This window comes from Schistocerca piceifrons, chromosome 8 (assembly GCF_021461385.2).
Source record: "Schistocerca piceifrons isolate TAMUIC-IGC-003096 chromosome 8, iqSchPice1.1, whole genome shotgun sequence".
NCBI lineage: Eukaryota > Metazoa > Arthropoda > Insecta > Orthoptera > Acrididae > Schistocerca > Schistocerca piceifrons.
In genome coordinates, this window is record NC_060145.1 from 218,438,049 (window position 1) to 218,559,944 (window position 121,896).

At 40.2% G+C, this 121,896-nt stretch overlaps 1 protein-coding gene across 2 annotated transcripts; it reads right to left on the reverse strand.

Annotated features, from left to right (window-relative positions):
• Positions 1 to 65,929: 65,929 nt before the first annotated feature.
• Positions 65,930 to 120,208, reverse strand: LOC124711267. Of its 2 annotated transcripts, XM_047241246.1 has the most exons (3): positions 120,056 to 120,208; positions 119,829 to 119,960; positions 65,930 to 70,571 (listed from the first exon to the last, which is right to left on the reverse strand). In XM_047241246.1, exon 3 carries the CDS (start codon positions 70,434 to 70,436, stop codon positions 67,419 to 67,421), a length of 3,018 nt encoding a protein of 1,005 aa, XP_047097202.1. In that variant the 5' UTR covers positions 70,437 to 70,571; positions 119,829 to 119,960; positions 120,056 to 120,208; the 3' UTR covers positions 65,930 to 67,418. The 2 variants fall into 2 exon arrangements, with proteins under 2 accessions (XP_047097202.1, XP_047097203.1); XM_047241247.1 differs by having other exon boundaries at positions 119,829 to 120,177.
• Positions 120,209 to 121,896: the final 1,688 nt, after the last annotated feature.

Sequence of the window (121,896 nt, forward strand, 5' to 3'; positions counted from 1 at the left end):
ACTGGTGACAAAACATGGGTTTACGGTTATGATGTCAAAACCAAAGCCATCATCCCAATGAAAGCATCTCCGAGAGACAAGACCGATAAAAAGCAAGTCAAGTTTAATCAAATGTCAAAGTTTTGCTCACTGTTTTTTCAATTACCATGGCGTTGTGCAACATGAATTTTTGCCTGAAGGTCATACAGTCAATAAGGAGTATTACCATGACATTATGCATCGTTTGTGAGAAGCAATATGCAAAAAATGACCAGAACTGTGGAAAAACAACTCATGGCTTTTGCATCACGACAATGTGCCAGCTCATTCACTGTTACTTGTGAGAGATCTTTTGGCCAAAAACAACATGACAATCACACCTCAACTACCATATTCATCGGATTTGGCCCCTGCAACTTTTCCTTGTTCCCAAAACTGAAGAGACCAATGAAAGGATGAAGATTTTCAACAATTGAGGAAATGAAAAATGCATCACTGGAAGTACTCAAGGCTGTACCAAAAAGTGCTTATGAGAAGTGCTTCAAGGATTGGAAGGAGCATTGGCACAAGTGTACTGCATCTAGGGGGGGGGGGGGGAATTACTTTGGAGGGGACAACATGAATATTGATGAAAAAATAAATACTTTCTCATAAAAATATAAAGTCCCCTGACTTTTGAACACACCTCATATAGCAGAGCCGTTTTGATGAAGGAACAGGAAATGTGATGTGGAGCAGTATGTTAAGCACTGTGTGCCATGCGTGCAGAAGGCCAACATTACACACCAGAAAGAGCCACTGCAAAGGTTGCCAGAGGCATCAAGTCCATTTTCTATCATAAAGTTGGATGTCCTCAGCCCATTTAATAAAACACCTGCAATAAATAGGTACGTTCTCACGATCATCAATCATTTTTCTCAATTTTTAGCAATGGCCTAGTACCATAGCGCAGGTGTTAGTAAACAACCAGATAATAAAGTTTGCAGTACCTGAGACCATAATTAGGGACCAAGGTATGAATTTTGTCTAAGAGCTCATGAAACAACTATGTCACGTATTGTGTGTACAGAAGTTGCGGATGAGTCCATTCCATCCCCAGGCCAATGGGAGAATGGAATATGTGCACAAGACAATGGTAAAGATGTTGAGCTATTACATAGGTGCCAGGCACGACAATTGGGCCACCTATTTACCACATGTACAAGGTTCATACTGCTATGGGTTTCTTGTCATTAGAGGTGGTGTACAGTATGGAAATGCAATCTCCCTTTGGTGTATTGATTCCTAAATTAGGCCTGGATGGTGAGTCAGTGAGGAAGTTGGCCAGGAGAATTAGGAAGTTTGGATGAATGTGCAAAAGGCAAACATGAAGGTGCTGGAACACTAGGAACAACAGAACAGATGCAAGGGCATATTGCCGCAATACTGTGTGGCGCAGTGGATAATGGTCACTAGTCCCTATACGTTGAAGGGGAAAACAAAGAAATTTTTAACAAAATATCAGGAACCATACCAGGCTGTGGAAATGACCTCATCGGTCAACATGAAGATGTGGTTCTCCACAAAAACGTCTGTTACACACATTAGTTGCATCAAACCACTTAAAGGAAAGGTGGAGGAGAACCACAGCTATCGCAGCCAACCAGGAGATGAAAGTTACAAAGGGTGTAAAGAAAGAACCTGGAGTTGGTGAACAATGTAAGGTACATGATGTGCCATATAGGTTAAGGCTGCGTAAGTAAGTTGTATACTTGTAATTTGTTGCTTTTTTTATTGTTTGGTTTAGTGTATCAGGGAGTATGTATTTTTTCCATAGGGATAATTGTTTTTTGTGGAGTTTTTTGTTTTTCACGTCATTATTACTAATATTGCTTTTTTGTGGATTGTGCGTACAAGAAAGGTGTGATAGAGTAGTTTGTGATCTTTCCAGATGGCCAAGTACAGACTGATATGCAGAAAGGTGAGGTGAGTGTTTCTGGAACAAGTAAATGGGACGAGTTGTGGGAAGGAGCTTCTGCCAGCCCAAACGTACTTCCCGAGGGTGGGTACTCATTTTTTATACTCCGTATACTGTATGATTGAATTGCTATGAAGGAGGCAGACCTGTAGGCTCCAAAAAACTCGAGCTTCAGGAAAACGGAATGACCATTAATGGCACAACTTGTGAGGTAGCCGGGAGGGATTTTCGTCCTCTGGCTATGCTTACAGGCTCAACTATTTTGACATTGTTGTGAAATACATTGCATTGACTGGAAGGATCTCTGAGGTTATTAACTGTCCAAATTTTAATGTATTTAAATGACACACTCTTTCCAAAGCTTTTACAGTCCTTGCACAGATTAATAGAGTCCCAGAAAGGGGGGATTTCGATGGAACAGGCGTGGCAGCATGTACACCATTTCCAGGACGAATAGGAGAACAAAGTATTAATGGTGAGCAGGTCAGCCACCACTTGAGGAGTGTTTCTAGCAGACTTTTGCATACTGTATTTCTGTGTAAGATACAAGAGGGCACAGGCTATGGATGTGTAAACACACCAATTATGAGTAGAATGGTTGCCCAGCATTGGTTGGGGAAGCAATTAGTTTTATGGTCTTAATTAGTATGTAATGGCATGATAAGGGATACACGATAGTAGTAAAGTGTGAGAGTAAGTCCCATATGGTGAATTTGGGAGATGTCCTTCATATGTAATCTATTAGAGTTAAGACAGTTGAGTGAGAGCATGATGTTAAAGATTCGGGAGGAATCTTGTCAGAAGGGAGGTGGTGTGCTGTGCCACGAATACGTACAGGCATGGACTATTAGAGTTAAGACAGTTGAGTGAGAGCATGATGTTAAAGATTCGGGAGGAATCTTGTCAGAAGGGAGGTGATGTGCTGTGCCACGAATACGTACAGGCATGGATTTGGGGAATTCTTGTAAATTTCATGCAGCTATGGTTGAAAGGTAGTTGTTAAGGGACCACGCGGCACATCATATGGCAGGTGCGGGCAGTGTTTATCTTTTACAAATGATTTTGCGAGGCAGGTTTATGACACTGCTCACAGGTGGGAAGGCACGGCCTGGTGAGCACTGTATACAATTATAACATAATCAGGGCAGCACAAGTGAACCCAGAGTCTCAGATCAGGCAATCACTGTTCTGTCTCCATCTAGAACTGGACAGAATGAAGATTGTTTAAGTTTCAGGCCAACCATGATGACCTGTTGCTGATGAATACTGGTGGCCAACTAGCCTGCTGAAATACGTCAATCCTCCACTGCATGGACATGTCAGTCATGGCGGGGTAGGTTGCACTTTGGAGCTGTACCGGCCTGAGGAGGAAGAGGGCTGCTAGCCTCCACTCTCTGGGTGACATGGTCTGGTGGACTGCAAAGTGCCATCCGCAGAGGCGACACTGGGGTCCAACATCAGTCGGAGCTGCTAAGCCTCACTGTAATGATGGAAGTCAGCTGTTTCCCTGTGGCACTCTACATGGGGTCCAGGAGTCGTGCTGGCAGGATCAGCCAGCCATGTTCCGGGCTAGAGGCACATCTAACGCACATGGCAGCCACTTAGCCATTGCAGGAAATGGAGCGCTACATCTGCAAGGCTGGGTGACCAGGTGCCAACATTTCAGGTTCTGGCACTGACCCACACACACATTGTGCCACCACTGAATTCAGTAGAAAGCCCGCTGAGTACATTCGATGTAATACAGTCATGACACACTTGCTTGTGTTTCTCTGCATGATTCAGCATAAGTCACCCCTTTCTCCCAAATCATACCTCTTGGTCGTTCTGACATATTACAACCCCTGAGCTCAGGGGTTGTAACATTAACCTTTAAATTCTACTGTGCAAAGAATTGGTCATTTAACATCGACACTGAAATGAATTAAATCAATAAGAGCTCTGAAAGTAAAATGTAAATATTTCTGCTGGAACTAATATCTTATATGTAGTTGTGCTATAATTTAGTAATTTATGTTCATAAAATGAAAGTCTTGATCCTAAATGACGCACTGAACCATTAACTTCAGGTAGACAGGTATCTGTAGTTAATGATGGATGAACACTGTAATGGAAAGTTGTATGTATGTTAAGACATGATGCTCTATGACTGAGCCTTCCTTCATTTTCAGTTTATCTTGTGTGTATTTTAGCATATATGGGATTTTTGGGTGTAACAGTTGGTAGAAAATACTCATCTTCATCTTTTGGTGATCTTCGATGCTGCAATGCCTGTAAAGAAATTTCTGAGTATCTGCTCCACCAAAATTATCTGCAACTTCTTGAGTTTTTCACAGTGTAGGTACTGATCCATTATGCAAAATGAAATTTTAAGTAATCTCGTAGACATGAAATTTTACTTTCACAATTATACGTTTATTGTTCAAAAACACATAAAAACTTTAAAAAAGTTTGGCAAAACTAACTTACAAAAAATGTGACAAAACTTGTATAACAATGGCTGATTCACCACTGCTTGTATATCAGTCCAAAAATTACACGTAACATCATTCATTATTACAGGATGAAAAGTTAAGAATCGCAATAAAAAAACTTGGTGTTTACTGACTGACAATACAGAATTAAATAGTAACTTACTTCTCCCATGTTGCAACAATAAGTTTCATTTGGCTCATAGTTTTTTAGTACTGAAATTCATAAAATATGTTTGCTAACAATATATTTCACAGTATTTTGCTTGCTTAGTCATGCTGGAAAATGTTCTTAACAGGTACACGAGTTCTTTACATAAATACTAATGCAAAACTAGTTTCATTTCTTGTGAAAAATATTCTGGAATTATAAAATGAGAATTGTTTATGATATATGTCAATTGTTGATTATTAACAGTTGAACCATAGCACAGGTGAAATGAAATTAGTGACGGTATAATAAACTGAGTTTTAAAATGACCAGATAAATGAAATAAGAATATTACAAAATTTATGTAAGTCTGTAAATGTGGACAAAGCCTGGCACGTGAGGCCAACACTTCATATCATACTACTAATGATACATTTCAACACTCCCCCCCCCCCCCCCCCCCCACAAACGTGATACTCTGTCAAAAATGAAACTTCAATCAATTATCAGAAATACAGTATAAATAAATAATTCCCCAAAAGTTACCATTCAGCACAGTGTGCAATGGTGAAGTTGACTTCAGAGACCACTGAACATAAAATGTAACAGTGAGCAGTGAGTATAGCAGATCAAATATGTAATAACTACAATTACATGCTAAAAGCATAGCTTAGCAAAATGATTCAGATTTAAACATTGTCCATTTCTACATTACTTGAAGTGTGGTTTCAGTTGCCAGAGACTTCAGGTGTGTGTGTATTGCTGATGAAGGCCAATGGCCAAAAGCTTTAATTGTGAAAGTATTTTTGTCGTGCCTATCTGCAACTCAACATCTCTGCTGTTTCCTTCTCATAATATTGTTACTTGAGTAAGGAGTAAAAGAATCACTTATACAAACTTTAAAAATATATACATTCTCTGGTGTTACATGCTTGTTTGCTGCTTGAGAAGCTCCCAGTCCATTTGTGACAATGTCTCCTTACAGTCTTTTTTATATTCCTCTGGTGCTCCCGGGCACATAGTCTCTATGTTCAGTAATTTCTGCAAATACATGCAACTGACCAGTTGATGCTCAAATACCAAATATACTCTCTTTATAAAAGGTTTCACTATCATTATCCAAATACAATTTCATAAGCAGTAACTTCCTTGCAAGATAAATTTTGTCACCTCTATCAATATAGGTGCATGACTTCCCTAAATAGCATCATGTACATTGTCAAATACCACCTCCAGGACAGAATATAAGTTAAAACAGTATGTAGGTAGCATGATAATAAGTGTGTGTTTTCATTGACATATGTTATTTTCAATTTCTTTCCATGCTTTTATATACAATTTTACATTACATATGCCTTCTCTGCAAAGCAGTGCAGAACTCATAAAACATTAAAAAATTAAGTAATAAAAATATTTTGTTCAGTAGGAGACATTGTGCAGGCACATGCTTTTGAGCTGGTATCCCTCTCTTGCCAGTGAAGTGATGTGTGTATTCATAAAGTAATAAAATTAGCAATTAATAAATTCCTTCCTTCAGTTTCTCAGTATAGTGCACTTGTGATCACCTAAGGTAAAGGAACACGGTGCAGGCACATACTTGTGTGTAAGTATTCCTCACAATGGTATGTAATAAAACTACATACCACAACAAATCGATATGTTCAGTGTTCAAATCATTCAATTAACAGTTATTAATCCTGTAATGTGTGAGTCTACCAGTGATCTTACAATATGTGAACAGTAAGAAAGTGTATAGCTGACAAGACTACGGCAGATTCTGTTCAACCAACTTCTTCTATGATCCAACACCTTTACATTACTGTAAGGTAACAACTATTCTTTCCAAAAGGTCATCCAAAGTAACTCTCCTTTCAAATTTCCTTAAATGTACTGCAGAAATACCATTCATTGTGTCTGAAATAGAAACATTCTTTTGATATAACACCCTGACAGTGTACACATCATGGCTCAATATTAGATTTGCATTTCACATAAGTTTTGCAATTACACACCTCTCAAAATGCAATAGAAGTGAAATTAGTGCATACAAATGCATCTTTTGACAAAGAAATGAACTCAAGCGCAAATTTACAAGTGTGCCACAGAGGCTATGTGCCTGTACCATAGTGAAAACCAAACTCAAGTTTAGTAAAATAGCAGAATACACTACAAAACTCTCCACTCATTCAGGTCCTCGATCACTGATCTTACAATATGTGAACAGTAAAAAAGTGTATAACTGACAAGAGTACTGACTTAATGGTTTCACAAGCTGCTGTGATCCACATCACTCAGACAACCTATTCTGCATATTATTTGGTATGTCTTTGCGTAGATTCTGTATATGTACTATAAAACATTTTAAATTCTGTACACTCCGCTTCAACAAACTCTTCCAGAAATGAGCAAAGTAAGTCTCACATATGTAATATTAATTGTGACATACCTTTCAGTACATAGTTGTGTAGTTGACAAACTCACAGAATACAAATAAGATGGGATTAATACATAAAGAAAATACAGTTTCAGAGATGCTTTGTAAGATTAAGATTTCATCTTTTCTTACTGAGTAACTTCTATTTGGCTTTAGTTTTTTCCCCAAAAATGCAGAATGACTGTAATATAACATCACTGACTCAACCATCAAACACAGCTGCCAAAGTAACGTCATTATAAAATAAACTTTCATAATTGGAAAACTTCAGATATAACAGCTCCAGCTATAGTTGGACATCTGCTACCACTCCACCAACATCAAAGGGGCAAACTTATGCAATAGTGACAGCAGTATTAGTTAACTGAAAATTGACATTCACAAGTCGGACATCAGTCGCAAAAATAGAGTAAAAGAATAGTCAGAGAATAATTGTACCAACAGAAGGCTAAATTACAGAAGCAAACGGTACAGGGCTGAGTCCCTAGCAGTTGCCACACTCTTCATGTGCAAACAAAACACATTTCCCAGTATGAATAATGACATTATCGTAAAATAAAAAAATCCTGTATCACCCTTTATGTATTCAGAAAATAGTATGTAAAACATTTCTAATTTTACCACTCCACATCACATGACAATTTACTTTCTCTGTCCTTGTCTGTACAATTTTATTTCTACTACGGTCCTTAATCTGAATATTTTTCTTGTTTTAGGATAAACTAATCTGTAAGCATTTGGATGAAGATTTGATATCACTTCAAGTAGTCTCATGCACATGTCAAAAAATTTCTTGATTGCTATACTAATTGTTCTAAGTTTTTCATTGGTCTTCACTAGAACCAGGTTCCCAGTTCTGACTTTACTTTTCTGTCATGTCTTGGTTTTCTTAAATTGTACAGTTGCCTGGTCCTCCAAAAAATTTCTTCCCCCTTCTCACTACAACCCCTTTCTAAACCCCCACAGCTCTTCATTTTTTGTAGTTGTTTTTTCAACAACTTCTCTTATGACCAACATAGTATTGTACTCACTACAATCCTTTTCTATGACACCCTCCCCTCCCACAGTTCTTCATTTTCTGTGGTTCTCTCTCTCGACAGCTTCTTTTTTGGACATTGGAATACAGTAATGTTTTATGAAAAATGGCCTGTGATGTTTCAACTTTAATTTACATTGATTGTTCCCCTCTCTTCCATGTTTCTCACTAAAAACATCTTGATATCCACATAAAAATTCTTTAAGTTCTCTTTTTTGTTCTTGGTTCAGCTTACTAGCCTCATTAACTTTTGAATTTACTGACTCATAGTACCCATCCCTACTGTATTCTTCATCAATTACATAGCCCATACCCTCATTACAATCAATCTCTTTTATCTGATTAGCTTCACCACAGCAAATTAACAATTTCGTTTTTTCAGTAAGAATCAGTACCTCAGTTCCCCAACTAAAACATACCTTTGCTTTAGTAATCCAATCAGTTCCCAAAATTATGTTCTCATAAGCTCAGGAATGACAAGACAGCCTCGTACAAAGAGTACACCATCAATTTCATACTCTAGCCTTAATCGAAGCTTTACTGTTTCACTATGCCTTCCAGTACCGCCCTTAATCTTGACACAAACAACACGCAATTCAACGAAATTCTGGCTGTATTTAATTCTGTCTCTCAGTTTCTCAGAAATTCCACAGACTAGAGTGCCAGTGTCTATGAAAGTTCCCTTCCCAGTTATCAGATTCAACAAAGATGTAAGGACTTCCCTGTAATTCCCTATCATCTCTATCTTCTTTTTCAAATAACTCATTTTCTACTTCTTCATAGCTAATGCCACCATCACTTTGATTATTATCACATTCATTATCACAAACTGGTTGCAAAGCTGCTACTGGCATCTTAGGTTCCTCAAAAGTACCCTCAGTTCTCTCTTTCCACCAGACTGGATGTAATTCATTGCAAATCCTCCCTATTTTATCAACAGCATGAATATTACTATCCACATTTCTGTAATGATCCCTAGCAACCTTTAAAATCTCATTATCAATGCAAGTTCATCTTGTCTCCTCTTTACTGTCAGTGCTTCCCGCCTTTCTGACATCCACCTGCAACATTTGATCCTCTTGTGCCACCCTATTGTGTGCATCAACCTCCAGTGAGTCATCATCCCTACTTACATCATCATCTCCCTTCAATACATCATCAGCTCCCTTCAATACATCATCATCTTCCTCAAATACATCATCTTTAATCTCCACATAACTCATTCCATCTACCCCATCATTAAAAATAATCTCACCTCTCAAAACATCATTAATGCCAATCTCACCTCTCAAAACATCATTAATGCCATCTACAACATAATCACTTAGATCACAAATTCTCTCAGTATTATTTTCGCAAGTCACAGAGACATCATCAATCTCCTCAGCCTAACAAATCATACAATCATTATCAGCCTCCTCAACCTCACAAAACATAAAATCATCATCAACCTCCTCAGCCTCCACTGCAATTAAAGTTCTCTGCTTCTGTCTTTGGCACAGTATCACCAGATTCAACCTCAAAACAAACACATTCATTCACAATTCTCAAACCTTCATTACTCATATGATTATTTATACCATAAAGATAAATGTTCTCATCATTATTAACTCTTTCACCCCCACATTCTTTACTATTCTCTTGACTATATAGATTATAAAAAGATTCTGCATCCAGTCTAGATTCATAACTTTCCCCAGTGTCTATATATCTCCTACTGAATTCATCAAGCTTCATACCTCTAAAAAAAATTCTATCAGAATGTAATCTGTTGATCTGCAACCCCTATCCAAAAATTTCTTTATGAATTTGATTTTTAAATTTTCAGTCATGCCACTTACACATTTTTTTCATACATTGCTGTAAGAATTTGACAGAGTGAATTTTACTGTCATTTGGAAACTGCTTACTTGAAATTTTACTCCAAAGAACAGCACAACTACTGCTAATGCTTTTAGCTACAAAATTTTCCTGCAACTCAGTAAACCTCTTGTTCAAATCATTCATTTCACTAATAGATGCTGCTAGATTGGGAGCTGATGAGACTTTTTACAGTAGCGACTTTGTTATTACAATAGTCTTCTGTTGTTGTTGTGGTCTTCAGCCCTGAGACTGGTTTGATGCAGCTCTCCATGCTACTCTATCCTGTGCAAGCTCCTTCATCTCCTAGTACCTACTGCAACCTACATCCTTCTGTATCTGTTTAGTGTATTCATCTCTTGGTCTCCCTCTATGATTTTTACCCTCCACGCTGCCCTCCTATACCAAATTGGTGATCCCTTGATGCCTCAGAACATGTCCTACCAACCAACCCCTTCTTCTAGTCAAGTTGTGCCACAAACTCCTCTTCTCCCCAATTCTATTCAATACCTCCTCATTAGTTATGTGATCTACCCATCTAATCTTCAGCATTCTTCTGTAGCACCACATTTGGAAAGCTTCTATTCTCTTCTTGTACAAAATAGTTATCGTCCATGTTTCACTTCCATACATGGCTACACTCCATACAAATACTTTCAGAAATGACTTCCTGACACTTAAATCTATACTCGATGTTAACAAATTTCTCTTCTTCAGAAACGAATTCCTTGCCATTGTCAGTCTACATTTTATATCCTCTCTACTTCGGCCATCATCAGTTATTTTGCTCCCCAAATAGCAAAACCCCTTTACTACTATGTCTCAAATTCCTTCAGCATCATCCGACTTAATTCGACTACATTCCATTATCCTCGGTTTGCTTTTGTTGATGTTCATCTTATATTCTGCTTTCAAGACACTATCGATTCCGTTCAACTGCTCTTCTAAGTCCTTTGCTGTCTCTGACAGAATTAAATTGTCATGGGCGAACCTCAAAGTTTTTATTTCTTCTCTGTGGATTTTAATAGCTACTCCAAATTTTTCTCTTGTTTCCTTTCCTGCTTTCTCAATATACAGATTGAATAACATCAGGGAGAGGCTACAAACCTGTCTCGCTCCCTTCCCAACCACTGCTTCCCTTTCATGACCCTCAACTCTTATAACTGCCATCTGGTTTCTGTACAAATTGTAAATAGCCTTTCGCTCCCTGTATTTTACCCCTGCCACCTTCAGAATTTGAAAGAGAATATTCCAGTCAACATTGTGAAAAGCTTTCTCTAAGTCTACAAATGATAGAAACGTAGGTTTGCCTTTCCTTAAACTAGCTTCTAAGATAAGTCGTAGGGTGAATATTGCTTCATGTGTTCCAATATTTCTACGAAATCCAAACTGATCTTCCCCGAGGTCGGCTTCTACCAGTTTTTCCATTCATCTGTAAAGAATTTGCATTAGTTTTTTGCATCTGTGACTTATTAAACTGACAGTTCGGTAATTTTCACATCTGTCAACACCTGCTTTCTTTGGGATTGGAATTATTATATTCTTCTTGAAGTCTGAGGGTATTTTGCCCGTCTCATACATCTTGCTCACCAGATGGTCGAGTTTTGTCAGGACTGGCTCTCCCAAGGCCGTCAGTAGTTCCAATGGAATGTTGTCTACTCCTGGGGCCTTGTTTACACTCAGGTCTTTCAGTGCTCTATCAAACTCTTCACACAGTATCGTATCTCCCATTTCATCTTCATGTACATCCTCTTCCATTTCCATAATATTTTCCTCAAGTACATCGCCCTTGTATAGACCCTCTATATACTCCTTCCACCTTTCTGCTTTCCCTTCTTTGCTTAGAACTGGGTTTCCATCTGAGCTATTGATATCCATACAAGTGGTTCTCTTTTCTCCAAAGGTCTCTTTAATTTTCCTGTAGGCAGTATCTATCTTACCCCTAGTGAGATAAGCCTCTACATCCTTACATTTGTCCTCTAGCCATCCCTGCTTAGTCATTTTGCACTTCCTGTCGATCTCATTTTTGAGACCTTTGTATTTCTTTTTGCCTGCTTCATTTACTGCATTTTTATATTTTCTCCTTTCATCAATTAAATTCAATATCTCTTCTGTTACCCAAGGATTTCTACTAGGCCTCATATTTTTACCAACTGGATCTTCTGCTGCCTTCACTACTACATCCCGCAAAGCTACCCATTCTTCTGCTACTGTATATCTTTCCCCCATTCCTGTCAATTGTTCCCTTATTCTCTCCCTGAAACTCTGTACAACCTCTGGTTTAGTCAGTTTATCCAAGTCCCATCTCCTTAAATTCCCACCTTTTTGCAGCTTCTTCAGTTTTAATCTACAGTTCATAACCAGTAGATTGTGGTCAGAGTCCACATCTGCCCCTGGAAATGTCTTACAATTTAAAACCTGGTTCTTAAATCTCTGTCTTACCATTATATAACCTATCTGAAACCTGTCAGTGTCTCCAGGCTTCTTCCATGTGTACAACCTTCTTTTATGATTCTTGAACCAAGTGTTAGCTATGATTAAGTTGTGCTCTGTGCAAAATTCTACCAGGCGGCTTCCTCTTTCATTTCTTAACCCCAATCCATATTCACCTACTATGTTTCCTTCTCTCCCTTTTCCTACTGCCGAATTCCAGTCACCCATGACTATTAAATTTTCGTCTCCCTTCTCTATCCGAATAATTTCTTTTATTTCATCATACATTTCTTCAATTTCTTCGTCATCTGCAGAGCTAGTTGGCATATAAGCTTGTACTACTATAGTAGGCGTGGGCTTTGTGTCGATCTTGACCCCACTGATGTGTTCACTATGCTGTTTGCAGTAGTTTACCCGTACTCCTATTTTTTTATTCATTATTAAACAGACTCCTGCATTACCCCTATTTGATTTTGTATTTGTAGCCCTGTATTCACCTGACCAAAAGTCTTGTTTCTCCTGCCACTGAACTTCACTAATTCCTACTATATCTAACTTTAACCTATCCATTTCCCTTTTTAAATTTTCTAACCTACCTGCTCGATTAAGGGATCCGACATTCCACGCTTCGATCCATAGAACGCCAGTTTTCTTCCTCCTGATAACAACGGCCTCATGAGTAGTCCCTGCCTGGAGATCCGAATGGGGGACTATTTTAACTCCGGAATATTTTACCCAAGAGGACACCATCATCATTTAACCATACAGTAAAGCTGCATGCCCTCAGGAAAAATTACGGCTGTAGTTTCCCCCTCGCTTTTAGCCGTTCGCGGTACCAGCACAGCGAGGCCGTTTTGGTTAGTGTTACAAGGCCAGATCAGTCAATCATCCAGACTGTTGCCCCTGCAACTACTGAAAAGGCTGCTACCCCCCTTCAGGAACCACACGTTTCTCTGGCCTCTCAACAGATACCCCTCCATTGTGGTTGCACCTACGGTACGGCCATCTGTATCGCTGAGGCACAAAAGCCTCCTCACCAACAGCAAGGTCCATGGTTCTTGGGGAGGGACAATAGTCTTCTAATTTTTTTGAATTTCAATTCTAAGTCTGACTTCTTGTTATTTATTACACTTTTCAGTACAACACAACTTTTCATTACATCACAACTATCTATTACTTTTGTTCTACAATATTATTTTTATTGCTAACCGGTTTTCGGCTTCTATTATTATAATGTTGTTCTACCAAGAACCGACGGAAGATTCTGTTAATATGATCTATTACTTTCTTTAAACAACCTTGAAATTGTGTTTTGTAAAAGCAATTTGCACAGTGAGTTCTGTTTTTAAAGAGTACCAACTTTGGTTTCCACAGACCCAATTTTAGCATCAACCTCTTTCCGATCAGTTTGTACCTCATTTTTAAGATGTTATTGTCTCTTTGTTTTTAGTTATTCTTGTATTACTATTTTCCAGTTGTATTGTTTCTTTCAGCAAAACTAAAGAGCTAGTTACAGTATTAGCAGTTTCAGTAATTCCACTACCTAAAGCTTCAGCTGTGTTCTTAGTTTCAGCTATTAACCTGGACAATAACCCTACTATTCCACTGTTCAAGCCTGCAGCTTCAGTTTTGTCACAACCAAGGGATGGTGAACAGGCACTCACATCAACACTCCTTTGCTTCATAGTCACGAATTTGGTCTTGCGTTACTTCACTGTTCATTTCAGTTTCACTTTCATTAATGGTTCTGCTGCTGATTAAACACACAACACTGAATACTATCTGTTCGCAATTTTCTACTAATGGGCTATCTTGGTCATCATCGCTCGCCATATTGATAAATAAATACAGTTCTAAACACTTGCATTAAAATTTTCAGTCTTCATACAAAATTTCTACCACACAGAAAAAAGGGCAAACAATCGAAGTATTTATCTCAATTGACTGTGATGACATAGTTCCATGCCACAAGTATCAGTTTTTATGTCCACTTTTTAGTTATTGTCTCTTTATTCTCCTCTTTGTCTCAATATATGGTCCATTGCTGATTCCCATGTTAGTGCTTCCTATCAAATTTTCCATCCCGAAGCTCAAAATTCTGTTAGCAGATCCTCAACAGCAGGGCACCCATAAACCAAGGATCATCTACCACAAATGAAATATTATAGGGCTTCATTTCTCAGTGATCTCCAATGCTGCAGCGGCTGTAAAGAATTTGCAAGTGTCTGCTCCACCAAAATTTGCTGCAACTTCCTGAGCTCTTCACAGTGTAACTGCTAACTCATTATGTCAAGAGAACTTTTAAGTAATCAGGTTGAAATGAAATATTACCTTCACAATTACATATTTATTGTTAAAACTGTAACAAAACTATTACAAAATTGGAACCCACAAACTGTGACAAAACTGGCACACTGACGACTGATTCGCCATTGCTTATATATCGGTTCTGCAACTACATGTTATATCATGCATTATTATGGAATGAAAATTTAAGAATTACAATCAAAAATCTTTGTGTTTACAGACTGACATTACAGAATTGAATACTAAATCACTCCTCCCAGGCTGCAATAATAAATTTTACTTGACTCATAGTTTTCTTGTACTGAAATTGGTAAAACATGTTCACTAACAATATATTAAGTAGATTTGCTTATATCATGAAGATTATTAGTTGGAAAATGTTCATAAGATATACATGAGTTCTTTACATAAATACTAACGAAAAACTAGTTTCACTTCTTGTGAAAAGTACAGGGTGTATCAAACAGAATAATCTACATTTCTAAAACTAATAGACATATGCAATGAATTTTGTACTTCGATGAACGTGAAACTCAAAAAGTTTTTTTCATACCTTTACATAGGTATTCAATATGGCCCCCTTGAGATGCATGGCATATGTCAATGTGATACTCAAACTGTCCCCACACTGCAGTGAGCATGTCCTGAGTTACAGCTTCCACAGCAGCTGTTATGTGAGCCTTTTATAAGCCCCCACAAGAAATAATGACATACAGTCCCAGCTAAGTCATTTGGTCCAGTGAGACCGATCCATCATTCAGTAATCCTTTGATTTAAAAAAACTTCCAGATACCAGTGCCCAATCCTGTTGGTAAATGGAGTCATTTGTATCAGTCTCCGACTGTGGGAAAAGAAAGTTCTCAAACATATCAAGATACGCATTTCCTGAACAATGTTTTCGGAAAAGAAAAATCGACGATACACCTTTTCCCGTGAAACTGCACAAAACACACTAAATTTTGGAGAGTCCCTCTCATGCTGTATAACTTCATGTGGTTGTTCTGTACCTCATATTCTCACATTATGAAGATTCACCTTTCCATTTAAATGGAATGTTGCCTTATCACCAAACACTAAGTGTGGGAGAAAACTGTTATCCTCCACCTTACTAAGAACGAAATTACGGAACTCCACACACTGTTGTTTGTCACTTTAATGAAGAGTTTGCAGTAGCTGAATTTTGTATGGTTTCATTAGTGGACATTGACGCAGATGGACATCGGGGGCATGTAGAGCTGTCGAGCTGTACGGCAAATGGATTTCTGCGGACTCCTTGTGAAACTGTGGCGGATGCATTTGATGTCTGTGTTGGACACTCCGGGATGGCCCGGTGATTTACCTTTACACAAACAACATGTTTCTCAGAATTGTTCATGGCATCGTCTAATGCTCTGTGCTGTAGGAGGATCCAAACCATACCTAGTACAAAATTCATGCTGAACAGTTATTACTGACCCACACTATGCAAAACGTAGAACACAAAACACTTTCTGTTGTCTCGATACCATTTTTATTAGAGGGGAAGTGGGTGCATTCTGCTGCTATCTAGAGAACCATGTAAAACTCAAGAGTTTGCCCTTTCCAACATTATGTTGTTCACACACACATCTCAAATAACATAACAGTCATAATACGAGAGAAGGAAAGTTGCTACTCACCATACAGCGGAGATGCTGAGCCACGATAGGCACAATAAAAAGATTATTGGGCCTATCGCGGCTCAGCATCTCCGCTATATGGTGAGTAGCAACTTTCCTTCTCTCGTACTGTTACATTCCATCCTGGATTTTCCATTATAACAGTTATGATTTTTTTAAATTGGATGATTCTTTTTGAGACACCCTGTATTCTGGAAATACAAAATGAGAATTGTTTATGATTTATATTCAAGTATTGAACAGTAATAGTTGAACCAGAGCATAGTTGAAATGAAATTAATGACAGTGTAATAAAAGTAAGTTTTAAAATGACCAGATAAATGAAACAAGAATGTTACAACATTTACGCAAGTCTGTAAATGTGGCAGCTTGACACCCGAGGTCTACAATTTGTGTCATATTTAACCTAATAATCATACACTTGTACGTGTCATGTCACGGGCAGATGATTCTGCTTTTGTGGGATAGGCAATGCCTCTTGTTCAAGCTTTAAACAGTGCTGAATGTATACAGTCAGAAATTCTTAAAACAAAATCATCTTATCTTTATGAAATCATTCATTCATCCATTAGAAATATGGAATATAAGTATTTCCGTACAGGCCAAGTAAAAATGTAAAGAAAAATGTAAAATGACAATCTTTTTATGTAAATATTGCTAAGAGAGATTTCACTACAAAGAATGGGACCCACAGGAACAAATTCGAAATGTGACTGTGTAAAATGAGCAATGGGAATGAGGGTGGGGGTGGGGGGTTGGATTGGGGGGGGGGGGAGGGGGGGAGGGGGGGAGGGGGAGAGAGAGAGAGAGAGAGAGAGAGAGAGAGAGAGAGAGAGAGAGAGAGAGAGAGAGAGAGAGAGAGAGGGAGGGGGGGCCTCTATAGGTAAAATTCCAACCTGAAATTATAATTAAGTCTTTGCATGTTTCTTTAAGAACAATTACACGTTCTTCAACAAAATAATGAATTCGGTGGAAGAGTAACATCCACCTGTGACTGGCACTTGTTTCTGCATGCATCCTCAGTATTTTGGCGATGGGTGCTTTAAATAATATGAAAACTTAATTTACCTGGGTGGTGTAGCCCAAGGCACCTTCATGGCCTGTGGTCCAGTGAAATAGGAGAGGGATGTCCTTGGGAAGATTGACCAGACATTCTACATACACATGCAAATATGTGAACACATTGGCAACTATGTGGTAGCACTGACTGTTTACTGGCCACGTGGAACAATCTTTGTAACAGTCCCCAGTTACACAATGAAGACTCAATTTTTTTAAGTGCAGTGTCATATACATGGCACTGTTACAAATATTCAAACAAAATGAGCAAAATAAAGATAAAATATAAGTTTAAAATGGACACACAGTGTGCCTATTGTAAATATTCATAATGTATAGGACCAACTAGCACTCGCTGTGACGTTCAGTAATAATAAACTTCATAAAAACTGCACTACAATGAAAACAAGAGACATTATGAAAAACAGCCCATAAAATCCAAGTTTTTTGTCTTTCTAGAACAGAAATTTTGTATTTATGTATTTAAAACTTTTATTTCAGCACATCCACCATATATTGTGCAAAGCCGTCACTGATTCTGCTATACACCTGTTTTCACGAAATCAGGTCACTGTGGAATATCTAATGCCTACATGAGAGAAAACCTGGCTGATTTGTGATATCCGGTATCAGTACAATGAAAAATTCATCAGTTGGATCCTCTCCTTCAGACTGGTATTGTCTGTCAAATTTTGATCATCGTTCCTGGGTGTGGTGTGGTCATTTGCTTAAACACCAAACTTTTAAAAACAAATGAAAGAAAGAAAGTGTGTGTGTGTGTGTGTGTGTGTGTGTGTGTGTAAAACGGTGTCAATGCCTTTCAACAGAGGAGGGGGGGGGGGGGGAGGCTGTATAATAAAACATTTCTGAGAAATACTGGCAGCTCCCAAATCCAAAGACGAGATGACTGAATATATATATAGCTTAAATGTATTCTGTGTCAACTTTTCATTTGTATTTTGTTTAGAGAATAAGTGCTAGAGCTGCCAAATCTGCTACTGCCTTTTTCTTTCTTTGGGCTCCTCCTGTCTGCACATTTATGCAGAAGGTGGTTTCATTCCTTGTATATTTTATGATAATTATAAATTTAATGACATGCAATTGGTAATTACTTATTTCTTTAAACGTTCCCTTGCCCCAACTTGTTTTCTAGATATTTTTACAGCAAAAAAACACTGGATAGCAAAAACAACTCAGCAATCTTAATATGGTGATCTCGCTGATAAGACACTGTAATTGCATATGCATGATTAGTGCTAGGAGTTACTTTCATTTTAGATTTTTATTGCAAAGTCTAATATTATTTTGAAGGACACTTCCTATAAAGCCAATACTTACATTGAAATTCTTAATTATCTTCTCATTGTTGTGTCATCTTATTAACAATGGAGTGACTAGTGCCAGTTATTCTGACTTTCTGCTCTGCCCAGCACAGTCAATTGCAATCTGCCCTTTCTCAATTAACTTTCTTTAATCATTACCTACAACATTCAGAATTGTACAACAGGAAGGGGAGATTAAGGAGTGACAGGGTGTGATGAAATAGGTGGAAGAGGGGAGAGGAAAATTGAATGGAAAAGGCAGATTAGGGGAGATACTTAAACTTTTTTGAATTAGCTGCTTAAGTTCTAGACAACCTCTACAGTCATGTAGGCAACCAACACAGCTCCTCTCCTGTGTGTGTGAGACATACCAGCCCACCCTTGTCACACTTGACGCTTTTTTATCAAACTTCAGAGCACCTATCATAGCTACCTGGTAAGACCTGTAGCACCCTTATGGTTGAGGGCAGGGGTGTAAAGGATTGGAATAAAAATATAGCTTAGGAACTTGTGGAGTAATTTCAATAACATCTGGTGTAGGTGTCACTCCAACGCATGCTGCTCACTAAACAAATCGAAGCTTATATAATGTGTCATCTACAGTAAAAAATCTCATATACTGCATCAAAGTACTTCATCAAAAAACCATCAAATCATAAGCCAGGAGGAAAAGGTCGCAATAATTACGCAATCTGTAAATCTACTCCAGCCGAATTCGGCACTTGAACATAAAAACAGTATGTTTTCAATGTTGAAGAAAGCGGAAAATTCAACTAATACAACAAATGCCGCCAGAAGAAAAGTGTTTTACTGGATGATAGTCACCTTAGAGGTGTTGCCCACAAAATAAAAAATATTAACAAAGAGGTACGTGCCCTAGGTTATATCACACCAGGTACCCCCATCGACTAAGTGCTATCAACAGTAACAGATAATTCTCAAAAGATAACCAGGAATAACTACATTATGACCAGTGGTGGTTCAAATGATGTTGCAAACAACAAAGGTTTGCACGCTGCTGCGGTCTTAAGAAAAGCTCCTACCAACTGAGGCATTCTAATGTAATTGTAGTTGATATTCCACACAGTCATGACTTAATACCATCCTCGTGTGTAAACAAAGTAGCAATAGCTACAAGTAGAGATTATGCAGAAATCTGCAGCAGTTTTGTGAATATTTGTAGGATTGAAGCTCAAAAATTTGGTAGAGAACTTTACACCACTCATGGCCTTCATTTCAACTGGCATGGGAAAAATCATTTAGTGACTATAATTTGTAACATAATTGCAAATGCAAGGAATAACATGAACCAAAGACAATCAGATTTGAATGAAGAGTGTACCACTACACAAGATAACTGTAGGACTGGGTATAGGCAGACTACATTGGACAACTGGTCGGTGAAAAAACAAGGTGCCCCCAGGGGCTCAGCATTCATTTGCTGAGTACGGGCTTGGCGACCCCGGGGTCCTGAGCTGGGGACTGGTCAGCACCGCCAGTCTCCTGTCACTGTAACCCCCGGACATGCTTCAGCGACCACCGTATGGTGCGGCAGTGGAATGTTGTGTGCTGCGGGGAATGGTAATCTTGGCTTGACCGCCTGGATTGCGAGGAAGGTAAACCTCAATAAAAACCCCTCAATCTCACAGTGTGCTGTGCGCCTATAAGATGCATGGGTGTTGGGGTGGAACAGTTGCAAGCGGGCAACCTCTGGGGCACCTGCCGCACCCCAGTTGTATAAGGCTTACTCAGGCACGCGGGGCTCTGTCTGAGCAGACCTTTAGTTCCCTAGCTGCTTGTGGGGCCACAATGGACCCTTTGACCTCTACATTTCCCCCTACCAGTGGATTGGGTGGGCCACTGGTAGGAAAACACACCACATCGAAAAAGCGACTTCGTGCTGTGAGTCCTCCAGCGCCTGGTGTTACTAGAGATTTATCAGACTGTTGTAACAGAGCACATGCTGATAACCAGAACATGTTTTTGATTGTCAAATGGAAGGAGGGTAGCTTTGAGAGGGTTTCTCCCTTTTACATCCACAAGGGTCTTGAGGGAATTGCAGGAACACTGAAATCTATGAAGCCACTGCGCAATGGGACTCTGTTAGTTGAAACTTCTAGTTCCCGTCAAGTCACTTCTCTTCGGAAAGCAACCTGTCTTGGATAGTACGCTATCGAGACCAAGCTCCACTCCACTTTGAATTATAGTAAGGGTGTTGTGACATGTAGGGACTTGGTGGATATCCCCAATGACGAGTTGAAATCTGAGTGGGCTGAGGAAGGTACTGTTGACGTGCAGCATATTATGAAACGAGTTGATGTGGACCTAGTCAAATCCAACTCGTTTATTCTCACGTTCAATTGCCCGAGACTCCCAGAGCATGTTAAAGCGGGTTTCTTACGTTTGCCAGTACGGCCATATTTCCCCAACCCAATGCGCTGTTTTAAATGTCAGCGCTTTGGGCATACTACGTTGGGGTGCAATGGGATAGCCACTTGTGGTAAATGTGGTCAGCCTGCCCATGAAGGAGCCGATTGTTCGTCGAATGTGAAGTGCGTGAATTGCTCTGGGAGTCACCCTGTCTGGAGCCGGGTCTGCCCCATCTATCTCCACGAACGGAAGATACAGGAGATCAAAATATCTAAGCGCATCCCCTATGGTGAGGCCAAGAATCTCTTTAAGGCCATGCAGCCTCCTGTGTTTACATCTTTCACTTCCGCTCTGCAGAAACCGGTACAGTTGGCCACTGTTGCTACACAAACGGAGGTTGCTAGTGTCAGCACTAATACCTGCGTTTGCCAGTGGACTTGAGCTGCTGCAGTTGTTTTGCAACCTGCAGCTCTCCCCACAATGTCGGACAAGGCCATGGTTGCTGACATTGGGGTACTTCCTACCCCTCCCCATATGGCGCCTTCTGCGCAGGCGAGTAAAGCTCCAACTGTTGACAAGGTTCTGCATTCTAAGCCCCCCAAGACAAAGATGCCGAAGGTGAAGGTTTTGCCACCTGAGGAGACTAGTCAGGGTTGGTCTGATGACGAGGCCATCATACTGTCTGACATCTCCCTAGGGTCACCATCGGAGCTGATGGACATTGATGTCGACTGGGGGCAATATTCTCGCCCCAGGAATAAATCTCCGGTCAGTACGGGCTCTCCTCCAAAGCACAGAGGCAGGGTGAAAGTTCAGCCACCCTGATCACTGGCTCCCATATTACACTGGAACCTGAATGAGTTCAGGACGCATGTGGCCGAATTACAACTCTTTGTACGAGAGTGCCCCTTGTACTTATGTCTCCAAGAGACACATTTTTGGGCCACTGATGCTCCTTCTTTACGGGGCTATACCGTGTATCGAAAAGATGATCTGATGGGGGAAAGGGCAAAGGGTGGTGTTGCGGTTTTTGTCCGTGACATGCACCACTCATCTGAGCTCCCTCTCGTTACGGACTTGCATGCAGTTGCAGTTGAACTTCTTGTGGGGCGGAAGCTCACAATTTGTTCCATTTACTTACCGCCTCAGGATGCAATAGACTCTGAGGCTCTCACAGACCTTATTAGCCAACTCCCCCGCCCATTTCTCCTTGTGGGGAACTTCAATGCTCATAATGTCTTATGGGGCTCTACGACTACTTGCCCCAGGGGTCGCATTCTGGAAAGCCTCATGACGTCCGAAGAACTGTGCACCCTCAACTCTGGTGCTCCCACTCATTCCTGTACTGCTTCTGGGTCGTCATCAGCTATTGACCTTTCCTTTTGCTCTCCAGCACTCATGGATTCTTCTCTGTGGGACCTTGCCGCTGACCTCCATTCTAGTGACCACTTCCCCCTTTGGATTCGCCTCCTGGACGAGGCTGTGGCATTACCAGTGCCACCAAGGTGGCACCTGTGCAGAGCTGACTGGACACTTTTGAGCCATTTGGCTGTTTTGGAACACCATGCCAGCATCCACAAATGGGTTGACCATGTTACAGCCGTGATCTCCCATGCTGCTGAATTGTCGATCCCACGGTCCTCAGGTCATCACAAGAGGCGTCTTGTCCCTTGGTGGACCACTGAGTGCCGCTCAGCCATCCGAGCCTGTCGTGCAGCTCTGCGCCGCTTCAAGTGCCGTCCGTCAGCTGACAATCTTGTGGCCTTTTGGGCGGCAAGGGCCAAGGCGTGGCGAGTGATTAAAGAGAGCAAACGATGGTCATGGCAATCGTTCTTGAACTCCATCTCCCGCACTACTAGTTCTACGAAAGTATGGGTAGCCATCAGGAGGATTTCCGGGAAACGCAGCCAACTGCCTGTCACGGCATTGCTGCATCAGGGATGTCTCTTCACGGCGCCAAAAGACGTTGCCCAGACACTGGTCATGCATTTTGCGGAATCTACTGCCACTATTAACTGTGATCCAGATTTCTGCCGCTGTAGTGGGACGAAATTAAACGTCACCCATCCACCAAAGTCAGCCCAGTTTGCAGGTGACTATGAGTTTAATTTAGTTTTGTTTATGTGTTTTCTTATTATTTGTAATAAGTGTGAATTATCTAAAAGTTTGTATTTTTTTTATGTGTTTCATGTACGGAGAGATCGGCGCAACGAACGGGGACAGCATCTTCGTTGCCGCGACCAGAGAGGAAATTGCTGGCCGCTATACGTCGCGGGTCGACAGCCAAGGAGCAACAGAAGATCCTGGAACCGAGTTGTTGCGTCGTGTTTCTAAAAATTAAAAATGAATTTTTATACTCTTTTTGTACAACAATGACGAGCTTAATCTTATTGAGATGTTAGTCACTGTCTGTCAACGCTCAAGTTCACATCTGTATGTGTAGGAAGCTAATAAAATAGTGTATGTTACTAAAGGTGAAACACGTGTCTTGAAGATTTATTTATGAAGAGTTATGTGAACGGATTAATAATATATTTGACAAGATTATTGATTCAGACAGCGTTGGCCGAAACTTTGAATCTAAAAAGTTTATTTAATGTGTGATTCCGATATCGATTAGATCAAGATAACGTGGGTCGATATAATTTTCTGAGGAGAAACAAACGAAATTTAAATTGGGAAAAGTTACAAAAACCAATTGGCCCAAGTGATGTAATTCTCTGCACACGACTCAACTGATGTTTTACAGTTTCGTTCAAGAACCATTCTATGACAATTTAAAAAGAATATAAATCATTTTTTAAGTGGGTTGTAACTGACGTAGGTGACGAAGTCTGCACATGGTCATACATATATCAAACGAAAACCTAATACGTCGTTACACCGCACCGTGGCGACCGTGACAGGACTTGTGTGCAACTAAGGCACACAGGTACGAAACAAAACATCAAGAGTCCTTCGGAAGTCAACGCGAGTTTTCGTGGAGCCTTCACCAGCCAGCGGCGACTTCGTGGGTGTGGGCATCTGACGGAGTGCAGCCAAGCAGTACGGTCACGCAGTTGTTCCACGAGAAGGCGCATCTGTTGGGCAGCAGCTGAACGCTGCAAACCCCGACAACCTTTTTTCTCCCTAAACTAATAGGCCCAGTACGTCAGCTGCGGGGCGTTCCTCCGGCTGGTATTAGAGGTGTTGCTGAGGGCTTCGCCTGTCTACGGCGGTGCCGGGCGTGGTTGCAGCTAGCGACGTTTCCGGTGTTCGACTCAGCGTCCGGCCGGTTGCGGAAGCGGGGTCGCAGCATCTCAGCGGCTGCATCGACGGCTGTTACATCTGCAGCCCATAGCAGCACACTGATCATCGAGAACTACAAATTACAATATTAGTGTCCGGTGAGTTTGTTTCAAGTTGGAAGTGGAGTGTTGTACATAGTAAGTGTGCTTTTACAGGATTGTTGATTACAAGTCTGCGTGTGTAAATAGTTAATATCTTACAATAATGTCGGGAAGTGAAATGTCAGACGAAGAGCAATCTATGTCCGATAGGAGCATGAGATCCCTTTTTAGGGCGATAGCTAAATTAAAACAATCTAACGGGGAGTTCCTAGCTGAATTAAAACAGTCTAACGAAGAATCTACTGCTAGATTAAAAGAGGAATTAAAACAGTCTAACGAAGAATCTATGGCTAGATTAAAACAGTCTAATGAGGAATCTATTGCTAGATTGAAACAGGAACTAAAACAGGAATTAAGACAATCTAACGAAGAATCTACTGCTAGATTAAAACAGTCTAACGAAGAATCTATGGCTAGATTAAAACAGTCTAACGAGGAATCTACTGCTAGATTGAAACAGGAACTAAAACAGGAATTAAAACAGTCTAACGAGGAATCTACTGCTAGACTTAAAGGGGAGCTAACAAAATCAACAGACAGGTTGCAGGAATATCTTAATGAAACCAGTCGAGAATTAAGTGATAAAATAGAGTCTTCTAAAGTTGAAATGCAAGAAAAACTAGTAGGACTTAGTAATAAGATTGCTGATAATTGTAAAAGGTTAGAAGAAAATATCCAGGAATCGCGCGAGGAAAAAGCTCGCATGCGAAACGATATCACTGACTTAACCGAGAGACTAGATAGTGTCAATATCTTAGTTATAAATGAAATACAGAAAAATAACGATATGTTACGAGATGAATCTTCTATGCAAACAGAAAATGTTCGCAGAGAATTATTGAAATCTATTAAAGAGGTCTCTACCAAACCTGTAGAGATTTCTTCAATAGATAATGTAGAATTAGAGACATTAACTCATCAAGTAGAAAAGGACCATACCGAAATCGAAAACATGAAATTTTTAATTACTGAAATATGCAGTAACCTTGAGACTGCCAAAGATAATAATATTGACGAAGGTACAGAGCGTTCACATCGTGAACACAGTGAAGAATCGATATTAGCTAATCGAGTATCCAATACAGAAATGCGGATACAGGAAATTACTAAACAATTATCGGAATTAGATAATAACGAGAACATTTCAGGTAGCAGAGGTAATAACATAATCAGAGACAACAGTCGCATCGAATTTGCTAGCACGGATGACAACAATATGAATAAGGCAATCACGGCAAGCCAATCCGATGCAACTCCGTCTCTGAAATCTAAACAAAATCCGACTATTTCTCTCGCAGAATGTCTGGATGACATAACGACAAATTCAAATGTAGCAAGTCGATTTCCTGTATTCAAACCAGGAGGCGAACTGCACCCTATAATCTTTATAAAAGCTTTTGAAACATCATTATCTCCTAAATGGAGTAATGAAAAACGCATTCAATTTGTAATAGGACATTTAGAAGCAGAAGCTGCGGAATGGGCAGTACTGCATAGAAATGAATTCAGGGATTGGGATGATTTTGTTAAGCAGTTTAAACAAAATTATTGGTCAAGACGAAAACAACAACACTTAACTTTAGAGTTGTTAGCCCCTCCTCCATATTCTAAACGGTGGAGAGGTTATAGGAATTATTTTGAATGGAATTTAAACCGTGCTAAATTAATTGAAAGTCGTCTAATGCGAGTCCTAATTAGTGGATTACCGTATTATGTAAAGGAAAGAAAAATGTTATTCTACGAATTATACAAAACCTTAATAATGGGGACGAAACAGTTAACACCCGGGGTGTGTGGTTATATTTTAACGACTTGTTGTATTGGAATGCACAGAGGGAACACCAGAGATGGAAAATCTGCATTCCGAAAACTGTTGTGGACGAGGTAATTACCTATATTCATGAAGGTTACGGGCATTTTGGAATTCATAAATGTATTAAACATCTATTGAAGTATTATTATTTCAAAAATATGTCCCGTATTGTGAGAAGTATTATTAGGGCTTGTGAAACCTGTCAAAAGGTTAAAGTTAATAACAAATCTAAGCCTTATAAATTATATGCTGTAATTCCTCCAGGTTTGTGGGATCTACTGTCATTAGATTTTTTCGGCCCTCTGCCTCGGAGTTCAGGAGGATTAACATATGTGTTTGTTGTAATGGAATGTTGGTCTAAACATGTGAAGCTATATACTTTGCAACGAGCGAATACAGCAAGCGTTATACGCTGCCTCACCCGAAATTACTTTGTTAACTGGGGCATTCCTAAACGACTTATGTCTGACAACGGTAGTGCCTTTATTAGTCAAAGATTTCAGGATATGATAAGACAATATGGAATCAAACATATCTTAATTTCGAAATATCACCCTCAAAGTAATTTAGTAGAAAGAGTCATGAAAGAATTAGGACGATTATGTAGAACTTATTGTGCACATAAACATACTCGGTGGGCCAAACTAATGCCTGAATTCGAAAAGATATTAAATGAATTGCCTCACCTAACGACGGGATTATCACCTACAGAAATTTTAGGCAAACGAATTATAGGTGAGCCTTTACTAGCTGCTTTACCTTGGCCACCAGTAAATGAGATCCAACAATGTATCCCAGACGAAAAAGTTTGCGAACAGATTGTAAAAAATGCCGAACGGAGAATTAAAAGTTATAATCAACAGGCTATAGAACCCTCATTTCAGGTAGGAGATCTTGTGCTAGTACGATCTCATCCTAAAAGCTCTAAGATCGATAAGGAATGTAGAAAATTCTTCTTTATCTTTGAAGGTCCATATGTTGTACATAAGATTGTACATCCCAAAGCATTACTTCTTATGGAACCTTCATCAGGTGTAATTAAAGGATTATATAGTGTTGATCAAATGAAACTCTTCATTCCTAAATAAGTTAATATTTAGTATATGTTACATACGGAAGAGCGTTCATAGTTTATTCATGTGAAGTTTTCGTGATAGTTACGTATTATTTTAAAGAATAGAACAGAAAGCTTAAACAAGTGTTCTACAATAATCTACTGGTACTTCAAAAAGAGAAAGATAACCCAAAGGGGGATTTATATGGAAGAAATTTTGCTCTTAGGTCAAAAGGAATTTTGCATATTTTAAATTTACTCGGATAGTAGGAACCAAAGGGGATGGTTAATAGTTTTAGGGACCATGGGCGTCCAGAGCTATATGGCTCACGAGAACATAGCAGAGTGCCCTTAATAGAGGTTTGCAATAGTGTTAATATAGAACACACCAAACGGGGCTCTCTCGCTTGTTTCTCCTAAATAAATGGCCATTACCCAACAAGGTGTCCGAAGGTAAAGAAAGCCGTGCCGAGATTCTAAAGAGAGTTTTGCTTGATTTCTTCTTGACCTCAGGCATAAATAAGGCATTAGGGAAGAGAATGATGTAAAGTAAATAGCACTATTAGTTATTGTGAGAAACTTATTAGTAATATACATTCTTGGAAAGAATAACTCTAGTAAATAAATGAAACTATAACTAATCTATCACAATTTGAATGCTCTGTCCTAATGTACAACGTTAAAGAACGTACTAAATTAGTATTGATTAGCAACTATTAATTGAAGAGGAGCAATCTCCCTATATTCGGTTACGAATTACCATAAGAGCACAATTAAGAGTAAATGACAAATAGTCACAACGATATCGTATTAAAAGGATTAAATCTATCTAAGAGCAAGGGCTCTAGGTTACGTAAAATGTGAGGAAAATGTATTAACAGTTAAATATTGTAAATTGAACAGTTTTAATTCCGGTTAAGACCTGACAAACTGAGCTTGTGGGTGGGGTATGTAGTGGGACGAAATTAAACGTCACCCATCCACCAAAGTCAGCCCAGTTTGCAGGTGACTATGAGTTTAATTTAGTTTTGTTTATGTGTTTTCTTATTATTTGTAATAAGTGTGAATTATCTAAAAGTTTGTATTTTTTTTATGTGTTTCATGTACGGAGAGATCGGCGCAACGAACGGGGACAGCATCTTCGTTGCCGCGACCAGAGAGGAAATTGCTGGCCGCTATACGTCGCGGGTCGACAGCCAAGGAGCAACAGAAGATCCTGGAACCGAGTTGTTGCGTCGTGTTTCTAAAAATTAAAAATGAATTTTTATACTCTTTTTGTACAACAATGACGAGCTTAATCTTATTGAGATGTTAGTCACTGTCTGTCAACGCTCAAGTTCACATCTGTATGTGTAGGAAGCTAATAAAATAGTGTATGTTACTAAAGGTGAAACACGTGTCTTGAAGATTTATTTATGAAGAGTTATGTGAACGGATTAATAATATATTTGACAAGATTATTGATTCAGACAGCGTTGGCCGAAACTTTGAATCTAAAAAGTTTATTTAATGTGTGATTCCGATATTGATTAGATCAAGATAACGTGGGTCGATATAATTTTCTGAGGAGAAACAAACGAAATTTAAATTGGGAAAAGTTACAAAAACCAATTGGCCCAAGTGATGTAATTCTCTGCACACGACTCAACTGATGTTTTACAGTTTCGTTCAAGAACCATTCTATGACAATTTAAAAAGAATATAAATCATTTTTTAAGTGGGTTGTAACTGACGTAGGTGACGAAGTCTGCACATGGTCATACATATATCAAACGAAAACCTAATACGTCGTTACACCGCACCGCTACCGCACTGCCATCGAGAGGGGTCACTTGGACTTCCGGTCTCCTAATTCTGAACCCTACAACTGCCCCTTCACAATGTGGGAACTGGATTCAGCGCTGTCTGTGGCTCATGATACTGCGCCCGGTCATGATCAAATCCTGTACAGCATGCTGCAGCACTTGTTGCTGCCATCCAAGGAAGTTCTCCTGAATTGTTTTAATATGATATGGTCATCCGGCACGTTCCCTGACTCGTGGAGGGAGGCGATTTTGATTCCCCTCCTCAAACCAGGTAAGGACCGAATGCATCCCAGTAGTTATCGGAGTATCGCTTTGACGAGCTGTGTCGGGAAGACATTGGAACACATGGTCAACCGTCGCCTGGTTTGGCTGCTTGAGACCAGGCAGCTCCTTAGCCCCTCTCAGTGTGGCTTTCGGAGATGTCGTTCAACTATAGACAACTTGACCCTGCTTGAGGCGGCCATCCAGCAGGCCTTCCTATGTAACCAGCATTGTCTTGGTGTATTCTTTGGCATTAATAAGGCGTATGACACTACTTGGCGCCGCCTTTCCTCAATCAACTCCATCAGTGGGGCTTTCGTGGCCATCTCCCCATCTTCATTCGGTCCTTTCCTTCCCGCCGCCTCTTTCGATATCGGGTTAGTAATGTGCTATCTGATTTGTACATGCAGGAGAATGGTGTTCCCAGGGAAGCGTTTTAAGTGTCACCCCATTTGCCGTCGCCATTAACAGTATCACGTCCACTATCCGGAGTCCTGCCCAGTGCTCCTTGTTTGTGGACGATTTTGCTGTTTTCTGTTCTTCCTCCAGTCTTGTCACTGCTAGTTGGCAGTTGCAGCTTACGATAAAGCGATTAGAGGCATGGAATGCGAAGACGGGTGTTACCTTTTCTGCAGACAAATGTGTGTGTGTTCATTTTAATCATTCTCGACGTCCTTTTACCTCCCCTGAATTGCGTCTGAGGGACACCATTCTTCCTTTTAGAGACACTGTGAGGTTCTTGGGCCTCACTTTTGATTCCAAGATGTCGTGGCTGCCGCACCTTAAAGATCTCAAGGTGCGGGCCCTGAATATTTTGAAGTGTCTGAGCCATCGGTCCTGGGGAGCAGAACGGGTGCATCTGCTGCAGTTTTATATGGCTTTTGCCCGGTCGCGTCTTGACTATGGATGCACTGCGTATGGGTCAGCGAGGCCCTCGTATCTGAAGATTTTTGATGCAGTACACCATGAGGGTATCACGCTGGCCACTGGTGCATTCCGTACCAGTCCCATCCCCAGCCTGTGTGCTGAGGCAGGGGAACCGCCACTCGCCATCCGGCGGAAACTCCTCATGGTGCGACGGGTGTGTCAATTCCTTGCCTGTCCTACCTCCCCTGCGTACTCTACCATTGTCTGACTGCCTATGGAACGTCTCTTTTTCCAGTCGCCCCAGGGCAACGAGACCATTTGGGATTCGTGCCAAGCATTTGCTAGAGTCCCTTGGTGTGGAGCGTGTGGCACCCCAACTCCAGGGTTTTACCCGCCTGCCTCCCTGGTTGCTCCAGAGGCCCAGCATCCTTTTAGACTTGTCAGAGTACCGGAGGAGCTGCACTCCTGCGTTTGTTTTTACCTCCTTATTTTACGGTATTTTAAACCAGCATCCCGACCATGTACTAGTATTTACGGATGGCTCTAAACAGGGGGACTCTGTTGGTTGTGCTGTTGTTTTCCCTGATTGAGTAGTAAAGTTACGGCTTCCTGCGGCGTTTACCATCTTTGATGCCGAATTGTTTGCGATCTTGCGGGCATTGGAGCAGATGAGATGTGTTCCCAGTCTTAAGTTTCTCATCTGTTCTGACTCCCTGAGTGCCCTTCAGACCATGCAACACTTGTACCCAGCGGATACGGTCGTCCATAACATCCATGATGCCCTACTCCACCTGCAACGGCAGGGGAAGGAGGTTTCTTTCTGCTGGGTGCCAGGGCACGTGGGTATTAGGGGAAACAAACTGGCGGATGTGGCTGCCAAAGGTGCATGTTCCCTCCCTCATGTTGTTGAATGTGCCGTCCCCCTCCATGCTGTCACCTCCCTTTTGCGTTTTCGTGTTATGCATCAATGGGAAGAGGAGTGGCTGGCAGTCGGTGAAAATAAGCTGTGTCTGGTCAAGGCCACCACGTAGCCATGGCGTACGTCCTACCAGTCATCCAGGTGGGATGAGGTTCTCCTCACTCGCCTCCACATCGGGCACAGTCCCTTAACGCATGGTTTTTTACTCCGGCGGGAGCAGCCCCCAATCTGCAGTGCTTGTGGCGTCCAGATTACTGTCCGCCACATTTTACTTGACTGTCCTTTATTCTCTGACCAGAGGGCGGTGGTTTCCTTGCCACCGGATTTGCCCTCTATTTTGCAAGACGACGCAACGACTGTGGTTAAGGTCTTATGGTTTTGTGTCCTGTGCAATTTGTTGCCTCAGATTTTAGGGAGAGGATTTTAATGTGCTGCTGGGTGACTGGCCCACCCAGGTTTTAGGTAAGAGGTCTGCCAGTCACGATTACCTACTTGTTTCACTTCAATTTCTGTTCTCTTTTCCTTGTGTTTCCTTTCCTTTTCTAGTGTGTTTCTTCTCCTCTTATTTTGCCTCTGTATGTGAGGATTTGGAACTGTGTCAGGTCTGTGTCTTTTAGCCATTCTCCTTGTTCGCTGTCCGTCTTTGTCCCTTCACCGCATGTGTTCCTGTTTCTATGCGTCTGGGCGTTGATGACCACACTGTTTAGCACACACACACACACACAACAAGGTAAAAGTGCTTCTGCCTAATCTACCAGTGTGGAAACAGACCAAATTGGAGAAATGGGTAGTGAAAAATACTTTACTCGGACCTTCAACTGAAACTGGCAATTTATCACCAAAACATTAGAAGCTTCTGCAGTAAGATCAATGAACTTATAATCACTATCCATGAGCCACGAGGTGTACATTATGCCAATGTTCTGTGCTTTAGTGAGCAAATTATTAATTCTATTATAGAAAAACTTGTGATAAATAATTATTACTCAGCAACATCATTTTGTAGAAAGTAAAGGTGGTGTTGCCACTTACGTTAAAAACAGTGTTACATGTAAAGCAACTGATGTGCAGCCTTATTGTTTAGAACATCATTTGGAAGCGTATGCCTTAGAAATGTCTGTGAATAACTCCCATATATCATTACTTGCAGTGTACAGAGAACCTTCAGGAAATTTGAGTCTCTTTTTGAAGAAATTAGATGCTCTCCTAATATATTTACTCAAGCACAAAAGAGATGTGATAGTGCTTGGCAACTTCGATGTAAACTTTCTAACAGATTTCAGAGATCGATCAGAGCTAGAAAATCTGTTGTCCACATATGATCTTGCTTCTGCAGTTAGCTTCCCTACTAGATCGATAATATATCTATACACCAGACCAAAATAGGGGATACAACAACCAGACAAGTCCTGAATGGTCTCTCTGACCATGATGGACAAATCACCATAAATAGTGCAAGTATCTATGAAGATGACAATGGCCCCAATTGGAAAACAGCTGGGACAATTAATGATTAATCTATCCAAACTTTTAAATCACATCTACAAGCCACAGACTGGAGACCTGTGTACAATTTAGAAAATGCCAATTCGAAGTACAATCTTTTCAGTAATGAAGTAGCACTGATATTTGACTATATCTTCCCAAAAAATATGTATTTAAGACCCAAACCACAAAACATACCAAAAGCCCTGGATAACCACTGGTATTAAGATTTCATGCAAAAGGAAACAAGAGCTGTACATTACCACAAAAAAATTCAGACAACCACAACCAGCTAAATCACTATAAAAAAATACTGTAAAATACTCAGTGAAATTCTTCAGAAGTCTAAAAGTTTGTATCTGTGCTCCAAAATTAAAAAATCTAGTACAAAAACCAAAGCAGTATGGGAAGTGATAAGGAGTGAGACTACTGCAAATTGCCCCAGTAGATCCCAAAACATTGTTCTCAGTAATGAGGGTAGAGAAGTACAAAATTGAGAGACTATGGCAAACATTTTTAATCTGCACTTTTTAAGTGTTGCTGAGAAGACAGGACACAATGGTTCCTTAGAAGAGGCCTTAAAAGTACTGAAAGGTCATTCCCAAATTCCACAGAGCAGACAGGTATAGCCCTTATAACAGTACAGGAAGTAACAAAAACCTTATTTCTTTCAAAAGGTAAAATTCAGCTGGTGTCCATAACATCTCCAGCAAACTGCTAAAAGCCTGCTGCAATTAGTTCAGTGAAGACCTAGCTCATATATTCAACACTTCTCTGAAACAAGGTATCTTCCCTGACAGGATAAAGTATGCTATTACAAAGCTCCTCTATGAAAAAGGTGATGCCTCAGATGTTACAAACTATCGTCCTCTCTCTCTCTCTCTCTCTCTCTCTCTCTCTCTCTCTCTCTTGACTACCTTTTCTAAAAACCAGTTTGGATTCGAAAAGGTATCTCCACAACCAAACCTACATTTTCATTCACTAATAATGTTTTGGAATTTCTTGACAAGAAGACATTGCCTGTGGGGATATTTTATGCTCTGTCTAAGGCCTTCAACTGTGTCAATCACAGAACACTTATAGAGAAAGCATCAAGGACAAATGGGCAACTGGCTCAAATCCTATCAACAGGGCAGACAACAGAAAATAGTGTTAGATGGTAATAATATGCAATTGGGAGGGGTTGAGTCTGACTTCGGAACAGTAAACCTAGAATTAAATGTCATCCAATTACTTGAGTATGATCAGAATTGGTCCACAATAAATCCTCTATTAATAAACATCAGAAAAACCAATTACATTCATTTCCATTCTGGTCACAAAATTCCACAGGAGATACACATTAAACATGAGAGCCAGCAGATACAGATGTTAAAATTGTTACAAAATCCTTGTGCATACAAACAGGCTTAAATGGGAACACCACATCCACCAAACACTGAAAAGGTTTAGTTCAACAGTGTTTGCCATCTGGATAATCGCCAAAATTGGAGACATCAGTGTCTAAAAATCTGCTTACTTTGGGTGCTTCTATTCACTTATGTGTTTTGGAATAATCTTCTGGGGCATTTCACCACTGCGGAAAAAAGACAGGAAAGGTTGTCCGAATTTTGTGAGGAGTACCTCCAAGAACCTCATGTCACAACCTTTTTAAGAAAATAGGAGTACTAACCACTACTTCACAATATCTCTTTTCAATAATGGCATTCATGCTTCATAATCCTTCCCAACATGAAATGAATGAAACATACCATCAGTAAGTAAAGATGGTGGCAAGTATACACAGTCTCAAATGGCTCTGTAACTTGTGATCGTATTTCATCAGTGAAGTGTACCATATGCCATAAAATTGTATTAAATGGATGAAGAATTTGTGCATTCAATCATAAATGGTGTCACACACATTGTTTCTCATGATCAGAAGTTCTCAATAAGTGCAACTGTGGTATGAAATGCAACGGGCAGGACAATGCCAGTGAAATGCACAGTGCAGGTTTGAAAGTGAATGTAGAGAATGAACTTAGGAAAGAACTCATTTATATTATAAAATATGGTAAAACGCTTGAAAACTTGTAAGAAGTGTGAGAAATTCCTCAAAATCTAGCTTTCAAGAGTTATCAAATACCAGTCAAATAAGCAGCACACAACCAAAAACAAATATGGCAGTACTTACTTTAAAACTAAGAAATAGGTTTAGTGTGGTTGAAAATAACACAGAGGAGAAAGAACAATCAAATTGCACCATGAGCCACACGGACAGTTCAATGATCAACACTAAATTGCACTTACAAAGCAAAACAAATAGCCCTACTATTTGTAAACCATACAAAAAGCACACATTTGAAAATAGACATGAAATCCGTATTCTAGCAGACAGCCATGGAAGAGATGTAGCCAAAATTATGAGTTCTAATAAAACATGATTCAAGGTAACAGGCATAATCAAACCAGGAGCACCACTATGTGAAGTTTTAAATAGCTGTAAACAATCTATGACAAATGGCAGCACATGTGTAATAATTGGAGGTGCCAACAATATATACCACAATGAAACTAAATGTGCTGCAACAGTTTTAAAGCAAGTAATTTGTAAAATGCCTGAAGCGAAATTTTTTGTTGTCAGTATCCCTCATAGGTATGATCTCATGGAAAAGTCTTGCGTGAATACTGAGATTATTACCGCCAACAGTCTTTTCACCAACATGTCAAGGTTATCCTAATGCTACATATGTTAGGATAAATAGTAATTGCAGAGATCATTTTACAGAGCATGGACTTCACGGAAACATGATAGGGAAAGAAGCCACGAGTGCTGAAATATCGAATGCTATTAAGTCAAAAGTAGTACGAAATACCATTGCACTGTCTGAAAATGACCTTATTACAGTATCTACATTAGTGGAAACAGGAAGAGCTGATGTCCCACAATCATCGGTAACAACAGAAGATTCTTCGATGTTAGAAGAAGTAAAACAGTCTGAAGTCTCGTCCAGTACAGCAGCCAAATCAGCCAACTCATCAGTGGTGTCAAAAACAGCTAAACCATTATCATCAGCAGCAGATGTACCACCTTCTACAGCAGGTTCAAAATCAAGCACAGAATCTGTGACCAATCCAGCAATCAGAAGAACAGAGGCAAGACCAGTGGTACAAAATGCCACTCAAACGTCATCAACAGAAGAAAAAATCAACACCATCAAAGCATCATTTATCAGCTTCATACGCAGCTTCGGCATCCCCAGTAGCGTCAGTGCCAACCATAATTCCAGTTTTAAATGAAACTACAGTCTCAGCAAAAGTTCCAGTATCAATCGGAACATCAGTTACAAAAACGGACTCAACATCAAAACTGGCAGCATCTCCAACATCCACAGAAACATCAGCTTTAGAAACACCTATAGCATCCACTGAAACAGCAGCTACAACAAGTATGGTGGCATCTCCAGGGGTAAGAAATACAAAGAGCAGGAAACGTAGTTCTTAAGGATTTTTGGTACCCAGTCTCAACAGGGAACAACTGGTAGCATTGGGAAGCATAAGTACAAACTCCTCTCAAGCTAATTTTAATACTTTAAAAACAATGAGCATTATTATACAATGCACTACAAATAAAATATTAGAACTTGAGATTGCAGCCAGTGAAGCTATTATAGATTGTATTTGTATTCAAGAACATTGGTGCATGAGTTATGAACTAGAAAATATTTGCATTTTCCCATACAAATTAGTAAGTCATTATTGCAGGAAGGAAATAAGACATGGTGGTGTTTGCATTTATGTAAAACCTGGAGTAAAGGTTGAAAATATGACTGTAAGTGAATCCTTGAGTGAAGAAAAACATTTTGAGGGTAGAGCAATACAGTTGAATATGCAAAAGAGTAAATTAATAATAATGTCAGTGTACAGATCCAGTAGTGATCCTGAAATTTTTGGAAATAAGTTAGAGGCATTGCTCAATATACTACATGACAAAAAAATCAACAATAATTATAAGTGGAGATTTTAATGTCAACTTATTGACTGAAGGTGCATCAAAAGATCAGTTCCTGAATGTTTTAAAGACCTTCAACTCAAATCCGCATATAACCTACTCTACAAGAGTAACAAACTCTTCAAAAAGTCTCATAGGTAACATTTTCACAAATATAGATGCCATAGATACAGGTGTAATAAATGTCGACCTAGGAATATCTGATCACAATGCACTCATCCTTAAATTTCCCATAGCCCCTGTGACCAAAAATAGTTCATATCAAATGTACAAAGGAAACTTCACGAATAGTTGCAGTCACTTCATAAAAACACTGATTAACCAATCATGGGCAGAAGTACTGTTACAAACTAGCACAAATGCTGTATATGTTTTTTCTTCCCTGTTTGTGTTGAACTTTTAAATGTGTTTTCCTAAAAAAAATTGTCAAAACAAACTCATACGGGCATTTACATGCTAACTCCTGGATCACAACAGGTATTAGAAATGCCTCCAGGACCATGAAAATGCTTAACTATAAACTGAAAAGTTGAACTGACCCCAAGTTTAAAGAACATGTAACAAACTACAAAAAATATATAGAAAAGTAATTATGAAAGCAAAATTATTAAATAATGATAAATTAATAAGAAAATCGGGTAATAAATCAAAAACTACTTGGGAAATTGTGAAAACGGAAACAGGTAATGGCCTCAAGAATCAGGAAATAGCACTCAAAAATAGTGAAAATATGGAATTAAAAGATGAAACTCTGGCAAATTACATAAATAATTACTTGTTAAATGTACCTGCGTCATTTAGTAAAAACTTTACTAAACATGAGAAATTAACAACCCTAAAAGTAGACAGTAGTATATTGTTAACTCCCACAAATGATAACCAGACTCATAAATTACTTAGATGCTTACAAACTTGTGAACTACAGTTAACATGGCTTTCGCTCAGGCCACAGCACAGCATACAGCAAAGAATCAGCTATCCATACATATACTTAAGAGATTGTCAGGAATCTCGACACTAAGAAAGTGTCGTGGGGATTAACTTAGAACTATCTAAGGCTTTGGATACAATAAATAACCAAATTCTGTTAAACAAGATGGAGGCAATAGTTGTAGGGGAGTTGTGAGGCAATGGTTTGAATCTTACCTTCAAGATGGAACTCAGGTGATAGAAATCACCGCAGAACATAAAAATCAGATAATCAAGTGGGTTTCAGATGCAAAGAAATTTGAAAAAGGCGTCCCACAGGGCAGTGTTCTTGGTCCCTTATTATTCTGGATTTATATAAATGAAATAAAAAAAACCAAATATTTCCAACAAAATAATGTTGTTAGCAGATGACACAAGCATAATTATAAGTGATGATAAGAAAAATCATTAAACACCACAACTGACATATTCCTGAAATATATACAACAATGGTTTAATGCTAATGAGTTAACACTTAATCTATGTAAAACAAATTATATACAGTATGGCAAAGCAACCCAAGATATGGACCTCCACTTAAAACTAATTGATATGGAGATAGATAGTGTGCAATCCACAACCTTTTTGGGCATGCACATTGATCAAAACAAGCTGGAAGGACCATCTCAAGTATTTATCCCACAGGCTCAATTCAGCATGTTTTGCATTGAGGATATTATTAGAGTATGCACCACAGACTGTACTAGACTAGTGAATTTTGCTTACTTTCGGTCCATTGTGTCTTATGGCATAGTGTTCTGGGGTAAAACCAAATCAAGCTAAATAGATACCTTCAAATTTCAGAAATAAAGCTATACGAATCTCCAGGAACTCATCGTAGGCCCCTTTTCAAACAACTACAAATACTCACAATACCATCACTGTATACAGGGTGTTACAAAAAGGTACGGCCAAACTTTCAGGAAACATTCCTCACACACAAAGAAAGAAAATATGTTATGAGGACATGTGTCCGGAAATGCTTACTTTCCATGTTAGAGCTCATTTTATTACTTCTCTTCAAATCACATTAATCAAACACACAGCAACAGAATGTACCAGTGTGACTTCAAACGCTTTGTTACAGGAAATGTTCAAAATGTCCTCTGTTAGTGAGGATACATGCACCCACCCTCCGTCGCATGGAATCCCTGATGTGCTGATGCAGCCCTGGAGAATGGCGTATTGTATCACAGCCGTCCACAATATGAGCACGAAGAGTCTCTACATTTGGTACCGGGGTTGCATAGACAAGAGGTTGCAAATGCCCCCATAAATGAAAGTCAAGAGGGTTGAGGTCAGGAGAGTGTGGAGGCCATGGAATTGGTCCGCCTCTACCAATCCATCGGTCACTGAATCTATTGTTGAGAAGCGTACGAACACTTCGACTGAAATGTGCAGGAGCTCCACCGTGCATGAACCACATGTTGTGTCGTACTTGTGAAGGCACATGTTGTAGCAGCACAGGTAGAGTATCCCGTATGAAATCATAACGCGCTCCACTGAGAGTAGGTGGAAGAACATGGGGCCCAATCAAGACATCACCAACAATGCCTGCCCGAACGTTCACAGAAAATCTGTGTTGATGACATGATTGCACAATTGCGTGCGGATTCTCGTCAGCCCACACATGTTGATTGTGAAAATTTACAATTTGATCATGGAATGAAGCCTCATCCGTAAAGAGAACATTTGCACTGAAATGAGGATTAACACATTGTTGGATGAACCATTCGCAGAAGTGTACCCGTGGAGGCCAATCAGTTGCTGATAGTGCCTGCACACGCTGTACATGGTACGGAAACAACTGGCTCTCTCGTAGCACTCTCCATACAGTGACATGGTCAATGTTACCTTTACAGCAGCAACTTCTCTGACGCTGACATTAGGGTTATCGTCAACTGCATGAAGAAGTGCCTCATCCATTGCAGGTGTCCTCGTCATTCTAGGTCTTCCCCAGTCGCGAGTCATAGGCTGGAATGTTCCGTGCTCCCTAAGATGCCAATCAATTGCTTCGAACGTCTTCCTGTCGGGACACCTTCATTCTGGAAATCTGTCTCGATACAAGCATACCGTGCCATGGCTAATGCATACATCAAATGGGCATCTGCCAAATTCGCATTTGTAAACATTGGACTGACTGCAAAACCACATTTGTGATGAACACTAACCTGTTGATGCTACGTACTGATGTGCTAGATGCTAGTACTGTAGAGCAATGAGTCGCATGTCAACACAAGCACCGAAGTCAACATTACCTTCCTTCAATTGGGCCAACTGGTGGTGAATCGAGGAAGTACAGTACATACTGACGAAACTAAAATGAGCTCTAACATGGAAATTAAGCATTTCCGGACACATGTCCACATAACATCTTTTCTTTATTTGTGTGTGAGGAATGTTTCCTGAAAGTTTGGGCGTACCTTTTTGTAACACCCTGTATATTTAAAAGCATTCTTTGTACATGAGCGCACATGAAAAATCTGTGTACAAATAAGGACTCCCACGATTATAATACTAGAAGTCATAAGAATTTGTATGTAGAAAGGATAAGGACAACATAAATCCAAAAGCATGTAAGTTATTTTGGAATAAAATTTTACATTGCTCTACCAATGTACATGAAGGAAATAACAGATGAAGTAAAATTTAAGACTGAGCTTAAAAAATCACCTTTTAAGCAAAACTTTCTATGACAAAGATAAGTACTTTGATTGTGTGTAAATGTATTGCCAAAAATTTTAATTTGTGTGTCTCAACTTCTACTTTTAAAAATGCCTTGAAAGTGATATTCCATTATTATGTTTGTAGTACTTGTATAATAATTTTGTTGTGACAATTCCTACATCATGTAAATGATTTACAGGAAGATAATAAAATGAAATGAAATAACAAAAGGCAGAAATGTGAGATACACTGCAACATGAAAAATTTGTCTCTGGTGCAAGGAGATGTAAAACACACAAGCACAAAAATCTTCAAAGGACTTCCAAGTAATACTACGTGTCTACAAAGTAATAATGTACTATTTAAAAGTAAGCTATAGGAAAAAAAATTCTATTCCCTATAATTCTATAGTAGAGAAAGCTAAGATCATTTACCATGTATTCCGGAGTCTATACATCTTGCTGTTTTATTAATTGGTCACTTTCACTCTGTAAAAAATTGTTTGGGTAACACCTGAAAATTGTATCTTAGCCTCAGTTTAAGAGTGTAACTAGGACTTACTTATTGTGTTACTTTATTATTTTCAATTTATATTCTTAATCCTTGTTCATTGTCCTGCCAGAAAAAAATGTAATAATGAATTAAATGTTTTAACTCTTAACACAGTGATGTGTTTCCACGCAAAATTGGATCTATGGAATATGTACTGCAATAAATAAAAATAAATATACGACACAATTTTTTGTTAAAAATAGTGTGGGAGTAAGATACCCCTATACCCTTGGAATAGGGATAAGAAAGAGATGACATACAAAAATGTGCAAAACCAATCTGTTGGCATTGCTTTCCTTTATTTAGGTGACTTAGAATATTTAAAGAATGAATTCAATTTGTCACTTACTTGAGCTGTTCATTGTGTCAACAGGTTCATGAGATTTAGGACAGTGACTGAACCATGTGGCTCATCCACTATATATCAATTCAGCTTCATGCTCTCTCTCAGATGCGCACTTTTGTGGACAACAACACCATGTACCAGCCTTTCTGTGCAGCAGGGAGGTGGCTCGGAGCCAGGGAAAGGGTCAGATACAGAAACCAATCAAGAGTAGACCTCATCTTCTTCCAGGTGCCACCTAGTGTTTATCATCCCCGCTGCTCTGTGACAGGAAGGCTGTTGCATGATTAGTTCTTTGGGGTTTTTACAGTGTGCCGAGCCACATGAGGTGCAAGTAAGGTGCCATTTTCAGTCATTCAGATTTGTAAAATGAGGGACAATTCATCATCATCACCACCACTTTGGGCACAAGATGTTAATCACTTTGCATTCAAACCTGATTTTTAATACTGGAGTTATTTAAGATTTGAGCTTCTAAGTTTTATTATTTACTGCTTCAAATTAGATTTTCTGGACTTAATTGTTACTGTCAGAGTCAGTTTCAGTAACTGAATATGATTTCAATTTTCAAATCATTTAAATCCACATTCCGAATGACAATTTATCGTTACGTTACCATTATCATTTTGATTAATGTCACTTTAGAAGGAAGATGTAAATATTTGGAAATGAAATAGGATTTTTAATGCTGGAGTTACCTAACATTTGTGCATACTGCTTAAATGAGAACTTCTTGCCTTACTATTATCCACATTTGACAATATTATGAAAATGATAGATTGCTACTCACAATATAGGGGAAATTTTGAGTCACAGACAGACAGACACCACAGAAGGGCAGCTAAATAAGTAAGCTTTTGGCCAAAAAGGCTTTCATCACAATTAGGCAACACACACACACACACACACACACACACACACACACACACACACACAGAGTCTCTGGCTGCCAAGGTCAGACTGTGAGCAACAGCATATGATGGGAGAAGCAAACTGGGAGGTGGGGGTAATAGCAGCAGCATATGATGGGAGAAGCAAACTGGGAGGTGGGGGTAATGAAGGAGGATGGGGCTGAGAGAGGGAGGAACAGCAGGGTAGGGGTGGGGGGTGGTAAAGTGTTGCTTGAGGGAGCAAACAGGGACAAGGTGGGGACAGGCACAGATAGCAGGTGAGGGGGAAGGGGCAGCATAAAAGGAGGGAAGTAGAAAGAGTGTGGGAGTTTTGGTGGAACAGAAGGTTGTGTGGCACTGGAAGCAGAACAAGGAAGGGGAGAGGTGAGTAAAGGCAATGAGTAACAAAGGTTAAGGCCAGGATTATTATGGGTATGTAGGATATATTGCAAGCAGACTTCCTACCTGTGCAATTCAGAAAAGCTGATGTTTGTAGGAAAGATCTTAGTGGCACAGACTGGGAAGCAGTCACTGAAATGAGGAATATCGTATTGGGCAGCTTGCTCAGTAACTGAGAGGTCCAGCTCTTTCTTGGTTAGCTCCTTGTAGGTGGTCGTTCATGAGGACAGATGGCTTCTTTGTAGTCATGCCTATGTAGAATGCAGCACAGTGGTTGCAGCTTAGTTTGTAGATCACATGACTGGCTTCAAAGGCTGGTGGTGGTGGGAGGATGTATGGGGCAGATCCTCCATCTAGGTATATTACATGGAAATGAGATATGTGGGCAGTGGAATACCACTGGGGGAGGATTGGGAAGGATAGTGGGGAGGACATGTCTGCTTGTGTCTGTATATGTGTGGATGGATATGTGTGTGTGCGCGCGCGCGAGTGTATACCCGTCCTTTTTTCCCCCAAGGTAAGTCTTTCCGCTCCCGGGATTGGAATGACTCCTTACCCTCTCCCTTAAAACCCACATCCTTTCGTCCTTCCCTCTCCTTCCCTCTTTCCTGATGAGGCAGCAGTTTGTTGCGAAAGCTTGTGTGTCTATCGGCGTGCCAGCGCTTTCATTTGGCAAGTCACATCATCTTTGTTTTTAGATATATTTTTCCCGTGTGGAATGTTTCCCTCTATTAATTCATAACATGTATAAACTGAAATACATAAAAATCAGTGAACAAATAAACAGTTCATGTTCTGAGAAAAACTAATTTACCTAGGACCAGATAATATTTTTGTATGTCTTACTAAAGATAGGAATTAACGATGTTGGTCTATAAAGTTGGAGACATCTTTCTTAGTTCCCTTTACAAACACAGATTTCAGATCAGGTCCATATATGTTTTTTGAAATGATAAAGCTGCCAGCATTCTGGCAACGCTGTGTTTCTCTGCTTGTGTAGGCTGGTGTGCTCATTCCTTCCACATGATCAATTCAAGTTTCAGCTCACTACAGCTATCACATGATTTTTGGCAGCCCCATCAGTGCAGTTGTGTTTTTGTTGGGTGTTACGAAAATGGAACAGCAGAATTTAGAGCAACTTTATGCCAACAAGCTCTGTGTTAAACATGGGAATCCGTGAATGTGACCTCAGAAAAGTTGAAATAGGCCTATGGGGAATGTTTCTTATCAAGAGCACAAGTTTTTTGCTGGAACAAATCATTTTTGGAAAGCCAAGAACACACTGAAGATGAAATCGCTCAGGAAGAGCTTCAACTTAATAAACGGACGAAAACATTGAACGTATGCAAGCTCTTGTGAGATTGTTCCTCCAGGACAAACAGTCAACTAAATGTTTTACAAAGGTGTCTTTGAAAGGCTCAGGAAAAGAGTGAATCAAATGAGACTGAACACTGCAGACAAGTGAATGCTGCAGCATGGCAAAGCCCCATGTCACACATCCACTTCCATCAAAGAGTTTTTGACCTCAAAATGCATTCCTGTTGTTCCACAGCTCCCTATTCACTTGTTCTAAGAACTTACAACTTTTTTTCCTGAAATTGAAAATGTCTTAAAAGGATGTAATTTTGGCTCAGGAGAACATTAAAAAAGAATGTAAACAACATGTTAAAGTCTTCACCAGCTGATCCTTTCAGCACTGCAACCAAGACTGGAAACAAAACCTTTGGTAGTGTACAGCTGCCGAAGGAAATTACTCTGAAGGGGACAATGGATTAAAAAAAAAATAAATCAGTTTCATAGCTTTTCTCTCACACTTCATATATCCTAAGTACATTTAATATTTGAAAGTCCTTAAATTTGTTTTATGTATACCCACAGCATTACAGCTAGTTTTGTTATGCATAGGATAGTTTTATTTTCTTGAGTTTTATAATTTTATGAATGTGTACATCTGCTGCTCTTCCATCCATCTATTGGTGTATAATGTGTGTGGAGAAGATAAGTCTGTATATTTTTAGCAAAGTTCCTCTGTACACTATATAGGGCATTTTCTTCATAAACCCTTAACTTAAGAGTTGACATTTCTATATCATATACTAGAAGGTGGGGCCTCTGGGTCCCTATGTTTACACCAAGATTTAAGGTGCAAATCATTTGAAATTTTCAGTATGTGTTATATAAACCTTCATTTTTACAATTTTTTAAAGTGTTGTTGAAATACTCCTTGTTAATTTTATTGCACTAAATGAGGCCTGCAGTGTTTTAATTTTTATCACACAAAATCACATACGTTTATGTGTCTTTTTAAATAATGCACATAAACGAGCTTTTAGAGAACTGAATTGTACTTTCTGAAAAATATAGTACCTCTGCTGCACCTAAATTTTCATATACAATTAAATTCCAGGGTTTAACCTTGCACATAAAAACTGCACTCGACAAGTAAAAAAAGAAAGTCTGCTGAACTGACATTCAATGCTGGGATCTACATCTTTCAGTATTATAACTCAGAACACATTTTATTTTAACTAAAATGTTAAGTATTTCACTGAAGAAACAAAGTTGGGTAACAATTGCCTTGAAGTTCTTCCTCTGGATGAGCCACTTGTTTGTTAGCAGAACTGCGATGACTGGCTATTGTAAAATTGTCATCGTTTTTGTCTATTTCTTGATCTGTATCACAGATATCTTCGTCTATCCACCAAGTAACAATTTCATCAAACTTAGGACTGTTAAAACGCACATTCCTACAACACATCTGCACTATACTGAAGAAAACATATACACAATTCACAAGGTGGGGTCTAGGAGACACCAACATGCATCAGTAACACACATCAACAACAAATGTGAAAACACAAGCAACAACAAAACATTGTGAGCTGGGCAATCTAATGAGGATAGGGAGGTTATAGAGACATTGCACCAGAACTGCCTTTTGAGAACAAATTCAAAGATTTTTGTGTGGTCTGGGAGACCACACCTCATGAATTAAGAAAACATTTGTACTTATTTCAGAGCAAAAATTATCAAACAAATGATATGGTTTGAATAAAATGACAGATTTTTCTTTGTGTGTGTTACTGCAAGTCTACAAGATTACACATACTCTATTCAATGTGAAGAGAGGGGCACTCTGTTTATAATTCAGCCTACTGGCCTCTTTTTTTAAAAAGTGTCCTAACCTGTTGCTTTCTCAGACTTTCAAACAGCCATGGTATCATGACAACGTAAGTGTGCTCATTTTCCCCAAGAGTCTCATAAGGCATTTCTTACAAGAAATGACATTCTTGTGATGTGTGTTTTCATTTTCCGTCTGTAGCACAATTGATATGCAAATCAGTTTCATTTGTGGTTTATCATTGGGAACTGCACAGTGTATCTTAAATTTCAGCTTGTTAGTTACTACAGATACCATTAGAGTGTGATGTGCTGGTAAGCGTAAATACCCGAAGGTCTCAGAAAAGGCTTTTGCAACATAGTTTGTTAGAAACTTCAGACTAAATCCTTACTCTATGCTTCTGTCCAATAAATATTTTTCTGAAGTAAACTTTTATTGCCCAAGGAGATTACCCCATAGAACAGTATAACTGGAAGTATTCGAAGTATGCTAAGAATTCTATTTCCAGGTCACTACACTGAGAGTGAGTCTGCCTCTGCTGTAGAGTGGTCAGCACAGTTGACAGCCATGCAGAGGACCTGCATTCGATTACCATGACTGCCAGAGAGTTTTCTTTAGTGGGAAGACCGGAACGGGGGTGCACCCAGCTTTGTAACGCCAACTGAGGAACGGCTCGAGGTCAAGAAAAATGACATTGGCTTGGAGAGCAGTGAAGTGACCCCACACTCCTCTGTACTCAATTCAATGAAGCCATTGATGGAGGATGACACAGTGGCCTGTGTATGGAGGTTACATTAACAGTGAGAGAGTTTCTCAAATGCAAAACAGACAGAATGAAGCTTTGTGTCTAACTTTTCCACATGGGCATAATACCTCAAAGCTTTTGATTCCATACTGATGCCTACTCAGAAATTATTTTTGCCTTAAATATCTAACCAGGTGCACCAGGACTGAGAAATTACTGGCATACATAATGATTTTTTTGACTGAATAGGTATAAGTCCTTTCAGTTTTGGTCTAGGGAAGTATGATATGGGCATTACTGATACTGAGCTACATTAAGATTTAATGAATAGCATTAGTTGTCAACTAAAATTACTCTCAGGTAGTATGCATATCTACAACGGCATTTAGTCAATAAATATGTTAGTAATATCTAGTTACATCTTGACAAAATATCACCTTAATACAAAGATATTAACGTACAGAAATGCTGAGCTTTCCATATTAAGAAAATATAAAAAACTTATGATTACACTATCAATTATTCCTAACTGAATCAGTCATGTCAAAGAAAAGCCTGGAAGTAATAATGCGTGGGGATTTGAAGTAAATTCAATCATTCATGTCCTGCAGATCCCCCAACAAGAAGAACAATTAAGGGTGTGGACTGAGTTAAGATATATATATAAACAAATGGGAACAATTCTAAGAAACTTGAAGGATTATGCTAAATGTGTGTGATTGAGGAACTATGGCTTTGTTCATACTGTAATAATTTTTTTTTTTCCAACTGCATAAGGAACTAGGGAACAGAATGGACATTATGAATTCTGGTTTGACATGATGGATATTTCTGATAATTAGCTGTGCACATCACTTTTATCACAAGCAATAAAATGCAAACTAAACTGTGTATGACATGACTGAGTTAAAGACGATACATGAACGAGACCCAAGTGTGAATGCCCCTCTCACTAGTGCAATCTTCCATGTTCTACATTAACATGTTCCACAGAATACTTCATCCATGGCTTAATATACAATCTTAAGTGTGACACGCAACAATGTAAGTGATTACTTGTTCCCCCTGTTATTATTGCATAACCTACTTAACCAAGCTTCTGCTCAAAGAAACCTAAATCACCAGTGATATTGGTAAACTCTACATTTGGTTTAAAAATAAAAACGGTATAGAGATGTACAAATGCCAGCACATAATGAATTGCATTGTGCTTTTTACTGGAATCTCATGAGGATACAAATCTGCATTTATAAATTACACTCCAAACTGCACCACGGGTCACAGTAATGAACAATCAAGTTCAACTTGAAAAAATTATGTATACAGTTATTCTGAGCAATTAACTGTAAGTTGACTTTATATAGGAAGAGCTACTGCTGGTAGGTAGTTTGGATGTTTCAGATGATCCTGGACATTGGAGAAGTGATGGCATGAGGCAAAGATAGCAGTGATGGACAGACATGACAGCATATGCCACCTGGGGGATAATAGATGTACTGATAATGGTTTCAACACTGCCCACCAACAAATAGTGTAGTGGCATAACTACCAGAGCACCATCTGTGTCCACCCTTTAATAAGGAAATCTCACATCCAGAAGCCTCAGTGTGATGCAAATGTATGAACCAAGCAAGCAACCATGTCATGGAGATGTACTCGCACTTCCTACAGCCGACTGCACTTAAGTTTGAAAGGGGTCAAATTGTAGCCCTCTGAGCGGTGGGACGGTGCTTTCGGAGAGTTACCACACAAGTTGGACATGATGTGTCAGCTGTGCAATGACGCTGGTATCAGTGGTTATGTAAACATTCTCACCCGTACACGAGGTTCTGGATGTCCATGTAGCACAGACATTCACCAAGATCATTGTATTGAAGGGCCAGCAGTGGCTGATCATACAGCTACAACAGCACAGATGAGAGGGCTTGTGACCCCAGACGTATCAACACAAACAGTTGCGAACTCATTATTAGGAGCCAGACTACGGGCACGCAGACTTCTAGCCCATCTTCCACTCGCACCACAGCAACAACATGCACAGCTCGACTGCTGCCATCCACAGGGTCACTTGGAAAGTGGAATGGTGTGCCATGGTCTTCAGTGATGAAAGCAGATTTATTTATTTATTTATTTCTTGTTCCGTAGATCCAGTTAGTGAGTCAATCACAAGGATATGGAACGTGTCAAATTGTACAGGTTTCAATTTAAACTTACAATAAATACAAGGGCATTTCAATGGCAAATTGTACATAGTTTAAGTAAGACATACTATAAATACAGTAACAGATACAATGTCAGCTAGATAACATAACTACCATTTGACAGAAAAAGGAGTTTCAAATAAAGGTTAAAGATAAGAGCACAAAGTTAAATCAGATATTAGGCATACAAGAGTAAATACATGTACAGCCAATCTGTTGTTACAAAAAGTGTGCTAATGCCCAAATGCACAATAAAATCAATTGAACTACTTCTAGACATAATACGTTTAGTGATGGTATACATTTTCTTTCAGGTATTCATCCACAGTATAATAAGATTTCTCTGTCAGGTAATCTTTGAGAACTTGTTTAAATTTTGGCAGTTCTGTATGAACACATTTGATATGTAGTGGTAGAGCATTGAACAGCTTAATGCTGGAGTAGTAAACTCCTTTTTATACCAGAGTGAGACGTTTCATTTCTAAATGTAGATTGTTTTTGTTTCTGGTGTTATAACCATGGAATTTACTGTTGTCTTGGTAGATGGAATAATTTTTGCACACAAAGGTGAGCAAGGAAACAATATACTGTGAGGCAGTTGTCAGGATACCTATCTTCCGAAACAAGTGCCTGCAAGAGTGTCTTTGATGGACCCCACACATTATTCTGATTCCTTTTTTTTGGATGGTGAAAACTTTTTTTGCAAGTGGTTGGTTCCCCCAGAATATGATAGCATATGACATCAATGAGTGGAAGTAGCCAAAGTAGGCAACCTTAATAGTGTCAACTTCAGCCACTGAAGAAATTACCCGTAATGCAAATGTTGCCGAGCTAAGTTTTTTACATAGATGAAGAATGTGAACTGACCAATTACACTTACTGTCTCTGTAAGCACCCAGGAATTTTGTGTCTTCAACTTTCTGTATTGGTTGATCTCTACATTTTATGTTAATTTCATCGGGATTACTTTGTGATAATATGGAACCTCATATAATGAGTTTTATCTGCATTGAGCGAGAGACCATTTGAGGAGAACCAATTTAAGATGTCATTAAAAACAGTATTTGTAGTTTTTTCAAGATCATGATCAATCAAATCGTCAATTAGAATTGTGGTATCATCGGCAAACAGGGTAAATTTGCTGTTTGTCTCAGAACAAAGAGGAAGATCATTAATAAAGATGAGGAAAAGCAGTGGGCCCAAAACGGAGCCTTGAGGCACACCACACGATATCGTGCCCCATTCAGACGAGGCAGGTTCTCCAGAAGAGCCATTTAGCATTACAGTCTGCTTCCGATCCTGTAGATATGATTGCAGCCACAAGCCAACAGTACCACCTAAACCACAGTATTCTGCCATTTTCCAAAGAATTTGGTGGTTTACACAGTCAAAGGCTTTCGTAAGATCACAAAAAATACCCACTGGAGACATTTTTTTGTTAATGGCTTCCAAAACTTGGTTGCTGAAAGAGAATATTGCCTGTTCAGTACAAAGACCAGCACGAAAACCAAACTGATTTTTGCTTAAGATACTGTGGAAGTTGAGATGGCCTACAATCCTCCTGTGCACGAGTTTTTCTAGAATTTTCGAGAAGGTAGTTAATAGGGATATTGGGCGATAGTTTGTAACAATGCTTTTATCCCCTTTTTTAAAGAGAGGAATCACTACAGCCAACTTAAGTCTGTCGGGGACAATTCCATCTTGTAGGGATGCATTGTATATGTTGCATAAGATGGGACTAACAAATTTATAACAGTGTTTCAGTATTTTACTAGAAATATTGTCCACACCAGCAGAATTTTTATTTTTTAATGATTTAATTACTCTTATGACTTCACTTACAGTAACTGGAGGTAAGGATATCTGTGGGATTCTGTTACTAATAGCTTTCTGTAGGAGGGACAATGATTCTTCCATAGAACCATTACAGCCTGTCTTCTCTGCTGCTCTCAAAAAGTGGTTATTAAATATTTCTGCAACCAACTCAGGTTTCTTTATGATACTGTCCCCTGTATTAATCTCTACCTGAGACATGTTCCCTGTTGTCCTGCCAGTTTCCCTCTTTATTACATTCCATATAGTTTTAATTTTATTTTCTGAGCTTTCAATTTCTGATTTTATGCACATACTTTTAGATTTATTTACAACCTTCTTGAGAATGCTACAGTAAAGTTTGTAGTGTTGTCGTTTCTTTGGATCATTACAAGTCCTGAGAGAACTGTATAACATCCTCTTTGTTCTACAAGATGTTATTAACCCTGTAGTGATCCAAGACTTCTTGGCATTGCCTATATGACTATTTCTAACTACTTTTTTGGGAAAGATGGACTCAAATACAGACATGAATTCATTTAAAAATGAATTGTACTTTTTGTTTACATCTGTTTCCCTATAAACTCTGCTCCAGTCTATCTCTTTTAGGCTATCATTGAATTTTTTAAGGCCCTGTTCATTTATTATCCTAAAAGATTTCCAAGAATGCTCGGAACTGTTGCACACACCGATGTAATTGAGGGTCGACAGAAGCGTCCGATCCAACGCGTCGGCTTTGACCCGTGACGTAAGGGTGTTGTGTGTGATGTCATGACGGCGCGGAGTTTGGTTTGAGTGTGACTGTCTCCAGTTCTGTTTTATCTTATTTTATTTACTTTTCTGATCTGTTCGTTCTATCTCGTGAGATTTTTTTTTAAATTTAAAACACTTATTACTTATTTTAATTATCTGTTTCCTCGAATTTCTGTTTTAGTTTATTATATTTATCTTTCTGATCTGTTCGTTCTATCCCGTGAGATTTTTTTTTTTAAAGACAAAAAAACACTAATCAGCTACTGAAGCATCTTTATCTTCTATGGGTTGCAGGGGTTACGACCCCTGGGGAGGTGGGTGGGTATTCATGCATGGCTGTCTTCACTTACACGTTGTAGCTACGCAAGGCGTCTAAATTTGTTTATATTTAGTTTGCCCCCCACCCAAAACACCTCATTTCCCGCGCTTGTCCCGTTAGTGTCATTAGGCTTCTTGTGGAAAGTGTGTGTGTGTGTTTGTTTTTGTTTCCGCCATATTTGTGACGTCATGGGTCAAAGCAGACGGGTGGGATCGGACGCTTCCGTATTTCCGTAATTGAGCCTAAGCAATTGACCACCATGATCAGAAAGGCCAAGGATTGGATGTACAGTGATCTCATTGCATTTAGACTTATCTATAAATATATTATCTATCAGACTTTTACTGTTAACAGTAATCCTAGTTGGGAAATCTACTATTGCCATCAGATTATAAGACTCCATTAAATGCACTAAATCAGCTTTACTATTGCTCTCATTTAGGAAATCAACATTGAAGTCACCAGTAATTATCAAGTTCTTGGACTTTGAGTACAGTATGGATAATAAAGAATCTAAGTGCTTAAGAAATACATTCAAATTCCCTGAGGGAGATCTATACAGTGCTAACACTACAGCCGTGAAGTCATTTACAGTAATCTCAACACCACATACTTCAATTTGTTGCTCTATACAATGGCTCTTTAAATCTAATGCATTGTAACATATGTTGTTTTTTACATAAATTACCACTCCACCTTTTTCCATTTTGGTTCTAGAGTAATGCGCTGCCTGACAATAACCACTTAGCTGTAACCTTTCAATAACTTTCACATGATGTTCACTAAAACATAATACATCAGTATCTTTTATTCCTTGTGGTTCCTCTAACAGAACAGTAATGTCATTTACTTTATTACCAAGTCCTCCCACATTTTGGTGAAAAATCGTCATTTCTTTGGAATTAGAGACAGATCTAAACTTTTGCCTAAAAAATTATCGGTAGCTACAGACACAGTACGTTCATTACTAACAATTTCCTGAAACATTTGAGTTTGAAACCGAGTCTGACTTGATGGTTGGAGCCATTCAAGTGCGATTGGTTCCAACTTTGGGGAACATTTGTGGACTTCTTCCAATATTTTTGTTTTTAAGAGGGTACCTAATGCTTTTTTTCCTGATCTGTTCAGGTGCATACCGTGTCTTGTAAATAATTCTCGTCCAAAACTGCGTACATCTACAACACAAGTATTTTTAAAATGCTTACACAACTTTGCTAACTTAAGAGTTCGTTTGTGAGATAGCCTCATTTACACAGGACTGTGGAATTAAGTCATGTCTCTTTGGAATGTTCACAACAAATACCTTAGACTGATGAAGCGCCGATATTTTCTTCCTGAGCGACTGTATGGCATCATTCCCTTCGTTGCAGGCAACGTTGTTTGAGCCACCTATTAAGATCACACACTTTTTTTACTTTTTCAGGATCACACCCCGCTACAACTTCTTGAAGTTTAGCACCTGGCTTCACAATTCCACAAACATCATCAGCAGCATTAAAACTGCTTTTCACTATATCAGCCATGCCTCTACCATGACTATCAGCGAAAATATGAAAACGATTTGTTGATGTTTCACTCACAGCAGACTGGATCACACCACTGCCACTTTCATTGCTGTTAACTGAACGTTGTGGCTTTGGAAGATCAAACCTAACCTTTTTACGATAGTTTATCGGCACACTCTTCTTACTATTACTAGAACAAAGTACATCAAAATTGTTTACATTCTCGAACCTCGAAACATTTGCTGTACACGAAATTTTAGTGCCGATTGTTTGACGCTTGTTGTGTACTACCTTCCATTCTGATGATTTATCAGCGTCATTTTGCACCAATGTAGCCATGTTCTCGCGAAAGTTTTTGTCCTTCTGTCTGTCTTGAAGCAATAGATCCATGTTTCGCTTCGACTTCAGTTCCATATTTTCGGACTTCAGGCTGTCGATTTCTATTCTTAGACTGCCGATTACACATTGTAAACTAGCAATACGCTCATTATACTTTAATAATTCACTTTTGCAACTTACACACGAATTTTTAACGGCTTCACTGTAACTTATTTTTGGAGTAAAATCGCGGATATCTACACACACCGCCATCTTGAACCTTTCCTGATTCTACCTGCATGCAAGTGATAGTCATTTGCACATACGATGCAGGTCTGGTGAGCGCTGTCTCAGAGTGCCATCATTCAGACACCATGGCCCAATCCCAGGCCTTATTGCCCAAGGTACGATAAGCAACTACTCTCATTTACCTTTCGTGTTTCTGGAGGAGACACTAACCTGTGCTTGGTATGTCCAGAATGTTGTTAGACCCTTCTTTTGCTGTTTCAACAGGAAGGTGATGTGTTGGTCCAACAGGCTATGCCTGCACACACACTGCCCCTGAAACTCAACGTGCTTTGCAAGACGTGCAGCAACTCTCTTGACCAGCACAATCTCCAGACTTGTCTTCAATTGAGCACGTGTCATACACGACAGCACAAGAAGTGACTTTTGTGTCTCGTGAACCAACAACTCTCACAAAACTACATGAACAGGTCAAGCAGGCATAACATAACATATCCCACGACAGTATTCGCCATCTGTACGAATAACTGAGTACCACGGTCAGCACTTGCATTGCCACCTGTGAAGGCTACAGAATGTACTGCACATCTGCAAAGGCGCTCTGCATTGGAGAGCCTTGTGTGTCTCATCTTGCGAGGCAAGTAAGGTTGACAGCACATTCAAGTCTCGCCTACACATGTTCTGTGGACCTACAGTGGTAGGGTGGGGGTAGTAGCGTTGTGTGTGCACTGCAGCTGTTTGTTGCGTTATTTCCTAGCTGTTGTGTAAGCTGTGTATAGTGAGAATGTGTACCATTGTGGATTGAGAGTTTTTAGTGGAAGAGGTTTCCCGTGCAGGAGGAAATAATGTAACATGTGAAGTGGCAATTTACACTGGGTTTTCCTGCTTTGAGGTGTCTACATCTTAGCACTGAATTCCAGACAACAGGTTCAGTTCATGATGCAGAAAGAACTGGTTGGCCTACAATTTTAACAAAACAGAAGCTTGATGATATTTCAGACATGTTGCACAGTTCAACAAAATTAGTGAGATTTTCTCAATAGGCTAATGACTCTCACACGACAGCACATAAGGCCATAACCAAAGAACTGGTGATGTACCCATATAAAATTACTGCTGTGCACCAATTACATTGTATGCACCATGCAAAACAAATAGCGTATCGTGAATGATTTCAATGATTTGTTAACTGACATGAACATGTTTTAGATCAAACCTTTTTCATTGATGAGGCTTGGTTTCACCCATCTCACTGCATTAATTCCCAAAATTCATGAATTTGGTCATCACAAAATCCACATGCCTTCTGAGAAACACCACTGCACTCAGAGTAAATCGCAGTGTGGATTGCCATGACACAAGCACAAATTATGGGGCCGATCTTTTTGTATACTATTGTCACTTCCGATTTCTATTGCATTTGATTACACATGAAACACTGGTAAAGGTGTCTGCAAATAAATGTAAGCGTGTTGAACTATGCCTTCAAGAAAGAGACAAGCGTTTCCAGCAGATATGGTGTATTTAATGGTAATTAATATAATTTCATTGTTTTAATTGTAATAATGTTGAATTCCACCATAACTGCAGCCACTAGCAGTGAATTCTGGCCCCTAGCTTCTACAGTGACATGAATGTGCTGCTAACCTTATTCGCCCTGCAATGCGATACAGGCGGAGTTCGCTGCTGCAGAAACATTTTGTGGACACACTGTACTAATATGAGCATTTCAGCACAGGTCAATGCCACATACGCAGAACTAGTTGCGCTATTAATGTGTAAATGTAATCATTTCACGCAATCAGTATGCACAGTTGGAACAATAAATCTTGAGTGAACTGGAAACCTCTGAATGGGAATGTATTTTGTGTAGCTAGCTGGTAGTGAAGAATAATTGATGACACTTTAGTTATGCAGATGACCATGTCGAACTCAGCTGGCACCTAGTTTTGTTTAATAAACTTTAGTTATATGAAGAATTGGGCTTCATACTGCAGTTGGAAATACATTATAGAATTATGAGCTCAGAGTGATTTAAGTTGTTTAGAAAGTATAGAACAATTAGCTATGAGAGCTATTCCAACACTAAGTTTTGAAATTCAGATGTGCACTGGGCTTAACCAGTCACTCAGGTCAAAATTAATCCAAGAGACCTGTCACAATATTATTTCGTACACTGACACACTCGATGATTCCCCCACAACTTCTGCTACATTAAGCACAACTGTCTATCTCCAGGAAAAGAAACTATCACGTAATCCACTGATCCAACTGAACACAAGGGTGTCAGCCCTTGAAATGTGTTGTGGAAATAAAAGTCACGCAAAACTGTTTTGTCTTTTACACCATAAACAGACAGTTTTCAAATCACAGTCCACCAAGGACTCCTAGTTCTTAAGTTGTTGGTTCTATGTGCACTTTTGTTGTGTCTACAAACCACTAAAATCATTGGTAATGTTTATACTGAAGCAATGGGACTTGAGGCATCTCCTGCTTATTTTCACCGTAAGTCCTAATTGTAATCCAGTCTTCTGACCTACACTTAACACAACTGCAGCTGATAATTTTGCATGTTCTCCTTGCATTATTGTCAAATAAATTCAAAGTTTCATGATTAGCTGCTCTTTTTTCAGTATTGTATAGCACTAATGGCAATGGTGACATCTCCAGAAGCTCCGTCTTCATATATGCTGTGTTAGAACTTCCCACATGAAAATAATGTTTGCATTCCACAATTTTATTTCCATTCCTGAAAATTATGAGGTAGTTTGCAAACTTGTCCAATCTGTTAAATCAGGTATTTTGTAAATATCTTTGTTCATTGGATGATAAAATGGTTAAGGGATTCCTCCATTATGATTCCTAGATCCCAGTTTATAAATTAGAGCTAAAAGGGTTGGCAGAAGAAAGGGGTAACCTGCAACAGCCTATTTTGAGATAACACATGTTTGGTTAAATTTGAAAACATGAACACAGATGTGAGATGTAACAGTTTATATAACAGACAGTGCTTTCAAGCTTATGTGTAAAACTACTTGTTACCAGCGTGTTGTGCATTCAAATAACAGATAACACGAACAGTGGAGTCTACTAAATAGATGGTTACCACTATCTTTCAGCAATCCCATCAATTGTTCAGCAACAGTTTTTATTGTAACATTTTCCTAACGACATTCAGTTCATGTATTTGTTTATCATTTATCCTATCTCCCCCCCCCCCCCCCCCACACACACACACACATTCTTTATTTCTGAGATCTCTGAACCTGCCCACTTACTTATCGATATCCAATATAAACAGAAATGTCAAACATTGTCTTACAAAAGCTAAGAGTAATTACACAGCTTTTTTTACCTACATCTATTCTATACTTCGCAAGCCACCGTGAGATGCACGACAGAGGGTACGTCCCATTGTACCAGTTACCAGGGTTTCTTCCTACCCCATTATGCATGGAGCACAGGAAGAATGATTGTTTGAATGTCTCTGTGTGTGCAGTAATTAATCTAATCTTATCCTTATGTGAGTGATACGTAGGTGGTTATAGTACATCCCTTGAGTAATCGTTTAAAGCAGGTTCTTGAAACTTTGTTAACAGACTTTCTTGGGATGGTTTACATCTATCTTCAAGAATCTCCCAGTTCAGTTTCTTCAGCCTCAACTGTTAACACTCTCCCACAGATTAAACAAACCTGCGACCATCGTGCTGCCGTTCTCTGTATATATTCAACATCCAGTGTTAGTCCTATCCAGTACGGCTCCCAAACACTTTTGCAATATTCTAGAACTGATTGCACAAGTGATTTGTAAGCAACCCCTTTTGTAGACTGATTGCACTTCTCCAGTATTCTACCAATAAACAGAAGCCTACCACCTGCTTTACCCACAACTGAACTTGTGATCATTCCATTTCATATCTCTAGAAAGTATTTGTATTTGTAGGAGTTGGCCAATCCCCAATCCCAACAGTGAATTGTTTATATTATAGTCATAGGATACTATGTTTTTTAATTTTCTGAAAAGCAAAATTTTACACTTCTGAACATTCTGACAAAATATTTATGAAGTTTCTCTCAGAGAGTAATTTATTGTAGATAACTGCAAAAAGCCTGACATTACTATTAATATTGTCTGCAAGATCATTAATATACAACATTAACAGAAAGAGCCCCAACACACTTCCCTGGAGTACCTCAAAATAGTAACTTCCACATCTGACAATGACCCTCCATCCAATATATCAAGCTGTGTCCTCCCTACCAAAAAGTCCTCAATCCAGTCAAAAATTTCACTTGATACCACATACGATCGCATTTTTCACAATAAGCTTAGGTGCGGTACTGAGTCAAATACTTTTTGGGAACCAAGAAACAGTGCACCTACCTGGTTGCCTTAGCCCACAGCTTTCAGAATGTCATGTGAGAAAAGGAAGAGTTGGGTTTCAAATGATCGGTGTTTTTGAAATCCATGTTGACTGGCACCGAAATGGTCATTCTGTTCAAGATACCACTTTATGTTTCAGCTCGGAATACGTTCCAAGATTCTACAACAAATAGATGTCAAGGATATTGGACGGTAGTTTTGTGGATCACTTCTACCACCCCTCTTGTAGACAGGTGTGACCTGTGCCTTTTCCAAGAACTGCGTACAATTTTTTGTTTGAAGGATCTATGATAGATTATGGTTAGAAGATGGGCTAACCTAAATTCTAGCAGGGCCTGGAGCTTTGTTCCGTTTTAACGATTTCAGCTGTTTCTCAACACCACTGACATAAATACTAATTTCATTCACCCTTTCAGAGGTACGAGGATGAAATTGGGAAATTCTCCAGAGTTTCCCTTTGTAAGGGAACAGTTGAAAACAGAGTTACGCATTTCAACTTTTCCTTTGCTACCCTCAATTTCAGTTCCTGCCTCATTCGCTAGGGACATCAGAATTTCTCTGGATTTTGTGACATGTCATTTGACAATATTATGCTACAGTAGTCATTCAAGACATCACACACTGCTCTCTTGACAGCCAAACACATTTCATTCAGCATCTATCTATACCCCTATGCATGGTTTTGCACCTGTTATGCAGATCCTTAGAAGTTCCTTTGCAGTGACTGTATACCATGAAGGTTCACCCCCGTTATGAACTGTTCTACTGGGTACTTATCTATCCAGTGTGCGGCCAATTATTCTTTTAAACTTGAGCCAGAATTCCTCTTCATGTTCCTGACCTGTGCTGAAAGTTTTAAGTTCCTTACTGAGATATGACACTACTGATTTTTTGTCTAGTTTACTGGACATTTGTTGCCATTACATCCAATACATTCTCATCATGAGTGGGGTTCTGAATTATCTGTTCTCGGTAGTTTCCAGAGGCGACATTCAGTGAAGTTTCACACAATATCTTATCAAGTCTGGTTGGTGATAGAAGACAATTATCATTTTATGCCCACCCCTGATACTGAGTCTTGCTCAAACAATCTCGTCTGCAGCTTAATTTCTATCTCAGTGGATCTGAATTTTTTGTCTACTGAGACAAATACACCACCACCATTCCACTTCCTATCCTGTGAATATACATTTAAATTTTCCCAGAAATCTCACTGCTATCAATTTCAGGTTTCAACCAGTTTTCTGTACCTAGTATTATGTGAAATTCACTGCTTTTCATGAGCGCTTCAAACTATTGCACTTCGTTGTGAATGCTTCGGCAGTTTACCATCAGGATTTTAACACTCTCACCTGTGGGAGGCATTTCCTTCGGTCTTACACTGATAATTCTGGGTTTCCTACAGCTACTGTTACCTGGATTTTGCCTAATCTAAAAAACCACCTTGTGTGCACCCCACACATAGTCAGGTATCTGAGTAGCAGCTCCTGATGTCTAATGCACACCCGCCCTGTTTAGGGGGACCCTACAGTTCCCAATCCTATGGCACAAGTCCAGGAAGTCACAGGCTAGCTTGTCACAGAACCTTTGAAGTCTCTGGTTCAGTCCTTCCATTCGACACAGAACCAAAGGGCCACAATCAGTTCTGGGTACAATAATGCAAATTGTGAGCTTCACTGAAACTCTACAAGCAAGGCTGGTCTTCTCAACCTTTTCTGCCAGTCGCTGGAATAACCCAAGAATGACCTTGGAGCTCAGATTACAGGCATCATTTGTTACAACATGCGCCACTATCTGTAGCTGGTTGCACCCAGCTCCCTCGACGGTTCCTGAAATAGCCTCTTTAACATGTTGAATGACATCCCCAGGCACACACACTGTGTACTTCCAGTGCCCTTTCCTGTCCTTTGCCGAATTTCCCTAAGGGGTACTATCATTGCCATACGTTTGAACTGCCGACGAATAATAGATCCTAACCTTTTGTGTTTGTCTCCTCCTGACACCAGACAGGACAGCCTTCCCCAAAATAGGTGAATCAAGTCCCAATGACTGTTTCAGTAAAAGTCAGCACCTCAAACTTGTTGGTTAGGGAAATCAGTACAACACACTGAGTCCTCCCTGGTCCCCGTCCACTCTGTACAGGACTCCTAGGATCCACCACTGATGAGTCATTCACGGTCAAGTGGGATGGTAATGGCAGATTCTGTACTTTCTGCAGAGGAGACAGTATCCACAGGACCTCCAGTACAGGTATCACACTTACACGACTCTTGGGAGCTATTCCAAGACATCGATTTGCAGCAACCGCCACTTGTTTGACAGTAGTCAGAGTGATTTCCAGCTAACTGCTTACAAATCTCAACCAACTCATCCTGTGTTTGAAAACAGCATTCGCAGTAGTGCTGCATTTTGGTGGGTGCAAGGTACAACAAAGCAGTGAACAAATGGCTTTAAATTAAACCTGCTGATTATCTTTTAATCTTTTGTGCTAAAAAGTTGCTAATTCCCTACAAGAATTGAAGCAGCTACACAAAATGAGATTTCTATCAAGGCATCCTAAAAATCTGTGGCAAAAATTACATTTCCTAAAACATTTTGACGTTAATTATTGTTGTTAGCAAACTCGAAAACAGTTATTTTACAATAAATGCATATAATAATAAGGTTACTCCTCTTTATGAGAAACTAGATGTAACACAATATTTTCATTAGAAAATCTGCTATGGTAACTAAACCACAAGTGCTAATTTGTTACAAATTGCTTGTACATTATGCAACGGACAATGGTAGCTTCCAAAAATTCTCAAAAACGCACATTTATTTGCATTAATATATGATGAAATTCAGATGTGATGTATACTTTGGCTGAACTGTGAATCACAAACACTTATTTTCTATGAATTAAATTACAAACCCAACACACTCATACCACTAATTTACGAAAATATAGTTTCGTGACTATCTGAAAATTCTGAAACTAACCTATTTCCCACATAATTGTACAACAAAATTAAGAGAACAATTGTTTTGAATGAGGATAGGACTCTTAAAATTTTTAAGAGCATAATTTAGTTTAAGCCCACGATCTACAATTACAGTACCAGTTTATCGTAGCACTTACAAATGTTTGAAATATCACAATATATCACAATACAAATGGGTACTGATACAATGAAAGAAAGATTATAAAGAAGAAATGATGCGAACAGTAAAGCGTGTGAATCTAGAACTTTAAACTGACACACAATCTTGTACAAGAAGCCTCACACAGGAAAAAATTTTTGGTCTCAAAAACTTGCTGTAATGTAGCAGTCTCATGAGGGTGTCATTTTAACTACCTCTACTGTCTTTTGGAGCTGCCTGTTAACACTTTCCAATCCTGCTTGAATATAAAAGGGGGACACATTTCTGAAGGTTTTTGACATTATTCAGAATGGTCTTCGGATTTCAGTTTTTAAGGCTGAAGCGTGAACTTTCACTTTGAATGCTCTGTTGGTTGGGTGCGAATACTCCCTGCCAGTCCACCCAACACATTAGGTTGTTAGAACAGTGACACTGGCTTTATACCATTCCCACAACAGAAGTCTCCTTTCACTTTCTAGGGAGTCCTAAAACTAGGGTGTGGAAGAACCCAAATGCTATCAATCAAGTGTATCACTGCAACAGTCATCCATCTTACTAGCACACACAACTCACTTTTCTTTAATGGATGTTTCTGCCACCCCCATTAATGACACAGTTAAACTAATATCAACATCCTTCTTCTCTGTGATTCATATTTCACTACTGTATCCAATTATGATGTACGAATAATGATAAAGCCCAGTGCTTACATTAATGAACAAGACCATTGGCACTAACCAATCAACAGATCAAGATACCCATGCTTGCCAAACCAGAACCCAGCCATGACTGACCGAGTCTATTAACATGTTTGTCATTTAGTACCAACCAGGGAGGAACACCAGTGTGTCTGGAAGTACAGTATTCGGGAAAAGAGCTCTTTTGTTAAAGCAATGGGTTTAAAATTTTACATTTTTCAAAATGCCTGCAGTATCAATTTATTCCGGACAATTTTCTATAATTCTATCTGTAAAATACACAAAGAAAGATTTCTTATTTTTTTAAAACAGTTATGTAAAAGATAGTAATATATAAAATGTTTAATAATAATTTGAACTCACCTTGAGCACTTGTAATAGTGATAACCAACAATTGAGGCATCTGTCATACCTATGGATACGTTTTCCAATACTCCTTTCATAAAATGTTGCCACAAACAAATTGAAATGAATATTGACAACGTCTTTAAGTTTTTTGTTAGTCTGGAAGTACTGCGCTTTCAATCACTTCTTCAGTTCAGGGACAAGATTGAAATCACTCGACACTAGGTCTGGACTGTATGGTAGGTGATCGAAAATGCCCCATTGAAACTACTCAAGGAGCCAATGGGTTGCACAGAAACCGAGGGCAGGTGTTGTCATGGAACGGAACAATTCCAGAAATCACCATCGCTCGAAGTTTTCTTAATACACTCTGCTGAACTGTCTTATCTATGGTGTACAGGAGGTTAAAGAAAATGCACAACATATAACAAATTCAAACAAAAAAAGTTCAACTGAAAAACTTTTTGTGCACTAGCACAAATTCAACAACATTTACCCACAAGCAACTACATTAGTATCTGCTTAAAGTCACAGTAACACTACCTGTTGAACACAGCAACAATAATTAACCTTTAGCTTACTCATCAAAGCCAGTGAAGTGAAGATGTGGCGCATTTCTCCTTCACAATCTGGCCATTCCATGTCTCAATTCCAAAGCTACAAATTTCCTTAACTGCATGGGAAAAAAAAATTATAGCTTGAATTACAAAGCTGGTGTTTTTCAAGAATCCTCACCCTTCTTGTTCTTATTCACCATTTAGATGGACCTACAGGACATAACACAACACTTTTGACACAGGGGATTACTGGAATTGAACACCTTCGTTGAATGTTTTACACAACGCAAGACCCATTTACTACCCCACTGATGCATATGGTAATATGGGAAGGATCAACCAAAAAGAGAGATTCATCCTACTATTTGCAGCGAGTCCTTTTTCTTCCAGTTTTCACGTGTTTTGATATAACTCTTATTTATGCCATTTCTGCTTCCATTTTTGCATTTTAGTGCTCTCCAGTTGGTAGAAGTTAAAGTGCACTTATGAAAATTTTCCCACATCTACAACTGTGATTGATTTTCATCATTTTCACATGTGTTTCAAAACAAATTTTCTTTTTACAAAAGAAAACTGAATAAAATCATAATTTTAGTAAAAACATCCAAACCACAACTATTTTTAAATTTTCGGATACAAAATGCAGTTATGATCCACTGGTAACAGTAAAAAAGTGGTGAAAATGGTTTGGGTTAAGAGGCCAACAAGAACTGTGTGATTATGTGATATTTTGTTAATACTCTACTCATTAAAGTAAACCAAAAAACAAGAATCTAATGAAGAAATGTTAACAACCTATGTTATCTTGACCAACAGTTGTGCAAAAATGACACAGTATATTTAAAATTAACAGTATTTATTTGATTTGCTGTCCCGAAAAATCCAATTTCTAGAGCTAAATCCTTTCCCACTTCCTCTTATGAATGAATTTCAACATGCAACTACACTACTTTGTAGAGCTCTTTTTGAATTCAATGAAGATTCAATTAAAGTAATTTACAATTTTGTGTAGTATTTTTGAGGACATGGTTACAGGGTGGGGAACTGAATATATAAATGTAATCAATTTCACAGAGTACTTAACATACAACACTCACAGGGAAAGGAAAGTGGATCTCAGCATACTGAAACTATTTCTGACTCCTTCATAACAGCAGTCTCATAATTCTGAAAATATACCCTCATTTGAGGAATTACAGCTTTCCAGTGTCTCCCAATGGAATCTGTTAAATATATCTGGAACTTTTTTATTTAATACAACCTAAACAATTACATAAAAGAATTCTGACTTGGGATGACACAGAAAACTCATATGCAGGGATCATCATCTTATAAACTGACTCTTTTGCTGATAAATCAATTAAAAATTCACTCAATGAAATAGCTTGTACCACCTTGAAAATTAAATACACTTTATTTCATTCAGAACAAATATGCTGTTGTATCTAACCAGTGATACTTACTCATGTGATTTGTTCCTTATGCACACACTAGCTACTGAAGCACCATGGCAATTACTTTTATAGGTGTGACAAGAAATAAATCAGACATGATTGTGCATGTAATATTTCAAAATTAAGTGCTGCCAAAGAAACTTTTGAATGTGAGAATACTCTATTCACGACACTAAAAATATTTAACTTATCTCTCTTAATAAAGTCATCTAGCAAATTTCACCATCTTTGGCACGCACAGTCTATGGCTTTCTTTGGTAATGGATGAACTTCCTGCTCTTTTCTGCTCTGTTCAAACAGACCTTGGAAGGCCAAATGGTACTAACCAGCCACTGTGTCATCCTCAGCCCAAAGTTGTCATCAGATGCAGATACTGAGGGGCATGGGCCAGGGCCAGTGCATCACTCTCTCAGGCATAGTCAGTTTCTGTGATCCAGAGCTGCTACTTCTCAACCAAACAGCTCCCCAATTGGCCACACAATGGCCGAGTTTATCCCACTTGCCAACAGAGCACGGCAGACCCAAACGGTCACCCAACCAAATGCTAGCTGTACCCAATGGTGCTCAACTTCTGGTATCTGATGGGAACTGGTGTGTCCACCACGGCAAGGCTGTTTGCATTCAGAACACTACCTAGAAAGTTATGAGCCAGAAATCAGTCTAACAGCTGATCTCAAACAAAAATTTTCACCAATCCTTTACATATACTGAAAAATGTTTAATATCATGTAAAGGTGTGGTGCCTGACTGAATAGTTTCTGCATAACAACACATTGGCTTTGAAACTTGCATGTGGTTTGTGAGGAACATAGATTGCTACTTGCATCTTTCTTTTCCTATGTAGTTGATTCCTAAAATTCAGTTTGTTATTCAGCATTGCTTTTTCTTTTCTTTCAAACACTAACTTGAAATACAGAAGCTGTTCAATGCAAATGATAATACATTTTTAAATTAGTCTTTCCTTAGCAACAACAAAACATAGGATCCAGTAGATGACAGTTGTCTACAGCACACTGCCCTTATAGGTTCCAGAAACAGTGATACATCCGTAGACTTGACGAGATAGAAGTAGAAAAAGAACTACAATATATATGTACCAAAATATTAGTGCTTGACTAAGGCAACACAGGTCTAGTGGTTCTCTAGAACTATTTCCCAATGAGCTCCTGTCATTTTTACATTGCTGTTCAGCTGTGCAGTATTGACTTGCAAATCATTTCTGTTCTTTGTGGATGGGAAATGAGAGTTCATGTTTTATGAACTTTGCAAGGCTTTTCGTAATGAAGCATGCCTCACAAGAGAATTAATATGCTTATGACACCTGTGATACAACTTGTGCAATGAGGAATTAGGCTGAATGGTGAACTGAACAGTGGTGAACTAAACCTACTCCTTCCATTTACAAAGAAGTGTATATGCGCCAGCTTGTAGGTTTGCAATTTAAAAAAAAAAAAAAATAATAATAATAAAAAAAAATCAGTCACTTAATTTTTAATTTGAGCCTTCATTTGCTTGAAGTGAACAAACAGATCTGTAGTAAGCACTATCACATCTATGAGCTAATAGTCCCCAGATGAATTACCAATGGCTGTGTCAAATTTTTTCTGCTCTGGAGAAAATCTTGAATGGTGATTACCAAGCCTTGTCAAACCAAATGCACACTATGAACATAAAAACAGCAGAACTGTCACACCAACCGACAAACTGAAATGCCTCCACATGAGTGAAAGCCACAGAACATTTACTTTTATTGAATACTTTTTGTGTATATTGATGGTTACAATAGGAAATAATACTGATGGATACCAACAAGAAATTACGGATCTAGTAATATTTCATGTGTGTCTCCAAAAATAAATTTCAATTTTGTAGCTTACTTCATAGAGTGGACAAGGTTATTACACTAATTCAGTACACAACTTTATTCAAGGGAAAACAATACATTGCATTTGTTTCTGGGATTTCCCCCCCCTCGTCACTCCCTTGTCTAAACAAGCAAATTCACAGTCAAAACAGATATGCAACAAATATCACAGTGGGTATAAATGAAATCGTACTGTTTTAACACAAATAGTACATTGTAATTTGTATCAACAGTCACAGGAGCGCAGTGGACATATCTCTCTTGAACTTATGAGATTCTCAAGTACTTTGTCTTGAGAATCTAGCGAAAGGAAGTTCTTTACTGTTCACACTGTCAAATTTCAGAATGACTGAATATTGTAATTCTGTTTATGTTTGTTTGCAAATGGGACACATACTGTTTAGCTTATACTTACACCCTATGTACCATGGAAAAGGAAAGATCCATAGACATTTAATTACGATAATTAATTAAATTCTGCAAACTGTGTGCAGTGATTTCCTTGGCAACAATGACAGCACTTCTCAGATTTCATTAAGTTGTAGTTAAGTGCCTTATTAAATATATTTGAAATACATAACTATCATACAAATTCATTACTGAAACACAAACTGCATTAAGTAATTTTCACGAGATTATTCTCTCTTTGGACTCGATTTCATCAAACTGCTTTGCACAAGTGACTGTTAGTTTCTCCTGTCACATTAAAGTCATCAGCTCCACCTGTTGTAAAATATTTTCAGCAAACTATATTTTTATTTTTTTGTACATAAAATGATTTGAGGCAAAAGGGTGACTTAGCGATTTATGACGAATTCTTACGATACTGCACATAAATTACCATGGCATTTCTTCTGTTAGCATACTGATACTTTGTATGCAAGCTTAATAAAGCAAATCAGTCATTAGGACTGGGATGATAAATACTGATGAGCATTCTTTTACACAATGTCTAATAATATATATATATATATAAAGCATCAAATATACAAACTACCATTATTGATAAAATTGTATATATCCTTATTGTATTAAAATATGCAAACAGTAATCTACCTTTTTGTCTGTATTTAATAAAAAATTAAGTAATGCAGAAACAATAAAATACAGATATAAATAATTAATACAAAGATTTAACAACATACACTACACATGAACAGTCTCATTCACATTTTTCACATCTCCTTGATTACAAACCAATATCATGATTCATATTTCTTGTGCTCACAGCAAAGTAGAGAAACATATACTTTGGCCAGTGATGTACGCCTAATTATAGCAACATCACATATAGCACAGAGCTTCTCAAAACACAAACGCTGCGCATGGCAGTCTAGGAACTTCCAACAGTAATACATACTTACTTGGAAAATGAAGGCAGATAACAGACATTCCTAAATTTAGTGTTATTCAATATATTTGTGTATCTTGTTGAGTTTAATTTTCTCACTAAAATTAACACTTCTTCTTTATCTTGTCTGTCAGCACAACAATAACTTTTCCTGTTATTTTCTCTTGCAACATAAATCAAATTAAAGAAATATTTTGTGGACGCGTTTGAGAGCAACTTTCCTGCAACAAGTAGGACATTTCTTGAACTGATTAACAGCTTCTTCAATGCATTTTGTACAAAATACATGACCGCATGGAGTAGAGGACACAGACTGTCGACCAGATAAAAGACTTTCAAAGCAAATAGGACAGCTCCATGCAGGCGAACTGTCTTTGTCTTCTGCAATATCCTTTGTTGCTGATTTATTATCTGTAGCAGTTCCCACAGATTTTATAACACTATGTCTTTCCTGTTGTTTCTTATCACTACCTGATAAGTCCAGAACATCCAGTGCACTATTAGTCTTATTTTGCCAAGTAGTTATCAACGGACTTAAGTTTCTCCTAGACAGATCAATCACATCACCATCTCTTCCTAAATTGCTTTGGCCAGGAGTATAGGTTATGGTAGCAGCAACAATGTGTGTGAAAGTGTCACTGTTGTTAGTATCCAGTCCACTGTTACGCACTCCCAACCTGTCTGCCAGACTACATTGAGAATCACCAGCAGCAAACGCAGTGGCAAGCACACCAACACCACTGTCACCTGCTGAAGGTACAACACTATTACTTTTAGGCATGGCAGGTGGGCTTCTGCCTCCTGATAAATCAATTACACCATGACTTTCAGTTCTGTTTCTACGGTTCATGTCACTGACAGAAACACGTGACTCAGCATCCGATACATTTACACCTTCATCTGAATGATCTGATGCTCTGTTTCTTGATGACAGTACTGCATTTGAAGACTCGTCGTCAGAGTCTGACACAACAATGCACTCCAGAATATCGCTCCCTTTAGCTACGGAATTTCTTGCTTGATGACCTAATGATTCCTCATTTGTTGAACTCCTGGTATTTGATGTACCTTTGCGGCTGCTGGACTGAGTGTTTTTATCCAATGAGCCACTATACGAAGATTTTGTGTTGCGTTTCTTGCTACATGTTTTCACTACATCAAATTCAATTATGCTATCATCATCCGAATCGGATATCACAATAGTGTCCTTAATACATTTATCTTCATTTGTGGTTGCAGTAGACGTTGATGGAAGAGCAGAATCTTTCAATGCAGTTTCGGTGTGTATTCTGTTGTCTCTTGAACTACTCATGTCACATTCTCCATCTTTTAAAAGTCCTGATGAGAATTTCTTTATTAATTCCTTTTTGTGATGCTTATGAATAACATCTGTGTCTGGTTTAATACTATTCTCAGCTTCAGATCCTGAAGTGGCAACAAAATCAGATCTGTTTTCTGAGGACTGTACAATAGTGGCCGGAATCTTAGCAACAAAACATCTTGGTAAACTGGTGAGCAGCCGTTCTTCACGTGTTTTCTTCACTTTTTCAAATGATGCTTCTGTTTTCTGTGTTAAGGTTGTTTTCTGGGTTGGGGTTGTGTCAGCTACAACAGGAAACAAAGTTTGATGGAGACTTCGAGTGTTGTTTTCTTCATTGCAGCTCTGTGCTCTGCTAGCATAGTGCCCTGCAACCTGGAAACACCCTGACTCACTGATCAAGTCAGGTATTGACAAATCTCTGTCTATTATTTCCTTTCCATTCTCAGTATGTGGCTTCACAGAATACTCCTTAGCAGCAGCTGATTTTGCTAGGGCTGCAGCTAAATTTTCTTTGTATGCAGTTCTGTTATACAAATCTTGATTAGGTCCTGTATCTGATGACTCATGATGACCATATGTAGAAGTAGAAACACTTTCTGTCACTATCTCGTGGTTCTCAAGTGACATGAACAAATTCTGAAGCACACTATCATCATCAAGATCAAGTTCACGGTTACGCAGACTGGCGTCCTCTTCCGCTTCCTCTTTTATGGGGAACTCTTCCTTAACCACTGCTTGCCTTGTTATTGCCACATCACTGTCAGGAATTTTGTTATGCAATAAATTTAAACTGGTTTCTACTTCTGCGCTGTGTGTCAAATTCCGAGTTTTGCACAAAGGGTTACCTGTATTGTCACATACAGCTTTACCAATTGACTTATTGTCCATATCAAAACTAGTGCTTGCATGTCCCGATATTTCACTTTCATTGTGAAACAAGACTTGTGCATCCATTCCTTCAATGCCAGGAGAGACATCAATAGCAGCAGTAACACTACTGTCATCTGTTTCCGCCTTCTGAACAGAATGCAACAACGAATCACAACTTTCTTTCTGTTCAAAAGTAGTAGGGCATATCAAAAATTCTGAAAGAGAAAGTGACTCATGAACACTGTGATATTCATCTGCCTCTGTCTCTGCACCCACAAATTCATGGGCAAAAAACACACGTTGCTCAGTGTTTAGCAATGAATTTTCAGTTTCTGTAACACAGTCTTGACCCACTACAAGCGAAGCAGAACTGTCATTTCTGTTTTGAAATTTCAATACAGCATTCTCTGTTTCCATTTGCAAAAAATCTTGTTCCTGATCTGAAGATTTTCTGTTTGTGCAAGAGCCATTTTCTATTGCAGCACAGCTGTGACCACCAATGGCTTCCACCGAGATATGATCAGAGTTACATGCTTCCAATGTTTCATTTGCAAGTTGCTGAAGTGATGTTTCTTCTACTAAAACATCTGTTCTTTCACTTTTATCAATAGATGGATTTTCTACAACCTCACCTAAGTTAACATCATTTTTAATGAACTGAGACCTAATTGCAACTGCATCTACCATGTCAACAGCTGCCTCTGAACGATAATTAGTAAATTTAGACTGTAGTTTTATTAGTTTTGGAAGCCTTGTATCCAATTCATCATCTAATGTGTGCCTTTTGGTTGCAGTGTGGTCAGGCAATCTCATGTCACAAAATTTCATACTGTTATTGAATGGAAAATTTCTAATGCATGAAAACTGAGGTACTCCGTGTGAAAGCTTTTGTTCCAAATGATTATTCGTGTAATCTTCATCAAGCATCTTTCCTTCTCTGCTGCTGTTTACTAAGCTATCCTGTTTAGGCAGTTCATGTGGAACAGCAATTAAAAATTCTGATGACATTGTTTTCGCTCACTGAATGATACAATCAAATTTTCTATTTTTCCACCAAGTTGTTTATTGGAATCCAAATGTGAACAAGTTGTTGCAGTATTATTCAGTGCCCATTCAATAGCCAACAATTACAACTCCGAGCACCTGGAACAAAAGATGAAATTTAAAACTGATTTTTATCTTTGGCATTCCACAATACAAAAATGAAAACCTGCAGCAAATTTCAATATTTCTCCCCATGTTACAACAGCTGCGATACAGTATAATTGCTAAGGTGTACTAAAAGATTCAGTTACCATTCCTGCACACACACACACACACACACACACACACACACACACACACACACAGAGAGAGAGAGAGAGAGAGAGAGAGAGAGAGAGAGAGAGAGAGAGAGAGAGACAAATTATTTACAAATTATTTAACCTTCTCGGTCCTTATGTAGCATCCAATAGCTACAAGCTACATGCAACTTTTCTGCCATGAAATCTCATACGAATATTTTCTGGGTATGGTGCCATGTCACATCGTAAATCAGTGACCTTCTATAGCGCCTACTGGTATATTTTTGTCATCCAGGGTCACTTATATTTTGCCATGACTGCTCTGCTGTAATGATGATAATTGGTCACCTGCTGGGAAACTTTATTGTAATGGGTTTCCTGTGACGGAGGGAGTGGGCATCTACTGTTGTCTATTACATCTTTCAGCGTATGGTTTGACTGGTAGTCATGGTCGAACAGGCAGTGAAGACCTACATAACTATATCATTAAATCTAAGCTCAGGATTGAGGGAGTTAACCCAAGTTATTTCTATTGTTTGAAGTGATGTGGCCTAGCTTCTAGTCTGTCAACTGAAGTTGAAGCTGACAAAATAAAAATCTTTTCTTGATTTATGTTCTTTTATGATAAGTAAATCAAAATTTGAAATCTCTCTTGTGTTATTTTATTGCAGTCCAACCACAGGGTATTATTTTCAATGTTAATTCAATGCTCTGTATTTTAACCAGCTGGCCTCTACATTTTTGTTCACAACTATACAACAATGTTATTAAAAATGAAGATATCCTTCCCCCGAGTATTTTTTTTAATTATAAATATATTTTCATTCTACCTATGGTAATGTGACATTTTGGCACCATCACAATAAAGAGCTATAATAATTTAAATAGCAGATGCATTGGCAGTCCCCACTGCTGAAAAAGATCAATTTGCTTATACTGATTAAAATTAAATTAAAGCTGACACTACACACCAGGGAAATGAGTTCCTTCAATCAGAGCTCAAGACATAATGCACAGACTGTGTGGTGTTGTCAACTTGACACAATAAATCAGTTAACTTCTAGTGCTCAAACTGCACTCTCTGCCTAAGAGATATTTGACAAACTGAATCCTGGCACTACCTGCAGCCTGTTTTAACGCCACTAACCATAGCTATTAAATCCACGTTTTTCCACAAGATTTACTGATTCTTTGAATGAGCATTTACTAAGGCAACACTGTAGAGGTGACAGAAGTCAACTGACAAATGATTTTCTATATAATGGAAGGAAACATTCCACGTGGGAAAAATTATATATAAAAACAAAGATGAGGTGACTTACCGAACAAAAGCGCTGGCAGGTCGATAGACACACAAACAAACACAAACATACACACAAAATTCAAGCTTTCGCAACAAGCTGTTGCCTCATCAGGAAAGAGGGAAGGAGAGGGGAAGACGAAAGGAAGTGGGTTTTAAGGGAGAGGGTAAGGAGTCATTCCAATCCTGGGAGCGGAAAGACTTACCTTAGGGGGAAAAAAGGATTTTCATTAGACTATAGGAATTATGTCTCCGTCATCTTGGGCACTGGACATGGATACTATTGGAGTTGCTACTGATGCATAAATAATGCTATAGACAATTAAAGATAACTTTACAAAAATGTTTTAGGTAGCTGACACTGAAGTAGTTGCATGATCCCTTAAGTGTTAAGCAAATAAATTTCTATTCTTTCGTTAGTTACGTGTTCAACAGATTACATTCCTGGTAAGCAATGTGTGTCATTTGCTTTGTGGCTTAATACAAGTACAGATAGCTAAACGCTGACCAGTGAGACATATCTGATTATATTCTACAACAAATATCTATAATCACACACATCTGTGTAATTATTTACTATGGTATATGCATGTACAATCAATATGCATATTGCTCCAGGGAGGGAGGCCCAAAATGGAGTACTTTCAATAATTTGATAATTTATAGCATTGATCTTGATTACAGATAAAGCCTGTTACCTGTAGAAGGAAGGAAGCTAATTCAATTGTAGATAAAGTATGGAGCAGCAGACAATAAGAATTTAAGAGACAGGTCATAATACTTGGGTTAAGTAAAAAAGTGAAGGTCTTGCTGCTACATAGCAAACATGTTAGGGGGAAGATTGGGAGTCGCTCACTGTTATGTCATTTGCTGATACTGGAAGTTGGGGATACAACCAATGTGGCACATATCATAACAGTAACAGGTGTTACAAAGGTGAAAATAGATGCACAATCACACACACTGAAGAAATTGTTCAAATCAGCTAATTAAGATGTATCAGAATGTTAGAGTACTAAAAAATAGGAACACTATAATGATGAATACAGTTTTAAAGAGGCTAAACATCCTTGTTATCAGTCCCTTGTTGTTGTTGTTGTTGTTGTTGTTGTTGTGGTCTTCAGTCCTGAGACTGGTTTGATGCAGCTCTCCATGCTACTCTATCCTGTGCAAGCTTCTTCATCTCCCAGTACCTACTGCAACCTACATCCTTCTGAATCTGCTGAGTGTATTCATCTCTTGGTCTCCCTCTACGATTTTTACCCTCCACGCTGCCCTCCAATACTATATTGGTGATCCCTTGATGCCTCAGAACACGTCCTACCAACCGATCCCTTCTTCTGGTCAAGTTGTGCCACGAACACCTCTTCTCCCCAATCCTATTCAATACCTCCTCATTACTTATATGATCTACCCATCTAATCTTCAGCATTCTTCTGTAGCAGCACATTTCGAAAGATTCTATTCTCTTCTTGTCCAAACTATTTATCGTCCATGTTTCACTTCCATACATGGCTACACTCCATACAAATACTTTCAGAAATGACTTCCTGACACTTAAATCTATACTCGATGTTAAATTTCTCTTCTTCAGAAACGCTTTCCTTGCAATTGCCAGTCTACATTTTATATCCTCTCTACTTCGACCATCATCAGTTATTTTGCTCCCCAAATAGCAAAACTCCTTTACTACTTTAAGTGTCTCATTTCCTAATCTAATACCCTCAACATCACCAGACTTAATTCGACTACATTCCATTACCCTCGTTTTGCTTTTGTTGATGTTCATCTCATATCCTCCTTTCAAGACACTGTCCATTCCATTCAACTGCCCTTCCAAGTCCTTTGCCATCTCTGACAGAATTACAATGTCATCGGCGAACCCCAAAGTTTTTATTTCTTCTCCATGGATTTTAATACCTACTCCAAATTTTTCTTTTGTTTCCTTTCCTCCTGCTCAATATACAGATTGAATAACATTGGGGGAGAGGCTAGAACCCTGTCTTACTCCCTTCCCAACCACTGCTTCCCTTTCATATCCCTCGACTCTTATAACTGCCATCTGGTTTCTGTACAAATTGTAAATAGCCTTTCGCTCCCTGTATTTTACCCCTGCCACCTTTAGAATTTGAAAGAGTATTCCAGTCAACATTGTGAAAAGCTTTCTCTAAGTCTACAAATGCTAGAAATGTAGGTTTGCCTTTCCTTAATCTTTCTTCTAAGATAAATCGTAAGGACAGTATTGCCTCATGTGTTCCAGTGTTTCTACGGAATCCAAACTGATCTTCCCCGAGGTCGGCTTCTACTAGTTTTTCCATTCGTCTGTACAGAATTCGTGTTAGTATTTTGCAGCTGTGGCTTATTAAACTGATTGTTCGGTAATTTTCACATCTGTCAACACCTGCTTTCTTTGGGATTGGAATTATTATATTCTTCTTGAAGTCTGAGGGTATTTCGCCTGTTTCATACATCCTGCTCACCAGATGGTACCGTCAGTAGTTCCAATGGAATGTTGTCTACTCCGGGGGCCTTGTTCCGACTCAGGTCTTTCAGTGCTCTGTCAAACTCTTCACGCAGTATCATATCTCCCATTTCATCTTCATCTACATCCTCTCCCATTTCCATAATCAGTCCCTTGTTCACATTGGAAATTCACACAAAACTATGTGAAACAAGAAAAGGAGAATGATCAGCCCCCAAGTCTTAGACCTTGTTGTTGTAGCTGAAAATTTGCATGATGGTAACATATGACAAACGGTTGAAAGTGAGATAAAATCCAGGCAGCTAAAAACTGTAACTGGTCACAGGGAACAGATCACAGTGTGAAAGTAGCAGCAGTAGTAAGAAGCACACACACTGCACTTGCCCCATACCAATATCAATGAAGGATACACCATGAAGTGTTATCAGATTCAGCAAGAGAAATGGGATGGATAAATGAAGACATGTATGGACACTAGCTTAAACAGCTAAATAAATAAAATATGTACATATCAACTTAAAAATACACGACAGCGCAGGGGAATAAAGCAGTTGGAGCTCACTTAGCGCACGTCACCAAGATGCACTCTCTCCATATCCACCTGAGCCACCGAACATTGAGGTGTCTTAAATTTTGTTATATCTACTTTCCCTCAGGAAACACTTGACTTTTTTTGCTGCTGTCCCATTGACTGCAAGTACTTTTCTACAAAGGTAGACAGGTTATGGCTCATCTCATGTAACTCAGTAGGGTACACACTGTGAGAAAATGGGCTATCATGTCAGGACTACAGCTGTAACGGGGAAACTTCTATCGATGTAAAAGGAACTCTTGTAAGTCTGCTGTGGCTGATATGTAGGAGGCATGGTACAATTGCATCTTTCTGGGAGGCTTGGAGAGAAACATACCATGCTGGTGTGGTCCCCTTAATTGCCCTCAGAATGTCAATGGTTATGGTAACTTGTCATTCCCTAACCCAGGTTTTCAAAGTCTTATGTCTCAGTTGCAATTGTAGGTATACACATGGTGCATCAAATCCAAGTTTATCTCCTGTGGTTGCTTCTTAAGCTAAATTTGTCAGTGAATTTATCTCCCAGTACATCCATGTGGCTCATTGGCCAGATGAATGTTATTGTGGTACCAAAGCTGTGGAGGTCTTAGATATTAGTGATCAGAAAGATTCTTTGGTAGCACTGATATGTTCCTTGTAAGCAGTCTATGGAGTCATTACAAACTATGAAATTCTTTGTTGGGAGGGTTTGATGTGTTGGTAAGCATGAGGTATGGGTACCTGCTCCTGCAGCGTACACAGAACATGCATTCAGCAGAAAATGCTTTTTAAGCCCCCTCGTGTATGCTAAAGTGCGACCAACTCTGTCACTGACTTCTCGTCCTTAAACAGATTTTGAACTGGGTAGTCATGAAGCACCCAATGGGTTAATCTTCCTGCCACATACAACACTGTTATTGAGTCAGATATAATTTCTGAGCTATTTGTGTGTCAGAAGTCACTATTTTCAAGTCACACCTTTTTCTATTACTCTGGAACATCAACAGTTGGACAATTTATGACCTGTTTGATCAATTTATAGAAAATACATCAGGTGCCACATTGTTGTAAGCAACAAACTGTTGCTAACGACATATAATAATATTATGATCCCATTCCACCACCACAAAGACCTCTATTCCATCAATGAACCCAGTCTTTTTATTTCTTTCCTTGTTCACTACCCTCTCTCCCCCATTCTCCATCTAACGTCCTGACTGCACTAGCAACCTTAGCCTCTCTCCACCTCATCCCTGCTCACACTCACAAGCAGCACTTTACCATCACCTATCCCTACCCTGCTATCCGTTCCCTTCCCTGCCACAGCCTCCCCCTTACCTCCACCTAGCGGTTGCCTCTCCCATCATGTGCTGCTGCTCGCAGTCCGGCTACAGCTGCCAGAGACTGTAGTCACATGTGTGTCAGATGCGCGCTTGTGTGTATCCCCCCCCCCCAAAGGCCTTGTTAGCCAACTGCTCACTTCCCAACAGTCTTTTTGTTGTGCCTACCTGCGACTTAGCATCTCCACTATATGGTGAGTAGCAAGTATCCTTTTCACTTATTACATTCCAAAATTCTGGAATTTAGAATGGAAGTAATTAAAGCAATTTTTGAGAAATAATAGAAGAATTATGAGGAATTATCTCGACATATCAACACATACAAGACATGCTATATTCTGTTCCAGAATAAATGCTGATTGGGAGAGAGGGAGGGGGGGGGGGGGGGGGGGAGATGGAAAAAAAAAACAGGAACCTAGCGTGAATTGTGCAATGTGGGCATACCTTAGCAAATGATCTCACGAAGGATCCAAAAAATTTCTGGCCCTATGTAAAATCCCTAAGTGGGTCAAAGGCTTCTAGCAAGTTACTTGTTCACCATTCTGGTGTGGTGACTACAGATGACATTCTAAATTTTGCATTTAAGAAATCGTTCCCGCAGGATCTTACAAACATGTTGTTGTTTGACCATTGCACAGACTCCTGCACAGAGGCACGCCTGGCGTAGAGAAGCAACTGAAAGAGTTGAAAACAAATAACTTGTCTGGTCTGCATGGAATCCCAGTTTCGTTTTACAAAGAGAACTCTATTGTACTGATCCCTTATTAGCTTGCATTTATTGTGAATCTCTCGCCCAGCAAAGTCCCAAGAGACTGGAAAAAAGTGCAGGTCATTCCTATATGTAAGAAAGGAAAAAAAAGGGCCTCCCGAAATTACAGAGTAATATCCTTACTATTGGTTTGCTGCATAATTCTTGAACATATTCTCATTTTGTATATAATAAATTTCCTTGAGACTGAAGAGTTTCAGGAGTGCCCCAGGGAAATGTTACAGGACCGCTCTTGTTCTCTACATACACTGGTGATCTGATAGACAGGGTGAGCAACAATCACCGTCTGTTTGCTGCTGATGCTGTTGTGCACAGGAAGGTGTTGAAATTGAGTGACTGTAGGCAGATAACAGATTACTTAGACAAAATTTCTACTTGTTGTGATGAATGGCAGCTAGCTCTAACTATAGAAAAATGCAAGTTAATGCAGATAAGCAGGAAAAAAACAAACCCATAATGTTTGACTAGAGCATTAGTGGTGTACTGCTTGACATAGTCACGTCGTTTAAATACCTGGGCTTAACATTACACACTGGTATGAAATGGAATAAGCATGTAAGAAGTGTAGTGGGAAGGACAAATGGTCAACACACGTGAAGGAGACTGCGTACAAAACATTAGTATGACTTATTCTTGGGTACTGCTTGATTGTTTGGAATCCCCAACAGGTCAGATTAAAGGAAGACACTGAAGCAGTTCAGAGGTGGGCTGCTAGATTTGTTACTGGTAGGTTCGAGCATCACGCATTACAGGCTTGCTTTGGGAACTCAAATTGAGTACCCTGAGGGAAGGTAATGTTGTTTTCGAGGAACACTACTGAGAAAATTTAGGGTGCCAGCATTTGGAGTGGACTGCAGAAAGGTTCTACTGCTGCCAATGTAAATTTCACGTAAGGGCCACTAAGATAAGAGAAATTAGGGCTCGTACATAGGAATATAGACATCGTACATAGGAACACAGACAGTCATTTTTCCCTCACTTTATTTGAGAGTGTAACAGGAAAGGAAATGACTAGTAGTCGTACAACGAACCTTCTGCCATGCACCATGCAGCAGATTGCGGAGTATGTATGTAGATGTAGCTCCCTCATTCCAGTTCCACCACATGATTTCTATATGTATTCCGTCCACTGTTCTACTAAATCATTACTATCTATGATTTATATACTCCAGATTTGTTTTTCATTGCAGTATCTATTATCTTTCATTCTCGAAATTGTATACAGACTAGTCAGCAGGGTTTTCTGAATTCTCTCTCTTCGTACTTTCTTCACTTTTGCAGCTCCTCATTCAAGCTCTCAAAAATGGTTCAAATGGCTCTGAGCACTATAGGACTTAACATCTGAGGTCATCAGTCCCCTAGAACTTAGAACTACTTAAACCTAAGTAACCTAAGGACATCACACACATCCATGCCCGAGGCAGCATTCGAACCTGCGACCGTAGTGGTTGCGCGGTTCCAGACTGTAGCGCCTAGAACCACTTGGCCACTCCCGCCGGCAGTTCAAGCTCTCTTGGATTCTCTGATTACCTGAGTCAGTCACAGTTCAATCTTCCTCACTCCTACAATTTTTGTACTTCCTTCTTTGCCTAATTACCTGAATTACTGATTTATCTATTCATTATTTCTTGGTGGTGGTGGCACTGAGAATTAGTTGTTCATTTTTAGTATGTGTAATTGTGTTTTTCAGGCTGTTCCACTTTTGTTTGACTGAGCTAACTGCCTCTTGATTCAAACTTCACTGCATAGAGTTTTGAAATATTATCTTAAGAGTTCTCGTTCTTCAATTTTGTCACATCAAAACTTAACTTGGGTCATAGATTTTCCTTAGTTTCATTATCTGCATGTTGGCTTCCCAGCAGATAAGGTTCTGGCCACTGCAACCACGATATAACTTACTCTGTCTGATTTGGGTTTGGTATTTCTGTTTTGCAATTCAAAAATAGTAATACTATTCATAAATAACACATTACAGGGTGCAGGTGAAATGACTTACACTACCCATCACCCACTGTTTGAGGACAAAGAAAGGGAGCATAACATTTATTTCAAACACAAACTGAAAATTTTATCTGTTTGTCAATTATCAACTCACCATACAGAAGAATGAGGAATGCGTCCGCCCGCCCGTGTGTGTGTGTGTGTGTGTGTGTGTGTGTGTGTGTGTGTGTGGACGGAGGAGAAGAGCGGAGAGATTTTTCACAGAGAAAAGTTAATTATAATTATCCACTGAGATATTCTGCATTATCATGACAGATCACAATTATGATCCTTAGAACATGCGAATAACTACCTTTCTGTGATATAAAAGGCAAGACAAAAAAATTGCTCTGTCCTATACATTTAAATCTCTCTCTTTCAAGTGGCCTGGTTAAGTCTCCCCTGACACAGGATTATGACTTGTCTGTAACTCTTCCCATTTTCTAAAAGTCACCAGTCCTTTTGATTTATTGATTGAGGGGATGGGGGTGGGGGAGAGGGGTTATGGGACTAAACAGTAAGTCACGCGATTCAAAAATTACTTGCCTAAGATATAGGTGTTCACTAAAACGGGGTGGATCCAGTCAGAAGGATCAAACTACAAAGCGAGAAAGCTATAAACACACACAGTAGAAGGGCTAAAAAGGTAGGCCAAAACTGAAAACTGCAAAAACAGAGGGATAAAAAAGTGGTTTTTGCACGGGGGAATGGTCATGGGCCCAGACCCAGAAAACGTGAAGAGGCCCCAACTACAACCACCCTGCCCCTGCTCCTGCTCAAGGAGTAAAGCTGAATCTTATAACTGTAACTGAAAAGAAAAGAAAAACCCTTTTACGTAGGAAACTGTGGACCAGTTCAACCATCTGTGAATCATTTACTAATATTAAGGGAGATTTTATCTCAAATCAAACAGGTCAAAATTTGTAACTTTTTGCAAATTTCCAAATTATGTTTTGAAGATACGAATAGTCACAGAATGCTAAATGTCTTGAGAAATGATAAAGTGGAAGAACTGCTACTGTTGGCACTGATATTAAGGCATGAAATTCTTAAACTGTGAAAGTATTTGGACATAAAGATGAAAGATTCTGAATTTTTTGGTTATTTAGAAACTATTTTCTCTAAAATACATCTCCTAAATGCTCTAAAAATTTCATGGTACATTAGTTGGTCATTGTGCTTAGGGAATGTACAATCAGAGTGGGCAATACTGGTCTGTACAAAATGTGAGAAATTTTTTAGGTAGACCTAGCTCTGCTCTAAAGGTAAAAAAATCGTGCAAAACTGGTATTTCTGAATCAAAATAATTAGTTTATAACATAATAAATGAGTGGGAAAACAATTCATACTTTTGTTCGAAAGCATTTTATAACAAAAATGATATACGGAATATTTATATCCATTTTTCTTTTTATGATATTATTCACAAATTATTATTGTCTTCTGTCATGATTTTACTCTTCATGACTTTCTGTGATTAAAATTGCCACCATGTAACAATCAACACTGTGCTGTTCAAAAGAGTTCATTTGTTTTTTCATCTGCTTCTCACTGAACTTGTACAGCTGAGCTGAATTTGCATACGGACAAGGATGATCCAACAAGAGCAGTCAGTACTTTGGAAATGGCAACTGCACACTGATCTTTTGATGATGGCAACTCGAAAGCATAAAGGAGACAGTTATATCTTGCAGCTCATGAGAAACACATATTATTTGTCCCACCCACCACTGATTGTCATACACAAAAGAAATGAACTGGCTCACTAAAAAGCCTTCTAATGTATACTGTCATCTCTGCTTTTGACACACAGCAACAGGCTGCATTTCGTGGAGAACTGTTCTTGCAATGTATGTGCCTCTCTGGGATGCAGCCCAGTAGTGACTTGATATTCCTACCACAGGCTTCATAGCAGACCACTCTTCTTTTTTTAATTGGAATTCCCTTAATGTACTTTCATTTAGAATAAGGGTTACATGTTTGTTACTAATGCCGGTACGGTGTGTACAAATCCTGTAGCATCGCTTATAGCATCAACAGCTTCATGCTGGAGATTAAATCTTGTTGCAAGAAGTTTGCAGATACCTCCTACCCCATCACATGCACATTTTCCATGACCTGTTGCTCAAAATATCCATTTTTTTGTCGTAACTCCTGTACTACAGTGTTGACCAAGCTCATAAAGCTGAAAGCAGTTCTTAAAATTAGATGCTGCACCATTAGTCACATAATATGTGTAGGAAATACATGGCCTCTTGATGCTATGTCATCGATTATCATACTGACAGCGTAGCATGCATGTGCACCGTCATGAATGAGATCTCATCACTGACAACAGCAAAATAGAGTGATGCTTCAAAGAAGTGAGCAACACTTGTGAATACTGACACCTGTGATGTGTGCCAGTGGTAACTTTGAATTTCGTTCTGCAAAGCAATAGACCAGTTCTCAGCAAAGTCGAAATACAGAACTACTGTGTCAGTATTCTGGGATGTGGCTGAATTTACTTCTGCTATGACTTGTCTTTGAATCCTCTGGATATGATGGTGAGCTATTGCTTTCATGACACAATGCCTCACCTCTGTAACAAACTTCTCTGGTGCTACTGTCTTCTTCACCAACTCGCCTGTCTCCCACAGTGTAATTACATGATTGTCAATATCTTTAAGGTGTAATATTTCAACAATCATCACTTCAGCACCAGGACACATTGCACACTCCTGCAACCACCATTTATCTTGTGTCTCTTGACACATACAGAAAAGCATCAGGTCCATTGCTGTGTACTTCTTTCCTGACACTGCTTATGGTGAAACAAAAAAAGTTTCAAATTAGTGCCATAAATACACGTGCATATTTCCTACACTGGCTGGTATTTTACCCATTTTGGTCATAGGAAGTAAAGTTTTGTGAAACTAATTTTTAATCAGGGTTCTCCTTTTCCATGAGGAGATATGCTTCTCTAATTGATCCTGTCATATCTCTTTTTACCTTTTTAACTTTTTCATCATTTTCACTAACAGGATAACATAGGCCTGGTTAGGTAGGATTTGCCTGCTAAAATCATTGTCATCACTTAGGTAATATTCCAGAGCAACAGTAAGCATCATCTTGCAACAAATGCCCACAATAAGAATCTGAGCATCCCCAATTATCTTTTTCAGTCTTTATTTTATGACCTTTATAATCAAACAATGTGAGGCAGTGGTATGTATTTCTGTGTCTGCTGCTTAGAGTATCTATCTGGCATCAGTGTCAGTAACTGTACCTTCTCAGTATAGGTGGCTACTGAGACAGCAGTATTTATGTTTTGAAACCACACATCACATTTTGTGCACATATCACTATCTTCAGGTTCAGCACTAAGTGCATCTACATTATACACTTCACAAAGTTTTGAAGATTCTACATTATACACTTCACAAAGTTTTGAAGATTTTGCACATGTGAAACTTGTTTTAATTCCTTCCACTTTTCTTTTTATATACTGTTTTCTTCTAGTGCTTCTAACCTCTCCTGGACATTTACAGGGGGATATAGTACGGACTACAACAGAAATGCTACCATTCGGTGCATCAACAATTTCACACCAGGAATATAAACATCTGCACTGTCTTCTTCAGTTTCACATTAGGGTGATGGTGATTGTTCAGTTGGGTTGTGTCACTAAGTTACTTCTTGTAGTGAGTGTAGCAATTCCTGCACAGTGTACATCACACTAATACCTTTACTTGAGGACCAAGATATTTTGGCAATACCACTGACAGATTTCCAAGGACTGTGAAGTATTTTTTACTTTTCCTAAACACCATCATCATCTTTTTTTCTCTCTCCATACCTCACACACCCCACACCTTCACTTATTTCCTCACTGACGTTGTATATAACAAAAAGTTCAAACCAAACACAAAACTCGATGCAGAATGGTTGTCACAAACAGACAAGCACTGTAAACGGTGTTGTTGACATCATATTTTACACTAGAAATTCAACAATAGGAAATATCCAGAATGTTGAAAAGTTTTTAACACTTCACCCAGAAAAATACTGCCCACTATGTTTGCACTGGCTACTAACATATAACCAAACAATTTTTTGTGTAGTTATGAAAAGTTTTTGGATGGGGGTTTTCGAGTAAATAGTTCATAAAAACTCAAATATGCATTTTTTTCAGTTTTAGTAATAAATATTTACATAATACAGATTGCTGGGGCAGAGAAGGTACTGTTCATAATTACATTAGTGGTATCTGGTAAGATGACGGAAAAGATAGCATTCTGTGACTTTCCAATTTGTCACTTAAAGGAACCCCATTAGTGTGCGGGTGTCAACTAAATTTCAATACACTAAGAGGGAGCTTTAACACAAAACATCTGCCAGGTCTCCAATATTTCTGGTTTATTAGTTATTTATTTTTTATTCTCAGCAGTTTTAAGAGCTATTTGCATAATATACATTTTTCAAAGGACTGCACCATTTACAAAAATTAAGATAAAATGAAAACACTTTATTTCAAATTAATGATATGAATATAATAGAGGGAAACATTCCACATGGGAAAAATATATCTAAAAACAAAGATGATGTGACTTACCAAACGAAAGTGCTGGCAGGTCGATAGACACACAAACAAACATAGACACAAAATTCAAGCTTTCGCAACAAACGGTTGCTTCATCAGGAAAGAGGGAAGGAAAGGGAAAGATGAAAGGGAGCGGGTGTTTGTGTTTGTTTGTGTGTCTATCGACCTGCCAGCACTTTCGTTTGGTACGTCACATCATCTTTGTTTTTAGATATAAACACTTTATTTCATAACACTTATGATACAGAAGTATAATGTACATTTTTTTCCAGAGAAATTCAAGACCACAAATTGACATGACCTGTATGATTATAGATGTAATCACCCTTAAAGACAGGAATCTGGAAGGCTGTACTTAGTATGAAGGGCCAAAAGAAGGGCACATTCCATCAATGTCTGGGATATCGTCAGTCTGGTTCCACAGCAACAACGTAGGGGTGGCTCGTTATGCAACAGAAAACAATGGGTGAACCTAGTATGATCGATGTGTAAATGGCGTAAGACAGTGGACTTCCCTGAGAGGAGGGGAAGAAAGAGTGCCAAACTCCAGTAGTCTCCCTGATTGTGGGGAGTTTATTACTAAGAACAGTAGCACACGTGATGCCATTCCACTTTTGGGCAAAGGAAGATTTGAAAAGGAAATGGGGCAAGTATCTGCCTGTCTAACTAAATGGTCAGCCAGTTCATTCCCTGGAATGCCCTCATGACTTGGGACCTAGACAAAGATCACTGAGCATGTGACACAGCCAAGGCAGGGCGAAGGTCAGGGATAGTAGCAACCAAAGGGTGATGAGAGTTGCATCAGTCTATGGCCTATAGACTGCTCATTGAGTCAGTGCATATTAAAACTCTGTGGCGGGAGGTCTGAGTAACAAAATGAAGAGCCCTGTTAATGACCAACACCTCTACTGGGAACACACTACATGATCCCAACAGTAAATGGTGTTCCACGCCAGCAAAAAACTTTTGTGTATCCCGTCTTATCTATCATTTTAGAACCATCAATACAGAAGATGGTAGCAACCTGAGACTCCTCAAGGATGAAACGTACGAGACACCGGAATATCATAGAGGTGACAGATCTCAGGACCCTGGAATGTGACAGTGAGAAGTCATATTGCACGTCAAAGAAGAATGCAGCAAGGTGTCAGCGTTTAGGAAAAGCCTGTCAGATTGCTGTTTCCAATCTGAGTAAATGGTCAGTTGATCATCCTTCCGAGAAGACACACTGATACAGGTACAAAAGGCCGCAAGATTCGAGTATTCAACATAATCGGAAGCTAACCATCCTCTCTAACAGTTTACAAAGTATGCTGGCCAGGCTAATCAGTCGCAACTGTCAAGAGAACTTGGGTTCTTCCAGGGCTTGAGTACAGGAATAACTGTGCTGTCTTGTCACTGCAGGGGGAACACACCTGTTACCCAAATGCAGTTGAAGACTGAGTGTACAAGGGGGGACCCAAACGAAACCAGACTCCGAGGGCGCTGCCACTCGTAGATGTAGTGCAGGGTTCTCACGCTAGATGGTGTTAGTAGAGACCTTCATGAAACAGCTGGGCAGACGGCGTAGGTGTAGAGCTGAAAGTGCAAGTGTGGTATTGTGTTTCTCTGACTGCTGGCGGGTTACCTCTGCAAAGTTGTTATGGCAACTTTAAAAGAACAAAGAGTGTGTGTGAAATTTTGTTTCGTGCTTAAAAAAAAAACTGCAACGGAGACACACCAAATGCTTCAGGAAGCTTTCCAGGAGGACGCTATGAGCCTCACACAGGTTTTCGAGCGGTTTGGGCGCTTTAAATGTGGTGATGTGTGTGCTGAAGACCAAGCTCGTTCTGGACACCCTCCAATATCACGAAATGAGGAGAACATTGGAAAGGTCCGCCAAAAGATCAACGAAGATCGTTGCCAAACGATCAACCAAATTTCAGCAGAGACAGGAATCAGTTGGAGCTCGTGCCAGCGGATTTTGAGTGAGGATTTGCACATGAGACATGTTGCTGCTAAATTTGTTCCACGCCTTCTCACACAGGAGCAAAAAACCATCTGCATGAATGCGTGTCAGGACTTGAAAACAGAGACTGCACGTGATCCAAACTTCTTGAACAAAGTCATTACAGGGATGAGAGTTGGTGATACGGGTATGACCCAGAAACCAAGCCAGTGGAGGACTCCCAACTCTCCCAGGAAAAAAAAAAAAAGGGGCAAGTGAGGTCAAATGTGAAGACGATGATCGTTGTCTTTTTTGATGTTCGTGGAATTGTGCATCGGGAATTCGTACCCCCTGGCCAGACTGTTAACCAGCACTTTTACTTGGATGTTTTAAGGCATCTGCGAGAGGATGTGAGGAGGAAACGCATGGAACTTTGGCGATCAGGTGACTGGTTTCTGCATGACGACAATGCTCCAGCACACACAGCCTTATGAGTGACCCACTATTTGGCATCTCAGAGGTGGTCTGTCGTTCCCCATGCTCCGTATTCGCCGGACCTAGCGCCATGCGACTTTTTCCTATTTCCATGAATGAAAAAAATGCTAAAAGGGGAGCGTTATGACAATGTGGAGGCGGTAAAAACAGCTTCGCAAAGGGCACTGGACTATATCAAACTTGAAGAGTTTGAAACATGCCTCCAACAGTGAGAAAAGAGACTTGACAAGCGCATCACATGTAATGTAGAGTATTTTGAAGGTGACTGAAGTAATTTTGTAAAAAGTTTCATCAATAAATTTTTTTATGACAACAATTCGGTTTCTTTTAGGTCCCCCCTCGTAGATGTTGCCTCTGGGTAGTGTCCATGTGTTGAATCATCTGGTTATTGATGTAATCTGGGCCTCGGGCTGAGACATGTGAAGAGGTAAGAGCCTGCAGGAATTCCCATTCAGTGGAGGGTTCACTGTAGGCTTCAGCTTGGTGGGGGCTGATACAGAGGAATCTCTTCAACTCATTGTTTCTGCCAGAGAGAAGTAGCAGAATAGGAAGACGATGCCAATACTGTCAAGAAATGTGCTGAGAGGTGTTCTGCAAGGACCGATGGATCAGTACACTGAGCACCCTGTAGGATAAAACCTTGGACAGTTTATTATCACTGGTTGCCCAGAAGGCTACGGAGCCTGGACCAAACCTGGGATGAAGAGAGGAAACATTGCACTCCCAGCATTCCTTTTTACTCTGCTTAATAAGATAGTGAGCCTTAGCATGGAGGCACTTAAAAGCGATAAGGTTAGTTTGTAAAGGCTATCATTGAAATCGTTGCAATCCCTGTCATAAGTCCTGGATAGTGACTGCTATGTCCTTGGTCCACCACAGTACCAGCAGATGACGAGGGGGTCTGTGAATAGGGGAATAGCAGTGCCAGCGACATGAAAAAAAGTGTCAGAGACATCTTGCATGATAGCATCAATGTCATCAGAAAGAGGTGTCGAAGTACACAGCAGGCATATATAATGGCCAATTGGCTCTGCGGAATGCCCATAATAGGGGCCTAGCTGCCCGGCGGCGGCTGGCGAATGATAGAATCAGCAGACAGTGGCCACTGTCATGAAGATCATCAAGGGGGTGAACAGTGTAGTGAAGCCACGAGAGAGCAGGGGAGGAGATCATGGATCAACGGCACAAAAGGTGCGATTAGTGGCACTGAATTGTGTAGGAGAACAGTCATTGAGGAGACACAAATCAATGTTTGTACTAAGTTGGTCAATTAGAAGACCTCTACCTATCAAAGTGGTACTCCCTCACAGGGCATGGTGTGCACTGACGTCCCCAAGGAGAAGATACGGGATGGGAGTAACTGTAGGCAGTTCAGTATAAGGAAGTGGCCTATCTGGAGGAAGGTAGAAATTGCAAATGGTGATTGCAGGGGTCGTTCGCACTCGTATCGCTATTCCTTCCAGGATGGTACAAAGGGGGATCCAGTCACTAATGACACTGGTACGAACCAAAGTGCAAGCCTTTCCAGATGCTATATTGGGGCCAGAATGGTTCCAGCAGAATGCCTGATAACCACAAAATGTAGGAAAGCGGTCATCACAGAAGTGTGTTTCTTGAAGAGCAAGACATAACGCAGAATAAGAGAAACCAAGTTGTTTTATTACCAGTAGGTGATGGTTATATCCATTGCAATTCCACTGGATTATAATGTGGCGAGGGTGCAAGTTAGACATAAAGGAGACGAGGAGAGGTCATGTAATCAGGTCAGTGGTCACCATGGACAAGGATGGGGTCTTATCCATAAAAACTGGGTCTGATTCAGAGCGAGACTGAAGCGGTGAAGCCCTCCGGGATGCCAGGGAAGCCTCTTCCTTGGACTTGCGCTGCTGCTTTTTCTTCTCCTTCGGAGGAATGGAGGTGGTGTTATCAGTAAGAGAATAGGTGGCAACTATGTCCAGATCGTACAGAGAGTGAGCAGCTTTGGGGTCTTCAGAGTGCAGGTCCCTTGTCTGGCCCAAGGTTGCAGGCTTGCTATCTAGAGAATGCTGGGGAGGGGGTTCCGAGAGGGAGCCCCATTCCTAGCAGGAGCCAGAGAAGAAGATTTCTTCTCTGGCTGGGGATGAGGAGCGGTTACTTGAGGGGAAGGAGCACGAGCTCCCAGGCGGGAGGAAAAGGAAGGGAGAACCACAGGGGAGGGGAAGAGGTGAAGGGGATGGGACTGGGGTAAGGAAGAGATAGAAGAGGGAAGGGAAAGGACGTAACAGAGGTAAAAGTAGGAGACATAGACAATGGGTGGAGTCTGTCATATTTCAGACGAGCTTAAGTATAAGATAGGTGATCCAGTGATTTATGCTCTTGAATCTTCTTTTCTTCCTTGTAAGCTGGGAATCTGGTGCGTGTGGCTGTCATGACAATTTACACACAGGTGGCAGAACACAGGGGCTTCCCTCAGGGACTGGGTGTCCAAAAATCACAACACAGAGGGTCTGTAGTACAGCAGGAAGCCATGCGCCCAAAACGCAGGCATTGAAAGAATCTCATGGGTTGCAGAACGTATGGCTTGGTAACACATAACCTTGACCTCCTCTGCAAGGGTATCTCCCTTGAAATCCAGAATAAGGGTGCTGGGATTGGTGCAGATGTCTTTATGACTCTTCTACACATGTCTAACAAAATGAATGCCACACTGCTCCAGAATAGCCTGGAGTCACTCGTAAGTTTGAAAGATGAGGTCCCTATGAAAAATCACTCCCTAGACCATATTCAGAGACTGGTGAGAGGTACTAGAAACCGAGATATCACCGAGATGATCACAAGCAAAAAGAGCTGCAGATTGGGTGACAGAAGGAGGTCTGATCAACAGGGAGCCCGACCGCATCTTATGGAGAGACTCCACTTGGCCAAACTTGTCCTCTATATTAGTTAGAAACAACAATAGCTTTGTCGCATTGAATATGTCCACCATAATACAGACCACTTAGCGGGGAAAGAGTTTCATCCCTGTGTCTAGCCAGGGAAGGAAGTGCTGACTGGTCATGCAAAACAGCATAGTCCCACCACACAGACTGCCTACATGTGCTGGTGACATAACGGGATGGAGAGGGGCCACAGTCGGGAAGGAAGAGGGGAAGGAAAGAGGGGGGGGGGGGAAATCCATGCTGGAGACACTAGGGAGGGAGTTCTTCCCCAAATGGCTCACACTAAAGACAGAAAATTTATAAGTGGAGCTCAAATCCCACGGGAGGAACGAAAAATGCCAAACAGGATGAAAGACGACAGGCAAGAGGAACAAACTCACTAGGATTAAAAGGAACTAAGTGGCTAGCCATGTCAACACAAATAAGAACACCAAGAGGGGGGAAGGAGGGGGCAGTGGGGAAGGATCGAGAATGAGGAGGGAGGGGCACAGAAAGGAAGAATAGGCTGCAGTAACTCAGAGCCCCGTGTGCACCAACGCGCGAACTAGCAAAAGAACTGTGAGCCTCCTGGAGGGTGAGTCCTTTTCCTTCATCCCTCTTCCTTCCCCTTCAACCCTTCTGCCACAAAAAATAACCACTGGCTCAGAAAGTTTGCATATTTCCTTACCTTTTACATGTGTTTTCCCCTGCCACTACTTGGTGAGTAATTTTTTCTGTCCAATTATATTTTAAAAAAGTGATAATTTTATTCACACATGTTTGAGTTACTTTTTTTTTTTTTTCCTTGCCCAAGATGATTATACTGGATAAACACTTTTTTTTTTCTTTCTAGTTATATTTGTGAATCCTTTCTTGCTATCAAATGAGGATTGATTGTAGTGTAGTAATTCTAATTCATTAGTTTCCATAGTACTATGTGAGCCCAAGCTTCTTTTTCACAGAGCGAGTTACTACAAATTCACAAACAACAGCTAATGAGAGCTCTTAAGTAAAGCAATTTAATTACTGCCCACTGCCCCCCCTCCACCCCATGGAAGTACAGAGAGGTATTCAGACACATAGTAAATTGTGAGTGCCACAAGGAAGTGTTTAAACTTAGAATTGGAACTTCAAGAATTTTATTGAAAACCTGCAGAATAATGCCAGACAGAACAATAGCACGACAACTGTGGTACCATGGTATAAACCTACACTAGATAACTTTGTTCAGTGTTATGCACACAGAAGGGGTGATTGGCATCCACAGGTATAAATGAAAATTATTCCAGTCACTAAATCAGCATGCCTGATGACAAAACAAGCTGTTGTCAAAATACTGTGCAGGTTGGTCACAACAATGAGATCGTTCTGCATTGAACTTTTTCACTCAAGACACACACTAGGTAGCTTTAGGAAGGGGAGAAATATAGCATTATAAACAAACTTTACAAGCTGCACTGCAAGAAAGGATGTTTAATTGCTAGTGTCTCCTATCTGTTGGGAGCCCCACAATGATGAAATTTTGCTAACCTTTGTCATTTAACACACCAGAAGCAAGATAATCAAGCTTAGAATGAATACAGCATTGGTTAGAGACAGGATACAACATACTCATCACAAGCTCAACAGAAGTTAAACTGGGTCTGGTCAGAAGAACACCAAAGAGCAACAAAGCTCGAAATTGTACCTACTAACAAACAGCAAGTGTTTGAGAGAACAAAGATGAATGGCCATGAGCTTCACTGCGTAAGAGCTATACAACAATGCCAAATAACTCATAGGAGGACCTCAGTTTCCTCTGACATGAAAGATATCACTCATCTGCGGTCTTATCAGTACAGTGGAAAAGGTTGCTGTTGGTCTGCATTCTAAAATGGCTGGAGTCTCATGGAATCACTGCAGTGTCCTCACACAAGCACAACTAATGAAAAATACAATGTAAGGAAAAACAAGGAGAAGGCTCAACAAGGTCCATGAGAGAATGCTGGTATTTCTCTGTAAGTCTTGTTTAAGAAATGAGGTTATCAACTAATTATATGTCAGGACTCTGAGCACAAAAATTAAAACTAACAGAAGTAATATCATTTAGTCCCATTGTCAGCAAAAATTTTTCCGAGGGCTTGGAGAACAGTCTCTGCATGTAGATGCTCTACACAAATATGAACACCATAGCACTAGCTTGCTGCATTTGGTACAGTAGTTCAGCCAATTTAAACTTATGAAACCGAAAATCTTGTGCTGTTTGTGACTTTCATGAAGCGCTTACTGCTTTAAAGTTTCATATATGTATTTTTGGATGTTGTGCTAGTAACAGTAATTTATTTCTACAAGATAGCTGTTAGTCATCAGGTACCCAAGCAACTAAAGGTACTGGTTGCTGTGCCCAGTTTGGTCATTCTGGTTCCTATCCCTCAAGAGTGTTCTCACTACATTTTCCACTTTGCAACTGATGATGTCTTAGCATTATCTAAAGTTTCTGCAGCCGATGCAAATGCACGACACATGATTTGCCCAGAGAACTGTATAGAAACTAAGAACATAAGCCTGAAAGTCAAAATCCAAAGTAGGGTCGAAATCCAAATTGCAGCTGGGTGATACTTAACTGAGCTCACGAAGCAAATTTTACTAGACTGGAGAGGCGGCCCCTCACATAGAACTAAGCTGTTATCAGCTAAGAACATGTGACCCTGCTGTGGCGACTGGCCAAGTCTACTGTAGTGTCCCTCCTCCATTGTCAATCACATCTGCTAGCGGCGATATTAAATCCCTCCCCCATTAAACTGGTATGTGGAGCCGAAAGTGACTCTGCCTGTGCCAACTGAGCAGGAGGGTGGAGAGGTAGCACTCTCCGCCAGTGGATCTAAGACCACCAACTCGAGCCCTGCTCCAGGAGGAGGTCCTGTTGAGGGCAGCGAGAATAGAGGAATCGTCAGCATGCCCGCAGAAGAAGAATGTTCCTGTGCTACCAGACTGAGGGGCAGCAGGGACATAGGGAGTGGTTCTGTCTTTACACAGGGTGTCTACGTGGACAAGAAAAAAAAAATTCCCGGATTTTTCCCGGATTTCCTGGTGAAAAACACAATTTCTCCCAGATGAAATTACGTATAAAGCGGGTGAAAATACATCTGTGATAAGTAACAGTAAAACCTATCAGTCCTTTGAATCATAAAGGTCTTATACCGGCGGAGGACGTCCCAGCACTTTAGGAAACGAAATCCAGAAAAAACAATGCGTTTGGAAAGTTGTTTGATGTGAGACAATATGCACAGAGTTTATTTTGGTATTGCGAAAGTATACACACAAATTCCACAAGTTACAGCACGGTAGCTTCCGAAGCTCTAAAATAGAGATTGCGTTGAGCGATGCACTTTTGTCAGCCAGTCATAGCTCATGTCACGTGATCTCGCAAGCGAATGACGGCAGTTATTCAGAGCACGAGGCCTACGAGAAAGACAGGCCGCGGCGCGTACGTTACGAAGGTAGGCCGAGCTTGCTCAACTCGGCAAAGTGCGTTTCTACACCAGTTAACTCGTAAGAAGATGTGTATGTATGAACGAGAACTGCATCGTCAATTGGCATCAACTGTTATTAGTCCTACAATGATAGGAAGTCCGTAGGCCTACTAACAGGCTCTAATTTGGCAATTAAAATCGTGCCAAAATGATTATCAGTTGCATAGAAAAGTCGAAGTGTTCTGGCACGAAGAGACTTGTGACATTGCTCAGGAACACATTATGCACATTCTTTTGAAGGTCACTTACACTTTTTGCCATCAATTGCATAATTTTTTATCTATGAAAGAACAACATTAAAAATGAAAACTAACTTGAAGCTCGGTCTTTTTTAGTGTGTGTTACACACTAAGTCATATCAAATACGAATGTGCCGGTAAAATTTTAAATAGTGGCACAAATGACTTATCTTCTGGGTCCGACATTTTTCAAATGGCTGATCCTCAAAGTGTTGCGTTTTGAATGAGAGTTATAACGCCCTGTGATTTAAGAAATTCACTGCACATTCTCACACGTAACATAAATCATCTTGCGTGGAAATTTACTTTGAAAGTAACGCATCTCAAGCCACTATTTGTAATATTTTCTGCTGATCTGTTAAAAATGAAAACAATTGTGACGTCTTGCACATCGAATGCACGTTAGTTGTTACGGACGTACTGCATAATCTTCGACCTAAAGCCTTTGACACTTTTCTATGCAACTAAACTTTTATTTTGGTGTTATTCTCTGATTTATGTTTCATTACTGCAGTATTATTCAACAGTAGTGGACCAAAGTTCTTTGTCAGCATATCAGATCTTACACGTCAAACCTACAAAACTTTAACTGAAATCTAAAACAATGAAAAATCCCGGAATTCTAAAAAATTCCCGGGATTTTCCCAGATCTCCCGGGCCGTATACACCCTGTTACAGTTTCCCAAACCATCATCCCCTCACCAAACACGTATGGGCAGAGGTGCAGGGGCGGAGGTCATATCACAGTGCAGGAGATCTAAGGAGAGGGAAAGAGACCTAGCCGGAAGTGACACTGGTGTTTAGTCTGCAGGTCAGAATTCAGCAAGCGCAGTGGCGCAGATTGGGACTGCAGCCGCTGGTCAAGTGAAGGAGCCCAACCTTCTTGTCGAACAGCTGACAGCCCATCTGGGCTATGACGACCACTTTGGGGCAACCTGGAAACCAGCTGAATATACAAGCTCAGACAAAAGTGCCCATCCTGTAGATGGGGTTTGTAACATCACAGATTAAGGGTCGACCTGCAACAGCAATCGCACAACTTGCGTACGGGCTGCTAGACGCAGCCGCGAGCGCTAAGAGTGCATTGCGATCGCATGTGCGCGTGTTGCGTACGGGCCGCGAGGTGCTGCCACAAGCGCAACCGTATATAAGTGCCGACGAAGTTCGGCCAGCTCTCATTTTGTTGGCATCTCATTTTTGCCTGTTCTCTTATTTGCTTAGCTCTTATTCGTTTATGGGTCATGTTATTGTGCTCTCTTTCAGCCATTCTGATTGTTTTGATTTACTCCCAATTGACAAGTGCTCATTTTGGCATTTCACTTCTGCATATTTCTCATTTTGCTAATAATATGCTCCTTAGCTTTTTACAGTTGAATTGATTAACATAGTCTCATGTACTGTTTGTTCATTTCAGCCTGTTCATATTTTGATGTTCTTTAAATACTGCAATAATTATCGGAAGCATTTCTCTCCCCTTAAACTTGTGTAAAGTATTCTCGATGTGAGATTTGTTCTGTGACACACGTGAAAGGTTTTGAATATAAATTATATACGAAACTGTGCTTTAAAAGTAATTTATTTTTTCAGTTTGTACTTCATCAGACGACAATTTTGTGATATGAGGGAGAAATTTGAGGGGCGAACCCATAGAAATAGTCTTAAGTGGTCCCCTTTAAAAATAAAAATTTGTGTGACACTGTAGGCACTGAGAATATATATACCACAGGCTGTACATACGATGAGCAAGCTGCATTGGACGCAGGGTGTCTAACGAAGTGTGATGCCTGTGCCCATGCAGGATTTCGGCTGGACTGACCCTGATGTTGGAGCTGGATCACTATATCATAAGGAAGATGTACAAGGCATCCTAAGTCGAGAAGGTTTGTCTTCCATACCAGTCTTGAAGGTGTGGGCAGACCATCCACTCCACCCCTGGATTGGTGATGGAATGAGAGATGATGATGGTCCCATTCTCAGAGGAGTGTAGGGAACGATGTGGAAGACCTGCACAGCCGACTAGACAAGGTTGTAGCAGAGGTGGTTTGCCATTGCCTTCCTCCAGCCGTATTGGGGATGAATGATGATGAAGACAACAGAACAACACCCAGCCATCTCAAGGCAGGGAAAATCCCTGACCTCATCGGGAATCAAACCCGGGACCCTGTGCGCAGGATGCGAGAACACTATTGCAAGACCACGAACTGTGGTGAGGTGGTGGTCAAATGGTCAATGGCACTGTAGCAACAGGAAGTCCTGAACTGAGATGACACAAACTGGGATCTGTTGTCTGACACTAGAGTGCAAGGTGTCCTCAAAATACTGAAAATCCTCTCAAGGGCATGTATGGTTGCAGGGATGGGCTGGTGGTGGTGGTGGTGGTGGACAGCATGTGCATATGCACAGAAAGTTGAAGAGGACATCCACCACCAGCAATCACAAGGAGTCCTGAAGTTGCACTGCAAAATCTATCTCAAGAATGTACAGGGTAGGGCCACAATGAAAAATGATGAGCTGGGGTACTTGATTGAGGAAGCAGACAAGCAAGAGTGGCATGATGCAAATTCAGTGTCAGCATCGATGCCCTGCCAGTAAACATGCTGCCTGGAAATGCCTTCAAGCATGTCATCGCCCAAATGAAGGAGCTGTACAACAGCATGCACGGCTGGACTGTGGGTGGAATGCTTCTTGGCAGTCAAAGCCCTCCATGGCCAACAACGAGACATCTTGTGTGGCACTGACCCAATAGCACAGCACCAAATAATTTTGGAAAACTGGAATGGCCAAGTGGGAAACGTGCTCTGGTCACCCCTTCTGGACCACTGATAAAATCTCGTGCAGGACTTCATCGCAGGACGACGTCAAGGCAACATCAATATCATGCGCTGTCAGCCAGAATTCCGAAACAGTTTCCTGGCGACTGAATTTCATGTTGAGGCCAAGGAGGAGCTGGAGGAAGGCACTGTGTTGGTTGGACAGACAAAAATGGATTGTGTAATGATACCCGACTAAAACAACATGAATCCCTACAGACGCTGCGCTGTTGTCTATCAAAAGGCGAAATTTGCTGCCATACGACTTGCTGACTCTATAAATGATCACTAAAGCGTTGTCCTGAATTTAAAAGTAGTGAGCTAGAGTAGTGAGCTGTGCAGTATTTAACATTTTTATGCAAAGGTAAGGGGGTGCTCTGAACCATCTGAGAATTTGTATGACGAAACTGTTGCAATGCTGTAGTAGGACATGACCGTCGCTGGAGTTACTGGCAGCCGTGGCATGTATGGCATCAGACGTAGATTGACCTTCAGACTGCACTTAAGGCACTGAAAAGCCTGTTGACTGGCAGCCAATCACACACATCTGACACTGTTACTGCGCAACTGATTAAGAGGGTGCATGATGGATGCCACTTGAGGAATGAACATTGTACTCTATGCGATTTTCCCCAGACACAATAGCAACTGTTTAAAGTTAATGGGGGCATGTTGATAATCATGTCAAATGATTGAGCATGGGTGTGATACCCTAGTGACTAAGAATCTGCTGGGGACAAAGAAACAGGACTTTTTCAACCAACAGTGTAAACAGTTTTCCTGAAACCAATGAATAAGGGATTCCAGATTCCTTCAATATTCCGCATGTCAATCCCATAATTAATATTGTCCAAATAATTAATACAATGCAAAATACCATGAATCAATTGTTCTAAATATTTTTGGAAAATGACGGGTGTATCCACGATCCCAAACAGTAAACAGTTGAACCTAAATAACCTAACGCCATACTTGAAACTAGCAACTGACAGGAAGCATCATGAAGAGGCACTTTTGGACATGCATCTCTTAATCTATCTTGAAATAACACTGCCCACCAGCCAGTCAGACAAAAATTCCTGTGGGCATGACAGCACATAAAGATTGCTAGTAATTTTAACAAAGCTGATCATTCACAAACCCAGTCAACCACACAACAGCCAGCGATTGGCATTCACCCGTTTAGCTCTGTACAGTTCAGCTCGCATAGCCCTGTCCCCTTTTGTCTACAGGAAAATTAATTTCTAGATGCAACCGGGATTCCTCTGGCAGAGACAATCACATACACTATGCACGCATTCAAAAATCAACTTATCATTCATTCAGAAATCAACTTAGAATGTGTTCAATAATGTTGATTTTTTAACAGTGATGCATTTCAAATTTATATGAATAACCGATAGAGCAATGTGTGCTCAATGCTAGGCGCTTTGTGAAACAAGGTCCCCCCCCCCCAAATTGCCGCCTGGGACAGACATCCCGACTTGTCCGACCCTCCTCCATCCATCAGATCCAGGCCTGCTACGCTTGCGTGAGTCTAGCAGCTTGGGCACACCAGTTAAATCTTCCCGGTAGTATCTAGCTGCTTGCTGTTATTGCTTACACAGCTAACAGCCACACTTCTGTAACCAGAAGTGTGAGAAGTTACTATTCATACTCGACTCAACTGCACATGAGCCTGCTCGCAACTGCTCAAATGAATCTAATGTAAACAGTTCTGATCTCACACTCATCGGAGGCAATTTGTTGTTTGAAGTATTGTATAGTCTTCCTAAAGCCCTTGGCACATTTAGCTGTTGGCAGATGCTTGTATTAGCACTGTGTTTTGTTGGTGTATGTGGCACATTTCCTTTGCAACTGACGTTTGATTTTCGTTTTCTTCTCTCATTCATGTTTTATTGCTGCAGTATTATTCTGCAGTAGCAGGATACAGTAATATCCTTTGTTATAGTATCGGTTCTTACCAGCCACAATTACAAACATTTAACTGAAAACTGAAACAATAAAAAATTCCCACAGTTCTAAAAAAATTCCCAGGTTTTCTCCCAGATGGAAATATTCCCTGGTTTTTCCCAGATCTCCCAGTTGTCCTGGGTTGTACACACCCTGATGATTAAAATGGTGAGCACTATCTTTATAATCACACTGTCTTTTCAAAGAAAAATGTATTTAATGCTGAAGTTCATGCACTTATGTTATAGATACTACTGTGTATCAAATTCAGTAAATACTTGTTAGCTCAGTGGCCTCAATACGAACAAATTGGCTCATCTGAAAAACTAATCAGATGAGTATGCAACAATACTTTTGTAAATTGTATTTTAAAATTTGATATTGAATGCTTATAGTTTAAAGACTGTGTTTTTTCACATATGAAGAGAGAGAAAATAAAAATGAAAGTAATGAACCCCACATAGTGCCACATGGCAGTTAGAACTTACATCTTTGTACAAATTTTTGAGTCAAATGTTACCTGACACCCTGATTAGGCATAGGTTTTAATACTGACACTAAACCTTGTTCTGCAAGTTCTAAGCATTTTGGTGAGGGTATTTTTCTCTATATAGTTTGTAGCTCATCATCACATAACAAATTCCTGTCGTTCTTTATGTTTTCTCTAATCTTAACTGCATGTATCTGATGATGGCAGTGGCCAAATGATGTGACAAAGAAAATGTTATTAGTGATCTAGATGGGCCACCATATCCCAAATAATGTAACAAACCCAGAATGAGATTTTCACTCTGCAGCGGAGTGTGCGCTGATATGAAACTTCCTGGCAGATTAAAACTGTGTGCTGGACCGAGACTCGAACTCGGGACCTTTGCCTTTCGTGGGCAAGTGCTCTACCATCTGAGCTACCGAAGCACGACTCACGCCTGGAACTCACAGCTTTACTTCTGCCAGTATCTCGTCTCCTACCTTCCAAACTTTACAGAAGCTCTCCTGCGAACCTTGCAGGACTAGCACTCCTGAAAGAAAGTTTGGAAGGTAGGAGACGAGATACTGGCAGAAGTAAAGCTGTGAGTACCGGTTATGAGTCGTGCTTCGGTAGCTCACATGGTAGAGCACTTGCCCGCGAAAAGCAAAGGTCTCGAGTTGGAGTCTCAGTTGGGCACATAGTTTTAATCTGCCAGCACAGCACACACTCCGCTGCAGAGTGAAAATCTCATTCTGGAAAGATCCCCCAGGCTGTGGCTAAGCCATGTCTCCGCAGTATCCTTTCTTTCAGGAGTGCTAGTTCTGCAAGGTTCGCAGGAGAGCTTTTGTAAAGTTTGGAAGGTAGGAGACGAGATACTGGCAGGAGAAAAGCTGTGAGTACCGGGCGCGAGTCGTGCTTCGGTAGCTCAGATGGTAGAGCACTTGCCCGCGAAAAGCAAAGGTCCCGAGTTCGAGTCTCTGTCAGGCACACAGTTTTAATCTGCCAGGAAGTTTCAATGTAACAAACATGTATGGACAGTATCAAATAGTTGTCCTATACTTTGTGCTGTCATAGAGAGTAACAGTTTTTGATTTCTTCCTTTGTTGTTTATGGCTACTTTACAGCACAAAGCTCTTAGAAGAATGATATTCTTATTTATTCTTCCTGACATACAGTGAAGGTACATGCCCTGCTGCAGCCACCCCAGGATGGTTGCGGAGAACACTTCAGCATTGGACTACTTCACCCCATCTGGAATCTTATGAGGAATTTTGTCCATTGTTTCTATTAACAAAGTTTTCTTATCCTATAGCTTCTCAGCTAGATGAAGAAATGCAAAGTTGTGTAACCATATCCTTCCTTGGTTTAGAAATGACTGCACGAGGTGCAGCACACAAATACAGCTAATAGCTGGTGTTTCACAGCAAACATTCTCTTTACCAATGTAGCACGCATATTCCATCTCTTCATCATCATCAGTCTAGAATTTGTTGACTTATTTGTTTGGTTTATCTGGTTTGAATTGGGTGAATCAAAACCTTATTTTGCTTGCTAGTAACTGTTCATCAATGATTAAATTATCCATAGAATGACAAGAACTCAATTTCCAATTAATTTCTTCTGAATTTCAGGCACAAAAACGAACTTATCAATAGACTGGTGTTTGGCTCATTCTGATTCTTCATGAAAACACAGAACTCTGATGCTTGGTATTGTGTTATTCAAGCATTTAGCTTTAGTTGTCTATCTTCTCAAGAGCTTGCATTCAGTAATGTTCACTCTACATGTAATTACTGATTTTGGTGATGAGAGCATCAGAAATTAAGTTATTTTAACACTTCCCTTCATTGATCTCTTGTGGCATAATTTTCTGGGGCAATTCCACAAAGACACACAGTATTCATTGCACTCAAAACATTCTGTGAGGCTAATACTATGTCCATTCTTGAACTTTATGTAGGCATGGTTTAAAAAAATTACGCACACCAATAACAGCCGCAAAATAGATTTTTCTCTTAATAAGTACATGCCCAGAGAATATCGAATGAAATGTCTTTTATATCAGTGATACCACGAACATACATGATGGCAATAATTTTTCAAGCTCCCGAAGTGACACTATCTAATCATTTGTCACTCTAATCATCAAATGGTGAAGATCGTAGTTTCTTCAGATCCTTTTCAAACATTTGACTTTTATTTCAGAAACTGATTGGGTTATTAACTCATTCCAAATCACTCATAACAGGGTCGACTTGTTAGCAGGCATAAATAACATAACACTGGCGGGGGGGGGGGGAGGGGGGGGGGGGGAAGTTTTTTGCACTTCATGAATCATTTCTTACTAATGTTGGATCAAGAAAAATTTTCCTTGGCTCTAGTTTCTGTGACACAAACAAGGTGCAAGTATTTCATATTAACGGATTAAGAGAAAAAGATATGTTTTAATTACATATGCTAACAACACTGAAAGTTTACTTGATTTTTTTAAAAATGGTAGTTACATTGTAAGATATCTAAATTGCTGAAAGAATAGTTTGCAGATGGTTGGGTCTGAAGAGACTCATGTTGTAGTTGGTTGGTTGGTTTTGGGGATTAAAGGGACCAGACTGCTACGGTCATCGGCCCCTTTTTCCAAATACAAAGAACACCCACAGAGAATAAAAACGAGGAACAGAATAGATCACAGACGATAGAGAACAAGAGAAACTGAGACAAAGAAAAGACAAAACGAACTTAAACCACACAGAGTGTGACGGTGGTTGGGCGACCATAGAAATAAAAAAGGAAAAGCCAACCACTTAGAAACACATTAAAAAAGCAGTTTAAAATCATAGGCCAAAGGCCAGAATCAACACAAAACAATAAGAGAAAACAGAAACACTCAGATTAAATGATAAAATCCCCCTGCCTGAATAAAACGTAAAACTAAGTCAGCCATAGTGGAGTCGTCTGCTAAAAGGGCAGGGAGCGTAGCAGGCAGCGCAAATGTCTGCCTGACCACAGCTAAAAGGGGGCAGGTCATCAAAATGTGGGCCACTGTCAAAGCCGCCCCACAGCGACATAGAGGAGGGTCCTGCCGGCGCAGTAAATAACTGTGTGTCAGCCGGGAGTGGCCAATGCGGAGCCGGCAAAGAACTACTGAGTCCCTGCGAGTGGCTCGCAGGGATGACTGCCACACAGCCGTCGTCTCCTTGACAGCACGGAGTTTATTGCGCATTGTCAGTTCGCGTCATTCATCGTCCCATAGCGCCAAGATTTTGCGGCGGAAGACTGCCCGCAAATCAGTCTCTGGGAGGCCAACGTCCAGAGATGGCTTACTGGTGGCCTCTTTCGCCAGGCGGTCAACATGTTCGTTACCCGGGATACCGACATGACCGGGGGTCCACACAAAGACCACAGAGCGGCCGCAACGGGCAAGAGTATGTAGAGACTCTTGGAGAGCCATCACCAGACGAGAACGAGGGAAACACTGGTCGAGAGCTCGTAAACCGCTCAGGGAATCGCTACAGATAACGAAGGACTCACCTGAGCAGGAACGGATATACTCTAGGGCACGAAAGATGGCGACCAGTTCAGCAGTGTAAACGCTGCAGCCATCCGGCAAGGAACGTTGTTCGGAATGGTCCCCTAGAGCGAGCACATATCCGACACGACCAGCAACCATCGAACCGTCAGTGTAAACAACACCAGAGCCCTGATACGTGACCAGGATGGAATAAAAGCGGCGGCGGAAGGCCTCTGGAGGGACTGAGTCCTTAGGGCCCTGTGCCAAGTCGAGCCGAAGGCAAGGGCGACGAACACACCATGGGGGTGTATGCAAAGTAGCCCGGAAAGGAGGGGGAACAGTGAAACCCTGAAGCCCAGAGAGAAGCTCTTTGACGCGGACCGCTATTGTACAACCAGACCGGGGCCGACGTTCTGGCATACGGACGACCGACCGTGGGAACAGGAGACGATAGTTTGGATGCCCGGGCGAGCTTAGAACATGGGCAGCATAAGCGGCCAGCAAACGTTGGCGTCGGAACGGCAGTGGAGGTACACCTGCCTCCACTAGTACGCTGTCCACAGGGCTGGTGCGGAAAGCACCAGTGGCAAGGCGTATCCCACCGTGGAGAATTGGGTCCAGCACCCGTAACGCAGATGGGGATGCTGAGCCATAAGCCAGGCTGCCATAATCCAGACGGGACTGGATTAACGCCTGGTAGAGCCGCAACAGGGTAGAGCGGTCGGCGCCCCAGCGGGTGTGGCTCAAGCATCTCAGAGCGTTTAGATGCCGCCAACACGTCTGTTTAAGCTGCCGGATATGAGGCAGCCTAGTCAACCGGGCATCGAAAACCACCCCCAAAAACCTGTGGGTCTCCACCACAGCAAGGAGTTCGTCGGCAAGATAAAGCCACGGCTCAAGTTGGACTGTTCGGCGCCGGCAGAAATGCATAACGCGGGTCTTGGCTGCCGAAAACTGAAACCCATGCGCTACAGCCCAAGACTGCGCCTTACAGATAGCGCCCTGTAGCTGACGTTCAACAGCTGCAATGCCAGTAGAGCTGTAATAAAGGCAGAAGTCGTCAGCATACAGGGAAGCGGAGACAGAATTTCCCACAGCTGCAGCAAGCCCGTTAATGGCTATTAAAAACAGACAGACACTTAAAACAGAGCCCTGTGGCACACCGTTCTCCTGGACGTGGGAGGAACTATACGAGGCCGCGACTTGCACGCGGAAGATACGACACGACAGAAAACTGCGGATAAAAATCGGCAGAGGACCCCGAAGGCCCCATCCATGAAGCGTAGAAAGGATGTGATGACGCCATGTCGTATCGTACGCCTTCCGCATGTCGAAAAAGACAGCGACCAGGTGCTGACGGCGGGCAAAAGCAGTACGGATGGCCGACTCCAGGCTCACCAGATTGTCGGTGGCGGAGCGGCCTCTACGGAACCCACCCTGAGACGGAGCCAGAAGGCCCCGAGACTCCAGTACCCAATGCAAGCGCCGGCTCACCATCCGTTCAAGCAACTTGCAAAGAACGTTGGTGAGGCTAATGGGACGGTAGCTGTCCACCTCCAGAGGGGTCTTTCCAGGTTTCAAAACGGGGATGACAATGCCTTCCCGCCATTGCGACGGAAACTCCCCCTCGACCCAAAGACGGTTGTAAAGATCGAGAAGGCGCCGCTGGCAGTCCACTGAAAGGTGTTTCAGCATCTGACAGTGGATGCCATCTGGCCCAGGAGCGGTATCAGGGCAAGCAGCTAGGGCACTGCGAAATTCCCACTCACTGAATGGAGCATTGTAAGATTCCGAGTGGTTGGTGCGAAACGAAAGGCTCCGACGTTCCATCCGCTCTTTAATGGAGCGGAAGGCCTGGGGGTAATTCGCAGAAGCGGAACTCATAGCAAAATGCTCTGCTAAGCGATTTGCAATGACGTCGGAGTCAGTACAAACGGCTCCATTCAGTGAGAGCGCAGGGACGCTGGCAGGGGTCCGATAGCCGTAGACGCGTCGAATCTTGGCCCAGACCTGCGAGGGAGTGACATGGAGGCCAATGGTGGACACATACCGCTCCCAGCACTCCTTCTTGCCTTGGCGGATGAGGCGGCGGGCCCGCGCACGCAGCCGTTTGAAGGCGATAAGGTGGGCTAAGGAGGGATGTCGCTTGTGACGCTGGAGCGCCCGCCGGCGATCTTTAATCGCTTCAGCGATCTCAGGGGACCACCAAGGCACAGCCTTCCGCCGAGGGGACCCAGAAGAACGGGGAATGGCAGACGCGGCGGCAGTAACGATGCCGGTGGTGACCGATTGAACCACCACATCAATGTCATCAGTAGAGAGAGGCTCAAAAGCGGCAGTGGAGGAGAACAAATCCCAGTCAGCCTTATTCATAGCCCATCTGCTAGGGCGCCCAGAAGAGTGACGCTGTGGTAGTGACAAAAAGAGCGGAAAGTGGTCATTACCACACAGGTCGTCATGCACACTCCATTGGACAGATGGTAAGAGGCTATGGCTACAGATGGAAAGGTCAATGGCGGAGTAGGTGCCATGCGCCACACTGAAGTGTGTGAAGGCACCATCATTTAACAGCGAGAGATCGAGCTGCGACAATAAATGCTCAACGATGGCGCCCCGACCTGTGGCCACTGACCCACCCTACAGAGGGTTATGGGCGTTGAAGCCGCCCAATAGCAAGAAAGGTGGCGGCAATTGGGCGACCAGTGCAGCCAGGACAGGCTGCGAGACATCACCATCCGGTGGAATGTAAAGACTGCAGACGGTAACAGCCTGTGGCGTCCACACGCGTACAGCGACAGCCTCTAAAGGCGTCTGGAAAGGGACAGACTCGCTGTGCAGAATGTGAAGGACATATATGCAGACGCCACCAGACACCCTTTCATAAGCTGCTCGGTTCTTATAATAACCCCGATAGCCACGGAGGGCGGGGGTTCGCATCGCTGGAAACCAAGTTTCCTGGAGAGCAATGCAGAAGAAAGGGCGAAGGCTGAGAAGTTGGCGGAGCTCAGCTAAATGGTGGAAGAAACCGCTGCAGTTCCACTGGAGGATGGTAGTGTCCATGGCGGACAAAGGCGTGACGGGACTGGGAAGGCAGATTACGCCGCTGGGTCACCTGCTGCCTCCGACTGAGCACCCGTGCTAGTGCTATCCATGGCGTCTGAGGGACCGGCGAGATCGAGGTCCTCAGCGGACGCCAGGATCTCCACCTCGTCCTCAGACGCAGATCTGGAAGGTGGCGGTGGGGTGGCTGCCACCGCGAGTTCCTTGGGCTTAGAGCTCTTCTTCTTTGATTTCTCACGCTGCTCCTTGGGTTTAACTGGCTGGGAGGGCTTCACCGATTCAGTCTCCGGGACTGAGGAGGATCGTGAAGCCCGTCGACCAGCTGATTGCGGGCACTTACGCCACTGTCGGTCGTCAGCCTTCCCACTGGTGGAAACCTGGGAAGGGAGGGACCCGAGGGACCCCTTGCGAGCGTGAGAAGCCGAAGAAGTTGGACACTTCTCCGGCTTAGAAGCAGGGACGGACGTCCCTGATGGGGGGGATGGTGTTGCCCCTGAGGTAGGTGGCGCAGGAGCAACCCGGTGGGTAGAGCCCCCCACTGGCAAGGGGGCAGGAGGAGTCTTACTGCTTATCGAGCTGGCTGGAAGTCTCGAAACTGATGGGGCTAGCACAGGTGTTGTAGCAGCTGCATAAGAAGATGTCATTCTCACAGGATGGAGTCTGTCATATTTCCTCTTGGCCTCAGTATAGGTCAGCCGGTCCAGGGTCTTATATTCCATGATTTTGCGCTCTTTCTGAAAGACTTTGCAGTCTGGCGAGCAAGGTGAATGGTGCTCCCCGCAGTTGACGCAGATGGGAGGTGGGGCACATGGAGTATCGGGATGAGATGGGCGTCCGCAATCTCGACATGTGAGGCTGGAAGTGCAGCGGGAAGACATATGGCCGAACTTCCAGCACTTGAAGCACCGCATCGGGGGAGGGATATAGGGTTTGACGTCACATCGGTAGACCATCACCTTGACCTTTTCCGGTAACGTATCACCCTCGAAGGCCAAGATGAAGGCACCGGTAGCAACCTGATTGTCCCTCGGACCTCGATGAACGCGCCGGACGAAATGAACACCTCTACGTTCTAAGTTGGCGCGCAGCTCGTCATCAGACTGCAAAAGGAGGTCCCTATGGAAAATAACACCCTGGACCATATTTAAACTCTTATGTGGTGTAATAGTAACGTTAACATCCCCCAACTTGTCACAAGCAAGCAACCTGCGTGACTGGGCGGAGGATGCCGTTTGTATCAGTACTGACCCAGAGCGCATTTTAGACAAGCCCTCCACCTCCCCAAACTTGTCCTCTAAATGCTCGACGAAGAACTGAGGCTTTGTGGAGAGAAAAGACTCCCCATCAGCTCTCGTACAAACTAAGAATCGGGGCGAATAACTGTTACCTCCATCCTGAGACTTACGCTCTTCCCACGGCGTGGCCAGGGAGGGGAACGTTTTCGGATCGTACTTCTGAGCATTAAATTGAGCCCGAGAACGCTTAGAGACTGCTGGCGGCTGGCCGCCAGCGAGAGATGATGTACCACGCTTCATTGCGGGTCATCCGCCCTGATGCCACCTACTCCGACCAAGGGCCCTCCCCACGGGCGCCACCCAGCCACAGCAAAGGCCACCTGGCAGGATGGCCGTTGCCGGGAGTCCCGATACCCCAGGAGGATAGGCATCTACTCCTTGGCATACGTGGGGAGTTAACGGCGCAGGCATCAGTAGAGCGATCCCTGTGTTGTCAGGGGGCTACAATCAAGAGGGTACATGGCGGCCCCACCACAACGGGCTGGCTACCGTGCTGGATCTTAGGTGCAAAAATGTCCAAGGTGGTCGTCGCAGTGAAAAGAAACACTGCAGAGGGCAGCGTGGTAATCGCACCCAGGGACGTATCCTCGCCCAAGAGATCGAAAACGAGCGGAACACCATTGCAACGACGAGAAATCCGGCTAAAGGTCTAATTGCACGACGGATACAGTGCACCATGTAAGGCGCCCTTCCCCAATTGGCTCGCTCTTCGGATAAATTTAGAAAGATGGAGGTCAAACCCGAGAAGGGACTATCACATAAGGCCGAAACATGTGAGACTCCTTTTAGTCGCCTCTTACGACAGGCAGGAATACCGCGGGCCTATTCTAACCCCCGAACCCGCAGGGGGGAGACTCATGTTGTGGCTGCATGAGATAGTCATCTTTTAGCTTGCCTCTTTTCGGAGCATCCCAACACAAAGACCAACAGTAGTCCACAAGCACTGCTTCATTCCAATGTGCCTCATACCTTTGATCCATAACAGAAATGCCCTGATGGAATCTCTCTCATTGTTCATCACTGGGAGCTCCACAACTTGGAGGGAAAAAGTCTATGTGTGAGTGGAGAAAATGGATTTTAACAGACATGTTGCATCGAAGGTTATGGCATTTTTGCTGGAGCACTGTCACCAACTGGGTGTAGTTATCATCTCTTTTGTTGCCTAAAAATCCGCTAACAACTCCCTTGAAGGCACCCCAAGCTTCCTTTTCTTTCACCTCCAAAACTTGGTCAAACACAGGATCCTTTACAATTTCTCAAATTTGTGGCTCAATAAAAATATCTTCATCTTTTGCATCACTTAATTTCGGAAATTTCTCTCTTATGTACTTAAAGACCTGTCCTTATTGGTTCATACCTTTGACAAAATTTTTCATCAAACCCAGCTTGATATGCAGGGGTGGAAGAAGAACATCTTTAATGACATTTTTCACACTAGGATTAAAATTTTTTGCAGGCCACTCTGCTTCAACAAAATGCAATTTCCAATCCCTACTGTCCCACATACATAAGAAACAGCAATTTTTGTGTAGAAGGAAAATGGTTGGCACTGTGAAGTAACACAGCTTTGTAACTAAGCTTGGAGGGGCCTATGAATAGCCTCCATTCAGTTGGATCATGGCTCAAACTCAAAGATTTCAATCATGCCATTAATGTTGAAGCAAACAAAAAGATTGTTTTTCTACTCCAAAAAGGGAAGCAGTTACATGTGAGGTTTTCTGTACTGTGAGACTGACATAACTTTTGAGGAGATTCATTGCTTTAGTCGAGACCCAAGAATTTCTGCCTTCTTCTTTGACAGGTCTCTAATGAGATCACTCAATTCCGCTTGACTCAGTATGTGGTTCATCATCTTTTCCCACAAAATCGTTATCACTGGATATGGAAGGCTTGTTTGGTTCTTCTTCTGCTTCTTATTCCACACTGTCTTCATTTTCTACTTCAAACACACTATTTTCAGGTGAAGTAGGAACTGGTAAATTATCTGAATGCAGAATGAGTCAATTAGCAGATCAAAGATTCGGGAACTGAACTTTTCTTCAGAGACAATCCTGCCTTTATAGGTAGAGTCACGCAGAAATAGCAGTCATCTGCATGGCTTGTACACTTCCGCCAAACCATAGGCGCAGCAGAAGTCCTAAAACATCTCTTATTTTTCAGCCATTCTCACAGTGTAACAGAACATGCATTTCGACATATATGTGGAGCCCAAGTCTTATACTGCTCCCGTACTTTCATAATGAAATAACGACGAAAGGCAGACTTCACGATGCGTCAGATTGTGTTTCTGTGAGGAAAATGTTGTTTCAAAACAAATGTAACAAAATTGTTCCCCTTGTTTACACATTTTTGTGCATTCTTATGAATTTTACACTGCAAAAGCACTCTCCAACCAGAAATTCTGCTTTAATTATGGCAGAAACTATATGAAACTCACTGTCACAGCAATAGTATCCATGCTTACAACTTACAAACAGCTTAAGAGCATTTGTGTTTTGTTACTGGAGAGGTGTGCCAACTCTGGAAACAAAATTTCACACAAACGGACAAAGTTGACTACAGAAATGAAATGTCACTTTATCTCCAAAGCAAGAGCTAAACTGTCATTTTTATGGTGACTTTTTAATTCAGCAGATGGAAATATATCAAAATTAACTATTTTTGAGCCTGAAACATTTTCTTTGTTGGCCAGTGTAATGAGCTCTCCTCAGTCTTTCAGGATATTCACACCGAACTCTGTCCTAGATGACAATGACTTGGAAATATTCCACATTGTTTCAGATATAGAGACCAACAATATAAGGCATTAAACTTAACCTACTCATACAATTGCTGTGTGTCCTGAATTTGATTAGTGACTGGATCATCATCCAATAACACTCATTTACTCATAACATGACCTTCATACTAAGCAGTCTCCGGTATAAAATCATGATCATTACCGTGGTAACTAGTTTTGAATTCAACAACTGAATTATCTACAAGACATATGACTTTTCATTAGCAAGTTTATGCTGGCAGTATACAATGAACCCTTCTCAAATGAAACAAAAATTAAATCTGCACCTCCGGCTAGCAACCATGAATGTTGTTATTAATAGTTGCTAACTCATTGCTGGGTTTCTCACTGCAGCAACCAAGACACTGTTGGTAAATATGCCACAAAACAACATTCCATAGTGTGTGGAAACTATAATGGCACCGTCAATCACAAGGGCCATTCCGTGCCAAGTGGTCTAATATCGAGAAATGTTCCCACATGACCATCATGGATTTTGATGAAATTTTGTATGAACATTCACACATGTTCTCAATGAACACTGGTAAAGTTTCAGTTTCAGAAAGTCAATACTTGCAGATATACAGTCACTTGTTTGAAATCATAGCACAGCTTCCAATAGTGCATTCTTGAATTTTCAGCAACTTTGAGATGAGATATCTCTAAGTATTTGCATGAGAGAAACAAAACTTGGCCATCTTATACAACTTTTAGAGCTCTTTAAAGTAAAATATTAAGAAAAGGATTTCTGAGCAATTTTCATATAGATAATTTTAAGCAAAGTTGGGCGAAAAAAATAGCTCTATAAAAAAAATGCGAACTTTAGTTTTTTATATCTCCAAAAGTAATTGTGGGATGTACATGAAACTTTGCACACCATAACTCACCAACACAAGGTCTTAGAATATAAAATTTCATTCTCATATTGCTTTCCATTATTTCACAAATCTAGGGTGAAGTTGACAATTTTTCAAGAAGTGCTAAAATGGGTATTTTTAGTCAAATTTTTCAAAAAAGTGTTTTCTGCAAACTCTTCTAAACTATGGTCATTAGAAAAAGCATATTCTAAACTATCCAGAAAAGTGGATTTGGTTTTGCAATGCAAGCATACAAGGCCCTATAAAGTAGCATCATCAAAGAGGCGCACTGGAAGTTTGAACACCTTTTTCTGGCACTCAAATTATACCTGAAACCTTTTATTATGCCTAATAAATGTTTATTAGTGTCTTGAATAATTGAAATAAAAAGATCTGGTAAATAGGCAATGAGACTGTCAGAAAAACTTGAAAACTATGAGAAGTAGCCCTTCTGCTTTTATCCTAAGTTTTCATCTGCATAAAACTCTTCTCATATGTAAATAAATAAAAAACAATTGTAAGTATGTACAAGTGGAAAATAAGACCTAATTTTTGGATTTAATTGTATAAAAGATTTTTCCAAAAAAGAATTGGTTTGCATGAATCATGCATCAAGTGATGTAAATTTTCCAATCAATATTGCAGAGATTTTAATACATAGGTGTTGTATCCTGTGAATTTTTGTCTTACAGTTATTAGGGAAACATGTGAAATTGGTTGGTTAAACATCTAAGAGTTTTAATTTTGTATTTAATCACACTTAAATGTAGCCTACTACCTTGGTAAATACGTAACCACTAGTTTCACAGGGAAAATTCACAAGATTCACTGTTTATAGAAAATATAATGGCAACAATTACTTTAACAATCAGATTGTTTCATTATTGTGAGCCTTGTTTGAACAATCAGTATTTCAGTGGTGTGTTTGCAGCATTGTGAGTGGGTTCTCTTGACTGAGTATGGCTTGTTAAGTGATTCGTAAGACCATCAAAGTTTGTGATCTAATTTACAAAAAATTGTTTTGATTCAGTCTTTAATAGCATATATCTCTTATTAGAATTTTTCATTGGTATTATACATTGTGTATAATTTCATTCAGTAGCAATTTGTCTGAAATTTAAGCAGACTATAATTTGCACTTGGAGGCCAAATACATTATTTATGCACTTAGAGGTCAAATACATTATTTAGTTACTCATTAGAGATGGATGCAGATGGGCACAGCATACCTTCCTGCTCAATTGGGCAAGGAGATAGTGGAACAAAGTGTAATGTCACTTTCTTCGCCAAAAAAGCTGCTTTAAAATGGTTTGCGGATTTTAGTGATGAGGAAAAAGAGTTGTTGGTCCGACGTTCTGAAGCAAAGCTGGACAATACCTCTCAAGTTAGCCTACATCATGACGCCCTGTTATTGACACAATACGAGAGGTTACAAAAAAAAAGCTTCAATCCCTTTGGGAAGGTGAATCATAATGTTAAGGCAGGAATTCGCACTCCTGATACTGAAACAGCTAATAAGGCTTCTGATATGTCGAAGAAGCAGCTTCTTAATAACATAAAGCCAGGTCAGAAAATTTGTCCGGCTTGCAGGACTACCTTAAATAAACACTTGGATCAGCCTATCATCACATTTTGATGAGGACTTTACACCAAAAGAAGAATTAAATAGTAGCTTACTGTCTATCGGTATTTCACCCCTGAAGAGAACAGTAAGCTACAGAGATAAGCCCCAATATGTGAAGAAGAAAACTCAAAAGGCTCAAAATGTGATTAAAAACAGAATTGTAAATGCAATGGGAGTAAACCGACAAATTGAAGATGCTAGTGAAATTAAGGAATGAGGAAACTGTGCCGACTATGCACATTTGCTGACTGAACTGAAAGCCAAGATGCAGAATGCAGTTCATAAAGAACAGATGCAAATTTTAACCTTGGCACCTGTAAGTTAGACAGTCAGACAAACAGCAGCTCAGTTCGGCGGGTCCGAAAGAATGGTGAAGAATGCTCGGATGCTTAAGGCAGAGAAGGGCATTCTGGCACGTCCCAAAAATAGGCAAAGCAGGAAATTACTAGCAGAAGTTTCTAGTAGAGTGTGAATTTTTTTTGAAGATGATGAGTATAGTAGGGTGTGCCCTGGAAAAAAAGATAGTATTTCAGGTAGACTTTTAGATAGAAAGACATACATGCAGAAAAGAGTGTTACTTTGCAATTTACGGGAAATGTATGTTATCTATAAGAATATAAATGGTCCAGAAATAGGGTTCTCAAAGTTTTGTGAACTTAGACCCAAATGGTGTGTAACAGTAGGATCAGCTGGATTGCATGCAGTTTTCCGTCTGTGCAATTCACCAAAATGTTAAGCTTATGCTTAGCGGAGCTGGTATACGTGAAAATTATAAGATTCTCACCAAGGTAGTTTGAACTCTAAACAGTGCATGCTACATCGCTGTGAAAGGTGTCCTGGGTCCGAAGCTATAGCATCTGAAATTGCCAGCTATTTCCTAGATCATGAGCCACAGGAAGTTACTGTGTTTAAGCAATGGATACATACTGATCGGGCCACACTGGACACGAAGCAAGAAATTGCCAGCTATTTCCTAGATCATGAGCCACAGGAAGTTACTGTGTTTAAGCAATGGATACATACTGATCGGGCCACACTGGACACGAAGCAAATGGTAGTGGATGAATTTAGTGAAGATGTAAAAAATAAAATATGGAGTTTGTCATGCCATCATTACATTGCCAAGCATCAAAGCTTGCATCTTAAAGGCCTTAAATGTCATCTGAAAGACGAAGAGCTTGTTGTCCTACTGGATTTTGCAGAAAATTATTCTTTTATCATTCAGGATGCTGTTCAAGGCTTCCACTAGGACAATAGTCAGGCAACAATTCATCCATTTGTTATCTAGTTTCGTCAAAATGAGGAAGTAGAATCTTAAAGTTTTTGCATTATCAGTGATTGTTTGCGGTATGACACTATTACAGTTCACGTTTTTATCAAGGAGCTCATAAAATATATAAAAGCACAGTTTGCACAGATATCCCACACTCATTATTTCAGTGATGGCTCCAGCTCCAGCTCCAGTGCTCAATACAAAAATTTCAAGAATTTCCTAAATTTGTGCTATCATAAGAGTGATTTTGGAATGACAGCAGAATGGAATTTTTTTGCTACTAGTCACGGGAAATCACCTTGTGATGGGATTGGAGGTACAACAAAACAGTTAGCACCAAGAGCAAGCTTGCAATGGCCACTTAACGGACAATATCTTACTCCCCTAGATCTGTTTAACTTCTGCTCTGAAAACATTAATGGAATTAAATTTGCTTTCGTCAGTAAAGATGAAATTGAAAAAAAATATTGTGTCACAAGAAGAGAGGTTTAAACTTGGACAAACTGTAGTAGGCACTAGAGAAAATCATCACTTTTTACCTACTGATGAAACAACAATTCAGGTCAGCCGAGTTTCAAACGACTGTTCATGTTTTATACCTAAAATGGGTCACAGTAATGAAGGAGGCATATTAATGTCTGCTCTCCAACCAGGACAATATGTTGCATGCATCTATGAAAATGTGTGGTGGATTGGGAATATCTGTGAGACCTCCACAGAGCAAAGGAATGCATTAATAAACTTTATGCACCCACATGGTCCATCAAATTCATTTTATTGGCCACCAAGAATTGACAAGTGCTGGGTTCCGGAACACCACATTATTGCAGTTATTCCAGCTCCATCAGTAAATTCGTCTGGCCGGCAATACACCATTCCTCTTGATATTCATCAGAAAATTAATGTAGCATATCAAAAATTGAAATAGGTTAGAGGAAACAATCTAAGGAACCCAAGAGTGCCTTCTAATTTTACTATCAGGCTTCGAAACCTGTGTAAAGAAATCCTTAACCGGCTTGGGATCCTGTGGTAAAGAAACCCACCCGTGGCTGTTGTTGCTAAGCTATCGGGCGTGGCCCCTATGGCAATCGGAATGCTGATCATTGTTTCTGTTTTTATTCTTTTGCTATTCAGACTTAAGCTAGGTCCTATTCATCAGGACTTCTTATTTCACTTATCCCAGACATTAATAAATAGGTATAAGGCAAAATAAAAGATTTGAGTGCCAGAAAAAGTGTTCAAACTTCCAGTGCACCTCTTTGATGATGCTACTTTTTAGGGCCTTGTATGCTTGCATTGCAAAACCAAATCCACTTTTATAGATTGAAAAATTTGACTAAAAATACCCATTTTAGCACTTCTTGAAAAATTGTCAACTTCACCCTAGATTTGTGAAAAATGGAAAGCAATAGGAGAATGAAATCTTATATTCTAAGACCTTGTGTTGGTGAGTTATGGTGTGCAAAGTTTCATGTACATCCCACAATTACTTTTGGAGATATAAAAAACTAAAGTTCGCATTTTTTTTAAACAGCTATTTTTTTTCGCCCAACTTTGCTTCAAATTATCTATATGAAAATTGCTCAGAAATCCTTTTCTTAATATTTTACTTTAAAGAGCTCTAAAAGTTGTATAAGATGGCCAAGTTTTGTTTCTCTCATGCAAATACTTAGAGATATCTCATCTCAAAGTTGCTGAAAATTCAAGGATGCACTATTGGAAGCTGTGCTATGGTTTCAAACAAGTGACTGTATATCTGCAAGTATTGAATTTCTGAAACTGAAACTTTACCAGTGTTCATCGAGAACATGTGTGAATGTTCATACAAAATATCATCAAAATCCATGAGGGTCATGTGGGAGCCTCTAGACCACTTGGCATGGAATGACCCACAAGCATACACACACAAAAATTTTGACTGCCTTAGGGGAGATGAATGGAGGGAATGAACGAACTCCACTTTCCTCTCTCAGGGCTGGCAGCATATATCTGGCTCCAGTGCTCCCGAGAAAGTAGAACTGACGTAATGGTCGTTAAGAATCACTAATCCCTTCTGGTGTTGTGAAGGCCGTACTCAAACCCCCATCATCATGGACTAGTATTAGTCTCTTCTCTTTTTTTTAAGAAAAAGAGAATTTAAAAAACATAAAAAAGGGCCATGCACAACACAAAGCAAAACAAAGCAAGAGTACCAAGCATTTGTTAACGGTTGCAGCGCAATTGTTTTATGGGGTTGGCAGTGTCTTAAATGTGGTTGCTCGGGACCAACCTCCAGGGTATCCCAAACAACCACAGATCAAGCAGCCACGATAAACTGCCCATATTATACTGTAAAACTGAGAGTAGAAATGAAAATGGGTTCTAATTGACTATTCCGCTGTTCTTATGAAATTTCTATGAAAGTACAGTGTGGTTCTGCATTAACATCGTATTTTTAATACATTATGTGTCAGAATGTTATATCTTGTAGAATGTTGACCACTCTGCTTTCGATGCAACGTCATCTTACCCTTGATATTGAGTGATGATATGATGCATTCCCTGTTTAAGTTGCATCAGACAGCTTTCTAGCAGAAAACTTGTGCTCTAAACAACAAATGTTTATTATATATTTATTTAAACTGTGTGGTTTGTAATAATTATTCCTTATTGGCAACTGAATTGCCTTAAGCTACATCACAAACTCCATTCTTATGATGCAGTCAAGCTACTTACTCTCTGATTATGTACTGTAGCCATTTGTCACCTAAATTCGATTGTGTACTTGTGTATTGCCTGAATTAATGGTAGTATAAGGTTGTTATACTATACTTATGTGATGTGACTTACTAATACCCTGTAAGTTACAGAAGCACCAATAAAACTCCCCATCACAAATAATAAAACTAATAAAACTTTTCACAACTTTAAACAGCATGCACCATTTAATTTAAAAAAACATAATTGCTATGCCACAGAAGGCCCATCATCCTAGTAATGCATACACAAGAATGTATTAAATGTAATGTACTATTACACAGTTCCCATACGAAAACAATGTCACTCATAGTATTACTCTTCCATAATATATACAAACCGACAGTTTGGCTGTGCATGGGCAAAAGTCATTTATTTCCCCAATGAATCCCCATAATTTTCCATAATGGCCTGATGGTTTAAAGTTTTTAATATGCTTGAAGACATTAATAATTGCATCCTGAACCATACAGTCACCCATTACCATGGGACTCAATACATTAACAGATAAAATACACAATGACTGAATGATGTCACACTAACTATACCGGTTGCTAGCACCACTGTTCAAAGATGACAAATTGTATCAAATGCATCACAAAAAATGGTATGCGTCAAATCAAACAAACATAGGCAGCGATGAAGATCAAAACTATGTTTTAAGTTATCTGGAGTAAATTGTGCGCATATTAAAGAACACTGTTCTGAATGAGGCAGTGCAGTTAAGACAAAGTCCTCATATTCGAGAGGATGGAATCTAGCACTGTCTGCCCAATATGATTTACATTTTCCTAAATCATTGCAGGTAACTGCCATGATGCTTTCTTCATGAAGGACATAGTCCACCCAGTGCACTATCCTCAATAACAGTTATCTTATTTGTTCTGTGTGTACATCTATTTTTGAGCTGATTATTCCTGTGGCATTATGATGACAAATCCGAAGTTGATCCCTGGATGAATAAATAAACAATCATTGGAAGATTATGAGAAAATAGCATGTAAGGTACTTCACAAACTACACCTTCCACGTACATTTTCTGTCTATCTTGATCCTAGTGTATATAGTTCCCTGTTCTATACTGCAAGTACTTCATTTTCTTCCCAATTTGTATGCAAAGAATCAAACTCCACAAACAAAGCCAGAAATTGCTACAAATAAATGTAGCTGTTTGCTTCAGATTAATTGCAATAGTAATACGAATACATCCAGTATGAACAACAATTTAAGCATATTGGTGTATTTTAGATACAATGGAAAATTGACATCCAAATAAACTGAAAGCTATAACCAGAAAATCCATCTTCGAACAGGGGTGTTAGCAACCTACTATAGTTAGCGTGTAATAAAAAACTGGCAGCCAGACAATCTTTCTAGATCTCCTGGCTATTAGAGAAGTACATAACCAAGAGGAAATGACTCATCATCACATCAAAAGCACTTCTCAGGGCCAAACATCTAGGCAACTTGGAACAATTATTAAAATATGCCAACAGAATATTGAGAACATTAGTAAAACCAAATGCCAAATTCTTCAAAGTTACTGACTAAGCATAACATTGACATGGTTGCCCTACAGGAAACCCACACAGATTACGAAGATCAATTACGCTCCAGAGGAAAAATAACTGGATATGATATTGGCGCAACATACCACCGTGCCTATGGAGTAGCCACATACGTCAAAAATAAATTTGAGAATGCTCAGCTTATATCCCCTTCCACAAATGACAATATCCACTCGTGATAATTAAGTGAACTGGTCACAAGTAACATTTACAAACACCAGGATCCGCATGGCCAGTGGATGTGCTTCAATCATACCACCATCCTGGTGTCTTCTTAGGAGACTTTTAAACAGCTACCACACGCAATGGCGATACAGAACAACTGATACAAATGGTGAAGCCTAAGCAAATGGGGCAGAGGAAAACAACACCCACTTCATTTTTGATGCTAAAGATCGCGGTTCCTTCAGATCCGCAGCTCGGAAACGAGAGTATGACCCAGACCTATGCTTTGTCACAGCTGATGAAAATCACCAGCTAGTCAACACAAGCTGAAATGTTTTGCCAGATTTCCCTCAAAGTCAACACCGTCTAGTCCTAGTAGAAATTGTCGCAAGTATTCCACTGATAACCTCAACTCCTTGATCCAGATGGAACCTACAAAAAGCGAACTGGAAAGCTTACCCAGAAGCCCTCGATAAATGCCTAGGATGGATCCTTCCATCTGCGATAGTTACAAAAGATTTGTGGGAGCAGTCATCAGTACAGCAAAAAAACACATACCTAGAGACACCACAAAGAATATATTCCAGGCTGGGAGGAGAAATGTGAGGAGCTGTATAATGACTACCAAAGCAGCGGTAACAGAGAAATAGCAAATGAACTCATACAAAGCCTTGATACCGCACGACAACAGATGTGGATGGAAACTACTCAGGCTATGGACTTTAAAGTATCCTCAGAAAAGCAGGGTCCCTGCTTTGCAAACCACGAGCTGCCATCTGTATCGCTCGAGAAGAAAACACCACAACACCTAACAAAATTGCTTTGCACATTGTTAAAACATTTAAAAGGGTAAATCACCAAGAGACAACAATATGCATTAAATGTGAACTTATAAAGCTAAAAGCAACAGCCAGTGTTGACATTAAAAATTCACGCGACATCACCCCCGAAGAGATCTTGGCAGCAATAAAGGACACAAAACCAGGTAAAGGCTCTGGCTCAGATGACATCTCCCAGAGTTTCTTATAACGCCTGGCAAACATACGAAAATATTGTTAGCGAAGTTCTTCACATTACTACTGCAGACAGGAAACATACTTAAACGTGCCAAGATAATTGCCCTCCTAAAGCCAGGTAAACCGGGAAATCTGCAAAACTACCAGCCACAGCACTGCTTAGCATGGTTTACAAACTTCTGGAACGAGTACTACTTAACAGGATTGGTCAGACAATACTCATGGCCATCCCAGTAGAATAAGTTGGATTTCGTTCCAACTGAAGCTGGGCAGACCAAGTCCTGGTCCTTACAACACATACTGAAGTGGGATTCCAAAAGAAACTAAAAACATCTGTGGCCTTCATTGATTTGATAGGAGCCTATGATACTGTCTGGAGACAAGGCCTACTCTATAAACTGATGAAAATAATTCCCTGTCAAAAAGTGGCAGAGCTTATTGGTAACAGAGGATTCCAGGTCACTGTGGGAAAAAGTCAGCAGCCAGAAATTCCTTCAAAATGGCTTACCTCAAGGCTCAGTATTAGCACCACTGCGTTTCATCCTCTACATTGCTGACATGCCAGAAAGAGCTATGTGCTATGCTGATGACTCAGCCATTGCAACAATGCGTACCGATTTTGATACAATGGAAGAAACCCTGACATCTGATCTGTCTGCCCTGGCAGCATACTTCTGTAAATGGAGGCTTAGCCCTAATGCCACAAAGAATAGAAGTAACTTGCTTCCATCTCAATAACAAGCCAACAGAGTTCTAGAAGATACTTTGACGACTCACGCCTCATCCGCAACAAGGAGCAAAGGTACCTCTAGAGGTCACGTCAAACAGAACCTTGTCATTTAAATCTCACCGTACAAAAACAGCTTCCAACATGAGAACAAGAAACAACCTCATCCATAAACTCTGCCAACACATCAGAGAAGAATGCAGTGGGAGGACTGGATGTTTGTCTGTGAATATCTGTGACGTAACGTAATTTAGAATAATGTGATCCAATAATGCAATGTACTTAAATGCCGTACAATAAATAAAATCCAGTAATTTGCCACACCAATCCAATCTATTCATATATTACTTTACAATGATGCATGCATTTCTATTATACAAGAGTTCTGTTAACCATGATCGCCACAACTTTCCAGATTATTTATACGATTCTTAGACCAGAATTTGCATCTCAGGATCACTAATCAACAAAACGGTTCTGGACAACTTGAACTGACATGTCAACCATCTGAATGGCACACGAACAACACTATAAGCTATCATTTTGTTTTTGCGTTTATCAAACGCACAATTACTGTACTGGAGTGCAAAAATGACACTGCAACTGATGATTATTTGATACATTAGTTATTAATCTACGAAATGAAAGTTTTAATGCTAACAGCATTTTCAGCAAAATATTAATTTAATTGACTACATATAATCACAGTGTGCAATCTATCCACAAGGGACATTTACAAGTCTTACAACGCTCACTCGGTAATCACACATCTGTTAATTCCAAAATAACAGAGGTATTGTGTAATGCGGGCCATTAAGTGTATTCCATATTAGGAAAATAAAATCAAAACAAAAGGTATTTCCTCGAAAATATCCTGAATAGAGTACGACGTTACCGAGAAACTATAGCAAGAACGTAAACTACTGTATCATGCGTGATAGGCATATTTGTCACGTTACACCCACAGTTACGGCACCAAAATACTACGACACCACTCCTGCAAGTCACTTCCGAAAATATGAGATGACCATCTTGTTTAAATTTTCGGTGCGAAAGAAAGTAACAATAGCATTTACATCCAAGAAAGGAAACAACTCCTTATGTCGTTTTCAAGTTTCATATAGTTAATCCCACTACACAACGCAAGCTGATTATTAATAAAATTTCATCATATACAACAAAAACACATAACATAAACACATACTTGTCGATCATTGTGATATCTTCACTTCCTTCACACTCGGTCTTCGTTACTCATGATCAGCAACCATTTGGGTGTCATGTCAAAACAATGCTGCGCATCACAGTAGCAATGCTGATGTGATGACGCCTTTGTCTGCAAGTTCATAATAATGAGGAAATCTGTGTTGCACTCATACAATTGCCACGTTCATTATACAATGAGGTTATGTACATAATTTTTATACACACATTAATCAGCTCATAATTTCTGTAAACCTCCTCCCGCACAATACGTATTACACGTTACCTAAAGACCCACCCACGAAAAAACTTTTATCCACCCTATGCAGAGACATCTCACACAGAGATGGCCGTCACGTGCACAAACATGTTTCTCAGAAGGAAGCGAGACGCACGTCAATATATCGCAGACGTGTCATGGACTACATATATAAATTAATAGACTTAATGGAGTCAATGATTGCAATAAACCATAAACCCAACTGTGAATCATAACTATGATAATATTAGAATGAGTAAAGGTGAGTGAGATAACTGCCACAATACTCGAATAACAAATCTCACACAGTATTCGAAATCAACTGTAATTAACAGAAGTCTCAAAAATCACAAAAAATGGGCCCACAAACATTTTACAAAAGCTTCTTTTAATTAGCACGCTGTCACTAGCCCTACGAGGGTAAAGCGGTACGAGGGTGAAGAGAGCTGTAGAAATCCAACATTACAAAGTAGCACAGAAACATACCTACATGAAATTTGTAGACTAGGAAACTTAAAACAGTAACCAGTATTTCTTACCCTATGAACACGGATTTCTTTGGAGGTCACTACGCGTTTTTTATTCAACCTTTTCTTCTTCAGAAATTTGTAGTTTATTCGGAAGTACATCTTCGTAGTGCAGGCGTATTAGATCACTGAGGGCTTGCGAGGTACAGTACTCTGAAGTCGGAACGATATGTGCGCGACGACATACATAAAACAATTATTGTCACTCAGGTGTTAGCGACAACAATGGCCAAGTACGCAGTGCAACTGTGATCTCTGTACCAATGTGTCCTTTTGTTTCACCTATACCACCATTTTCCCCTCAAATTAAATTAAATTTGCCAATGAAATAGTGGTTAGCACTTCTGTCCACAGGATATACCTGGATTCATAACATAATGCTGCCTACGTAGCCTTATCTAGCCCTAACATTACATAATGGAATTTTTGTAGTGTTAAAAACAATCTGGTAGCGTGATACCTCCAAACAATTCTCAGCACTCCAAACGTACATTCCGGTTAATTAAACAAAACTTTCAAAGTCTTAGCAATAAGCACAATGAGTTGAATATCACTGCAACAATTGATAACCCTGGGTACACGGATGTGTTTACGTTGGCTATTCTCCATGATCGTTTGCTCTGCCTTCAGCAGGAAAGGGAAACGTTGTTGTAGGGTAGCAATCTCTGCAGCGAGAGTCAGTAACTATAACGTAATGGATGCAAGTAGTTTCAGCATTGACGATGTAGTAGAATTAGCGCCAATTACTTAGAAGTGAGGGAAAGAAAACTTTAAATATTATAGGCCTATCACACCTCCATCACGTACTTAACGACCTGCTTGTTGACATAGACAGTAAACACTGCAATAAAAATGGCTGAATTTAATATCATACTAACTGAAGAAATAAACACTGGCTTGCTGTCTACTGACGAAATTGGAAAAGCTGCATCCATATATGTCTGCAAACCCTTGTTATGTACGTAGATTGTACCAGTTATTAGGGTTTATTCCTGTTCTTCACATATGGAGCACGGGAAGAATGACTGTTTGAATGCCTCTATGTGTGCAGTACTTATTTCATCTACTCCCCATCCCTATGTGAGCGATATGGAGAGGGTTGTAGTATATGCCTAGAGTAATTATTTAAAGGAGATTTTTGCAATTTTGTTTATAGACTTTCGTGGAATGTTTTGTCTATCTTCAAGAGTCTGGCAGTTCAGTTCCTTCGTTATCTCTGTGACACTCTCCCACAGATTATACAAACCTGTGACAATTCATGCTGCCCTCCCATGTAAACGTTC

Excerpts from the sequence above, each read along its gene's own strand:
- LOC124711267 (XM_047241246.1), bottom strand. The coding sequence starts at position 70,436 with ATGTCATCAGAATTTTTAATTGCTGTTCCACATGAACTGCCTAAACAG.